The sequence below is a fragment of the Brachionichthys hirsutus genome, chromosome 21, assembly GCF_040956055.1.
Source record: "Brachionichthys hirsutus isolate HB-005 chromosome 21, CSIRO-AGI_Bhir_v1, whole genome shotgun sequence".
NCBI lineage: Eukaryota > Metazoa > Chordata > Actinopteri > Lophiiformes > Brachionichthyidae > Brachionichthys > Brachionichthys hirsutus.
This window is the reverse complement of record NC_090917.1, coordinates 7,118,141-7,258,201: the sequence shown is the minus strand read 5'-3', so window position 1 is coordinate 7,258,201 and position 140,061 is coordinate 7,118,141. Positions and strand designations below refer to the sequence as shown.

The following is a 140,061-nucleotide window of genomic DNA, read 5'->3' as shown; positions in this document are numbered from 1 at the left end:
CATGTTGAGCAATATTAGACTTAAGGCTTTGCTATTATAAATATCCAGATATATACAATTGTATATAGCTAGCACTTGTACCCAAGTACCCGATCATATCCAGATTTTGCAAGATAGTACATATCGGACCCCTTCATGACTTTGATTTTTGGTGATTGAATTGAATGCATACATGATATTAATTCATTCATTTTCACGGGAGATGCTAGAGCCTATCCCTGCTTGCTATGGGCAGAGGCAGGGCACACCCCGAACCGGTCACGCACACCCATACACTACTGACAATCTGGGGCGGCCAATTCACCTAAATCGCATGTTTTTGGAGGTGAGAGGAAAACTCACACTGACACGCTGAGAAGATACGAACGCCGCAAAGATAGGATTCTTGCTGTGAGGCGACAGCGCTAACAACTCCGCCACGGTGCCGTTACATACAATATGTTTTTTTAAAGCCTCTATTATAAGCAAGAGGGCAAATCCAGATCCAGATCCAGACGGGCATCCGGATCGCTCTTAAAATTTTATGGGATCTAAGTCAGACCCATCTTCAGATTTTTTTCATCAAGATCCTTCCAGCAGTTCTTCCGTAATCCTGCTAACAGACAGACAGACAGACACTGTCAAAAACATAATTTTCTGAATTAACTTAGCTATAATGCACAATAGGCCGAAACACAAGTGTACCCCCACTTTTTTTGGAAAAATCGAGAAAATATACAGAATCCGGACCTGATCCGAATGAAATTGGGTGGTAAGAAAGAGAACCCCATCCTACATGACTTTGTGACATTCCATAAACATCGGTCAATAATCAGAGATATTGAGGAACACATTTTGAAGCTCCATTTCAAAGTTAAGGAACATTCCAACGTGATCTCTTCGGGATCATCTGTTCCTGGTAGCATTCTCAACAGTTCTTGAAAATGTCATCAAGATTCATCTGTAACCTTTTGCGTTATGTTTCCAACAGTCAGACAAACAAACAAACAGATAAAAACAAAAACATAACTTTATTGGTAGAGGTAATAAATATATCAATATTTTGCTTATCTATGACATAAACATTTATTATTACTAGTAATAATTAGCTTGTTGCTAGGGTTACGGTTAGCCGGTTCCCGAGCTGACCAATGGGTCAGATCTGAAGATGACATATCCCCAGATGACCCTCACAAATAATTACACAACAAAATCCTTATACGACATGTCCTCTAATGGAACAAACACATTGATGGTGGTGGTCTTCATTGCTGCATCCTGCATGGATGATGAGAGATGATGAAACCTCCCTTTTTCCTTTGGAGGTTTTAAGCCCTAACCACAAGCCAGTGAGTTTGGGGACATTGGCCGTACTAGGAATTCCTCTTTCATTCATGTGTTCACATGTACAGACATGGTTTCATAAAACGTCTTTTATGGGGACTCTCCTATGGAGTCAATCAGTGCCGAAAGGCAGGGACACAATCGGCTGGCAGGAAACCACAAATAATGCAGACATGAAGGAGGGAAACAAACATTGCACTGAAAAACGCTGTTGTCTTATTACTCCAAAAAAATATGTAGTTAAAACCTTTTAAATTCTAATACCATGAGTTTTAATGCGTGTGATGACCCATGTTGCAACTGCACTGATATTAAATGCAAACGTTTCTATTTTCATACCAGGAACTGCAGAAGTCACTAAGAATCCCTTAAACAGACATGCAAAGTGGGATACAATATAAACTGAGTATTAACTGACTGCTGCTGTAAAGTGAAACCAGCTTCCATCAAATATTGTGTAATGAATTTGAGTCCATTCCACAATTTAATATCGGATTTTGGTCTGTAGCCATTCCTAAGGGGAAAAAAGCCCCTCTGCCTTCAAGTGCTGGGAAAATGGTGTAAAATGGTTTTCTGCAGAGAAAACAGATTCCTGATGTGGTTCAAGATGCTGATGTGAGTTGTGAGAGGGAAGAAAACAGTAAAGACGAAGGCTGTAAAGTCAAAAAACACTGTGCTGAAAGCTCCTAAAACGCATCAAAGAGGGACGAGGACTCTTTGTGGATGGGTCACTCGTCTCTGAATGACAAAATGAACATTAAGACTTATCGCAAACAATTCATAACGTTTCTAAACTTTTCCACATTTATTAATTGTTTTGTTTTAAAAGAGGATTACATATATATATATATGACCCCGGCGACGCATTCGGGGTGTACCCTGCCTCTCGCTCATAGCAAGCTGGATTAGGCTCCACAACTCCCGTGACCCGCAACACAGAACAGTAGAAGATGAATGAATGAATGTAAAAATCAATGTATCGGAACAAATTTTAGATCCAGTATGTTTGGAATTAATGGGCTTATATGGTAAATTATAGTGAAATACTTATCTAAGTACATACTTAACATATTTTTTGAAATAAAACCTATGAATGTCAGTAAAAATTTTTGACCATGTACAATTCAGTTTGTCTTTATACATCATGTCTACAAATTAAGCCGCACATCACATAACTATTTAAATACACTTTGAACCATAAGGTCGGACATGCTTCCATTTTGATCTACTTTGAGCGTCTACTTTTAACTGTACAGGTTTGACAAACAGCATGTGTGTGTTAACGGGAAATGGGAAGCGCTTGAACTCCCTCCGGCAAAATATTGCTTTCCTTTAAATGATGACGAAATGCACAGCAGATGGCAGCAACGCATTTGGTTTTCCTCTGTGCTGCGTCACTTGGCAGAAGAAGCTACCTGCGGCGCATCAAAACGCAACAGGCTTTGTTATATACAACATTTATACACGCAGCTATTGAAACGATATGACCTCTCATGCGTGAATAACATTTCTTGCAAACACATGGGACGTGTCCAATAACAACATGAGCGACACTCGGTGACACGGCAAATAATTCAGTTTGCATTAGGAGCTATAGTATTTGACATGCCGATGGCTTATGAATTTGCTGGGATGTAAATCCAGCTCATGATTCCTTTTAGAACTTCCTGAGTCTTTGAGTCAATGTGCAGTTTGACCGAAAACTCAGCTGAATCCTACAGTTAGGGACAAACGCTGAGCGTCAGACACTGTTGAAGCCCAGATATTTAGACCAGGCTGCGACCAGGGGAAGCCCAATATTCTCTAATTCACTTTTTAAAAGTGAAAAAATCCTTTAAAGGTGCTATTGAAGTATCAATAGGAGCCACCCAGAGGTTGTGTATTTAGCTACAATGCCATTAGTCCTTTATATTAGGGCCATCACACACACACACTTGTTTTAAGTACACTTCTCTCCTACTGTTGGAAGAAAAATAGTGGTAGTTACATAAGCAGAAAACGCTGAGGCGATGTCCTTTCATGACAGATTGGTCCTGTGTCCAGAAGACAGTTCTCAGTTAAGACTCAAGGACCAAAGCCCAAACGTCCCGTCCTCTGTGATGTTGAACTATCTTTTTTAATATGTGCTCCGACCCTATCGACAGGCACAGGTATACACAGACATGCCGGGGTAAACTTTGAGCACAATGTTCCTGTCTGGATCGAGAAAAAGGACGCTGAGAGGACTCATCTGGTCTGGAACGCAGCACGGTTCGGGGATGCTGGGGACAATTCCAACGGCTTTGACGATGCTCTGGATGGTGGCATGATTGGAAGAACGCACCACCTGAGGAAATGAGCAGTTGGATGGTATTAAAATGTGTTTTTATACCTGTAAAAATACAAGCCTCGTCTCACTCTGAGCGTGTGACACAAGACGCTGGACGCTTGAGTTCAAATTTCTTGTGAAAGAAAACATGTGTGACTGATCTTTTCTGAACTTTAACCCTCTAGTTTTTTGCATCTATCCCAGTTGTGATTTTCATTTTAAACACATGTTAGAATGGTTTTGTTGCGGTGAGGCTTCGGGTGCTGAAGGGTATTGTCTGGATGAGATGCAGAAGGGCGTGACAAAGCGTCACCATGTGACCCCCATCCTAACGGATCCCTGCACAGAATCACGTTTACACATCTACAAACCAAACTCAGTGCTGCATCTGTATGTGATGAACTCCTCTGATGTCTGACATAAACGTTGCTCTGACTTACTTTAGGGATGGGGAACCCACAGGTCCCAGCGCAGTAGTAGGCATCAAACGACTTCGGCGCCAAAACCCACTCGCTCCAGCCAATGTCAGCAAAGTCCACTTTGAGGTAGCGCCTGTAGCAAACTCTGGGCTCGCTCCACTGTCTTCTCCGGGCCTTTTTCATTGTCCGCTCATCAAAGGTCAGAACCTGGGGCCTATTCATGGCCCCATTACTGCCCTGCTTCCTTCCTTTCAATGCTGCTTTGCTTTTTGCTGGGAAATAGGTATTCTGCCACAGCTCGTGATTCTTCAAGGTATTGTAATGGACGTCTGGAAAGTCGTTTGTCTGGATCTGGTGGTGAAGCTCCCTACGGGTCCTGGAGGAGGATGCATCCTCTCCAACAGGGAAGGAGCCGTAACGCTGGAGGGACAACGCCACGCTATTCGGCTCATCTATAGCTCGGTCCTCAGCGTATACCAAGATATACGGCATGTTGGCTGGAGAGAGTCGCTCTTGGCCGTCAGGAATCCTCTGCTGCACCTGAGCGTTCCCAGAACCCACTTTGAACTCCACCATGACCACATGTGTCTTGGCATCCCTGGCATTTTTCATCACCATCGTTGCATCCTTAGTTTGCCAAGAGCCTTTCTTGAAAGGAGTCAGAGTTATGTTTCCCAGTGATGTTGTAAAATCTGAGTTTGGGGATGATCCATGGAAAAGAAGCTGCGGGGAAGCGTGATGGTAACGCTGAAGGCCCATTTGTGAGTGGCGAGGCCCTCGGAAACGCCACGAACGCTGGTGGTGATGGGGGCGCTTGTAGAGGAAATGAAAAGAAGCGAAGAGAATGAGCTCTGAGTCCTGGATGGAAGACAGGTTGAACTGGAAGACATCTTTGCCATGCATGACTCCTAGGGAAGGGAAGAGAAATAGAATTAATCGATTGAAAGAAACAAGTTCTTTGAGAAAAAAGACAAATGAGAGGATCATCCTTGTTTTGATCCAGGATTTTCCTCATTTATCTCTTGGTTTAAAAAAAAAAAGGCTCCATAATCTGCCTTGAAAAGTTCTCTTCTTTCTCTTCAGCCATCTCATTCGGCACAGTTTGACTAACAGGATGTTGTTTTCAATGCATCTGACTGACAATAGCAGAAGGATGGAAAATATTAAGCTTAATTGTCAGCCTCATACATGACCAAAAACCACCATACCATTTAAGTCCAACGTTCTCTCCCACACTGCTACTACAGCATGAAAGGCTAACACTTGGTCGGTTTGTTGTTGCCATATGGAAATGCTTACAGGAGAAAGAGCTCCTCTGAGGCTCCTTTCTGTGCAGCGGCGTCTGAGTGTGATAATAGGCCCTTGTCTAACGCCTAGACTGGAGCAGCTACTGGGTAACCTGCAGCGCTGGAGAGTTTAAGTCCACCGCTCACTAAATCACGACACAGACGGAGCATGAAGGGGAAGATGTTTAGCCCAAAGGGGCACGTCAGCTGCTTTATGAATGATTAAACAGAATCAAGATCAAATAGGTTTTCCATTGTTTCAAGTTTAATATTGTGCCTGTAAAATGTTGGTCTGTAAATAAAACTCAACAATATTTAAATCATTGAAACAAATACAAATGATGTTTAAAATGATTTTATAAATTAAGAATATACTAATATGCTGATCAATTCCTATTCATTTAATTAAAAAAGCCTCCTAACAAAACATAAATCAACCTATAATAATAATAATAATAATAATACTAATAATAATAATCTCATTTAGAGGATTTAAAAATAATGTTCAGTTAGTATTTTCAAGCATCACCGAGTGGATCTCTCTCCCCAGCGGTTCGTGGGGTTAATAAAACCCACGCGGTCACTCACGCGGGGCTGCTTTGAAGCTTCTCACGGTGTTTCCGTCCCCGTGGCTCCGCGGCACCTTACTGTACCTCTCGTACACTTTGAACATGTTGATGGAGACCATGTCGCGGTCTGCGCTCTCATGCGTAAAAATGCGCTCCTCCACAGTCGGTCGGAAATCAGCACTTTGACGCACCGCTTCAGCGAGACCCTCGAGTTTACCCCAGCTGGAACCCAGAATCAGGAATAATTGTAGAGTGTGGAAAAGCCAACTTGCCATGGCTGACATTAATGGATGTAATTCTAGTAAAAATAATAATAATACAAAATAAAATAAAAAGTTGAAATCTTAAAATTAATAAAAGGCGCGCCTCCTTCGTGTTTCTCGCGAGTTAATTCCAACCTTGACCTCCGGACACTTTTCAGGTCTCCACGTTTCGTGGTCTACAATTGTTTCTACAATGGGAAGAGATCGAGAAAGGCGCACGCAAGAAGCTCTGATGCTGGATGAAAGGCGGTGACGCGCCGGAGCGCGCAGCCAACGAGAGGCGTCCAGCCTCTTCGGGAGTTTTGATGAGCGCTGAAGTCAAGAAGAGAATGCGTTCCCCACGAGAATAGATCAGACCTGTTTATTCGACCATTATTCCACTTTATCAGTGAGACCTTTCAAGTCAGGTTCAAAGACCAGAGATGAGTTTGCGACTTTAGAAACATCCGCTTCTCTTTATAACAGTGGTTAATGTGTTTCACGCCTAAAACAGAGATGGTCTATTTCCACATTCGTGCATTCACAGCCCAATATAAGAAGTGATGAGCTGTAGAATGGCATGCACTAAAGTCTTAAAAGTCTTTAAAATTTGCACCCCTGCAATGAGAGAGCAAGAAAACATGTTTCCACTGGGAATGATCAAAACTCTCTTATCACTCATTATCATGAGTTGGTTTTTTTTAATTGCTTGTAATTGTTATACAAAATAATGTTGTTCTCGCGAGTTTTCCTTTAATGGTTTATGGTTTTCTTTCTATTTGGTTTCAAAATAAATGAATGTGGAATTACGGACGATTAGAAGTCTGGGCTTCCCTGCTTAGGCTGCTGCCCCCGCGACCCGGCCCCGGATAAGCGGAAGAAGATGGATGGATGGATAGAATGAAAAGACTGAAACTTTTTTAAAGGCTCGCCAAACCATTAAAAATATATTATTGATTTTACACCATTCCTAAAAGAAGAGAAATGGATGTTTACCCATAGGAAACTTGTGGTATGTAATAATGACTCTTTTCTCTCCGAAGCAGTTTCATTTCTAACCAGGCCCTTCATGGGATCATTCTGAAAGCGGCTTGATGTGGTTTTTAAACCACAAATCTCTTAAGAAAGAATTCTGGGAAGATTTTTGGAGGCACAACAACCCTGACTTTGTTATTGATGGTCACCATCAACCCAGTAGCAACAATTACATTTTTAACCGTGGCTGCAATATTTTCCTAAATATTCCCTGTTTGCTTGTTTGGACTGATTACCGGAATTTTCTGAACTCTGCTTTTGAATTAAACACCGATTTGGATTCTTCTCTCCTGTTGTGCTTTTGGGGTTCCTTTCTGATGACTTAGCTTTTGAACTCAGGTATAGATAAGAAGCAGAGTCTTGTCAGAAAAAAGCAGTGGGGACCAAGTGCACCCTTGTGTCCAGTCTTTATGCTAGGAGGCCCATTTCCTGGCTACATATCTAGGATTTAGACATGAATCTTCTTCTGCCTTAACATTTTGAAATGCAATATGACAAACATTTATACTTCAGCCGAGCTAGGAGACATGCTGGAGATGAGGTGCATGGTGTGTTTGAGTGTGTGTTGCAGAGACGGTGGTTCACGTGAGAGTGGACGTGTGCACGTACGGAAGTGTCATCCTGCTCGTTTGCAGGCTCCACTTTTCCATATTGCTATAGCTCTGTGCGTTGTCTTTGTAATAAATGCACCAAAACGCACATCTGGATTTCAGCATCTAACCACAGCCACTTTGCTTGTCACGAAGTACGAGCCATATAGGACCCAGCCTTTTGAAGATGTTTTCTTTCACCACACAAATGAGCTAGAAATGTTGACCGACGTGAAAGGCGCCATTTATTCTAGGGATTAGTGAAGCTGCCGTGATTGAGAACCAGTATTATTGTACAGTAACAGCAGCTCCAGAGTAAGAGGCTAGCCAGAAATCATGTCCTTTAATACACATTGAATCTCATTTAACATTTTCATCCTGTATGGCATCATGGGTGAGCCAACTCTCCTCCAGCTCCTCCTCCTTCGCAGGATAAAATGGGAAGTGTAGCCCCCCAAAATATGCTCTCATTCACAGAGTATTTGCCTGGGGTGCTCATCAGGACAGGGAGGAGGACAGACAAGCTCACCATATTTCTTTTGGCCCAAAACGCCATACTTCATCCTCCCACTTTTCCTCCTCCTCTTCCTCGCTGACTTTTTTTTCATACTGCTGGCTGGAGCTGAATGACCATTCATGCTCGCTGCCTTTGGATATGGATGTTTGTGTGTGTGAGTGTGTGTGTGAGTGTGTGTGTGAGTGAGTCTGGGGGGGCATGACATCCTTTTATCGGATGTCTGCCAGGCCATTCACGCACACAGACGCTCAGCATGCCAGAATCCAGTCTGGACCTCCCTAACTGAGAGTCCCAGCGATGCCACTTCAGCACAGTCAACCCAAGAGTGACCGGTCCATACACACACACACACACACACACACACACACACACACACACCCACACACACACACACACATGCATCGTTCTCTTGAGGAAATATCCGGTCATCTCATGAATTTGTGCTACATCCAGAGTTCAACCGCATTCATTGATGTGGAACCCTGACAGCTGTCAGAGAATCATCAGTGTTGTGTCTGTGACATGGAGGTCATACGTGTGTCTGGTCCAGAACGTGAGCTGCTCGAGAAAATGAACTCTCATTTTACGGTTTTTACTATTTGACAGGTTCTGTTATCACATCTAGATACATTCAGATTGACTATGAGGTGTACAAGTAAATATTTTAGTACAAATATTAAGAACGAGAAAAGCACTCTGGGGGCACAGACCTCCGCCGAGCAGCTTGTTCCCCTCCCAATTGGATTTACACCGTCCACATGGTGATCTGGACCATCATCGAAAGGTTCTAAATTGTTCTTGGTATCTTTACACACCAATCTTGGAAAACTAAAAGTGAATTGATGACCTAGTGGCGCACACAGGTCAGGGTAAGCTACCAGGGTAGACCGGTAGATCAGTTTCTACACCAGTGATTGGTTTTTGAAGTATAATACGTCCCATTGAAAACAGCATCAAGGGCGCACACAAGTTCAGTCAGATAATGCCTCCTACAGAACCTATGGAGGGGTCATCGAAAGCCCTTCCGGGTTCTCTCGGGTGTGTGTTGCTTCATTCTCCAACCCCCCTGCTGTCGGTGCCCCTCAGTCGATATCAGCTTGACCCAGAGCCCACGAGGCTGCCCCAGCCAAATGTGGACGGACTCATTTATCATCCTGCTGCAGACAGTCGGTCTGATGACTGAGGTAATGAGGCGCTATTGTCTGTGGAAAGGCCTCTCTCCTATAAGATCCAACTGGCATGCACAGAATCCAAAACCACAACAACCTCAACAAACCTCACACGGCACCATCCCCATGTAGCCCCATGTAGACAAGGCCAGCAATCAGCTTGATGGATTTCATCCCTGACATGGTTTTTCTCCAGTGGCCCAATTAGGAAAGTACTTTCAGGGGTTGTTTTCTCTTCCTTCACGAAAGCGAAGTTCTCAGTGTGTCTTCCCGTCTTTGTTCTTGGACGATGTGCTGTATTGTTGGGTAAAAGATGGATTGGCCTTATGTAGAAGGAAATTAGCTTTATTATGTTTGGGAATAAAGAGTCGGGGAAATCATTTTGCATCCAAGGAAACTCAGAATCCAAAGACAGACGAGTGCAAAAAGGCTTATAGCACTTTTAAGTGAAGGAAATGATGTACGATCATCAGTTTTGATCATCAAGCCCAATATTTCCACTGAAGCGTCTGGGGGGGGCTCACTTAGCCTTGCCTTGCACAAATTCTAAGTAAGCATAACTGTGAGCCTTTATAGCTGGGGTCCAGACATTACAAGCTGCCTCTGGACTAAATGTCAGTCTGTGACTGTGTGACGGATACGTCTGAACGTCTCCCATGAGGAGACCTTTCATTGGTAAATGGGGATCACTCTCCTCCCGTGTTTTTAAGGCTGCAATGTTCCTCTAAATGAGTTGTTTTGGCAATTCCTCCTCACGTGTGAGAACAATCATCCGCAACGTGTTTGTCAGTTATTTGAAAAATTGACAATAATCTCCGATCGCAGCTATTACCCCCACCTCAGGCTTCTGGACAGCTGTGCTGTAAAAGCTACAGTCATGATTGCAGATCGTTCTCTGCCAGTAGGAATGGTTCGAGGCACCAGACGCTCCAGTCAACGCTGCGCTCCAGAAACAAACCTGCGCTCAGACTTGGCCTCACCCTGTTCACCCTCACCCTCCAGACTGAGCTGGTCTTTTGTTAGAATGGCAGAACAGGCAAGGCTAAAGCTGTTGCTCAGAAGTGAAGCGCGTGATCTTCAGTCTTAGACGCCAGATTTTACTTACAGTTTTTACAGTGTTGATAAACAGAATTTCCCTGGAACATGAGCTAATGAAGGATTATTTCATTGCTTTGATTAAAGGGGACATTACCAAACCTTCATAAACATTCACCCTTTTTTTAAAAAATATATTCTCTTCTTTGTGTTTGTGTTTCTGACTAAAAGCCTTCATTAGATTAAAAAAAATGTCACTCACCTTTTTTTAATGAACTTGATTCAGTTAATGTTTTTTTGTGTGAAAGCAACAACAACAACAAAAAGTCGGACACTAGAAATAAGTAATGCACAACATTTTGAAAGTAACTCACAGGAGAAAGTGCAGTAGAGGTAGTAGCTGAAGAATGCTAAACCTCTTAACAGACTCATGGGTTTTACTACTATGAATTATCCCTTGGCGAATCACAAATCATTTGACTTGGTGATTAATTGAAGCCCATTGGTTTGGTTTTTACAGCTGATTATATAGAGATAAAACTACTTTGCCTTCTTGGTTATTGGACCGCAGCAATACAGTCTGTACTACAGTTCAGTTTGGCTCTGTATTATTAAAGTTCCTTTTCTTCACAGGAAGGCCCCCCTGTTGTTTATGCTTGCGATGAGCTGAGGAAGGGATCGGCTATAAAGAGCTGCACTCTGTCCTCGCGGTTATACATCACTGCACGGGCTACGCTGCAGACAGGGCCATTTTCCCATCATCCCTCAGTCAGTTAGGCTGTTACTCTGCACATTAATGGAGCAAATGGACTGACGACTGGCACCAAGCACTCTCCATGCTTCTCTCTCCCCCTTAATTTATCGCTCCATCTTTGTATATGTTCACCCTTTTGCCAGTCTCCTTATTTGTCTCTCTCTTCACTTTCCTCTCACAGGTTTTCTATCCATCTTGCTTCTGCTGTCTTTTAATCATTTGTCCCTCCAGTGGTGGGATTTAGCCTCAGGTTGATTTTCTTACATTGTGATGCTTTGCGTGTCCTTAGCCTCCGTCACTCATGCACAAATTGGACACTGCAGGTTTATCAGTTCAAAGGAGCCTGTCTGTCAGACAAGTTGTCATCCTAATGATGACAAATTGGTGGCCTCTCTTCTCATCTCCCAATTAAGTCCAGGCATTGCCTTCATGAACACACGGTTCCTGTAAATGGAGGCCAATGTCTCTCAGGTACTCTCAGGCCGAGTACACACGTAGCCATGTTTTTTTTTAAACCGAATTTCTCTCCCCCTCCGCTTCGAAAACAAATTGCATCCACAAGACCTCGTTTTAAAAATGAAACTCTAGTTCCCCAAATCCTACCCAATCAGAATGCTCCGCAAAACATGAAACATGGCGCCAGGCTCGTTCGTGTGAACCGACAAGGAGGCAGAATTCCTCCTAAACGTAGTTTTGTAATATAAAGTCAACAAGTAAGGAATAAGTGATCAGCTTTGAAGGCATCCGTGCTGCTTCTGAATGAAAACGCAGGTCGCACACATAGGATCTCACAGCAGTTTTCGTCGTGGCAGTGACGTTTCTAAACTTAAAACTCAGTTTACAGGCATCCAGACGCGTAAATGGACTTTTCAAAAACCTCAGTTTTTAGTGACAGAAATATGCAGTTTCGTGTGGACGACAGGCCAAACCGTAGAAAGATGGCTTCGTTTGTGGAGCTACCCGGCGGCGTGTGGACTTGGCCTCAGTCTCTCTGCCCCGTTACACACTCTCTCACGCTCATGCATTCAGAGGAGTCTTTATCCCAGCATGGTCCAGATTGTTGCAAATCTTTTTTTTCCACCCACTGAACCTTTCTCCTGACAGGAGTCTGACATATTTGATCATATTGAACACAATTGCTGAGCTGGCGTGAGAGATCCATCCTCCCATCTCATGCAGCACAGACCGAGTGTGACGGCGCCTTCACCTGTTTCTGATCTCGTCTCGGCTGCTAGAACTGACGCCTCTCCAATGGGCCTGTTTCCAAGGAGACAAGCATCGTATAGCCCAGCACTGTGAGTCCTGTAACAACATTGTCTTTATCATCGGCAACCAATGGAATTTTCTCATTTTCTCAAGTAGAGCAAAAATGTCGGAATGCCTTTTCCTCCCTTTGAATGTAGAGCGGAACTTATGTTGGTCCTCAATTTTCTTTTTCTTTGACCACTTCACTCAAACAAGCTGTGTTTGGTTTACAATATCACACTGAGTTCTCTGTTTTTATTTCAGATTCAGAACATATTAAAAGCCCTCTGGGGTCTGAGGGCATTCGGCTGCTCATATTCTCCCTGAGCATTTTACATCAGCTTTTGCAGATGCCAAAGTTCTGTGTCATAATATTCAGAGTAAAGAAGTCATTTTGGCTCAAAATTGGAAGCAGCATTCTGATTTTTCAAATCTCTTTTAAATGCATACCTTTAGATAGCTGTTAAATATAATGAATTGAATGTTATGTAAATACAAGTAAAATAGATATTAAACATTAATATTAGCTCAAGTGTTTTAGATTACTCCATTGTCTTGTTCTAATGAAGTTCTTGCTGAAAGATAAATATCTCAGTCATTCTCATTCTCCTCCAAATTTAATTCTAATTTGCTTTGATTACATTTTTGACACAAATGTGGGATACTATTTTCAAATCAGAAAATGTGTCAACGTAAGAACTATTTTATCCTTGTAAGGGAAACTTTTCTTGCAAGGATGAATATTTTCCCAACAGGAAGTGATGGAGTACTCTACTGCATTTCCAATATTCACAAAAATTGACCTGAAAATAAATTCAGGATACATGGTACCAAAGTTCAATCAGATAATAGCTTACATCCTGTGTTCATTTCCATTTGTAACCAATCACAAGAGAAGAGGAGGAAAAAAAGTGTAGAAAAAAATCAGTTGCTTCAAATGTTCATGAAATGAGCTTATCTTTTCTACACAAATAAAACCCTGCAAATATGAACAAAATAACTGGACTCATTTTCTGTTCTTCACCACAAGCTTCCTCCAAGGAGGGTTCCGCCAAGTCCCAAATTATCATTGATTTCGAAACAACAGAAGCCTTTTGTCTCCGAGGGCTCCACTTTCGTTCTTTTTCGCTCTCGAACATTGAGCTGCTTTGGCTCCACGTCTTGTTATTTTTCCACACATAAAACTTTCACGATGAAATAAAGCAGAGGGTACGTGGCACGGGGATGAGGCTGCTCGCTAGACGGCTTTGGCTGCTATCGCTTATGATGATGATGAGGATGATGAGCTGGCCGTTTCTCTTATCGATTGCTCACATTGTCTGCGTCTCACGCTCTGTTTTTCTTTTCATCTCTTAAAGTTTGCCTCTTTTCTTTGTTTTATTAAGAGCTCTTTCCCCCCTCTTTTTCTCCCTTTAACTTTTTTTTTTTTCCCTCGTCTTGTTTGTCCAAATTTGTTTAAACTCAATTATCAAGTGTTTTCATTGGCTCTCAAGCCTAAAAATCAATCTCGCTGACGAATCAGAAATACTCCTGTCATCTGTATCATTCCATTTATCATGTTGCTCCATCGTACACATGCACAGAGGCTCAGGTTTCCTCAGATGTAGAGGTTTGGGATTTGTTTTGGACGTCTGAAGAAGAAGGTCTGGGTCATTTCCACACGGATGTTGGTTTTTGCCGTCAGAGCCTTGCTTTAACATTGATATTTGATGTTCATATTCTGTCATCTGTGATGTTTTTCTAAGCCCCTTCTACCTGTACTCATAAATAAGGATAAGCTGTGGATTTAAGGAAGCAGCGGGAGCAGATACTGGTGGCAGCTTGTGTACCTGACACCACATTTATCTCACATATCTTAAGTTTCATGACTCAGTTTTGAATTTAATGACAAGGGAACTAAAACTATGAATCCCAGGATTCCAAAAATGAACTCCCGGTAAATCCTCTCCGCTCAGACTGACATGAATCTCCCTTACTGCTGCCCTTGCCAGTATATGTAGATAAATTCTTGATTACATGCGTAGAAGAATTTTTTAATCTTACTGAACACCACATAAAAATTAAACATTGCATTTGTTCAGCAGTAAGATGCTCCCTTTGAGTAAAGAACTGACATTGAACTATATTTGAAGTGACACATGAAGCTAAGTTCTTGCACACGTATGAAGTATAGCGTGATGAAATATCCCACTGAGATGTGTCTGGTGTAGAGTAGCACTTTACTTCTAAACGAAAACAGACTGGGAGAAAGCATGAAAGAAAATAAAGTGCGATGAGAGTTTCTCAGTGTTATTTGAAGAAGGAGGAGGCAGAGAGGAAATAGACAAGGAGAGTTCACTTTGATGTGATAAGCCTAGCAGCCAACATTTAACAATCACATCACCCTACATTTGGAGTAGTTGATGTCAAAGGGTCAGGTTATTTTGGGGCCCTAAGCAAAATAAGGATAAGGCACCCTTGCTCAAGGGCACCTCGGCAGTGCCACCAGTCCACACTCCGTATTTTTGTCTGGGCTGGGACTTGAACCGGTATCCCTCTGGTTGAAGTGCAATGGGCAGATTTGTTGTTTTTTTTTGTCTCATTTGATCATGAGTTATGTAGGGGGCGCACAGCGAACAAAAACCAGTCATATTGGCGTGCGCACAAAGGAAAGTTGCATTGGATGACAGTGCAATGCAGTCAGTTGATGCAGCTCTCTTACTTTACGATAAGCTTTTCTTGAATTTTCATTCAAACGTATTTATTGTCTATAATACGTTACAGAATGAGTGGATTGGGTCAGAGTTGTCCAGATTCTGGGTGGAGGTAATAATAACAGCACCAAATGGCTATCCACATCAAAGGAATAGGGCTGCGTTTGAACGTATTGTGCATGTGTGTGGATTGTTAAAGGGGCCCAATAGCAATAGAGTGTAAATGGCGTGTGTGTGTGTGTGTGTGTGCATTGATTTGAAAATATATACATGACAATAAAAGCGTTCTTTCTTTGATTAGCATTTTAGATTTTTCTCCTCTGAGGCCTCCAGCACTTCAGGTGTGTTTGTTCTCTCTTGTTCTTACACATACCAATTAAGGTTAATGTAAAAGACATGACTTAAGCACATGAAAGTCTTGTACCCTGTCAAAATACTTTGGTGGAGATGGTGAAAGCAGGACCTGAAGCAAGCCACAAGATTTCCAGTGATGTGTGGATCAAATTCTCCACTTTATTTTGATGCATCAAGCCAAGATCATGTAATGACTCATTTCCCTTTTGCTGCTTTGGAAATCAGGCCCTTATTCATCTCTTTTTGATAGATGAATGACTAAGTGAGCATTAAGCATTTTGTAGTCTTTGAAAAGTCCTCAATGGCAGTAAATTGCCGACTAGCAAGTAAAGCTGCATCAAGAAATCAGTAGATTGCACTTAATTGAATAAAAATGTGCTATATACATTTCAAGTCAAGAAACTATCAGTTATCCCTTATATAATAGTTTAATAGTCTCACATTAAAGTTTGAGCAATTGATTTATTGCACCTAGGTGGCAGGTTGACGATTGCTTTTGATGCGTTCAGCAGACATGGTGACGCATTTACTTCATCAGGTGCATGTTCAATCTCATTTTAGCTCCATTTGGGTCTCCACCAACTACTGATGGTAATTTTTGGCACTTAAGCTGCTAAATCTTTCACTGCATTCCCTGGCTAATCAAACTTTGACCTTTTTGTTTACGGGACTGTGTAACTTCTTCGTCACAGTGTTGTCCGTGTTCCCAACAAGACGTCATCTCAGGATTTCCTTAAAACCACACGTGCAAACCAACAACACATGTCGTGAAAAACAATGGTCCACTGCGTGATGAACTAGTGTCCTGAGGAAAAGTGAATCCTACAATGTGTGGAATAGATCGAAAAGTAATCCAGGTTCTCACCTATTTCAATGAAACAGATCACCTCCTCAAAGATGGGGCAAAGAGGCCTGTGGCAGACACAGGCACAAAGACAAGCAGCGATGAATTGTAGTGGGGAAAGTCCCTGTCTTACAGATCCATCAAAGGCAAAAACCTGCAAAGCTCTTCAAGACAAATCCTCACAACTCTTGGAGGGATCTCACGTTCCCCCAGTGAGGAGAAAAGGACGAGTGAAAGCAATGGAAAGTCATTTGGACACTTTTTTTAAGATCTCAAGTCATAAAGCCACTGGAAAGCTATCGGATCCACGGCCATTTGGATGCCGTGTCCTGTGAGCGTCAATCAAAAAGCTTGATGCATAGCGTGCATTTGGGATGGTGCTCTAATGCTTCAGTCTCCTATACTAGAATGCCTTTGAGAAAACACTTCCAGAGGCGAGTTACACCCAGTGTTCTATGTGAACTAACACCGCTCAATCCTAGAAGCTTCCAGCTAGTTAAGACCACACCAACCGAGACCAAGACATTATCGAGACTGGAGAATATCGAAACCAAGACAAGACATTCCGCAGTCGAGACTGAGACAAGACCAAGACTTGATATATCAAAGAGAAATCACAACAAAACAGAGAAAAATTAACAGTATCTTTTTTTTCATGAAGTTTGCAACAAAAACAAATTCTGCTATGTTGTTTTTGAACCAATATAATGAAAGAAATCTCAAATCTAAGCAAATTGGTGGTTTAACTTCTTCTACAAATTATGCAATCATACTTATTAAAATGGAATTGTCCTGACAAGCCACCATCAATGTAATTTTAAATCAAAGAAATAGTCAGGAATATCGCTTAAATAAGATAAAGTGACTTTAAAAAATAACCCTTACATTTCTTTTCAGCAAGGTATTTTTAAAGTAATTTTCTTGAACATGAGTCTTTAACTTTGACATTTTGGTGCTTTGCCAGTCAACTTACGTGCACATCCATGAACTTTCATTATTACCTCCACCAAGGACGTAATGTTTTTGCCAACGTTTATCTTTCTGTCTGTTGGATCTTCTTGAAATTTCCTTTAACAATGCAGTAAATGGAGTTTCAAAAAATGTTTGCAGCGTAATGACACTGCACTATGTATTAAATAGATATTTATTGAATTAGTATTTACGGTAAGTATTTTAATATCTATTTAACACTAAGTGTGCTCCATTCCTTGTGAACTGTTAAAGGCCAACATAAATGCCTTCAAGTGCCAGTAAGGACACACGTCTTAAGTTGCCAACTCCTGTTCTGAACTAATAATGATATGAATGTGAATTCAATTGCTAAAGGTATTTTTCCATGGCTAAGGAATCTAAACATATAGATAAAATAAAAGGACTTACTGATGCCTCAGTAGCATCTTTTATCTCTTCCTGCTTCTCTCTCGGGCAACACATCTGTCCCATAAAGCTCCCTATCTCTGTGTGCATCTTTTTCACCCCATCTGTGCATCTGGGGCCTGTTAAGATTTACTTTTGCCAGATGCGCTCCACCTTGTAAACTTCAGCAATTTGTCTCATTGTAGCTCAGCTCATTTAATAGGATCTGCATGGCTGAACTTGAAGTCAACATTTCAAGAAGCTACCCACAAGTATGTGTGGTTAGGTGAATCCGCTGGAGACTTCTACCTACCACAGCCCCTCCACCCATGTCATCATTTTCTGTATGGACTGGAAATATTCCCATCTAGGTTTGTCCAAAATACCTTTTCAAAGTGAGTTTAAGCAATAGAAGTCAGCCAATGTTTTATTTGTCACAGGGCGCAGCAATACATGAAAAAATGTAAAATACATCTTTTGATATTCATGGCATTGAATTAGTTAACAACTAATTATAATTTGTAAGTAATTTGACCCTTGCCCAACCCGCCATGGCACTACGAACTATAACACTGCACAACCTCACTGTAATTCCACAAAGTGTCAGTTTCAGTTTCCTTCACTCATTGTCTCTTGATTTTGTTGTTCATGGACACTGATACAAATAAGAATCATAATCTCTACAAAACAAATTTGTCTCTCTATCACTCGCCTCCTAACTGTCCATGTCTCTATCTCTCCCACTCATTCTCTCTCTGCCTGTCGACCTCTTTCTCTCTTCCTCAACCCATCCGATCCAGACAGATGGCCGCCCACCATGAGCCTCTGGTTCTGTCCAAGGTTTCTGCCTGTTAAATGGAAATTGTCCTTGCCTCCGTCACCAAAGTTCTTGCTCTTGTGGGTCAAGTTGGGTTCTGTCTTTCCCTTCTACACCTGTAAAGTGCCTTGAGATAACTTTCTGTTATGATCTGTCACTATATAAATAAAAATTGAATTGAACTAATGATTTTGTCTAAGCTGTGATTTTAGGAAAATTAATCAGAGACATTTTACAACAGTTTAAACATTTCATGGAATAAATGGTCCATTACTGGCCACGAATTCAGAATTTTAGCAAAGTTAACTTAAAATAACCTCAAATATTTTGGTTGAATTTTGCTGTCCCATTGCATGTGTTAATGCTGAAGCCAATCGTTTGTTACCAGTTTACTGATACATGGTTAACAATTTAACTAAACCTTTATAATACAATGTAAAGTGTCTTTGAGTATCTAGAAAAGCGCTACATAAAATCAATGCATTATTATTATTATTATTATTATTATTATTGCCATAGGCTAATGAATCTGCCTTTTGGGGATCTTTGGACCTTGTAACATTCCTCAATTCTCCAATTCGCCTCTGTAGCTGTTGTCTCTGTCTTTCCTGACTCCTGGGGTTGCCGGCTGGTGCAAAGAGAAGGAGGGTACTGTCATTCTTGTTAGCGTCTGGGCCTTTGAAAGCTGATTATTGCGAGCTGACCGTACCATAAAGCCTCCCTTCATGACCAATCAGCCGGACAAACCACATGTCCGACTATCAATATGATGGCTGTTGCCCCGCAGGCCGAACACAATTTACTGGAATGTGAGTGTTTAATCAAAAGACAAATGACTTATTTTGAGCTGTTTGTTTTTATGGCCCTGTGGGAGAGTGAGTGTGAAGTGGCATGATGTGCCTCTGAATTTCTGCTTGCATAAACATCCATTAATCACATTTTCGCTTGTTTTTGTACATGCAAATCATTTATGTGCATTTACACTGTTGTCTTTGAATGTTAGTGAGCTTATGCAAGAGAGAAAAACGTGTCATAGTATGTAGGGCATGCGAGCATTCTGGGGTGTGCGTAGTTTTTTTTTTTTTTGCTATGCCAAGGGCCCAGTGTGGCCACCCATGATGATTGTGCAACCTCAGAATAACACAGCCCGAACCAACAGCAAGACAAAACACATTTGAAACCCGCTGAGTTCCTCTGCATGGGGCCAATTAATGGTGCGCTTCTGAAAATACAAACAGCGGAAAAGCGTATGCTTCAACACACAGTGGCAACATTGTGTGTGCTTCTCATCTATGCCATGTCACTGCTGTCTCCAGCTCAGAGGAATGCCATTAATATGAGAAGCTATACATAAGGAGCCGTACAATAGATGTTCTCTGTGGGAAAACTAACTCTGATTTGACCCCTGATCTTGAGGTCTGACCTGAATTTATTTTTTTCTTCTTAACATCAAAATTCTACGGGGACAAAAGAAAAATTAATGAAAAGCACTTACTGTAGTGAAAGACAAAACAGATATTATATAAAGTTAGCAATGTGTATGTTTTGGCACAGGTCTTCTTTGCTGTTGGTTGATTTCTCACCATCTGTAGTGAGAAATGTTGTCTTGATTAGCATTAGAATTGCTAGCCACCCTTTCTCACTGGAATTTCATGCATATTGCAAGTTTGTCTCTGTAAATGTCCCGCATTCCACAAGCCAGCACAGACATGGTTGGATTCCACGTAACGTGCAACATGCAGATAAGACTGCAAAATGTGTCTACTGTCGGTGTCAAGTGCACAGCGGTTTGCGAAAAATAATTGCTATGCAGTCAGTCTCATGTCAAAAAACAAATCAACATATATTATTTATCAAATAATATTTATAGATGTTCAGTTGACATCCCTGTGCGAACTTGAGCCTTCGGTTTCCTCCCTCCCACATCCCTGGATGGTTTAGGCGTCCGTAGGGCATGCTACTACTGTTCCTGAATGCAGGCATGTGACGAATGTCTTGAATGGCACAAACAAAGAAATCATGTTTTTGATTTGTGTTGGATCGCATTGAACAAGGGACATCTGTATTTAACATGTGGAAGTAGGGGGGCCATTAATGGCCAGTCAAGTCTTTGCTCAACAAATAATAAATGACGCAGAATTGCACCAGATTCAAATCATACTCAGCCACTTCAATTATAACATGAGAGTACCGGTAGTGCTTTTGGCAGAGAGATTTAAACACTGTATTTTTTTGTTCCAGTGCCTGTAAAATATGTGGGATAATTAAACGTATGACCGTTTTCATGGCAGCTTTCCTTTAAACACATTTAGGGGTCTTAGGTTGGTGGTGCCAGGCTGCCTGGACTGGCTTCTGTCGATATGAAAGGCTTGTTTTATAGTTCCCTGATTATTTTTTTCTTCATACTGTGTTTTTGTTTTTTAACAGACTGATTGCTTTGGTATGAGACAGGCTTTTAGAGAGGAAAAAAAACTTGATTCTGAATTACAGATTTCAGCAACTGTCCCCATAACCAGGAATTTCACCATTAAAATCACAAATCTCACATTGAATACATTCGCAACCCTTAGCGTGGTTAAATATTCTAACAGAGGAGTGGCTATGAATTACATTTGTCTGGGAAACTGATTCAGTGCCTGCATACTGTTCATGAAGTGAATCAATTAAAACTATTTAATAATAATAATAATAAAAATAAGAATCAGATTCAGAACAAGAGGAAACAACGAAAACAAGAAAGTGACAAAAAGACAATGGCATAAGAATTACAACAAAAGTAAAAATCAGAACAATACTAAATAAGATAAGAATTAGATCACAAATCAGAGTATTAAACCTGCTGCACAGCAATGAGTTGGGATCTACCACTTACTGCATAGAGGAAGAAAAAAACACACAATACCATGTTTCAAAACTACATACAGTAATAACTCGACATAAGAGCGTTTGAGATACGTGCCAGCCTGCAAGCATAAATTTGAGACACGCGCACACTTCCAGATGCTGACGCTAGATGGACGAGCGCTCCAAGCACTCTTCACTCATTCAGGGGATTTCGCTGTATTTGTGAATATTCTTTATAATAAGTGATGCATCCAGAGAAAGCGAGTGGTGAGGATGGCAGTGAGAAGAAACGACATAGGATGACGATAGAGATGAAGCACAAAATGATCGATCAACACGACCGTGGTGTCCGTAACTGATGGGACACGCCAGTATCAGCGGAGTACATCGACGACATGTACAATCCTCAAACAGAAAGATGCTATCAAGAGCACAAAACCTTCCAAAGGTGTGACTATTTTGTCTAAGTTTATGTAAGTGTACATGTAAGGTACAATTACGGTACGGTATAAAGTGTCTACGTACCGTCCTCCTCCTCTTCCTCCTCCTCCGTACTACACACCGCTGTTAGCAATTGTCTGTCTCGAAGGTAAAACGTATAATAAAAACATTTTCAGTAATTTTTGATGGGAAAAATGTATTTGACATACAGTCGATTTGAGTTACGAGTTCGGTCCAGGAACGAATTATACTCGTATATATCAAGGTATTAATGTGTTTGAATAAAAACCTAAGAAAATGTATTTTATAATGATAACAATTAGTATAAATGTGTTTATAGGTTTTAATCAGTCGATAAGTTAGGAAATGGTCTTTTTCTTTTCCCATCAGACCTAGTGAGCTCAGAGTGTGTAATATATATATAACGTTGTGACTCTGCATGTTTTTGTGTTCTTCTGTGATCACTCAAGGTCGAGCTTGTTCTGAGCCATAAAAAGCAGGAATAAGAAACCACGGTAGTTCAGTCATATACTGTAAACAATGCTGACCTTAACTATTGAGAGGAACACATGCCCTATTTCTTATTACTATACTCACATATACTGTATAGTACTGCAACATTAACATTATATTCTACTATTATTCCTGTATTTTTCTGAATTGATGGTTGTATTTTTGTGTCTTTCTGAATATATCTTTTGGCAAAGAGTCTTGTCAATAATATGCCGAAAGGATGATAATCAATCCCAGAATCCTTCAGATGCTTTAGCTTCCTATCTTTAGTGCTGTAAGGTGTTATTCTGCTTCCTGCCAACCACTTGATACCCACAGGAAAAATATGCTAACTAGGAAATGAGCCCTAAGAATGTTGAACTTTGATTCTGTAAATGTTATCAAGATGAATATTGCTTTGGATGCTCCGGAGAGGAAATGACTCAAGTGAGAATTTGCTGTGATGACTCGACAAGAGCAGTCACCGGCGAGAGGCGTCAAATCAAATTTCATATTTGATGTCGATAAACCAATTTGCTCATATTTTCTAAGGTTTTGTCCTCATTTGTTTTTTTAAATCCTACTTTTTGTTTACAGTATTTTCTTTCTAGAGCAGAAATACAATCAGAGGTCTGTAAAGTTTTGATTCCAAAAAGCAAAAGAGCAAAAATCTACAGCTTTCCCACAAAAAGAGAATGCAACTTAGAAAAGCAGACTTTTCAGTAAATGGGCTGTATCACTCCCTGACACTGATACTTCTTCAGCAATGTAAAATAAATGACCCTGGTAATGTCTATTCAACATTTCTTTTGCTCTCCCATTAGTGCAAGCCAGGAAAACCGCATGCATGCTCTAGTCTATATGATCGAAACCGTATCTAAAGACAATACAGGCCAGGCTTATAAGTGGAGCGTGGATGAGACCGCATTCAAAAGGTATCTCTTTCTCTGGGAGAGAAACGCTGCTGGCAGACTTGTTCTGAGTGAACTGGTGTCTTTTTAGGTTCGACAGGAATAGGATAGCTGATTATTGAAATTATGGCGATACAATAAGTCAGGAAGCATGCAGACACAGTCTGTGGTGAGAAAATAAGAGCTATTTTCTTGCAGTGAAACGCTACCTTACTCCACAACTGGCTCAGCTGTGTATCTCGGGTGCATTTGTCGTTGGCAGGGAAAAGACACAAATGTACATAAGAAGCTGGAGGTTCTTCAAACGCCATCAAAAATGAGGATGGAATCTTAGCTAGCAAGAGAACTAGTGGTATTATTATTACAGTGAGGTAATGGCAGCTGGAACGCACACTAATCCACAATGCACCTGTCCATGCAGATGTGGAGTCACACTCTCCTCCTGCACCTCTGAACATGTCTGCACACACAAACGTAGAATCAGACACACACACATAGAGGCTATAAAGGAAAAAGCAAACTTTTGTTACTGATGCTCAATTTCAAATGTCATCTGGAGACCAGACAAGCGTGCTCGCAGCCACATGCTTGCAGGCCTTTGTGTGCACAACTGGAAGTGCACTGCGGCTCCTAAAACAAAAGACACGGTCAGAGTGAGAAACTCTGAGTTCCTCTCAACACTCTTTCAGTACTTTGACGCTATTGCTGTTGACTTTGGTTGAGTTTATATTCTGGCATTGATGGGAGGAACAAACAATCGGAGGGGTTGAGCCAAGCCTCAGTGGATGGAGCTTCAGCCTGGTTTCCAGTTGGCCTTACCGGTGTGCTACATTTTGCAGCAACTGCAGGTGGTGTGATGTTTGACAGTTGTTTAAATGATTCTTAATTTAATTTCAGGGTGAAATAGCAAGGACAAAAAAACAGTTGATGAGACACCATCGGGCCTATAACCTGAGTGTAAGTTGAATAGCATGTATGCATTGTGACAATGAAGTGCTCTGGTGTCCTTGTGATTTGTCATTCCATGGTAGATATGACTAATCGCAGCAACGAGTCAATGAGTTTGCAACCTGTCAGAGCAGGAGCTATTTACCTGACAAATGTTCATGTAACTCTCTAATCTGAAACGGTATCTTTGGAGGAAGCTGCACCCATCATATATTGATTGAAGAGAATGCACTTATGCCCATGTCCTAATAATACCTTATTTAAATAGAAATTTCAATAATGTATCATGGATCTGTGTAGAAATGGATTCCGGACAGTGTTAGGGTCTCTTATTGTTTCTAGTCAGCCAATCAATATAAAGTTTTCAGCTCTGGATCAGTATATGTGCACGCTATTACAGCAGTGGCCGTAGGTCTAATAATAGCAGCATAATGCATGGAACCTGTATATAGTATTTATATTTACTATAGTCGCTCTTAACACACAAATTGTGTGTCTTCGGGGTGGTTCTCACCCTTTGGGGCAGAATCACTGATCCTTCGACTGAATTGTCGGAGACGCAGGCTGTAATTTTGACAGCAGTTGAAGCTCTGCACCGCCATCTACTGGCTGTGCACACAGTGTGAAAAGACTTTCCCTCAAGATCTTGCCAGCACAGCCAATACAATCAACAAATAGTGAGAACTGGGGAAGTAAAGGAGCAGATTATAGGACATTCAAATGTTTACAAGGTAGAGATTAACTATGGCGGTGTCTTGGGTTCAGAGAAACATTTGATTGACTGAAATGCCATATCATAATCTCACCAGAAACACGCAAATATTCTGTACATTCATTCCCCTATACTACAAGGTGAATTATAAACCTCGGGGAAGTGGTTACGCTAAATTGTCCTTAGTTGTGTGCGTAAATGATTGTTTGTCTATGTGTGGCCCTCAAGATATTACTGAGATAAATGAGACTTTTATGAGACGTGATGGACAGATACGGAATTGAGATTTATGGCTCTGAAGCTACTTGCTCATCCAAAGGGATACATTAAAAAAGGGATGGGAGGGAGCGATAGGAGGAGAAAGGGCAGCAGGCGAAGGAGTGGAGGAGGAGAGATGATGCTTCCAAATATCTTCCTAATAGCTCAGACCAGAGACCATAAGCACCTTTAATTTGCCCTTCAAAACTTCACACTGGTATAAATACTCTAAATGTTTTTTTGGAACGCATCCAACATATTACGTTTCAAAAGTCTGAAATTATTGGACCCCGGCTCTATTACATATCCCTCTACACATGATGAGGAGGATTTTAAAGGAAGTAATGTTTTTTTTACAGTTTAATGCAAACATATGTCTCGAGCTGAGCTGCTCTGCAGACCTGGCCAGACGTCAATTGTGAACAGTTAATGGCTGAAACATAAGAATTACAGATTGTAGGCTAAACGTTACCCCCTGAATGTCAGCTGAGACAAAAGAGAGAAAAAGAGCACTTGCCACAAGGAAACGTTCTTTTCTTTGCGTGGTTACTTTGGTTGGTTGAGAGGGTGAAAGGTTATGGTTAATTTATACAATACAAGGTCAGCATGTGCTGGCTGCATTTTAGCCTTCTTCACAGGGTAAAAGCATTTTCTTTGGACATGAGTTAAAATGAATAAAAGTACAGAGTAAGAATGAGAAATTAGTCTTTGTGAGTTAAAAAGGTATTTCTGTGGAAAAGTCAAGTGCTAAACTACATATTGGAATACGTGGCGAAGAGAAAAGAAGTCAAATGTTTTTATTTACAATGTGTTCTCTAACATAGACATGAAATGCAGCTTACGTGTGACTGATCAGACTTTCTGGAGTCCATAGGGGCAGACCACCAGGCCCGGGTCAAGGTTTCATGTCAGCAACATCCAGCTGCAATGCCTGAATGGGTTTTTAAGACTGACCTTCAGGTTTTAATGTAATTCAACAGAACTTTTTTGAGGTCTTGGGCTAGAGATTCGACACAGCACAGAGTTAACATACAGCATTGTTGTGATACATATTGTATTGTTTCAACAGGTTTTGTTGCCCCAGATGTCCCAGACCCACCCCAGTCTTCATTATTAGGGTTTCAGGTTTATTTTATCATAACATGGAATAGCTTACTTGCGTGTCCTAATGACATCATTTGACATAAAACTGCATCAGACTCCTGATTATCCTCATTATAAATTGGAATCCCTCTGCACTCTAAGATTTGTGCAGCATTTCATATGCTTGGAGTCATTGAAACATTTATCGGATGTCTACATACATACAAAATTAAAATCCACTTTCATTCAGTTCTCTGCAAATGATCTTATTGAGTAAATAATGTGAACCAGAAAGTGACTGAAATGAGTGTTTACAAGACTTTTTTTGCAATCCTCTCTTCTGCTTGCCATCTATGACCAGGAAAGAAAGAAAAGGGGGTACAATTAAATGGCGCCAGAACTGTCAATTGTTGTAAGAGTATAATTAAGGATAGAAATAAGAGAAGAAAGCCTCAATCTCATGATGTGGTCGTTGTTTTATTGGAGGTCCTTCTATCTTGGTTTAGACTGGAAGCTATTTCCTATCTTGAAAGCATTGTTTATCTTTGAATGCCACCCACTGACAAGAGTTCTGCCTGAAGCAGCCGTGGCGAAGAGAACGTTTTCTTAAAGTCAAACCTCAGGTAGAACGTGCTAACGAGACCACGGGGAGTGGTCTGGGGGTGGGAGGCAGAACAATGTAGGGCAGAACAGAAAGCATATAGGGCTTGTCAAACATGTCTAGGGCTGATGTGGTTTTGCTTCATTTCACAAAGGCTGATGTCAACCGCTGCGAGATCGAAACGCAGTCTGTTAATCATAGAGAGGAAGCTAGCAGGGTGCAGAGGGAGAGAGAGAGAGAGAGAGAGAGACTATTCTGGATGGTCCAGATTCTCATTGCCGGTGGGTGGGCTCTATATCCTCACGTCCATGTGGGACTTTTACATAGACTCTAACTACTCCTGCACTATAAAATCCACCATTTACAAAGGACTATTGGCTCATTGCATTGCACTAAACCATATTTTCTCCATCCATCTCATCTGAATGCAGACCTGTGTGTTTACTTCCTACAAATCACAGAAGGATCTACATTGGAAGCTTATTCTCCCACAAAATATGTGTTGTTGGCCTAGAAGATAACAATGGCTTTCTAGTGAAGGTAGAACGTTACAAACCCATTCCAATGGCGTTTGTGTAAAATCTACAGTCACAGCAGAATCAATCATGCTTTATGACAGCAGGTAACAAATGTGAAAATAAGTTTATCTTTAGATGGATTCAGTTTACATGACTGTAACTATTTATTACAGTGGTGGTTTCCTTTTTTGAGTCTAGTATATTTAAATATTGGAAAATTAGTTAATATGTCTCACAATACTGTTCCTTCTGCTTCTGGACTTATCATCACTGTTAAGGGATTCAGGGAAATTAAAGTCCCATCAGTCCTCAATCAGTTACAAGTACCATTGCTCCTTTGAGACTTGAGGAAGAATTCCTGGCCTTGAACTACAGAGAACATCGGGGTCCTGTCCCGAACTATCCTACAGACTGAACCTCTTTCCTTTCATCTGTTTGATCTTTTGCACAGATGGTCCTCTTCAGGAAAAGGTGTTGAGTGAGAACTGGAAAACCAGGTATCAAAGACACTGGAGAATACTGACCGTTCATGCCGTACAAAAAAAAAAGCTGCAAGGAAGTAAAATGGTGGTTTTATTTTTGAGAACTGAACATGCATAATTCACATGCTTTGAAGTTTACAAAATTCAAGGAGAGGCAAAATCTTTATCTCAACTAAATGTGACTAAACAATAAGATGCAATTGTTGTTGTTTTTTTTTAAGTGAATGCATTTATAATGGTTGGCTACAACATTTGACATGTGATAATTAATTCTGTAAAATCTTTGACTTCAACTCTTCAGGGAGACTTTATGATCGAAGTGGATCTGTCAGTCAAAACTTCCCTTTAACAGGCAGAAACCTTCTCCTCTGTTAGAACATGGCTGTGTAGAATAGAGAGAGAGAGAGACAGGTAGGAGGAGAGTCAAAAACAAGATGGATAGGGAAGTGATAAGAGAGACAAAGCAGGAGCAGACAAAAACAAAATGTATAAAACTATAAATGCTAATTCTAGCAATAAACAGCACACATGAATTGCTGTTGGTGACTCTTTGACCTTGGATCCAAACCAAAGGGCACACCGTGACACCACACTAGAGAATGTCTCTAAATCATGATGTCTTCTCAGGACAGCCATACATCTGGATGTGTTTACTCTGGTTGACATAATGAAGCATTGCATTTTCTATCTGCCCAGATGAATCACTCGTCTAGGAAAGGAATGGCTTCAATCCAAAGTAAAATTACAAATCAGTCATTTGCATATACCAAGTGATGTGGTGAGGAGTCATGTTTCTTTGCATTCTAATGACAATCAGCAATTCTTTTTTGATCTCTAGAAAGCTCACATCTGGACTGCATGCCCTGCAGTGTGTTGAATGAACTAAGCACAAACACGCTGCAGTAACGGAGTACTCTTTATCAAATACAGACAATGCACTTTTTAATACAATTCTGAGGCTGCGCTTTGTGATACCCATTGTTAATATCTGCTATCTTAGACATTGATTACGTACATTTTTGCCCTTAACCAAATTTGCAATTAGCAGTACTTAAAAAGCATTTTTCAACTGGCTCAGGCAACCATGAATTTCTTTCCCCACTTTAGACTCCATGTTCACACACCAACACGTGTGCATACTCAAACATAAATCATATATATGTTTAATTTAAGAAGAGATTAGGGAGATTTCTTTACAGGAAATGAAGTCACCATCTTTTTCAGGTTCTTGTCCTGGTGCCCCTGATACACTTGCGTGTGTGTGTGTGTGTGTGTTTATGTGTTGATGGATAGATGGATAATGCTTTCCCTGAAGCCACTCCCATGTTCATTATGTAGTAAAATAAAAAATATTTTCAGGTGAGGTAATTATTATCATTTTACATAAGCTTTGCACAATTCCAATTAACATTTGAGTGTGAAATATTTTTTTCCAATTTCACGCTCGAATCAAATGTCAGACAGTAAATATTAAAGAGTCGTATATTGGGAGTGACTTCAGAAGCAATAACCTCATCACCACATCACCTCCTCACTCTTAATGGCTTAAACATTAGCGAGCTATTTAGCGTCGGGTATTTCTAATGGTAAGAAAAGCGCGCTGCTCAGAATGGCAAAAGTACAAGGCTTATTATAGTCACCTTTCCAAGGATTGGTGGATCCTGTGGATATGTCTTAAAGGTCTCCTTGTTGGAACTCATTTATTTCCAGGGAGGTCATAAATCTCATCTAATGAAGCAATCTGGAAACGTAGTTGGGTTGTGATCTGCGTGGGTCATTTTGGACAAAAATCCCATTCCTTTTGTCAACGTGAATAAATCTTTCACGATCCTTTCCACCTCATGGACTGTGACGGCCGCAGCCGTGGCTTCAGCTCGGGGGCTCCACGGTCCTCCCTAAATGTTGTTTTGCTTTCTTAAAGCGGTGGAGATGTATGACGAGGATTTCCGTTGTAAGAGCGGCTGAATTTCTTCCTCGTGTGAAACTTCCCCCCAGGACAACCTCCCACACTGAACAATGTTGACACGTGATGAACGAGCTGTATAACTCTCCTATTTCCCTTTATCCGCTTACTTTCACAAAAACCATACGTGTGTGCGACTGCGCACACACCAACATATCCCTCACTCCATTCCTCCATTCAATGTATGACACTTTTATTCTCTTCTGACTTCTCCCTTTTCACTGGCAGCCCATCAAATGGCTTTTCAATCTTCTCTGCCTTCTCCATTCCAAATGTGGAATAATTTGGCTGACTGCTCCCAAAAAAATGGCAGTTATCATTGTTTTCATTTTAAAATATCAACCATATTGGTCAGGATATAATTATAATTAGGATATCTTTTCCCCCTCCCCAGTAATAACTCACATTTGAGGATTTCCCCCCTCTCCTTTTTCCGAGCACGGTGTCACTGTTTGCTTGGATTAAGTGATGGATTTGAGGCACGTCACAAAAACAGCATCGGTTACCTTTAATCGTGGCTGTCCACTTTGCACTTTAGCACAATCTATTTAATTGGAGAAATTACTGAGTGAGAGGTGACATCAAAGAGAGAGGACGCATGCAACGACCCGGCATCCATTGCTGCCTTTGGATGGGATTGTGCATCACGGCTGCCGAAGTGGAAAATGTGAATCATCCACGATGGATCGTAATGCAGAGCGAGGTCTCTGAGGCTTGCCAGGCTGTGCCATTTGTCTGGGTGGGTGTGAAGTTGGGGGGGGGGGTCATGGAGCAGGGATTTATCCATCTATCCAGGTGTTGGTATAAGCCACAGTATGAATGGATGGTTCCAGGAGCCAGATTCTCCTTTTTACATCACGGTATCAATTCGCGTTCTCGGCAAATAGTGTCTGTAGCTAAACTGCTGAGGAAATACAAACGTGTTCTTAAGCTGCGTTTAACCTCACAATAAAGTGTGACTTTAGCAGAAGCAGAGCCAGAATCAGACTGAAACTGCCGCTATGTGTTTTTAAAAGGCCATGGACGCTGCATTTATTCATTACAAAGCAACATTTTGGATTAATGCAGTAAATGAAGCTTAGTGGTTGGATCACTGGTATATTTGAAGGCTAATGAATGAACTCTGGTGCAACAAATGCTGCATAAATATTAATGATGTCATGGTGTCTGGACCCAAAAAGTAATCTACGGTAACTGTTTTAATGAAATTCATGGAAAGTCAAAGAAATAGTCCCAAGAATAGCGATAAATAAATGTTTTAGAAACAGCAACCATGCTTAAGTTCTTCACCTCCCTAATTTAAAGTCATGCTTTTCGTAGTTTCACGCGACACTTGGCTTCGCTGACGTTGACTCAGTGCACGCTGATTTATCGATGATGAAGCGCCAGAGAACAAGTCCATCCGAATACACCATTAACACTCAGTGAAGTGTTCCCTGGTTGGTACAGCCACAGACACTGATTTGCATTTATCAAACTTGATGTTGCAATCCTTGAATTAAAAATGTTAAATTACACGAATCTAATTCTTAGTCTTTTACACTGATGCTGTAAAATACTGCTCACATGATCATGGGATTGTGCAGCTCCTGCAACTTCTGCAAACCTTACAGTCTCTTCCCCTCGGCGTTGAAAACAGTTCGAGAGCAACAGAGAGTGTCAGCGGAGCAGACTGGCGGAAAAGTCTATCTCCACCTCATCTTTCATCCATCACTCATCACCCTGCGCAGTGACCTAAGTGTAGCCTGCACAGGTCAAGACCACACTGTCCACCCTTGATGCTCTGTTCATGAATAAACAGAGGCCAGTGTATGGGTGTGCAAAAAAAAAGCACACGTAAGCGCTCATACAGACTCGTGCCGACTCCACTGGCATAATTAGAAACATTTGGGATCATTTGCAAAGGGAACATATGCACTGATGGGATCCAGATGCACCAAAAATACAGGAACCCTTATTTACGAGGGCCATTACTGGCTCCTCACCCGGGGAGGCGTGCGTGTGTGTGTGTGTGTGCGTGTGTGTGTGTGTTACCTGGTTTGTCCAGATATTAAATGAGTGTTTGGGGATGGATCATCCATTTTCAGGTCGGACTAAGTTTAATGGATATTGTTTTTGTGAGAAAAGGAGGGCTTAGATTCAATTGACGTCTGAACACATAATGGGAGGACTAAAAAGCAGAAGCCAAAGCACACAGGAGTTGTGATGATAGTTACATTTCCTTAAAATGATACGGGGATAGTATTTTATTTTGCGTTGCATTTTGAAGATAGGATAAATTCTGTGGCGCTTTTCTCACTTTTTACAGTAGTCTTCTTCTTCTGGGGGCACAATGTCTCTAAATTCGCTACAGGAAGAGAAAAGAATCACGCAATTACCGTTCTTTCAATGGAATTCAATGAAACATTAAATGACAAATGAGTTGGCAGCTCTCTGCCGCCACCTTGTGTATGAGTGATGAAAAGAAGTTGCTCTCCCCCCCTCAAGAAATCGTTAGTAAAAACAGTTTGAAATAGAAGTTCCTTGAAAAGTGACATAGTTATAAGAATAAAAGTGTCCAATTTAAACACCATCTATCTTAAACTGCTTAAGAAAAACTGTACACTAATGTAATCTAAAACAAGCAACAGAACGCAGAGTATATCCACACTATGCTTTGCGTCACATGTAATGTAGAATTTTCTGTATTTAAAATGTCTACATATATCTGAGACCAAATCCTATAAATCTTGACAAAAATAAATCCTCTTCTCAGGCTTGACTTTCTGCTAGTTGTTCAACAACCTGTTTGCTATTCCAGTTCTTCCTGTGGCAGGATAGGTGTGTCTTTCCAAAGTGTGACCGTAGCAGTCACAGCATACCACGACCTTTTCACTGGATTGTTTTTGACGCAGCGTTGGTGCTGGTGCAGTGCTAAGGAGCTAGTTTGTGTTGTGGGACTTTTATACTGAATAATCTGAGCAGAACTGTTCTTGTCAAAACAAGTCTGCATGGGCATGTTGGCACAGCAGCAGGAAGAAGGACCCACATCCAGGTGAGTTGCATCAGGCTTCGATAGACTGATTCCAGGGGGAGGATTGTGACTGCAGACTCTGCTAATGGAGCCGTAGAAACATTATGCAAATGCTGCAGACCTAAATAGACTTATCTCCTTTCATATTTTTATGCTGTGTGACTGACGACGGAGCCTTTCCTTAATCCAAACTGCTTTCAGCATATTCAAGACCTTTTTCTCTCCCTCAGGTTTTAATCCTGATCACATATTCTGGATATTCTTGATAACTTGAGACGAGTTGAAGCGCTGACTCGAGACTAATGGAGTGTCAGTGTGAGAAGAGCAACTCTGAGGATGCTGCTACAGGTGAGATGGACGTTTCAAAACTCACTAAACATGTAATTTAATGTGTGCAGGTGTAAATGAAGCGTTTACATTAGCAGGCGCCCTCCATCAGTCCATAGCCGCTCACACACAGCCATGTATTGGGTGACTTTTACAATGCATGTCACATTTGCTTGAAAGGTCATCCACGTGATAAATTGTGTTCAACATTTCAGCGCTGACGTCTTGCTGTCCCTCCCATCTCTGTCTTAGGCTTGTGGCTGAGCAGCAACAGTTTCCAGATGGGAGCTTTTACTGTGGCGGGGTATCTTCTGTACAGGTTCTCACAAAGTCAGTCACTCACTGGCACACATGTTCATTTGATAAACTACAAAGACCCCTGACATGCTGTAAAAGGTCTATTGTGTTAACTGACCTGAAGGCATGCGGGGATTGGTCATCTGAAACACCTAAAGCATCATTGAATTAATCAGAAATGCCATTAATGAGAATAACATGACTAACATTACTCATTGGGCAAATGATTCCTTTAAAACAGTCACGTTGGCCTACAAAAAGACCGTAACCAAAATTAATACGACCCCGCGGAGTCTGTCTTTGTGGTCTGGACCAGAAATTATGACACATACTTAAGAGTCACGTGACAATGAATGTTATGTGTGTATTTAATCACTGGGATGCACGCAGATTTTATTCCTTGTTTGTGATTGGCTCTATTGTTTTTGAGACCAGCATAATTAGATCTATTTAGCAAATTCTGCATTCTGTGTATTATTTCAAAAGGAAATTTAAAACATGTTATGGCAGTTGCATCACAGCACGTATCGTACTTGCATCAAATCCTGCATGTTGCACGTTCTTCCAGTGGCGGGCGGTCAGGTTTCTGTACGTCTGGTCTCATTTTTCTGCAGCACTCCCAGCTCTGATCCGATGGCCAATTCGTCTGTTCTGTTCTCTAACTGGTGAGTTCTGTTTGCCTCAGAAGTCACAGCTCAGTTTCTGCACCCCCACACACACACACACAAAAAAAGCAACAACAACAACTGACTGACACATGAAATGCTGATTACATTCTGATATAACTTTCAAGGTTGTACATGAGTTTACACATCACCAGTTATTATATTATCACAACCAGAACTTTAACGATATTAATGTATTTATTTCTGCTTCAGGTCTGTCGACTCTTTGGAGCTGGGTATCGCGTTTAGTTGGAACAGTTCGTGGTAAGAAATATAAATCGGCTTAATATTACACAACGTTGTCACCTTTAAATTAAGACATGTTCACGTTCTACTTGCATCTTGTGCCTCAGTCATTCAGACCCTGTATAAATGGATGTGCAGCTTTTGGCGGTTTATCTTAGGTGAGTGTTCCTGGTGTGGTCGCTGTTTACTTCAGGTCTGGGAGCAGTTTTCATTTTGAGTGGATAAATTGAAGCAGTTAAAGGAACTGACAGAAAGTTAGCAGACATATGACAGCTATTTATTTCAAGTAAACCTGAACCATTCTTCTGAAGCATAATGACAGTCTGACTCACAATCTACTCCTCCAACAGGAATTTCCTGCAAGTTCAAGTGGCTGGCTGTTGTGAGCAGAGCAGTCACAGGTCAGTTAGCGCAATCTGTCCTTTCGGCATTTCTTGGGAGGGGCGGTTCTGTCGTTTCTGGTTTACTTTGTTTTGATACAATAAGAGAACACTAGAAAAGCACTCAGATAGCGCAGACCTCCCCCCAAGCAGCTCATTCCCCTCATAATTAGATTCACACCGTCCACATGGCGATCTGGATCAGCACCAAAAGGTTATAAATTGTTCTTGGTATCTTTACCAACCCCTTCCTTGACGGAAGTAATAACAGGAAATCCTCTTGAGTTCTCCACAGTTGAATTATAGCTGAGATACACAACGTCTCTGCAATGCTTTTTTTATATATTCATTTTCTTTTAAATGGTCACATCTGCAGGATCCTGCGAAGATGGAGCACCGGCGTTAGAGACGGAACCGCCCAGCAGCGTTCCTAACAAGCCAGGCCTAAGACTGATCATCCTGGGTCCTGCAGGAGAAGAACGGTCCGCCCTATCCGAGCTTCTTTTGGGGAAAAGTGAGACAAGGTCACCGATGTATCCACTGATGGAGAGCAGGAGGAGGAGGACAGTAATCGACAGTAGGGAGGTTACAGTTATCCACACCCCAGATGTTTTGGGGCCATCATTAGGGGATAGAAAGAGAGCCATGGAAGCTCTGAGGAGCCTTCAGCTTGCCAGTCCGGGACCACATGCCTTCTTGCTAGTTATCCGAGCTCCAAGCGACAACATGAGAATTGAGGACGCTGCTCAAGCAATCCAAGCCACCCTTGAACTGTACGGTGATGCTGCAACAGAGCACGTCATTCCAGTGCTCATTCACACCGGCCGCCTGGCTCGAAAGCACGCCAACGATCCGCCGCTGGATGTGGATGCAGAGGGTCTAAAGATGATGCTGTTTCCATGCCAACAGAAGCCAGAGCTGGTGGACGGCCGGCCAAATGGCTCACCGGAGGCACAGAGCGTGACGCGCAGAAAGGTGATGGGCTGCGTGATGGAGATGAAGACACTGCGGGGGCATTTCATCCACGAGCTCCAGAGGAGGGAGGACTGCATCAGGGAGGAGCTACTGGCTGACATGGCCTCTCGACTGGCCAGGAAACTGGAGCAGACGTAAATTAGAGATGGAGAAGGGCAGCTTGTGTTGCTGCTCTGAAATCATGAGGTGTCGGGATTCACTCAAGTGTTGAGTGCCAGAAATAATCTTTGCCTGATTTATTTTTGTCCCTCTTTTGGTTTACCACTGTCCTGTTGAAAAATGCCACAGGTACTTTTGGTGAGATCATGCGCACAGTTTTCTTATTTTGGTGCATTATAATTCCAGATATTCCAGCAGCAGGGCTGTGGGTTGTTTTTTGTTTTGTTTTTTTACACTGATCCCATGGTCCCATGCTTATTCCTATTTTAATCATTTATGAGAGACAGTATATCAAATTTAAAGATGATAAAAATACATAAACCGAAGTCATGCTGGGACTACAGTTGAACCGCGCTTGCTTTCTCCAGAAGCCTCTGAAATAACAAGAGATCATTGATGAACAAGCTCAGAAAGCACAAGCAGTGATTCTTTGTTGCTGCGAGCACAAAGAATCGTCTTAAAGTCCAACCCCAATCATTTTAACATTTTACATTGTCGCTTTCAACTTGTACTGGTGGTGAAAACATTTTTGATGAACGGAGGGGAAATACTGGAATTTTTTTTTTTTGATCAGTTTAACTCAACACTTCAAACAAAAGCTTGATCTTCCTCTTCAACACTCATACACCATTTCTAGCATTCCTAATTATTGCTGCGTGTGCAAACATGTATTTAATGGTATACATAGTCCACAGAAAAAAAGGGGTTAACTTTTAAATGTATTTTTGTAAAATGTTTTTGTACTTGGACACTCATTTGATAAAAAGAAATGGCCTCCAATTAAACAGCCAGACTGGGGAGGGCCCTAAAACCTCCAGTAGCCCGTTTGTTTTCATAAAGTTAAAGTTTTAAAATGAATAAATGAACATTTAAAGTTATCCCAGTTTATATATCAACACTTATTAAATCACAATGTGTAGATGCTGAGCCTGTGCTTTGAATCATTAATCAGAGAGCCTAGAGGTGTCTGAGAGGGAAGCCTGGGCGTCCCTGCTCAGACTGTGGCCTCTGTGAACCGGCCCGGGTAGAGGAATGGATGGATGGATGGATGGATGGATGGATGGATGGGTGGATGGATGTTGTCGTGCTTTAATACTTGCACACAGCTGATGGATGAGTGTATTTTCCAATAAGACAACTAAGGCAGGGATAATGCTGCTTGCAACTGTACAATCCTGATTCGGGGGGGGGGGGGGTTGAGGCTGCGCAGTCTCCGGGGAGCGACTGATCCTGACGCAGGCGGAGAGAGACAGCAACATGGAACCAAGCAGACGCTACTGCGCATGTCCGCCTGAGCGCGGAGGGAGGGAGAGAGGAGAGAGAGAGAGAGAGAGAGAGAGAGAGAGAGACAGGAACATGGAACCAAACAGACGCTACTGCGCATGTCCGCCTGAGCGCGGAGGGAGGGAGAGAGGAGAGAGAGAGAGAGAGAGAGAGAGAGACAGGAACATGGAACCAAACAGACGCTACTGCGCATGTCCGCCTGAGCGCGGAGGGAGGGAGGGAGAGAGAGAGAGAGAGACCATAGACAGAGAGAAAGAGAGAGAGAGAGAGCTGTTCCAGGGAAAAGCTGGCAAAGACGAAGAATTGAAGAATTTTAGGGACACAGGAGGGACCAGGTTCGGGTTCGGGTTCGGGTCCGTCTATCTGGGACAGGGAGCGGCCCGGTAAGCGATAATGAAGTTATTGGAGGTGAAGGAGTAGCGCTGTGGTCGTTCGTGTGAGACACGGGAGTCGCATTTCACGCATTAATAGACGCCGCTCCGCTGCTATTATGGGCTGTTGCTGCTGCAGGAGGTTCCTTGTGTTGCTCGAGGCTCCTTTAACGTGCTCGAGGCTCCTGCTTCGCTAGCTCCGTTCAGCTTCCTCTAGCCTAGCCATGTTTACCTTCTCGAGGAGGTCGTAGCAGCTCGTAATAGCATCTCGGCTAGCATCCTGCTGCGCGGCTTCCGGCGGAAGGAAGGAACTTTTAAAGCGGTATCCATGTTGGGGGTTTGGGGGTTTGTCTTTCGGGTGTTTCTTGCAGCATCTGACCCCCCCCCCCCCCCCTGCTGCGTGTGTTTCAGTGGACGCTGGGCTTCATGGTCAGAAGCCCGGCGATGGAGAGAAGCGCAAAGCCGTAGGCTGAGAGACTGGATGGAAAGAGCTGCCACCGGCGATGGAGGACGTGGGAGCGCACGGGTTCACTGCCCCGATCCGGTGTTAAAGGAGAGATCTTCCTTTTGGCCTCCGTTCCCCTCCTGAGCTCCGAGCCCCTTTCCACTGCTGGCCTTTCATCACATCCTCTGCAGCGAGCAGGTGTTGCCCTCATTTACCCCCCCCCCCCATTCCCTTTCAGCCCCTCTCTTCCGAGCGGCCTCCGGGGTTGCTATGGGAATGGCCGTCACGATGCTGATGTAGCGTTCCGAAGGGCCGTAGTTGTGGAGCCGGAGGACGCGGCGGCGGCGGCGGCGGCGTTGGAGAACGTCCAGGCATGGGAAGCGCTCCTCATCCGGCCGGTGAATGGAAGGCGAAGGGGCGGGGCAGTCTGCAGGAGTTGGGCTGCATGCGCTGGAAGGTCAGCAAGCAGAAAGAAGGGGGGGCGGAGGAGAGGAGGTCCCGGGATCTCACGGACGCTCGGCGGCAACGGCAGGATCTCTCGTCCTCTTCCTCCTCCCTCACCTCCCCGCTGCCCCGGCGGCCGTCTCTGACACCGGCCGCCATCTATCACGAGAAGCAGCGGCGGGAGCTGTGCGCCCTCCACGCGCTCAATAACGTCTTCCAGGACGGGACGGCGTTCAGCAAGGACGCGCTGCAGGACATCTACCAGAGGTAGGGGGCGGCGGTGCGGTATTATTGAGGCGGGAGAGTCGCGAGGGACGCCGTTCATGTCTCTCGTCGACTCGTTTGAAGGCTTTCTCCCGGCACTCTGGTGACGCCTCACAAGAAGAGCATGCTGGGAAACGGGAACTACGACGTCAACGTCATCATGGCTGCGCTGCAGACGCGAGGGTTCGAGGCGGTTTGGTGGGATAAAAGAAGGTACGTCACGGCATGAAATATTGGCGAGGCCCCTTTCGGCTGCATAAGTAACTCGCACAGCACGATACAAAATAGCGTTTTGCCTTTAGCGACACCGACGGTTCCTCTTTTTGGTGAACATTCGTGTCGTTTAGCCCAATTCTCTGCAGGACAGATCGCTGCAGCCGCATCTAGACGTTTGGAAACGACTGAAGCTTTCAGACAACAGTCTAAATATAAAAGTGGCTCTGCAAATAAACCGTCGTAAAGTGTATTTGCTATACTTACCTGTGTTTGGAATTAAACTATAATGGTGGGATAAAATGAAGGCAACTAATCATCGGTTAAATATTTGTATGACACGGCAAGAAAACAAACAAACAATCGGATATGGTTGAGGGCGCCGTAGGAGCCTCCGCTACCATCCCAGAATGCAAACATCACGCAGGCGGTGTAGAGAGCACCTCCCTTACCCAATCGGCAGAACCTTGAATGCGTCAAGCAAGTCAGCGAGACGGGTTTTATCAGCAGTCCTGTTTCCCTCAACAACAAACTCACTCGACTGTTGACAACAACATCCCGGCCTTTATCGGTAAAACGCTTTCGTTATCACAGAAGCCGTATCTCGGATTCTTTGTCTTCAACCAGAACAGGAACAAAACAACATGGCTGCTCGCCGGTTATTGGTGCGTTCGACTGCCAATGAGAAGCTCCAACGACCAAGATCAAGAGTTTGTCTCCGTTACTGCGTTTGTTAAAGTGAACATGATTTTTTGATTCTGTAATATAATGTACATTGTAGAACTACTACATTTGTGTACGTGGATCCTTACCCTTAATGCCGGTCCCCAAGGTAAACTTATCTTCATAGCATAAGGAGTTGAAATGACGGCAGTAGTGTGTGTGTGTGTGTGTGTGTTTAATCTAAAACATGCAGTGCAGCAAACTAACATTAGGTTTATGCCATTTGCATATAATGTAAAGAATTACAAAGACGTTTGTATGATCAATTAGTCGCACTGCCTAACTTATACTCACTACGACTGTATCGATGGGTCTGAACTGCCGTCTCCTTCCACCAGGGACGTTGGCAGTATTGCGCTGTCCAACGTGACCGGCTTCATCCTGAACGTCCCGTCCAACCTGAGCTGGGGGCCTCTGCGGCTGCCGCTCAAACGCCAGCACTGGATCGGCGTCAGAGAGGTGGGAGGGTCCTATTACAACCTGGACTCCAAACTGCGCAGTCCTCAACTCATCGGCAGCCAGGAAGAGCTCAGGTTAGTGTGTGTTCACGCGCACGTGTGTGTTCTTTGTGTCACGGGTAGGATCAGAAGTGTTTTTACGGTTACAGATATTATGTATGTTCCTATTGCAAGTAGGACCAGAAATACTCTCTAATACTGTATATATATATACAGCCAGGCCTCCATGGTAGTACTAATTTACAATGGATATTCTTTTTATATCATGCTTAGAGAAGTTATGGAACTCCAGCATGGATATCGGAGGGATAGCCTTTATCGATAAACTCCTACTGATTCTCCGGCTTCCTCCCGCTGCAATCGTCTCATCTTCAGCTGTTTTATAAATTGTAAATAGATTTATTAAGTATTTAATATTGTTGTGTGTACATTTATGTCATATTGTGTTGTTTTGTGTGTGTGTACTTCCAACGTAGTTCTTTAAACACACTGGCAGCTCATTTCCATCCATTGGTGTGTGGTTTCATCTGTTTATTAGCTGAGACTAGTCTAGAGATCCATCGGTCCTCGCTTTCTGCAACAGCTAACAAAAACGAGTGTCATGAAATGGTGAAATGAATAATGTTTGTTTCTACAATTGTCTGTCGTGTGTTTTTAATGTGTTTTTAATGAGTTTTTAATGAGTTTCTGCAGCTGTTTCACAGTAAAAGCCTTGAATTTGTTCGCAGCTGGAAGGTGGCGTGAAACGATTGCAGGAAGTGTTGAGCTTGCTGTGAGCTAATGTAGCTCAGATAACACAGATTATTATGCTTTTGCGTCTTTGTTCAGCGTGTCGTCGCAGCAACTGGCTAACCGACTGTGACATTTCCACATTCTAACTATTGTTTGCATTATCAGAACACTAACTGTAAAACTGTGGCCTTTGACTGTCTGCTTTGTCTGTTTTCAACACACATTGGCATAAAAGAGTTACTCATCCTTCCTTTAGTCATCGTAACCATGGCTCCCCTCTTCTCGCCTCCCCGAACCTCCTTCCAGGAAGTTTCTCCGCCAGCAGCTGCGAGGGAAGAACTGTGAGCTGCTACTGGTCGTCTCGGAGGAGGTGGAGGTGCACCAGACATGGCGGTCTGATGGCTAAGGGCTTGACTAGCCGCTTACGGCCCAAGAACGGAGCGAACGGGAGAGATAGTGGAGGTTTGCACAGCCAATCACAGGGAGGCACAATCGCTGATGTAATGTTTTCCTCTTTTGGGGGTTTTTGTTTACACAGCCTTTGCTGGACTTGCTTCTAATTCAATTCAACGTAATGAAGGAGGCAGAACCTTAACAGGGAGACTCGGAATCACAGTCCTTATATATAGAATGTGTTTTTTTAATGCCAGTTTTTGATTATTTTCTATTTACTGCTTATTATCAAAGTCATGGGAGTTAATGAATGAGACATTCTGCGTTTATCTGCCCGTCTCCTTCAGAGAACCTTCCTGGTTCTCTCAGTTGTGTTCTTTTTGTGTTTCTGACATTTCATGTAGCGAATCTCGTCTCGTTATACTCCGTCCTTCACTTTCGCCAAGGTGTGACCCTCCTCGTCTCAGTGTGAATCCGTCTCACTCCTCCTCCCCCCCCCGTCAATTTTCATGTTTCACGTTGCCAAATTTTCAACATTTTGACACTATAGAGACGCAACAAAGCAATGCAACACCAGGCCAAGCACTCCCACGAGTGGATGTTTGCCTCAGTTTCCTATTCAGGAAGAGGTAACGGTATCATTCATGATACTAATGAAATCCTAACAGTTATAATCTTGCAGCAGAATTATACTCCGTTTTGACCCAATATTGATATTTCACTCTGTTGAATCTAAATTATTGTCCTCAACAGCAGATTGAAACTCACCAGCAACAACAGACAACTGAACAGAGTTTTCCATTTTAAGTCAGACCAAAAACGAATCATTTAAATATGGAAATATGGTGTCTTGGCAATCTTTCCAGTGACTTGACATTTTAAATGACCGAATGAGTAATCGGTAATTAAATTAGCAGAAAGTTTCAGCCCTACAACATTCTGAGTAAACTCGATCTGCTGTTGCTGCTCTTTCTTTTTGGCCCTCTGTAGCACAAGAGCTCGGCTGATGAAGAGCACCCACCCCCTCCTCCTCCTCTTCTTCTTCTTCTCAAACATTTCTTGTTGAACCTGCCAAACTCCGCTCAGAGGGAACTTCACAGATTGTCCCGCCGGGTTTCTAATGGGCAAGGTTTCTGTCTGAGATAGGGTTTGGGCTTTCGTGTCTCTCTTGCCTGCGAATAATGTAGAAAAAAAAATCTGTTGTGTAAAGTAAAAGCTGAAGGGAGGGCAGGTGTCTGTGTGTTGCGTGTCGTTATTGTGAAATGGGCCTTATGAGAGTTTGTAGCTTTCAGATCAGCTGAAGACGAGCTGTTATTACTATAAATGTATTGTCTGTTAATGACAATATTGGCCTTAACTTGTTTACAAAAGACGCTTGTTGCTCTGAAAGCGTCCGAGGGGGCTGTGCAGCTTGATGCCATAGCACCAATTCTTCACTAGTAGAGAGGAGAAACAGCTAAAGCTCATTCGTTAAGGTGATTTCAAATACGATGCTTTTACTTTTGCAGCCAAGGGCTTTATATTATTCATAGGCTTTTTGAAATCGTATGATTTTCCAGTGGTGCATGTCTTATTTTCGAATGAAACTCTTGGATTTCAGCCCAGCCTGTCGACCTTTAAGCACCAGAGCTTGTCGTTAATCTGCTGATCTTTGGACACACCATGAATAGTCTCTCTCAGTTACATGCAACATCTGTTGTTTTGCTATGACAATCTTTCAGTCTTGAATACTGATTGTCACTGTATTTTGTATTGTTTTTTTGCATACAAATAAAATACTTATAATGGCACTTTATGTATAAGATGCTGCGTAAGTGTTTTAATTGGCTCACCATTTGCTCTGAAAGGTTCATTGTTGATGAAACATCTCGCCTCTTTTGGTCAGTAGAAGAAACCTCTTAGATTATTCTGGATGTTCAGAGATTCAGTGATTCAGGTGATCAGATTTAGTATGTAATAGGAACCAAGTTAGACCAAGACCCATCTTTACTTCTATCAAGATCAACCCAGTATTTTTCCATAATCTTGCTAACAAAACAAACCATCAAAAATAACCTCCACGACGGAGGTAATTATGATCGTTAGCACTTTTTGGATTCCTGGAGTAGATTTAAGGATCCATTAATTTGTTGTTGGACTTTATTATGGGTTTTTCTCTCCACAGTACATAGAAATAAAACACCACTGAACCAGCTCAGTAGTGCTATACAAGTTCACTCCAACAGAGGGCGCTGCTTAAAGTTACAGTAGTGGGATTGTTCTTAACTGTGAGTGAGCCGGAGGGGAGAGTGTGAAAAGGGGAGTAACTTCAAGCCATTTTGTAAACCACATCTCTGGAGGTTTATCATACATCTGTACCTTAGAGTTTAAGGTAGAGTCTAAGGGGTCCAGGTCCAGATGGTACCTAAATTACATCTGATTGACTCCTTGATGAATGGTTGCCGCTGAAACACGTATAGACACATTGCATTTCAATGTCTAAAATGACCGTGCCATGACAGTAAAGGCCTTAAAGTTTGCTTGTAGTTTCCCTACGATTTCCATGTCTCCAAACAGCACTTCCAACAAACTCATTCTGGGTCTTTTCTGCATTTCTTAATGTCCTTTACTAACCTTCTATTATTGGAAATGGCATCTTTTTTTTTACATGCTTCCAATATACGTATACATGTATGAGCAATCCCCCAGGTGGACCTGTGATTCCAGGTAAAGACAGCCTGACAGAACCAGTGTCTGCCAGAACTATGACATTATGCCCATTCCTACTTTCACTTCCTGCTTATATTCCTGTATATCATCAGCCAACTAAACTACAAAGGCATGGGGACTTTCCTTGCAGCAATAGATGTTGTGCATGAGCACTGAGTATAAGCAGGGTCTTTGCAGCAATAACCATTTAACATTTTCAAGAAATTTTAAAAAGACCAGAAAAATCCTCATGCTGGTCGACACCTGGGCCAAAGGAGAAGAGGACTTTGTATTCAATCTTAAGGACATTATCCGGGGGGGCTGAGGTTGTCCATCCAGCAACAGGTGCTGATCTGCAGGACAGCAATACTCAGGTAAAATCAGATTATTTTACATACATTAAGTCAAAATATGTTTTACTGTTAGTATTTTACATCGTACGTTTTTACAGCAGCAGATGAAAAGAGTCTGAAAAGCAGTGGATGAAGGATGGATGGTGCGAGAACTGATGGAGCACGCGGGGGTGGGGGGGGGGAGGCGCGCTCCGGCAGACGATCGTGCGGCGCGCGCAGCAGATGTGTCGCAGATTTTTTAAAGTCAGTGGACGCTCGGGAATATCAACCACAGGGAGGTGGCTTTGGCTTAAAAGGAAAGGCGGCTGAGCCGGAGACTGGTGTTATAAGCAGCTTATACTGGTGTTATAAGCAGCTTAGTTTGTAGGGCAGAAAGACGCTACTTTGACGGCTCCACGCCAACGGACGGGCGCAGAGATGGAGCTGTCAGCAATCGGAGAGCAAGTATTTGCTGTGGAGGCAATCCTGAAGAAAAGAGTTCGAAAGGTGAGCGTGATGCCAAAATGTTCTCCGGCTGTTCCGCCGCGGGGCTTCAGCGGGAGACGGGTCTCTGGAAAAGCTCGAGAGACTAAATGGACCGAATGAAAGGGGCTAATTTGGTGATCGAATTGCGGGCTGCGTAGAGAGGGGGGGGGGGGGGGGGGGCATGGAGCGTTACAGCTCAGCACGTTAGATGCTCGGCTCGGCTCCGCAGGCGGGAGGAGAAGGAGGATGTTATCTAACGAACCCTTCATCCTGGCTCTGAACGCTCACTAGGTGGAAGTTAATGATAGTTATTGATAGGAAAGGTGCGCAGCTAGTAATGACGTCATAAATCATAGTCCGCCCCCCCAAAATAAATGGGGGGGGGGGACTCTCAGGATCAGCACTGGACAGCTCCATAGGTAGTTGGCAATATATGGAGCTGTCCAGTGCTGATCCTGAAAGTGACGTCTTTTCCGCGGCATTGACTCAGGGAATGTTCTTTATCTTGCCCACTTCGGTTGTTTTTTTGGTTTGTGCATGTCCATGACAAGACAAGGTGGTGGCTTTTTGGTTTTGCTTTGAATTTGTATTGATTATCTTTGTTCCTGCATGATAGTGCATTTGAATGGAACTTTTCCACATTATTAGATGTGTTAATTTATTTCCATCACAAACTTTGGTTCATACTTATGATTTTTCTCATTTACAGTATGGCTTTATCTCTAACAATTTTTAAGTTACAACCTTTTCAAAAAGTGATATCAAAACTGAATATTTTATTGTAATTACTGTGGCGGCTAAAGAGTTAAATAAAAAAATAAATAGTTATTTAACAGCATGTTAAGGAGTAGTTACATTTATTTTACATTAAATCACATTGCATTGAATTACATTTTCTACTGTGTTACGGTTTACATTTGGCCTTTGGAGGGCAAACAATGCTAATGTGGCCCTTGGAGAAAATTAGTTTCACCCCTGCTGTATAAAGTAAACATCTGAATGTTGGATGTTACAGGACTGACATCCAGCAGCATCCAACATCCAACTACTATTATGAGTTATTTAAATCTTTCTCATTTTATTTTATTTTATTAACAAAATGCTCATTTTGACTGAAATTGCTGTAAAATGTAGATAATCATGCTTCCAGTTTGATCCAGAGAGGATTTTAGTAACATTAATTATTATATGGGAAACAACATATTGTACATTTTAGGTTGTCTGTTAATTAACACTGTGTGATGTCATGGCAACATACCTCTACGCACAAATATATATATATAAAAAGATCTGTATCTGCATCAGGATGTGAGTGATAGGCGTAGATAGACAATAATTCATCGCATCACACACTGTTCTGCTTTTATTTATGTCTCCACAGGGAAATGTGGAATATCTGTTGAAGTGGAAAGGATGGCCTCCAAAGTAAGTCCGTAATCTGAGTCAGGAGGAAGGCTGGATTATACACGTGAACGTGCATTGTCCCCACATTGTAAGCATGCACAGAAGCCGCGCAACAACCAGTTCATTTAAGATCATCAACAAAGACAGCAGCAAACAGCCAATGACTAGTGTCAAAAGTTCTGGAGAAGTCTGGACATTGTTTTTCCATAACTTAATCATTTTTCATATTGAACCCTAATGATTAAAAAAATGTGTAAAGGCATTTTATCTTTCACATGTCATGATTAAAAAAGAAACTGGACAGGCAAAATAATCTGCATTAAGGATTAGCCCATCAGCTAATAATGAAATTCTAGCCTATAATTTAAGATAATAACATAAAGCCAAATTGCTTTCAGTGGCTTAATAAAGGCAGCATCTGCACTCTCTAATACTTTAAACTGGTTTGTAAAAAGAAGACAAATATATCGGTAACTATCTTATTATCAGAAACTAGAAAAGCAAATCACAGAGCACGGACCTCTGCCGAGCAGCTCATTGGATTTACACCGTCCACATGGTGATCAGGATGATCATCGAAAGGTTCTAAATTGTTCTTGGTATCTTTATACACCAACCACGAAAAGTAAAAGTGAATCGGAGTTGATGTATATATTTTAATTTTTTACTGATTCTTGAATCCGTAAACGGAGTTTTAATGTTAAAATTTAATATTTCTTACTGAATCCATTCTGGATCCGATCCGCATTAAATTTCATTTCATTTTCTAACCGCTTATTCCGCTATCGGGTCGCGGGCCAAACTGGAGCCAATCCCAGCAGTCAATGGGCGAGAGGCAGGGGACACCCTGGACAAGCCGCCAGTTCATCGCAGGGCAACACAGAGACAGACAACCAGCCACACTCACACTTACGGGCAATTTAGTGTCACCAATCAGCCTAGGCTGCATGTCTTTGGTGGTGGGAGGAAGCCGGAGAACCCGGAGAGAACCCACGCAGACACTGGTAGAACATGCAAACTCCTCACAGAATGGCCACAAGCCAGAGACGAACCTGCAACCATCTCGCTGTGAGGCAACAGTGCTTACCACTGCGCCACCGAGCCGCCCCCGCATTAAATTCAGTGGTAAAATAGAGGCCCCCCACCCTACATGTCTGTGTCAAATTCCATAAACATCGGTCAATAATCAACTCAGAAACACATTTTGAAGCTCCGTTGACTGCAATGTTAACGGAAATTTCAAAGTGATCCAGAATCCAGCATCTCTTCTGGATCATCACCAAAATGTAATCATCTGTTCCTGCAAAAATTTCCAACACATCCTAAAAATGCCATCAAGATGCGTCCAGAACTCTTTGAGTTATCTTGCTAACAGACTGAAAGACAAACAGGCAAACCGACGCCGGCGGCGGCGATAAGAGCCAGGGATTTATTAGTGTTGTCTGAAATACCAAAACTAGAGATCATCGTTTTCTGTCAACGTTCTTTACCTGAATTCAGTGTTGTTGTTTTTCTTCACGTCTTGCAGGTACTGTTCTTGGGAGCCTGAGGAACACATTCTGGACCGGCGCCTAGTACAAGCCTATGAAGAGAAGTAAGACTCCACATGTACACATTTGTTGGTAAAAACTCACTTTCTTAATGCAGCGAAGGCCAGAGGGCTTTTGCTCAGAGCAGGAAAGAGGAGAAGAGGCGTGATTTCTGCTCACTTTATGAGTCACAAAGACGGCATGTCTCGACGGGACAAGGTCAACGAGTCCTCTCGAGTTGGCGTCAGCATGTCACCAGGGTTCTTGGACTATAACTAGATTTATGCTGCAACCGAGATCATGTAGACATTTATAATGATGTTGCAAATATAAAGTACAGTAGCTAAAATGCATCCAAACAGGACTGAGATGTTCAGTGTGTCCACATGCAGAGGACATATTGCTGTTAATATCGATTGAACTATGTCGCTCACTTTTTAGAGAGCAGAGAGACGGTCACAAACGAAAAGGATCAAAATCCAAAAGACTCCTCCAGGTAACGTTTTATAAAATAAGTTGGAATGAGCTCAAATATTTGGACTTCATGGACGTTTGAATGTTGACGTGTTCTTGATCTCGTTCATCAGGATGCCATCTACACTATGGATCTCCGCAGTGCCCATAAGATCCCAGAGGAGCCTCCACCTCGCCTTCGTCTCTCCCTGACTCGCTCTCTGGTCTCTGAGGATGTCGTCCAGCCATTCGGTGTCTGCAGACGGAACCCGCGTCCGGAAGACGCCCATCGAGGAGACCAGCCCAGGAGGCCACGGTGCCAGCGCCGTGGCTCAAACCGTCCGAGTCCGTCACAGGAAGACTGGGAAAGGTGTGGAGCGGAGGAAGAGGAGGAAGAGGAGGAGGATCTGGGGGACATTGTAGATTACAAAGAGCACGGAGAGGGTGGTGAGGAAGAGGAGGAGTTGGGAACGGGACTCGCTCAGCAACAGGACACATGCGCTACTAAATGCAATGCAAATCTTCTCCCTTCACTCACCCCGTGTCACTCAGGACAGGAGATGACGGAGAATTGGAGCTCCACCATCGGACCAAAGGGGGTCATCCAATCAGAGGAGCCCGACAGCGACGTCTGGAGGCCTGCCATCAGTCCTGGGGAGGTGACGGTGACAGACGTCTCCCTCCACGCCCTCTCTGTGACTTTTCGAGAATCCAGGGTGGCTAATGGCTTCTTCAGAAACTGGGGCCTGGAATTGTGAAATGTGATGAAGTGTGGTGAGGAAAAGGGGGAGGGGATTAGAGACACTGGCTCCGTGGCGACGTACAGATAGTGTTGGTGTTTTGTCTCACCAGTGACTTCCAGCTTGGGCAGTGGGACGTTTACAGAGTAACTAGATCGAAGTCAAACACTAATTTAGGCTGAGATGTTCCTTTTGGATATGGATGAAGGTCAGGATTACACTATTAGCTGCTTCTAAAATAGAATCATGGGGGGGGCGGGGGGGTTCTTGTCATGGCAGGGGATCATAATGAGGTCAGCTCTAGTTAGTCTTCCGGTTTGACTTCAATGTGCGTGTCTTAGCTTTTCCACATTGAAGGTATCCTTTGGATTCTTGTAAATAAACAAACAATAAATAATTGCACACTTTAATGAACGCTCATTCTTGCACAACCTTCACACACACTGAACACACAGACTTACTTCTGGGAGGTGATTTGATCCGCCTGCATGTCTTTTCCCTCCGGTACGAACGCACACGGTCTCGTTTCAATCACAGCATTGTGCCCAATTTAGAGAACTAGATTCAACACAACAGAATGCTTTATGAAATTTACTCCACATCATACGTGCTTGTGTGTCCACGAGAAACCTGTTTGTGTTCTAGAATGCGGTTTCATTGAGGGTTTTCATGAAGACCTGCCGTGTGGACGTTAAAGCATCATCGTGTAACTTGAGCTCTACATCATTTAGTCGTTCTCTAAATGATTTTCAAGGATTAAAGTGACAAAGAAATCAAAGTTGTCCTACAGAACATTTCCCTTTTTAAATGAGACACACAAATAGCATTTGTAATCTACAACGTGCTACCTGCAATAATGTGACGTTTCATATTGGTAGATCTGAGTCATCTGATCAACATGCATCTTTTTACCTTTCTGTGAGACGTTTGCATGTTCTCCCCACACCTGCACGCGTTCTCTCCCTGTTCTAACCACAACTGGTGATGATTACGAGAACACAGTACACCTCATGCATCTGCTTTATGGTATAAACACGCCAGCATCACTTATTTACACTATAAACGCCCAACTTTGAAGCTAGTATAGTTTCCCTGCTGGTTCCAGCTCACAGGAGCTCATGCATCAAATCTGTGGATTCTCCCACAGTGGAGTCCCGTCGGTCATTTATGCTGCTCTGAGGACGTGTCTTTATATTCAGACGCATTCTCTGTTACTCTCCCTGCTTGTTTACTGTGTTTGATTTCACCATTAAGACTTGAATGTGGGTGGACATCAAGGTGGGGGGTTAGACAAATATACATTTACCTGATTGTGTATTTATGCTTTAATGATACCTGTGTATTTACAATGCAGAAGACTGAACAGTAAAACCACTGAGTTGATGCCAAATTTAAAGATGTTTTTGCGACTGATCATTCAAAATGGTTTTTAACCCGAGTCTACAAATGCAAGTGACATTTAATTTAACAATGCTCACTATTTTAAATTGTTTAATAGTCATTTATTTACCTGCAGAATATATCTTACATTGTAGGAAAAAAGGAATCAGTTGAGTATTTTTCCAATGGTACAAACATACTTTATTGTACAATTAATTTATTGGCAAAAAAAAACAAAAAAAAAACAATCAGACCACCAAAATAACTTAAAAAAGAAACTAATGAAAATGGAGCAGTTATTTTTGCTTTCTCAGCAAGCACCAAAATTCTTAAAAAAGAGGAAAGAAAAAAAGTGGTCAAAGATGCCATTTGAATACTAAAGATTTTTTTAAATAGTCTTATTTCCAGTCTCTCTGAAAGGTAAAGAAATAATTAAAACAAAACTTTGTTCAGTTGCCATCGGTTTGTACAGTGATTCAGTATGTTTACAATTATATTCATGTACATGAGACATTTCATAGAAAGGGTGGTAGGATATACTCCACGGCGTCCCCGGGGCAAACGGAATTACTGTCTGCAGTGTCTTTTTGCGTCACCATAACATCTTCAATACAAAACAACTTTTAAATCTAATAATTCCTGTAGCTTCAAGTTTTATTTCCAAAAAATAAAATTAAATAATATATCTATATATAAAAAAGACAGTTTTTCCTTGTTTTCCTTATAAAATAAGTCTCAAGATATATTGCCACCTGGTTCTGGTGATCCCCCCCCCCCATTAGCACGCCCAACCTTTTGAGAAAAATAGTGAGCATGTGACTGTTGTCTTCCATCCTCGCCATAAAAAGCTAAGTGACCTAATTTAAACGCCTTCCCATCACACCTCTCGTCAACCCGTGCGACGCCCCCACTTTGTGCAGGTTTCGGTTTTGAGATTGTTCCGGTGTGTCACATCGTGCAACCCCCCCCCCCCCCCCCATAACTTTGTCAAAAAATATCACAGAAAAAGGCGCATTGGTGCTTGTGACCCACGACACCCCATACTGTACCTTTTAGAAAAAATCTCAATACTGTACAGTAGCTCAGGAGTACTTCTGTGTTTTAACAGATACAGCAAATATCCAATCAAACGAGGGAAACAAGCAGCTCTTTGCTGATAACGTTTTAAAGTATGTACAACTTTTTTACAACTTTCACTTTCATTACAAAAACAGTATCAAGTCCATCACTTCTTACTTTGTACAGTGAATTAAACGGTGAAAGAGGGTCAGGAGGAGCAGGGGGGGGGGGCTGTTCATCCAGGCAGAATGAGCCAAACGACACGCTGGTAAAATATGTACACGGACTTTTACATCAGCCGGACTGAACCGGAGGCCCAGCGGACCTCTGACATGCACGTCAACAGTTCATCCCCAATGCAAGGAAGGGAGGCGTGTACATTCATAGGAGGACTAAAGATCGAGGGGGGGGGGGGGGGCTGACGGGCGCACAGCTTTGTTCTGCCCATCTGGAAATGGCTTCGGTGTCACCCCCCCCTCCCCAAAACACTATCAAGGGTTAAATTCAACTAAGAACCGCTGTCAAAAATAAACAGTAGAAACCTGGTTAGATCGAACTGCGTCTAACCCCCCCCCCCCCCCCCCCCCAAATAAAACAAGTTCTGTTGTTGCTGCTATAAAATGTACATTGCTGTGAAATCCGTCCAGAAGAAAACTTCTGTCACAGAGGATATGTTGATGTTCATTTTACGGTCCACTGAGGGGAGGGGGGGGGGTTATACATTTTGACGTAAAATGTTTTTTCTGCAAAATAGATACAATTATGACTGGATATTTCAGTAGGAAATAAAACAATATAAAGGGAACACAGTTACGTGTCAACTCACTTTCATTTTTAAACCACATTTAAAAATATTCATAAAAAGGCAAAACTCTCAGTCCCCAAAAATATCGTCGTAGAAGACTAAGGAAGAAATATCTTCAACTTGAAAACACTGCCCCCCCCCCACCATTTGTACACAATTGTCAAAAAATGAGACATATTTTCTGAACAATTTCTTTTCTTACAGCAATAACTTACCATTGTTTTTAATTTATTCATTCATTGATTTAGATTTAGTCTTTCATCTCCCATAGGAAGCTTCAGTTCTTATTTATACAGCACAAAAATATTTAAATAAAAAATAAAAACTTCTAAAAACCCCAACGCTGTAGTCCCGCCCCTTTCTTTCTATGGCAGTTTGTGATTTGGTGCAGTTCATCAGAGTCAAGGCTACATAAGGTCTAAGCTGTTGTGGTTCATATTTGTTCCCAGCTCCTGGTTGTTGCTGCTGCTGCTGTTATTCCCACCCAACATGTCCGACTGCCCCCCCTGCCCCCCCTGCCCGCCGTGCATTCCCGCCATCCCACTCAGCTGGGACATGATGGAGTTCTGGTCCGAGCTGAACTGACCCGGGTCTCCAGAACTCCCCGGCTGCTGCTGAGCTAACACTGGTTGCTGGGGTTGTTGTGGGGGCTGGGGGGGCGGCGCCATACTGGGGTGATGCTGATTTAGATGGGCTGGGTGGGGCGGGGCGGCTTGGGTCTGTGGGGAGATGCGATGCGGCGAGGGTTGCGTCTGAGTGGGCTGCATGCGCGGGGATGGGCTCGAGCGGGGGGGCTGTGACTGCGGCCTTGGGGGGGGCTGAGGCGACCGGACCTGACTGCTGAGGGACCCCGCTGGACCCAGCCCTCCTTGTCCTTGGAGATGGGGGGACTGAGACATTTGCTGTTGGGGGCTTAGGGGACTGCTGTGCTGGGCTGGAGAGCCCCCACCAAGGTGCTGCTGCTGCTGCTGCTGCAGGAGCCTCTGGTGGATATTCTGGTGAAGCATGCCCTGGGAAGTCTGTGGCAGTGGGGGCCCGCCGCCCCCTCCCCCAGGTGCAGGGCCCCCGTCTGGCCCCTGACTTCCTCCCGCTGCGTTCTGCTGTTGCTGCATCTGATGCTGGAGCCTTTGCTGGAGCGCGGCAGCAACCTGAGACATGGAATTGGGGTAGCCTTGCTGTCCGGATCCACCCTGTGACCCTCCTTGCTGCTGCTGGGGCCCCCCCACAGCTCCACCCTGAGGTTGAGGTTGAGAGGAGGGGGGCATCCCCGGTTGTCCCTGGCCAGGCTGCATGAAGCCTGGCTGGCCTTGCTGCTGCTGGAACTGCCCGTGGTTTCCAAGCTGCTGCTGCTGCTGCTGCTGCTGCTGCAGATGCCTTCTCATCAGCAGTTCTCTGAACTGGGGGGTCATGTTGGTCATGCTGGCTTGCTGGCCTGCTTGCATCGCCCCCTGCTGCTGCTGCAGTGCAGCCATTTGCTGTTGCTGCAGATTAGCAGGCAGCATCGGGCGCTGCTGCTGCTGCTGCTGGAGCTGCTGGAGCTGCTGCAGCTGGGCCATGGTGGGGGCGCTACCTGCACCGCCCCCCCCCTGAGCCAGGCTCATCCCCGGCTGGTTAGCGTTAACCTGCTGTTGTCCATCCATGTTAGCGAGCTGGTTACCCCCAGGCCCTCCGACGGCAGGCAGCACTCCAGTAGGCCCTTGAAACCGTGCGCCTCCGGGGCCCCCTTGTGGTGGGCCCCCTCCCCCGGGCCCCCCCTGAACACCTTGATACCGAGCTGCCCTCTGTCTAATGAAAGCAGCCATCAGGGTCGGGTTGGACCGGAGGATGTTGAGGACTTGCTGCTGCTGATGGGGAGAGGTCGGGGAGCGCAGCGTTCTCAGGAGATCCTGGAGTGCCGCCTGGGGCAGGTTTCCTGATGCAACTGCCCCGGCCATTGAAGGGGGTATCCCCGTCGCCCCCCCGGACGCGCTCATTACCATCAGTCCACGGCTTCCCGGTTGCGGTTGCTGCTGATTCATCGGCTGTTGCTGAGCAACCGCCGGCTGCTGCTGCGGCGCCATGTGAGCCATCATAGCTTGTCTTTGTTGAGGGCTCATGACTGGCCCCCCAGCGCCCCACTGCTGGTTTGCCGACTGAAGTTGCCCCCCCCCACCCCCTTGCTGGAGCTGCTGCTGAACTTGAGGCGGTAACTGCGACTGAGGACCGTCTTGCTGCATCCCTGCAAGCATTCCTTGCTGCTGCGGGTCGAGCATAGTCCTACCCACAACTCCCTGAGCCTGCGGGGACATGCCCTGGGCCCCAATGTGGGTCATGCCCATTTGGACCTGGGCGTTCTGATGGTGAGGGTGCGGGGGTATCATGCCCCCCTGGCCCAATCCGCGTATCTGAACTTGGGCCTGAGCCATTTGTCTCTGCGTTTCTGCGAGCCGCTGGATCTTTAGCGCCGTCTCGACCGCAGCCAGAGGCGGCCCTTGCTGCTGGCTTTGAGCGGACATCGGCCCCTGGCCGGGTTGCTGCTGCTGCTGGGGGGGGGTGGCCGGACCCAATCCAGGTTTCCCGAGAGAGCCGTGAAGAGGAGAGGCGCCGGGCGGTCTGGGGTTGTAGGGGGGCAGGCCGCCAGCGTGCTGCTGCTGAAGCTGCGGCGCCATCTGCTGCTGAGGAGAATTCATGACGCCCCCTCCACCGCCCGCTTGCTGAAACTGATGGAGATGTGCGTTGAGGTGCTGAGGGAGCATGGAGCCGCCTTGCTGCTGTTGTACCGGCGTTCCCATTCCTCCTACCCCACCCATCCCGACTCCCTGCTGCTGAGCGAGTCCAGGCATGTTCCCCTGGGCGGGTGCCTGTGGCGTGGGAGGCTGTGCACCCACCGGCGTAGGCGTTTCAGGACCGGGGGCACCTGGGGAGGGGAGACCACTGCCCCCAGGGGTCCCTCCGGGGGTGGCCTGGCCCACTCGCTGCATGCTGGCCATCCTCCTCCGCAGCATCTGGGCCTGCTGCAGCCGGTGCTGCAGCTGCTGATGGCGAAGCTTGTGCTTGATATTCAGACAGAACGGGACGGGGCATTTCTTCTCCTGACAGTGCTTAGCGTGGTAGCAGCACAACGCGATGAGCTGTTTGCAAATCGGGCAGCCCCCGTTCGTTTTCCTCTTGCAGCTCTTGGTGTGCTGGACGACGCGCTTCATCTTCTGGCAGGACGGCAGAGAGCAGTTTGCATTTCGACACTGGCAGGCGTGGACGAGGGACTGGATGCAGCGCTGAATGCTGAGGCGGCGAGAGTCGCCCGGGCTCTGCGTGGTCGCAGCGGCCTGGTTGCTGCTCTCGTCATCCAAGCCAAGCCCCAGCTTCTCCATCTTGTGCTCGTGGCGCTTAATGTTGTAGCATGTGATGCAGAGGTCGTAGTCCTGAGGGATAAACGGGATGAAAGCGATCAGAAGCAGCTTTTAAAAGTGACCTTTTTCAGTTTGACCATCGTCTCACGACACGCCGGGCCGGTAAAAACAACCTTTCTCCAACTCACCTCGCAGACAGTGCAGTGGAAGCGAGTCTCCACGTGGTGCTTGCACTCATTGCACGTGTAAACAAAGCGGTCCTGGCTTTGGTTGTGCAACTCCACCAGCATGCACATGGAGCTCCACTTGGACCTCCTCAGCGAGCTGAATTCCAAGTGTTTGTCCCGGGCCAGTGTCAGGAAAGCGTCGCGGCCATCCATGAGGTCACACGCCATCAGGGGATCGGGGTCTACGATAGCGGGCAAGGCGTTTGCCATGGGGCCTGCAATGAGCCGGATCACAAAGAACACCTGGGGCAGGTGAGAGAGGAGGAAACGGATGAAACGTGCTGAAGTCACTCGGGAAGATGCTTAGGAGTGATCAAATGCAGCTCATCTGGAAACATATCAACAAGGCAGAATTTGGTTTTCCCCTTACCTCTTTGTGTTTTTCCATTGTGGCGTAGAGTTTCTGTGAAAGGTCATTGGACACATTAGGCATGCCCGGCTTCTTCTTATTGGCTCGGCTCAGGCTGCTTTTGTTCTTACTCGTCTTCTTGTTGTTCTTCTTCTTGGCGTTTTTGCTGTCACCTTTTGTGTCCTTCAAAACAAAGACGATGGGGGTCAGTCATCATTTGACTGAGACGCTTCTGTACGATGCAAATTTGATTTTCCACCACTGGCCAAGGAGCAAAACAAAGACAGACTTTCTCGGAGACATTTAGACAGATCATAGCGTGCTTACATCGATGCTCTCATTGGAGGTGCTGTTTTCCTCCCTTTTCCTCTCCTCCTCCTCCTGCTCGAGCTCTTTGATGCTTTCCTCCAGCACATTGGGCCAGAAGTCACCCTCAAAATAAGGCAACTCTTTGGCACTGGTCAAACGATCCTCTGTTGCCTGCTTGAAGATATCCTTTTGGAGTCAAATCAAAGTAAAGTGAATATGTTGCATGTCCAGCGCCCACATCAGTCTTTACTTCCAGCGATGCCATTACATAAGTACTGATGTAAGTATCTTGATGGTTGTGCTATTAACACACACAAAAATGTTTAGACATGAAATAATTGGATTACGGTAGCTACCTTATAGTCGTGCACTATTCGCTCCGCTACGGCTTTATCTAACATCTTCTTGTACCACTCCTGGAGGCGTTTGGGCTTTGGAATCTTCTGATCTGCAGGGTGACAGTGGAAGATGTAGTCATCGCCTTCACTGGGTGGGCAGGCCCAGATGTGGCCGGTCGTGTAGCTGCAGAAGACACAGCAGACAGTACAACATAAGAACAAATCATCTACAGAATACCAAAAGAGATTTGATGCGACAAATCGGGATTAAAAGACAGTAAAGGGGGCGCCATGACAAAATGTTTCCTTGGGCAGCAACACGTACCCCAACCTCTTGACATACTCCAAGTAGCCGATGAGGACCTCGTGGTAGACTGCTGTCCTTAGACAGCGAGGCCTGAAGAAATGGACACTGTCCAGGTAGGAGATATACACTCGTCTGTGTGGGTAAAACAACAATATCACAAAAGTACTTTGGTATAATATTGTTCCTGACCGGGCGATGTCCTCACCTCTGGTTGGGCTGAGGGCAGTCGGATCCGTACTCTTGAACATGCATACCGAAAAAGCAAACTTCTGCACCATCAATGTCCTCAAAAGCAAAAAGGGCTTTTGTCCTGTAAGGGAAAGACTCGGACATCTCTCCGCTGTCCACAAATCTGTAGGGAAAAAAGACATGAGACTAAAACCGACTACATAATAATGAAACCTAAAAGATGCCCAACATTAATCAAATATTGGTTAATTGTGATGACATTTTCAGATAGATTAAAAAAAAAACTGTTTAAAATGTAACCGCGTTCTACCTTGATTTCAATCATGTCAAATCGAGAACACACATGTTCTATTTATTGCTGGGCTCATGTTTACAAATAAATTCATGCAAGTCAGACACCTCGACTGGGACGAGAAGACAAAGATTTGTTCATGATCAAGTGAGACGGTCTGTCTTGTTCTTATACCTGGACTTCATGCCTGGTTTGACCTCCACCACTTTGTCAGAGACGTGAACGATGCGAATGGTGACTTCCCCGGATTCTGGGTGGCTCTGACGCTTCAGAAAGTCATTCACTCTGGTCTCCAGGTAATAGCCCAGCTTCGTCTGCGGTAGCCCTGTGTGGTGAGAGCCAGACGACATGTTAACATTTCAGTTAATTTAAGGGAGGAAAATAAATTCAAATATGTATGGTGTATTTGTGACACAGACGGATAAAGTAATTAAGAGAGCAGAGAAAAACTAGAATTGTTTATAATTTCCGAGTTAAACAGTGATGCATCTGAAACTACCGTTTCAGATCAGACTCTTGATTCGGTATATAGCAGGGTTGCCCAACAAGTCGATCGCAAAGGTAGGATGGGTAGATCGGATGGCATTAAAAAAAGTAGACGTCAGCCTCTCATCCGTCCTCCCTACGGAGTTGGAGGCGGACTGTTATTATCACCATGTCATTTTCAAAATGCATTTGCCTAATCTGCCAGTCTGCCATCGATACTCCAAACAAGGGAAATGTGGACCCCAATGCACAGAGTTGCACTGTGCATTGTGGGTTCATGCAGTTATGCAAGTTACACGAACATACAGTATATTGTACATAAAGAATTCTTAATATATTAATGAATAAATATGTTTTGTAATTAAACAGTAGGGAGATCATTTTGACTCGGTCATTTACCAAGTAGCTCGCATGCTGGAAATGTGTGTGCACCCCTGGTATACAGTCTCATGCAGAAAGGTCCAATTAGGGCTAAATGAATATTTAGTACTCTACTTTCCTGTATGAAAGAAGTATATTACAGAACATACAATGGGAACAAAACACAAGAATCTTTGCCACTTACTTTTAGCAGAGTACTTGTTCTCTTTCCTTGCCTTATTTGCCTTCTTTAAGCAGGCGTCACAGATAAAACTGAAAAAGAGTGTAATGTTTATTTAGAATTGTTTATCAAGTGAATGTTGAAAACAACTCGAAACAGGAGCCGCTGCTCACCCTGATGGCCAGATTGTGCCGTTGTGCAAGACGCAAATCTGATGCATCCGGCGCCCACAGTCCATGCATTCAACAAGCCTGGGCAGGACAGAGGAAGAAAAAAAAAATTAGTTCCACAAACAAACATTATGAGATTTGATATTTAGTGAGTAACTTACAGTTCAGGGTCCAGTGTGTCATTCTTCTTCTTCTCAAACTGATCCTTGTTAATTGATCTGAGATTAATATAGAAAATAAAAAGGGCGGAATAACAAAGAAATTGGAAAAATAAATACATCAATAAAACATGTAATCGTGTTTTAATAGTATTAAAGCTAAATTACGTCAATTAAGTAGATAGGAAACGTATATCTGATATTAACAGTACTACGTAGTAGTTAATTTAAGAAAATGAATATCAGGGTAATTCATTTTCAAGTACACGCCATATTTCTCTTAGATGAAATCATCTTATTAAATGATGTCATGCTCACGTCTGGGGTTGTGTGGGGTCATCTCCCAGGGAAACCGTCTCCCCCTGGATCTCGTTGAAACACTTCTCGCAGAAGTGGTACCTGTCAGCGACAAGTGCACATTTCGATGAACGACACCGTCCCCCCACAGCACAGCCAATCACAGACAGCGCACGGGAGGGTGGTCACCAATTGGTACAGGACATGGGCAATGTAGTGGAGCAAGAGAGAGGTAGGAGGCAGCGCAACGGCCAGTCATGATTCGAGTGGGTGAGAGGATGGGTTTAGAGGTGCATGGTTAAAATGCCAAGTGAAGGTATTAGAAAGAGGAGCCATGAAGCGTGTCTAAATGTTTAGAACAAAAGAATGAGGTAGAATCCAGAGTTGACTTTAACGGGCCACCTTTATCTATACTTTTCCATTAGTAATCTTCTGACCCGACCATCCGTCTCATCTTTGCGTCACAATTTATGAGATAAACATGTCCCTTCCTCCTACCTGTTCTGGTAGCTGAAGTAAGCAGCATCACGGGGAATAGTGCACAGCTGCTTTCCATAGCAGCACAGTGTCTGAGGAGAAAACTCCAGCTGATGGACGGAAACAAAACAGAACATACAGTCAACTGATCATCAGCAATGAAACCTTTGAGATACGTGCTGCAGCTAATCAGGGGTTAACAGACAAGACCAGACCTGAAACTACTACTACTGTACTTTCATCTTGTCCCGTGAGGGGCCACCACAGCAAACCAACGTTCTCCACTTCACCCTGCCCCTTGCATCGTCCCCCTCGACGCCAGTCACTCTCATGTCCTCCCTCCCTACGTCCATGTATCTTCACCTGCCTCAACATCCTTCTCCTGTCCTCTGGACATGTCCAAACCATCGAAGTCTGGCCTTCATTATGTTTTTGTCTACTCCTGTTCTCTGTGTCTCTCTATCACGCTCCTCCTACATGTCCTTGTCTCCTTGTCTCCATGTCTCCCACTCCTTGTCTCCGTCTGTCGACCTCTTTCTCTCGTTCACAACCCAACCGGTCGAGACAGCCGGCCGCCCACTATGAGTCTTAGATTCTGTTAAAGTGCTTGCTCTTGTGGGTCAAGTTGGGTTCTGTCTTTCCCTGCTACTCATGTCAAGTGCCTTGAGATAACTTTCTGTTATGATCTGCCGCTACAGAAATAAAAATGTATTGAATCGAAAACCTCATTAACACCATCTAACATTTCTCCTTTCCCGTGGGAATAATTATTTCAAACCTCCTTCGCCGACCTTTATAATAACTTGTCAAAATGAATTTCCAGTCCAGCTCATTTACTTATTAAAGTAACACCATCTCACCTTCCTCCCACAACAGTAGCCAAGGCTCTGCATGACGGGATCAATCTCCTGTTCAAAAACCTCAGCCAGCTTGGAGCAGAACTTGTAGACTCTGGATGTCTTGCGGTTGTAGAGCCAGGCATTGTTGAACATCAGCCAGATGTCATCCACATACTGCCAGGGATCCTGGTACTGACCTATAACCAAAACACAAAGCACAGGATGATACAAGAACCTTCTAAACGTAACAGAAATACCTCTACTACTACTGTACTTTCGTCTTGTCCCGTGTCTCTCTGCATTTACCCGGGCTTGAGACCGGCACAAGGGAGAAACTGGCAATGCTACGTTAGCTCCTGCTCATTGGAGGATATAATGTAAGGTAAGAATTGAAGCCAATTGAAAATGTCACCAACAATTTTTTTTTATTTAAATAGCCACTTTTTAACTTTAATTTCAACAAATCCATCTACAGTTTGATCCTTCGAATAAATAGGTTTATAGTGGTAAATAAAATCTCCAGCTGTGTGATCAACAGTTGACGCATCATGTACAAACCTGTGTCCAACTTTCGCTTAATAGTGGAAAGGTCCATCGGGTTCTTCACAATCTCAAAGTAGTCCTGCAAGTGGACAATGAGCATACATTAACATTGATCCATGTAAATAGACCACAAATAGACAGTCAAGAGACGTTCTGAAAACTTGAGGGAACTACACAAAAGACTTATGATGGTATGTTCTTCAGCAGTTTCAATGACAAGATAAATACAATTAGAGCTATGGCGGACACCGACAGTTTTCAACAAGGCACACACACATCCCAGCATGAGCAGGGATACATACAGGTATGCACAGCTGCTGCGGGTCTACAGGCATCCGAAAAGGGAGAGACTCTGGATCTTGTCTGTAGAGAGATTCAAGTGTCGGCATCAGGGCCTGACGAAGCTCCTCCGGCTTGAAGACTGAGAATAAATAAAGAGGAATGAGGAAAATGGAAGGAAATAATCGAGAAAATCTTGCTTCACTTCCTCCTTTGGATCTCATAGAAAACATTTATTGAAAAATTCCTTACGCTTCTTTTTCACTGGGGTCTGCGGTGTAATCTCAGAAGCCTCCTCTTCCTCTTTCACCTCCTTCTTTACTTCTGGCTTAATGTCTTCCGTCTTCAGGACAGCAGTCTGCGCTGTTGATGAGGTATCCATGTGAAGCCCCTTACCTCCTTCACCAGAGCAGTCCTCCTTTTTCACCTCTGATTTCACAGGTTTTTCCTCCATTTGGAGGTGGCTGAGCTTCCCTCCTTTGGAGCAGCTGCCCGGGTCACTCTCCTCCTCTTCATCCTGCTGCTTTATCTCCATCTTAAGTTCGTGGTTGGTAGCAGAAGTGTTCGACTGTGGCTGCTGGGAGGAAGCATCCAAGCTGCTGACAGAGGCTGGAGTCAGGGCCTGACTGTCCGCTGGAAACGAACCCTTTTGCGACAGCTAGCGGGGCGACACAGAAACAGATTCGGGTAACTGGAATTAGTGAATGAATGAAATAAATAGAATATGGTGACGTGGTTAACATGTCAAAGTGTGTATAAAGTTAAATCCTGCTGACCGGAGTGCGTGGCAGCTGAATATTGTGTGCCGTTGAACTGGAGGTCAGTCCAGGGTGAGATGGCGTCGTCGATCCAGCCGGGCCCATGTGTTGGTGTTGAAGGGACTTGTTGGAGCTGGGGCCCTGGACTAGCTGGGGGGCTGAAGGCGGAGCCAGCTGAGGTGGGTTCGGGGTGTTGGGCTGTGGGGTCTGCGACCCAGGCATTCTGGGGGGTGTTTGGTGAGGAGTAGGAGACCGGCTGTGAACAGGAGAAGGCGAGCTGCCGCGCATTGCCGTTAAATGCGAGATGGAGTTGGGTTGCTGATTTGTGATCGATTGAGTCATTGAGGATGCCGGTGCCCCCACGGCAGAGTTGGGGCCTCCGCCACCCACATTCTGAGGACCCATGGGCCCCACAGCAGAGATGCTACCGGGTCCAGCGGATGAACCTCCCTGTGCTAGAGGACTAGCAACTGGAAGAGAGGGAGGTGTGCCCATCTGCATCTTAGGGTAGAAGAGGATGAGGATGAAGAGCGTTGTGACACGAGGGTGATCAGCACTAAAGGTATACTTCTACAAGAATATTGAACATGTATCATCAACACTGCCAAAATTGCCAATTCATAATTTGCAGATACTTTTATGTGCAACACTTTTATAGTAGTTGTTTAAAATAAAAAATAAAAAATAAGGTCCCTACTTATTTAAATGAGTGGATATCACTGCCTCATTGGCACCTGCACTTTCAAACATCGACAATTTATTTTCCAAACACTGGTTATAAAAGGCTAATCAAGAATGCCATTGGCGAGCACGAAAACGGCCTTATTGCCAGCTTACCTGTGCCATGCCTGCCTTTGCGCCGGGCTGGACCATCCCAGGCTGAGCTGATCCAACTCCTGGGCCAGAAAACTGTCCCTGGGCCAGATACTGTGTCTGAAACTGATTGATAGTGGGCTGCCCCATCCTGGATCCAACCATTCCCATCTAGAGATATACACACACATTTGAATTCTATTTCATTTCCCAATAAGTCTTTAAGTGTATAAAAAGACTCATTACGATTCTTAATTGTGTTTATAGGCATTCTAAAAAACTAAACTTTTTAATACACGGTAGAGCTGTCCGGATAACCGAAAAACCAACCCGGTCCCGGATGTCCTAAAAAACCGAGTCACGACCGAGCATGTAAACAAATAACCGTACTTTCGGTTTCCGTTGTCAACAATAACACGGCCATGAGAATAGGGAGGGGTAGAATAGGGAGTTCCTTAATTTTGCGGGATCGGCCGATTACTACATATGAAACCGATCTTATCTACCTCCGCAAAGCGCTAAATTCAGCCACTGCCCCCTTCTGCTCTGCCATGAGATCACCGACAGGCCCGCCTACTTGCCAGAGCCTTTCTCTCCGCCCCCCCGCTGCATTGAAAGCGAGCGCCTGTTTAGCTTGGCTCGACATGGAGTCGATGAGAAAAGACGTCGCCCGTCTGGTGAGTAAGCAGAAACGCTTTTGTTCATCAAAAAAAAAAAAAAAAAAAAAAAACACCTGCCACTGATGTACCAGCGACTCCAATAAGTGTGAGAACAATGACCTGTGCCATGGTAATTCTTGCTACCCGTGGACTTGTGAAAATGTTACACCTGCTGCACTATTTTCTGTAGAATATCTTTGAGTATTTTTTCTTTCTGCACTACAAGAAAAAAAACCTAAAACTCAGGACCCCTTATTGGTGGTTTAGGTTGTTTTGTATCGGACAAAATCAGAATCGGCAGGTCAGGCTTTCTAAAGATCGGCCATCGGCCAGAAAATTGCAATCGGTGCCCCCCTAGATAAGAACTCTAAGCAAAGTAGCCCGGCGTGGCAAGCAATCTAACAGGGTTCAGACTAGATTAGAATCATTACAGATCGATATTATGTTTCAGATATTTTTTGTTTCTGCCAAACTAAGGCTAAATCACTTTTGTTCATTACATTTTTTGTTAAATATATTCTGTTGTTTGTTATGTAACAATTTGTTGTTACACGTTCGTGAGTCATTTACAAATGTATTATTCAATAAAACCGAAACCGAGGCTCAACTCTTTAAGAATTAACCAAACTGAAACCAAAACCGAGGGCCGATTCCCACGACCGGACGGCTCTAACGCACCGAGTTCGGTACGGCACTCACCTGGTTGCCAGGAGCTCCCACAGCAAGAGGCGGAGTGGACCTCTGGCCCACAGACTGCATCCCCATTTGATTGAACTGATTCATACCTGACAAAACAGAGACTTTTATTACAAAAGATGCAATTTGTATTATCCAAATCACACATTATACATCTTGTTGAACAGAACTATTCTTAAATAAGGTCCGCTCACATGCAGCAGTGAGGATGTATTGATTTAAGCAGTAGGGTAAAACATGCTAGTCCCCATTGTTGAGTGACATTTGGACTGACTTGTGGTCCTTCTACGACACAATTCCTTAGAAATATTCATTGTGGTTCCTTCTGATTATTTACCTGGGCCTTGCATCCTGTTGATCATTTGATTTGGTCCAGTTGGTCGCACCATTGATGGTTCAGGGAGGGGTCCATCTGTGAAAACACACGAGAGAATCAAGCACTGTCGGTGTGCAGGAGAGAGGATCCGAGGACGTGCTGGATGCTTTGTGCATACTCTTAGGAACCTTCAGTGATGTTTGGGCTTATGTGGCTGCAGATACAACGATGACATGCAGTTCGTACCTCGTAAAAACCTCTCCTTCTCCTCTAACTCACATCCTACTGTGGAGCGTACCCACTAACAACATTCAACAAGACACCCTCACTCTCCAGCTTCAAACTCATCAGTCTATCCAACACTCGATTCTCCTCTAGAACACTCTGCACCAACTCTTCCTTCAAGATAACCCCTCCTCCATCCCTCTTTCCATCCCTCTTTATAAAACAACTTGAATCCTGCTCCTAAGCTTCCAGCCTTGCGTCCTTACTTGGTCTCCTGGACACACAACAACACATCAACCTTTCTCCTCATCATCATGTCCACCAGCTCTCTAGCTTTTCCCATCATTGTCCCAACATCCAAAGTCCCTACTCTCAGTCCTAAACTCTTCCACTCCTTCTCTCGTTGCTGATGCACCAGTCTTCCTCCTCTTCCTCGTCGTCGTCTCGGTCTTTGACCCACGGTAATCCAATTTCCAGCAGCGTTCTTAACCCGGGCCTCGGCCGATCCGGTATGACTTTATTTACGCTGATTTGCATTTTAGATTTAGGAACAGGAACCTGAAAATGGTTCGAAGTGATAGCTATAGAATTTTTGTTAACTTATTAAGCTTTTCTTTGTACTGTAGCTATGCATTGTTCCAAACAGACTGGAAACATGCAGCAGATGAAAGAAAGCACATTAAAACCAAGATACTTAAATTATTTATGGGCCTCCCAAGTTTGTCTCTCATTTATTCCTTAATTTAAATATAAATATGTGGGTGACGGATCCAATATGACCCTAAAAGGTATTGCATTAAATTAAATTGTCATTCACATGAACGACAGCAGCACAGAGGAAGATAAGTTCAAGCGAGCCGAGATTTGCTGCATGTCCACTCACTTGGAGGCAGTCCAGCGGGGGGCTGAACAATGCCTGCAGGACCGAGGCCCAAGCCCTGTTTCTGGAGTCGGGTTCTCCTCTTCTCCTCCAGCTCCTTCTGGATCTTATAGATCTTCTCTGCTAACAGGTGATAGTACTCAGCCTACAGAAAAAGAAGGGAGAATGTTCATTACTGAAATTAAAGTTAACTTTTTAGAACTGAAGAAAAGAAGATGTGCAACAGGGCAAGAGAAATGGAGTAACATTTAAGTAATTTATCAATCAATTTCACAGTAACAAAAAGACACGCAGACTTCCCAATGGCTCCTCCACATCCTCAGAGGAAAGCAGTAAGCTAAAGGAGACTTACTCTCGTGTTGGCTGACTCGTACATGTCTCCTTCAACTTTTCTGGCATAGGCTACAAGGTTTTCCATTCGACGGTCTTTGAGGGCCGCAGGATCTGGAGTTGGAAAAATGGCTTGAACACTGTAGTGAAAGAACAAAGGAAGATTGTTTTTTTTAAGGTAGATAAAAAGATATTAAGTATCTGTTAACTCCTGTACTTTTGAGATGTGGCATCTTTAAAGCAATCATAGTCGCCTTGAGAGCGTTTCTGATCAACTTCCTGTGTTGTAGCGCAATCAACTCTGTCTCTGCACATTCTCAATCACCCATAGTTGAAACCTGTGTTGAATAAAGTCAACTGGACTTTTAGGTAAAGCGTGAGCATCAAAGAGATAAAATGAAAAGCAAAATGTTGTCAAGCTTTTTCTTGTGTTCCCAGTTAACTTTAGTCCTCAGAGCTTTAAAGTCTGTATGGCCATAACCATCTACTACTGGACCTTCGGCTTGTCCCGTGAGGGGTCGCCACAGCAGATCAATGTTCTCCACTCCACCCCGTCTTTTGCATCGTCCGACTGCCACATTGTGATTATATTACAGGTAGTGAACTAATACGGCTAAATAAAGTATGCCAATAACAGCACATGCATGCGGTGTAAACGAAGAGTGAAAAGTGATTCTTTAATACTTACAGTTTGTGTACCAAGTGGTTTCGTAGGTCCTGCGTGATGTCCTCATGCCAGTTTTTCCTCATACCCGTCGTTGAGGGAGGGCCTGCTGTGGGCATGGCACCAACTCCACTGGAATCATTCATCAGGCTGGAACAGATACGGCTTAAATGTAACAATGATAATCTTCTCGTTCATTCACTGAAAGACTATAGCCGAGACGGGCACTTCAATCAAAGCATGGTACCGTGATTGTGCTCCTTACCCTTGGCTGTTCACATTGAGATGCATCATGGTATCCTGCAGCAGGTTGGCCTGTTGGCTCTGAGTGGGAGCTCCCACACCTCCATTGACTCCCATAGGATTTGCACCTACAAAAGGAAAAGGCAGAACACTTTAAGTTTGCATTCCATCCAACTAAGAACGCAATAAAACACCTCTTGCTCTCGGACGAATCAATGCATCAGAAGCAAAGAAAATCTACAGGGTTCCTTTATTAAAACATGTCAAAACCTACTTTGGCTTGAATTCAATCTGGGAATTTTTAAAAAAAGTTGAAGCTTCTAAAGCATAATATTTCACTTACAAGAAAAACACCTGTGTGAAGCAAGTGAGCAAGCAACCAATCTCACCCATTGGGTTCAAAGGTCTCACACCAGTCTGTCCTTGAAGGCCTTGGTTTGACATATTAGGCTGGGCAGTCTGAGGCTGGATCTGGTTGCCCTGGTAGGTGAGGCCGAGGGCTGCGTAGGCTCTTTCTATTGAGCTGGGGTCAATTTGGTTGGGTTGGTTGAGGTTGGGAGCGCATGGTTGGCCACCAGGTACTGCCCCAAGAGTGCTGCCCAGACCTACAGTGGCTGCAAGTAGAGCTGTGACGAAACAAGGACAGAGAAGATTAAAAATACATACGAGTATGTAATTCACTGATTTCCACTTTGCAAACTCAGAAAAAACAAGTAAAATCCACGGCGATGTATTAACACGGCATGATCAACTGATGTTTAAACATGAACGAATAAGAGAAGTGCTCTTTGGTCAGATACAGACACTCACACTGCGGGTTCCTCTTGTCCCCAGCATTCTTCAAAGGCAGGCAGACAGGACAGTCGTGTCTCGTGCAGTTCTTCCAATGGGAGATGATCTGCCTCGATGATGCACAGTGAGCAACTGAAGACGAAAAGGGGCACAAAAACAGGATGATTTGGGCACCACAGATGTATGTAAAGGAGTGGAAGAAGAAGAACAAAGCAAAGAGGGACAAAGAAAAAAGTTTAAATGCCTACCTCTATCCTAAAATATCAGCTAAATCAACACGACAAACAAATAAGCTAAACTAATACTGACATTATTCTATCACACAAAAAACAATTCATTATAGCAATACTATTTTCGTATAGCTAATCGGTCTTTGCAAAATGATTACTTAAAAAAAGACACAATAATTGATATCACTGATTCTAGTTAAAGCTCTCAAACACATGACTGTCCAGAGGGGACTGGGGCGTCACTGACGAGTTCCTTCTACTCACCCTGGCAGGACTTGCCAGCCTGGCAGTGAGTCATGTGGTTGAGGACGTTCTTCATCGTCCGGCAGTGAGGCAGGTTGCACTGCCGGACTTCTCCGTTGGCCTGCTCCCGCCGCTGGCACTTGTGTGCATGAAGCAGGAGGACCAGTTGCTGTTGGATGAGCTTACGCTTCTCCGGGTCGGCTGTGGGTGGCGCTCCAGCTGCAGCAGTTGCCGCAGAAACCTGGGTACCAGGACTACCCATCCCGGGGCCTCCTCCAACAGGTGCACCGGAGGGACCACCCACACCTGTTTGCAACTGCTGGGAGGCCTTGTAAGGGGGGGGGGGGGGGGGGGGGGAGAAGAAATTATGTTGATGAGAGACAATCATAGTAAATAAATGTAGAATATGGAAACCAGGGTAAAAGGTAACACGGAGTAGGGGCAGGATGAAAGGCAGAAGATAAAACAAGATGAAGGAGGTGTTTAACCTGAGACGAGAGGCTAGCAGGGTAAGTTAGAAGAAACAGAATACAGACCACGAAAGTAGCGGCGTGGTGGGAAGAGAGGCAAGCTGTGTGAGATGAGGGAATCGCTTTAAATCGATACGTAACGTTTCCATCTTAATGTAATCGTTCCCTACCATGGTGGCCATTCCTTGCATGGGCTGAGCTTTCTTGTCCACATTGAACTGGGACAGACTGTTGGCCATGGGACCTTTGTTTTGGAGCTGAGGGCCCAGCCCTGAACCTCCCAAACCTTGATTTCCTTGTCCTGCATATGGACCTACGAAAGCTCCCCCTGGGCCCCCCATCATGCCCATCTAAGAGAAAAAAAAAAAAAGATACATTTTGACCAGTTATGGTTTGACAGTTTAAAACAATTTCATTATATCTCCAAGATCTTTATAAAACTGTGAACAAACAGGGCCTTCTTTTAAATGAATGGTCTATTTGAGCAACCTAAGAAACGCATGCCAGAGGGCATTTATAGAGGATATAACCGAGAATACTTCAAGGAAGCTTTCCCCATCAAATGCTGATTGTTACCTCCGCCGAGGCGGGGGCCATGTGATCTCGCCGTTTGTTTGTCTGTCCTTCAGGAAAAGGACGGGAATGTTACCAGGAAGTGATTGCTTGACGTTAATTCAGCACTTTCTTTTGTGATGACGAACAATGTTAGTTTTGATGTGTTTACTTGGAGCACTGTGATGGATGCGTCCGTATTATTTTATAATTATCTGAAGCAGAGGAAAAGCAACAAGTTCAGTGTTCATAACCTGTATTGCTCAGAAAATTGTTCTTACTGTTTTTTGATGCGTTAACTTACAGCACTTTATATAATTATTTGGAGATTGACAACCAAACACAACAATATTCCCCCTGGTGGTCAAAACTAAATGTTGCAGGCAGGGCTTAGGACCAGTCGCAAATCTAGCAGAATGTAAATGGCTGCATCTGTTCAAATCTGTTAAAAACAATAAATGAATTATAAAGCTACTTTTTTAATATTTTGATCTGCCACAATAATGCAATGGATTTAAATGAAAATACCTCAAGTTAACATCTTTTCTCAGCAATTTTTCAGTGAGATTAAAAAAGAAATTATATTAATTTCAGATCAGAATTAATGAATTGCTTGACGACAATAATAAACATTTATCCAGCATTATCACCTCTCGTGTTATTGTCACTCCTGTGGGGCTGGCAATTACACAGACAAGAGTAACTGCCGTGTATTGTTCACGGATGTACATGCATGCACATTCACTGACCCACAGCGCAACTTTCTGAGTAGAGAATGAATGCGCTAAATGTAATTTGTGAATTGGTGTTACACATAAACACATGGTCTTAACCTACAATTAATCGGTAATTACATACCTGCACTCAACTCAACTACAGTAATCCCTGTGTCTATGAAAAGGTGAAGCTTTAGAGTAGGAGTACCGCTACGGTTTTGTTTTGTGTCATTAACTGGAAGATAGTTTGAGGTCCACAAAGAACAGCCTTGAATGAACCCTTGACTTGAAACATTCAACTCGTATTTACAATCTTGATCCATGTAGCTTAAACCCTACCAATATGAAACGGACGACATGTCTGTAAATGAACGTTCTTACCTTGCTCATCGCCCCAGGTTGCTGGCCTCTCATTGCAGCCTGGCCCCCAGCTCCCTGCTGCTGTAAGGTCTCAGTCAACAGGCCGCTGTTCCCACTCATCCCTTGATTTCCGAATCCTATCCTGGGGGAGCCATTCATGATTTGGCTCCCGATCATGCCCGACTGCTGCTGTCCATTACTGCCTTTCTGCTGCGTTCCCATCATGGCCCTGTTCATGCCACCCATCATTCCAGCTGCAGCGTTCTGTTGTTGCTGCATAATGTTGGCCTGTTGCTGAGGAGAGAGATGCTGCTGGGGCCCCTGGCTCATCATCTGTGGGGGCCCCTGGCCAGGAGATGCCTTCATGTTTGCCAAGTGTTGCCCTATGACGTTTGGACCTCCAGGGCTGCTTATGGATCCTTGATGACCTTGTTGAGCCGACGTGGGCGCACCTGATCGTAAAAGCTCAGACAGCTGTTTATGTTTGGCAGCCGCATCCTGGCCTGCGCCTACACCTCCAGGACCAAGCCCCAGACCCATTCCTCCTGCCCCTCCACCAGGACCCAGCCCTGCAGGTCCCGTCCCTAGCGTGGTGTGCAGTTGGCTGATGTCCCCACCATTTATCATTCCTGGTTCATTAGAGCTGATGAGCTCGTCTGGGAGATCATGCTCCAGGTCAAACAGCGAGCTGAAATCTAAAATGGAAAAGAAATACGATGTTTAGGAGGGGGAACAACAAAGTAAGCGAAAAGCAGAAGGGAAAGTGGCCGCAGCTCTGTGAAGCCGGTATAATTAATTCATTTATTTTTTAAACATGACTGAATAAAAATACACTTTTGTGTTTGACATTAAAACATTTGAATACGCTTTTATGTTATGACACCCTCCCATATGAGAAAGCAACATTTCATCAAACATAACACGACCAACCACTTACTCCAGACGTGATCCAAAGGAGTGTGTGTGGGTACTCAAAAAATAGTATATGGAAAACACAGTACACCCGCCAACAGGAACTGCCCTCAGAGAATCGATGAATCCCAGTAAAGTGGCTCAACGTGTTGAAAAGCAGGTTTACATAAATGAGGTGTCGGTTTTATCAAACCAACAGTAAAATGAATTCAAGTCACCAGAGACAGTCTAGTCTAAATCCAAGTAGCTTAGACATACATTTTCTAAAAAGCACAGAATCAAGTTGTTTTTATTAATTAACATTTATCACAAAAGAGTTTAAATATCTTGTTATGACCCAGCAGAAAACCACCGTTTTAAGAGTCTGTTTCACAGAACTAAAGCACAAATACGTCAGATTTCTGGTTGAGCATCACTTTCAAGTCAAGTCACCCCATGATGTGTTCTTAGTCGGCGATATTATGGCTGTGCTTTACAATTTATTCACAGTCAATCCTCTAAAAACACATATCAGTATTAACAATACATGCACAACATTAGCATGTCACAATCCTGGACAATACATTTGAGTGCAGTTCAATGGCACCCCTTATATTACAACCCATCCATAACATAGATGCATATTAAGGAGACGCATGCATCATCTGAACAGTTTTTTCCCTAGTAATGGACGCTGAGAGTCACAGAGCTAACTGTGATTAGCATGTAAAATGCTCAGGATAATGATCAAGCACTAAAATCCTGAAAAGTGTGTTACGCTTGGAGCGGTATCTGCACACTAGCTTGACTCGGTGGTTAATATCACAGTGGTGGGAATGGCGTTGTCCATGCTGCGGTTCTTTGCGCAGGCCACTGCTGTCACAGGCCATTCACAAAATACACACCAACAAAGGCAAAATACATCTTAACAATCAGTCGGAGCGGTGGGCCTAAATTTAGCTCTTCCACCAGGCTATCCCCAGCATCACGGGCAGCCTCTGGTTTCACAAACGCCGCCAACGCTAACGTTAGCTTGGGTTTGCTGGGAAAGGGTCCGAGCTATGATGGGGCAACACAACAGATTGTTTCAGACATCACAAACCTGAAGACACAAATTACACACTATGGGTTTTGTGTGTTTGATTGTCAATTTGGAATGGATGTAACGCACACGAAAAAAAACTTTATCGTAACTTGCTTTGGTGCTCAGTCCGTCTATAGTTGCCACCAGACACGGGACCGTCACTTGAGGACCAGCGTTCACTTTAGCTTAGTGTTAGCCGAGCGGCTAACAGGCCACCTCCGGTTAAATGGCTGTTAGCATGCGAGCTAGCAGGGGAGCTCCTATGCGCGTCCGACACACACTCGCTACTAGCAGGCTAACATTAGCGAGCTACGACAAAAACAGAGCCAGAATCAAACAAATTATTTCCCCTTCAAGTAAATACAAGCTGCCGAGAAATTAAAAACTCAAACGAACGACGTCGTCACAAATGCTATGATAAAACAACACTTACCATTTCCATCGCTGGCGGAGGCGGAAAGTGCCGGAGAGGAGAGTTTAGGCCTCTTGGCTGAAGGCGGGCCAGAGTCCAGAACGTTCTCGGCCATATTTTTTCGAAATAAAAATATATAAAGTATCCACAATTGCAGACGTTTTCACGCCTTTAGAAACTCATTCCTATTCGTTTCCAAAATTGCGACTTTTCCCCCTCCTTACGGGGTACTAAGAGGGGGAAAGTCCTGTGCGTAAAATACTCCTCTTTCCCTCGGTTCGCCTCTTGATTTCAGCCTCGGCGTATAACAACCCCCCTCCTCCTCCTCCCTCCCTCGTCGAATTTTTTGTTCTTTATAAATTTCTACCAGCGGAGGAGGAGGGGGTCGGTGAAAGTAAGGAGGTAGACGCACACAGCGGCTTCCCTCTGAACTTATACAGCCTCTTCGGATGTAAATAAACGGTCCCTGGGTCTCTCTTCCATGTTCGCATCCGTCATTTCGACCTCCTTTCCAGCGGAGTCTGGATGGAGGTAATGTCGGGCAGAAAAGGCTTGTTTGACTGCGAAGTGATGGTGGTGCTGCCGGTGGCAGTGGGTAAGGACGTGCAGATGCAAATGTAAAAAAATAAATAAAATAAAGCTGACACATGTGCAGCTGCAATAGATGATAAAGCAAGAGAAAATAATGGAGCATGAAATAAATGCAGGTAGCAATCCGGGCTTGCATCTGCTGAGATCTTCCAAATATTAATATTGATTTGTATTGAAAAAAAAGATCTAAACTACAACTGCAAATTTGCAGCCAGGACTCAGGAGCAAATAGCGCATTGTACATTGTACACAAACAATATGTGCACATGTCTCGAAAGATGTCATTGATGCAATCTTCGATAACTGACATGAAAGTAAAGACAGTTATATCATCCGAATTAGATTTGTTTAATTTCTTCTACGCAAGAAAAATGCTCATGAAATTATTTGCAATCTTGTTTTTACATGAATCTTCAACCACATATTACAGAAGAATAGAATTTCCTTTGGTGAAAACTATGCAAAGTCCACATTGCTGAGTCACCTTTAATAATGCAAATATCAGAAAATGATCCTTTTTTTGCACCATGATAGGGATCTGAAATGATTCTCTCATTTGTTCTATGTTATTATCACTTATATAGCCATTAACAGTAAATATGTTGCTTTAGTCTCAGCATATTTGTCTCTCTCTCTCATGGAACAGGTGAATTGATCTTCCTTCTAGATTCTAGAAATATGTTTGAAAATATCCCCCCCAGATTTTAGAACTACTGCAAAAAAAAGGCCAGTTTGAAAACCCAACAAATACAACCCTGGACAAGTTTAGGACTGAGAATAGGGACGGTGTTCAGACGGTGATGGGAAAAGATAGAGAGCTGGTGGACATGATGATGAGGATGATGCTTCCTCTTCTGCGGAGGGGGGTGGGAAACACCCTTGGATGATGAGATGGAGATCGATGGGGATGTTGCTGTTGAGTTCTTGCCTCCCAATGTTGACGCTGCCTGTTTTCAATTCCCTGTCCTGTCCCCGTCCTGGATTTTGCTACGGCTTTCCATCCCTGACTACGAGCTTGTATTCTCCTACCTGGACTCTATCTGCCTCTGCCTGTTCTGTTTACTGACTCCCATGAGTGTGGCAATAAAAGATCATTATAGACCTACCTGTCGGAGAGTACTGCTTTTGAGATTCACTCTTATTACACAAGTCGCAATTGCTTTGGAATAATATACAAGAAGGCCCTTTGGACTGTAAAAGCAGCTCTGCACAGAGGCGGAAATCAACTTTCATTGGACCTGAGTCAATTTGTATGAAGGATTTCTATCCATATTCTGTTCGATCTCAGTGTGGCCTTTTGACGCAATCAACCATCAGATGCTAAATGAAAGATTAGAGAGTCTTGTTCGCACTAAAAGAATGGCATAAGCTGGTTAAAGTTGTTCCCATCAGAGAGAATTCAGTTTTCACATGTCAATGTCTTGTATTTTTCTGTGAATAAATATTCAACAACTGTCTTTGAGGGCTTCATTAAACCAAGAATCTTTGTACAAAGAGAGGAGTGAGCAGATGTAAGCCAACCTAAAGGTAAGTTACAAGTGAGAGCAAGGAACGGGGGGGGGGGGGGGTGTATGGCTAACTTATGCAATGATAATTTCTTGTAACCATTATTAGTTTGTACTTGGCATCAAAAAGGGATTCTAAATCTTGTTTCAGAAACTCTTCATTTTTTGCTGACTGGAAGCTGTCATTTTCAAATATATGACCTTTACAAAGACACATAAAAACATATATTTATTCACTATGTAAGTCTTGTTTTTTAAAGGCTGTGCTTTGAAAATAATTAATGTACCACAAACTTTAACATTAACTTGATAATCCATTCCTGTCATAATTAGTATATAGTATAGGATCCCTTGTAAGACATTTGCTTATATGAAGTGGACAATATTTGGTTTTGATAACCCAAAGCTTTGTTTGACTCGAGATGCTGTCTTGTAAGAAGGAAGTAAAACCTTTATTCAGTGTTCAACAGCCTTGATCTGCTTGCATTGCCATCACTTATTCAGTGCAAATCGCCATTTCTTGTTTCACCTATTGAACGGGGGGTTACACAGAAATGTTATCTATCCACAGCATTGTGAAATTGATTAGTCCACGAAGGGCATCCATATGTATGAACATTAGACCTGAACAACACAGCATCCACTCAGGAGTGCCCCATCCTCCCACGCCTTCCTAGGCTGTTATGATGTGCAGTAAAAGTACAAGCCTCCATTTGTCTGACTCCATCTAGTACTACCTATTTTTGCATTCACACAAAAATAGGTTGCGTCATTCAAGACAACAAATCTCACTTGTAAGTTTATTGTTTCCAACATTTCTAGAACGTGTTTGAATATATTTATTGGCTTTGTGTAAACACTGTCTCTTTAACCAAAATAAAATCAAAATTGTTCTTAGCATCTTTATATTTATGCTCAGAAGAAGCCTCAGTCCTCTTTTCTCTCATAATAATAACAATTCATATATAATATTAAATATGGTGGCGCAGTGGTAAGTGCTGTTTCCTCACAGTAAGGAGGTTGCAGGTTCGAATCCAACTTGTGAGGCCTTTGCATGTTCTCCCCGTGTCTGCGTGGGTTCTCTCCGGGTTCTCCGGCTTCCTCCTACCACCAAAAACATGCAACATAGGTCCAGGTTATTACTGAAAATAGGAATTAATTCTCAATTAACTTACCTGGCTAAATAAAGTTTAAATAATAAGGTGAAGGGTCGTTGTCCCCCCCCCCCCCACCCTCAGGTGAGCTGTTTTGTTGAGATGCACCCAGGTGTGGTGTAGTGTTCTAATGACCTGCAGTTACAGCAAAGTATCACTAGAGGGCGGTTTACTCACACAATTGGATTTACTGTAAAACTCTGATCAGGCTGAATAATTATGATATGAAAAAGAACAACATACATAATTGATGAAAATTTAAGGAAAATTGCATTTGAAAGAGACATTTATATGCAAAAACTGATCATTGTTATACCAAATAACAATTTCAGTATTGTTTATGATATGCTAATTTAAATGAGAAATATCCTGCCCCAATAACGACTGAGACCAGGCGACACAAAAATCAATGATTAAAAAGAGATCTTCATGCATTAAAACAGCGTGAAACCTTTGATTTCACTCATTTTAAAGTAATCAGTTCCATTTATTATTGCATTGCCCTCAAAGTAGACACAAGGCTTTCCTGCTCAATCAGACTTTTTTTCAGGAAATGATATAAACTGCTTAAAGAGATTGAAGCAGTTTATATCACTTCAAGTAAAACTGACCTTGGATCAGCTGCTACATTGAATTTTACAATTATGAAACTATTATTTAAATCGAGGAAACAATTCCAGCTTCTGAGATATGAAGATTTTCAGCTTTTAATTTAAGGATTTACTGCTTTTATTTGGTATAAGGAGTTTTGAGCTATAAGTCAAATAAAACATATGTTGCTTTCTGGAAGGTTGCTATGTGCAATTTCTATTTACTCTCTGATAATACTGCTACTACTACTACTGTACTTTCGTCTTTTCCCGTGATGGGTCACCACAGTAAATGATCCTTCTCCACTTCACCCTGTCCTTTGCATCGTCCTCCTCAACACCGGCCACTCTCATGTCCTCCCTCACTACGTCCATGTATCTTCTCTTAGTTTGACCTCATCAGCTTTTTACATATTTGGAATAACCCCCCCCCCCCCCACAAACACACGCAGTTTGTGACTTTCATTGGGCATGCCATGACACACACAGGGAACCACGCACGCATGCACGCACACACACATATACGCACGCACGCACCTATGTGAACACACACACACACACACACTCAAAATCACCATCTGTTGACATATGCAGCTGTTCAAAAATAGCCCGAGACCAGAAGCTTCTCTGAGTAGCCCACAGATAGAGCAGGCAGGCAGTATAGGGATCCTTTCTGTCCAACTGTCGGTGTCTCCCTTCTGAGCACATGTTGGTCCACAAACGTCCGAAATCACTTCAAGGCCGGTCGACTGGAACGTGTTTTTTTCTCTGTTGTGACTTTTGACAGCTGTACGACGAGGAATTTTGGGTTGAGCAAGTGCAAACAGAAGCGAAAATGGAGACCTTTCCTGACCAATTTATGGAATTCCACCCTGTTCATGGTACCAATATCAGTCTGGACCACTCAAGAACCCAGGCCACCCGGGTGGAGAGCTTTGCAAATGGGGTATGTTTCAGCAAACACCCCCTGAAGCCCGGAGAGATTTTTCTCGTAGAGATAGTGGATAAAGAGCCGGGCTGGTGTGGCCACCTTCGGGTCGGTCTGACTGCTAGGAACCCCAGGGTCTTAGAGGTGGTACCGGAATACTCCATCCCAGACCTGACAGACCTAGGAAACAGCTGGGTATTTGCTATCACCCGTAACCACAACAAGGTAGAGAGTGCTGTGATGGAGGGTCAAGAGGCTGGGGACGGAGGACGAGCTGGAGGCCAGAGACTTGGGCAGGGAGAGGTTGAAGATGAAGACAAAAGAAGCGGTGACAATAGCAATTCAAAGTCTTTCTTCACCGAATCTTACTTACACATTGAGAATGTTCGGATCCCCAAAGACAAGCTGGTTGGTAGAAGCAGGCCTGGACGTTACAGCCACATTTTAGATGACTTGTACAAAACCAACGCCCTGCCTCCAATGGCCAGACGCAGCCGGATAGGAGTTCTGTATGTGGCTAAAGGGGGAGACGTGGCTGATATGCACATTATAATCAATGGTGAGGACATGGGACCGTCAGCAAAAGGGATCCCCGCCAGCCAGCCTCTCTTTGCCGTGGTGGATGTCTTTGCTGCCACTAAGTGTGTTCAAATTGTCCAGGTGGAGTATGGATGTGAGTTCCAAAACAATACTTTAAATCATGAACTAGCGTTAGCATTTATCGTTTTATATAGCAGCTCTTTAGTCAGTGTCTTGTTCAGCAGCCTATATGCTATATTGTGTTTTAGTCTGCTCCTGCTCTCTGTCTCTCTATCACTCTCTCCTCTTCTCTTTGTTTTTGACTCCCCATACCTGTCCTTGTCTCTGTCTCTCCCTCCCTCCTTCTTAACCCAGCCGGTCCAGACAGATGGCTGTGCACTATGAGCCTTAGCTTCTGTCCAAGGTTTCTGCCTGTTAAAGGGAAATTTATCCTTGCCTCCGTCTCCAAAGTGCTTGCTCTTGTGGGTCAAGTTGGGTTCTGTCTTTCCCTGCTACTCCTGTAAAGTGCCTTGAGATAACATTCTGTTATGATCTGGTGCTATAGAAATAAAATGTAATTTAATTTAATTAACTATGACATTATAAGCTTCGGAGTAGGCACCGACGAAGAAGAGGGGGGAAACAGGTGCATCAGCAGCGAGAGAAGAGGAAGTGGAAGAGTTTAGGACTTAGAGTGTGGACTTGATGATGATGAGGAGAAAGGTTGATGTGTTGTAAGGAAGCAAGGCTGGAAGCTTAGGAGCAGGATTCAAGTTGTTTTATAAAGAGGGATGGAAAGAGGGATGGAGGAGGGGTTATCTTGAAGGAAGAGTTGGTGCAGAGTGTTCTAGAGGTGAATCGAGTGTCGGATAGACTGATGAGTTTGAAGCTGGAGAGTGAGGGTGTCATGTTGAATGTTGTTAGTGGGTACGCTCCACAGGTAGGATGTGAGTTAGAGGAGTTCTGGAGTGACTTGGATGAAGTGGTTCAGAGCGTCTCGAGCAGTGAGAGAGTCGTGATTGGAGCAGTGATGGGCAAGTTTGGTATTCAGGACAGGAACCTAGAAGGACAGATGGTGGTGGACATGAGAGTGGTTCGTGTTGGGGAGGACGACGCAAAGGACAGTATGAAGTGGAGAAGGTTGATTTGCTGTTGTGATACTTCACGGGACAAGACGAAAGTACAGTAGTATTAGTTGCATTTTCTCGTTGCTCTGCATTTGTAAGCAATAGTTTTGTGTTTGTTGTTTCTTTGTAGTAGTTTTGAGTTCTTTTGTGCCCATTTTGAGTCACTTTGCGGCTACGTTTTGCCTCTGTGGTTTGTGGGTGCTTTCTTTTCTTTTCTTTTTTCTTTTTTTGAGTTTTTAGAATTAATCTCTTTGCTAATTTGATTGATATAATCAGATTTAATAAACTTATCTTTTCATAATTTTGAAACTTCTACATCATAAATTTGCCCCTTTTTGATGTAGATGTAGCAAACATGCAAACGTGTCATATTTGTCAAAAGGTTCAATAAAGACTTTATTTTTTTTTCCCTGGCAATTTTGCTTATGGCCCAGGCTTTACAGGGTTAAAAAATATAAACTGGTTCTATATTATTTTATATTATGGCCCTGGAACCCATATTCCCTCTAAAATGCGCGCGTGCGCAATTAGGCACAGCTGATACGGTCTTCGCGCATCCCAAATCTACGTTGCACGCAACAGGTATTTTAGCGAACACAGCAGTGTGGCCTTTGCTCATTAATTTTATATGTTTTATTTGTTGATTTTATCTCTTGTAATAAAATGTATAATGATGTTGCTCAAAGTTGTCCAATGGTCTGCTCAGGGAATTTGTGTGTTTGCTCAGACACATGAAAAATTAGAGGGAACAATGCATGGAACTGTTTTAATGACTATTTGTTATATCTTATTAACAATTTCTGAAGACAACATATTTTTTTGTGTTCTCCTCTGTTTTTTAGTCTCGTCTTTGCGGACATTGTGCAGGAAGGCCATCCAGAAGCATATTATCCACAGGATGGCCATCGACTGGCTGGAGCTTCCAGAGGCACTAAAGCACTACTGCAAGTATGAGTGAAGGATACAGACTTGGAATGAAAAACCAAAAATACAATTCATAACCTCCCTGTATCTATAAAGGACATTTATTTTCATGTTGGAACTCTGTGTTTCAATAAAGCTCACATGAATATACTCTCAATAAATGCCAGGCACAGAAAAAAACTTGCATTATTTGCCCCAATTGACAAATAAATTATTCAAAAATCAAATTATAAATTCTCTGTGATTCTTTTTCGTCATTACTGAAGCGTATTTTGTGGTCCATTTAAAGCCTCGATTTACATTTTTAGTATTTTGTCAGACACTGCCATCTACCGTCAGTTCTTGTCAGTACATGTGTGCCGCAGAACACTTCGACCTTTCATTGGGAGGATGTTATGGCTGAAGAGACAGATAAGTCCAGATATAAGTTTTGAGAATTGAAACTCTAAATGAAACCCGGTGTTCCATTTGTTCTTTTTAAACATTATTTGAGAGAAAAACAGTGGATGCAAAATACAATTTACGCAAAATAAATAAACCCTTAGAGTACATCACAACAGAGGATTTTTCACATTTATGTTTTTTTAATTCCTTTGGCTCATTAGCAATGTTACCTTTAACACACAAACTCCCTGCGCAGACCCTCGGACAACTTTGAGCAACATCATAATAATACATTTTATTTTAAATGCACTTTACATTAGAAAGCAAAGCTCAAAGTGCACAATAGTATAAAAATAAATAACATAAAAACAGGAGATAAAATCAACAGATAAAACTGATAAAATTAACGAGCAAAGGATGTGTGTGCGCGCGCTGTGGTCATGCGGCAGACCTGGAACTGAGCCACTCTGGAAGCAGACATTGTTGTGTGAATGTGTGTGTTTTTTTTATGTGGTTTGTTGTGTGGTTGTGGTGGTTTAGGAGATCCTGTTTGTTTAGGCTGCCTGTCTCTTTCATTGGGTAAGGCCGGAGCTGCTAGAGGTATAATCCTGTGGTGAGACTGCTTAAGGTTTTCCTATTTTTTTTACGTTTCCTTAAGGCCCCCCGTGGGCCACAGTCTTGCTTTCTGCAGCTACAATTATCAAATAATCAAATTCAAGATTCTAACGAATCCTGGGGAAGTTATAAGCATGAGGCGCTGCTGTTTTCCTATCTCAGGCATCTGCACAACACTATATCTGAGACTGATGCTCATTTCTATGTTTTCCTTTGGCGCTTCAAGAGCATCAGATGGTCTTCCAACGCAGGCCGTCTCTAGATTTACGACCGCATCCAGATTCTGATATATCATTCCCCTCAGTGGAATTTCATAGCAGAGAGAGGATGAAGTGACCAGAATGATTATAGGCCAGTCTTTGTTGCATGAATGACATCACCGCTGCAGATCAGCGAATCATATGTCTTTGGAAATCCTCTGAGCGCAGCACCGTAAATCGCACAGTAGCTGCAGCGTGCCGTCCAAGATTCTTGGCTAAATGTCTGAATTCAGAGGAAAATGGAAAGCCAACAAAGGGATGCAATAACACGCAGGCACGCACGCTCATGCACGCTCATGCACTCACATGCACTTGCATGACCTCAGAGCAGGACGCAGTGGCATGCACTTTATCGGCGCAATTTACAGGGTGGCCTTATTGCCTTGAGTTAGCCCTGTTGGGTAAGTTATCAAAGACTGCTGTGGAGCGCAGCACAGAGCACCTGATAGCCACGCTGCGGTTAAAGGGGATGGCATCACTTCTGCTCTTTTATGACTTGATCGGTTTTGCTTTTCTTTACTGCGTAGATTAATTTAAAGGAATAGTTCATGATGTTCTGAACTAACTTCTGGTTGTGTGAATGGGAAGCTGCAGACTCAAGGTTGATCAGTTCAGATATACTGGAAACCTGTTAGAATATATATATATATATTCTGTCTTAAATCTTTACTTTGAAAGAAAAGTCAATGTATCCATTTAATATTATAGAAATCCATCGGGCTGTGGCTCCGTTGGTAGAGCTGTGAATCATTACACCCCTGTAAATAAGTCTTCCAATGTAGTCTATTAGATTATCCTGATTTAGGAAGGCTGCTGGAGCTCCTTTAGCCAACAAGGACATACCGTGACATTTTATTCGAGACCAGGGCCACTGTTTAACCACAATGACCTGCAGTAAATGTTGAAGCGTGATAAGACAGGACGCCATCAGATTGTGTTTCATGGAAGCGGCTTCGCTCGCCTTTTCTATCTGCCCTTTTTATTGTTGTCACACAATGAGGTTATGACCCTGTGCAAACACGGCGAGCACTTTACACGCTTCCCTCGCTCCTCAATTGAAAACAGTTTTCAAGCCGCGAGCTTGAAGCCACACCCATGCGATAATGCACAGCAACGTGGCACCCTATACTTACCCAGCCCGCCACAGAGCTCTGCCCTGCACTTATGCACTGCTCTGATACTGGCTTTCACACAACGCACGGCATCTCCGTGCACAGCTGCCGGGACTGCAGGACGCTCTGAGCTTCGCAGGAGATGTTTTAAATAAGGAGTCTGCATCGGTTGCTTCCCTCCCGACATTCACAAATTGAGCACTGCAGTGTTTTCCATCCTGAACAAGAGTAACTGTCACTCAAGGAGCTTTCAGTCACTGCAACATTTTTCCTGGCTGTTTTGTTCATAGAGTAAGAGGTGTGTCCAGAGACGTAGGAGGTGAACGCACACGTACACTTGGTGTGCGGCATAGGAAGAGCAAGCAGGCAGGCGTTTAGGTATTCAGTCTATGGTTCGATTAGGGGGCCGGAACAGAGGAAAGGCTCCACGGCGGGGGATATACAGCGGGAAGCTGATTTCAGAACTACTTTGTACACTCTGGAGGTTTTATTAGCTGTGAAAATCCGACACAGCCACAAAGACTAAGGCAGGAAGGATACTAAATAAATAGTACTATCCCACGTATACACTAAAACATGTTAAAAGAAAAGCAAATATATCTGACACGTTACCGGTTCATGAACTAAGCCGAGATGTTGGGAGACTTCCTGGTTCGTTGCAACAGTTTCTCCAGTAGGAGCTGAGACTCTTTCAGCCTCGCCACACTGTTCTCAGGTCAGGTGGTGTGTGGATCGTTTCCTGCGTGATACACGTTTCATTAAAACCCATTACTGTCAGTTTCTGTGTTTCAGCTGTGCGGGGTTGCAACCACGCCCGTTTCAGCCATGGTGGCAGGTTAAAAAAAGGGAAGGAAACAACCAACCCAGCAGCTAAGGAACGACGGCCTAGGGGTCGATCCCGTCTCAAATCGTTTCATTTCAGCCTCACAGAACTGCAGACTCGCATCTTGTAAAGCCATTAAGACTGTGGAGCCGAAAAGAGCTATTTTCATGTGACGTCATCTCTATGGGAAGTTTATGGGGAAAAGAGGAGAACAGTAGGGCAACAAGTCAGAGATGGAACAAAGTGGCACCATGTCTGAGTTTGATATGTAATATGGGTTAGGTCTGGACCACATGGATTTCAGATTGTACAGATCCTAATTATAAGCAGCTGAGAGGAAACAAACTCTCACATCAGAAGGAACTTCTGATTCCAAATTTCTGAAAGCTTGGATGACTAAACTAGAAAATCACTCGGCGAGTACAATCCTCCGCCAAGCAGCTCATTCCCCTTCATAATTGGATTTACACATCCTGGTGATCTGGATTATCACCTAAAGGTGATACGTTTTCAATGTTAAAATCCAATATTTCCAGACCCCTTTATGACTGTGATTTTTGGTGAGTGAATTTAATGCATATTTTACCAGGTATGATTATTTTAAAGCCTCCATTATAAGTAAATGGGAAAATCTGGATATATTTTCTATCCAGACGGGTATCCGGATCGCTCTAAAATGTAATCCGATCTGAGTTAGACCAAGACCCATCTTCAGATTTTTTGTTTTTTATCTGTCCAGCACTTTTTTTGTAATCCTGCTAACAAACAGACAAACGCTCTCAAAAACAAAACCTCCTTGGCGGAGGTTAAATTATTATTAGCTACTGTATCTACAACAGATTAGTATTATACTTTAATTAACTATACGGTACAGTGATGGAAACCTTCCAGCAGAGCAAGAAAGCTTTATCATCAGAACAGCAAAACATATGGAGGGGGGGGGGGGGGGGGGAGTTCTATGTTTTGTGACGAAAGAATCAATAGGAATATAATTGTGGGGGACCATTTGGCGGTTTGCAGCCACTCTTGCTATATGTGGTTCGGAACGTTCAGCGCCGGTGGAAGACATGACGCTCCATTGAGCGTTACTCCAGCCTTGATAATAAAATGGAGCTCGAGGTTTCTCTGTGAGTGTGTGCTCGTGTGAGAGACACATTCCATCCAGGTGAGTTAACGGGCTCCTCAGTGGCTTGTCAATGCATTCTCAGGGCCAGATTAGGACAATGCTTTGTATTCCGCTGTGGGACATTGACTCAGGAAAAGCTGAGATGCCTCCTGGAGCAGCAAGGGTTGGGTTTGGTGAAAAACACAAAGACAGACTTTTAAAAGATACACAAAAGATACGCATTGAAAGACTAGCATGATTTTATTGAATTTCTGAACCTCTGGGGGGAAATCTCTTCGACTCCAACAGCTGTTAAGAAGTTCATTTTAAGTGACTAACTAAAATGTAGGGACTGATGGACTCAGTTACAACCTGATCGTCTCATACAGTCCTTAGTTGTGTCTTTCCGGCAGCCACTGCGGGACTTTGAACAGAATTACAGAGAGCTGGCCGGTGTTTTGCTCCGCACAGCTGTCTGCCTTCCCACAGACCTTGCAGGTGGGTCAGAATACAACACGGTGGGTATCGGTCACAGACACAGGGGGCTGTGTCCCCCTTGCTAACCCATACTCTAAACTGTTATTCAGGATAATGCAGTTGTAGTGCATGTAGTCCTTTTGTCTGCAGCAACGATATGTGTGAATAACAAAGACAATATATGGGTCTTAATTTAATACATAAGTAATATTATTTTTCATGGATTAACAAATGACTGTAAATAGAAATTTTTTTGAATAAAACTATTCTTTGTCGGCTTTCAGTTTCCCCTTGCATTCCACAGAAATGATTCCAAGGCAGAATAAAATCATCGTACCGACAGACAAACACAAGCCGCTGACACTAACACATGCCAAAATGGTCTTTACGGTCACTAATCCTTTGACCTGTTCCTTTAAATAAAGAGATGGTCGCTACGGCACACGTTAAACACAACAAGGCTGCAGGATTAATGAGTTTGACTACAGAGTGGCACGTCTCCCATTGTTTTTCAGCATCACCGGGGATCAATGAGGAGGAGCGCTCAGGGAGTGCAGACGAGTAAATGACGCCTTCTCTGTGCAGAGACTCGAGGAAATTGACATACTGCCAGGTTGGAAGACGCTCGAGTCGATATAATGTCATCGCCTTCCGATTTATCATTCATATGGATGTGCTGCCATGTGTCACCACATGTGGGATGAAGGTGTCAATAAGGTGTGATTTATAATGCAACAAACATATTGTCAAAATCTATTTGGGGGTTAAATGGGTCTGTTTCAAAGATGTCTGACACTGAAAGCTCACGCTGGGTTTGTCTTCACCAACACTTCGTTGTAGCTGAAGTATTCTGTCATAATGTGGTTGAAATAAATAGCAGCAAAGATATAAATGTTAAGTCTATATTAGTCAACCATATTATGGTTTACCTCTGCAGTCTGCTAACTGCTAACATTTCCTTTCGCGGCTTCGTTTTAAATTTTGCCCCGGTGTTTTCAGAATCCCTGCTTTATTTTGAACTTTCCCGTATTTACAGATTTCCCCGTACGAATTTCCACAGCACGCCGTACTGCTCAAAAAGCAGTAATTTCCCATACAAAAATACGGGAAAACCGTATTACCGGTAGTTGAAATGTATGTATTATATATTTTCGGAAAGCTCTCGACGAGGGCTACGCACCTGTGAGGTACAGGCAACCTCCAAGACGGTTGGGAATAGGCGTTGACACGGCTACCATATATTTTTGGACGTGTCTCGACGAGGGTTACGCATGGCGGAGGTTGAACGGTGGTGGTTAATGACAATTGCAAAAACAATAGGCCCTTACGACCAGTTAGGCGCTCCAGCCCAATAAAAAAGCTAAAAGATCTGAACAGCAAAGCAGCATTAAAGTTCTGCAAGACTCGGAGTTCAGGTGTGAAGCTCCACATAATGCCAGAGGCTCCAGCATGTCAACCGTTAATTCACTCTTTGTGCATGTTGAATATCAATGATTGAATGCTTTGGAAAATAAAAATGAATGAAGGGAAGAGGCCAGATAAGGATCAGCGATCAAGGCAAAGTAACAGAAATACGATCTGCATGCATCTATTTAACATTTACCTGAGCTGCAAAAAGAAAGTGGGCGCTATCAGCTGTGAGTGGTTTCAGTTACTGCGTGTTTACCACACACACACACACACACACACACATACACACCCACACACCCACACCTACACGCACACACACAGGGAGAAATGAAACCCATCCAAGGTAATGAAATTAATCATCTCCAGCAGCTCTCAGAATAATGTTGGCGAATTACTTTCAGTTTTTATCCTGGCGTCTCACGGGCCGCGGACGCAAGGGGCGTGCGTGCGTGTGACGCTCAGGGCGTGGATTTGGCAGCAACAGTCCAGGGGGGGTGTCCACTCCAGAGTTTCCTGCAGAGCCGCTGCCATGGTTTCCACGGGAGCGCACCGGGGGTCCGCACCGCAGCCGAGGCTCGCCGTGACCCGCCCGGACGCAGCTCGAGTGATTCAGTCATCCACGTCTCTGATGCTGACGATGTGAGACGAAGCGCGCTAAAACAAGCAGGAGAACGCGTGGAGCGTCTTTACGCGCGCAGGACAAGTTTGACGCCACTTGCTGCTGTGGCACGAGCGCGGAGGGTTTTTTTTTTTTTATTCATTTATTTTTTTTACGCGTTCCGCTCGAGTAACCTTCGCGACCCACGAGTATGACGCTCTGTGATATGGATTGTTTCCTGTGTTGTGTCCCGAAGCTCAGGAGCGCGCCTCATGGGATGTAGTAAATGGAGAGCTGCGTTCAACTTCGGACACCTGAAGGTGCAGTCCAAGCTGTCGGTCTTCTTTACCATGATCGTTCTCTTCCTCTACCTTTTTTACTGCCTCAGCGGATACTGCGAATCCTCACCCAGACCCGTGTATGACGGACACGACGCGTCCCCCCAGCAGCGCGTCCCGTATGACGCGTCTCAGGTGCCGTCTGTGCGCGAACAGCCACCGGACTCACCGGACGGCGACGCGCTTTGTCACGATATCTCTATAGCCGATAATTTCGGGAGCAAGAAGTTTCCTCAGGCCATCATCATCGGGGTGAAGAAGGGTGGCACTCGGGCGCTGCTGGAGTTCCTGCGCGTCCACCCGGACGTGAGAGCCGTCGGGTCCGAGCCGCACTTCTTTGACCGTTTCTACGATAAAGGACTGGAATGGTACAGGTGAGCAGCCCTAAAAGCAAAGATCAATGAAATCACCATTTCACTACTTCACCCCCCCCAAACAGGAAAATGACCAGGAAAGGTTATTCACTTTAGAGCCGGGGAGAAGTTATTTTCTTCTTGCCACAAGAAAATCTAAGTAAGTATAAAACAAAGTTAACGATACAGGCTGTTCCTTCCCCTCCCAGAGGCCCAAATGTCTGGTAGATTCATTAATAACAGATAGATAGATAGACAGATAGACAGATAGATAGATAGATCGATAGATATATGTTTTTCTTGATCTTAAAGAGGGTAAAGATGGAATATTTTACATATATTTATAGTTTTTAAACTATTTTAGTGCCACATATACATCGAGAATCTTCTTCATTTTCTTCTTCTTCATTTTCTGTCTCGTTAAACAGAACATGTTCTGTAATCAATGCACCTTTTGTAGCTCACTTAATAAAGTAATGGAACGTTATGGACTGAGCAGGATGCAACAAAAACAGAGCTTGCTCAAATGAGTTCTCCACATTGCCCCGTGCTGCTGTGATTAATATCTTGCTGATACATTAATGTCTCTCAGCACCAATAAGGAGCTCTGCGGACATCCTTAAAAGATGGCAGCGTGTTCAGCCCGCTGACAATAACTTGCTCTTTATTGCGCTGACATGCTGCTTCCCCGTGCGCCCAGTGTTGATCCCCTGAGAGCCGTATTACCAGCTCGATCTCAGAGGGGGAATGGGTTATAATCGAGGAGAGTTTGGGTCACAAACAGCCTCCATTTGAATCTTTCCAAATAAAACCCTGGCAAATGAAACATTTTCTGGATTATAAGAGTCAATAATCACAGATGTAAACTAAAAATGTAAATGTAAAAGTGGAAAGTAAAATGGGTGAAATGTTTTTAAGTTGCTGTAAGTAGCATAAAGATTTGAGTAAATGGGCAGTAAGGGAGGGGCGGATTAAGAACTTTATAAAGTGACACATCTCAGGAGTGAATGACAGATTAATTAAGATGAAAGGAGAGAGGAGAATGGAGGTGTGGAAGAAAAATTGCGAAGTGGGAGAAGAAGACGGAGAGATCCAGAGAGCGATCAATGTATTTGAGCAATGATCTGAGCACTGGGAGGCTGAGGGGGAATGGCGCTGAGCGACATTACAGATCAAACCGTCTGTGTGTCTGTGTGCAGAGGCGTTTGCTTTTTATTGCTTTGCAGCTTTCAGGAAGAGACAGAAGGTTTTTCTGCTACACCCAGTGCATGGGATGATGATGACGTTATCAGTGACGGCAACGGCAGCACGTTGAACAAATGTTTAAATTAAAAGCCGAACCCCTTGAAATAGAGAGACCAGTTTTCATAGAATGCAAAGTTGGACTAAAACAAACTGCAAGTTGTGCTAATTTACATAATTAATGGTAGAGTAGAGGGCTGAACCCACATCCTGGCTTTGTACCATCATTTCTAATTATTTCCAATCAGTCCAGATTTCACCCAAAATACGATGTAAATATGCAGAAAAGGTTTAGATAGTTTAGATGTGTTTCCATCATGCTCTGGGGCTGCAGCAGAATGCCGTGAGGGTTACCGGCGAGGCCAGCCCTTCTCCTGCTGCTCGTTGTCGTCGATGGACTCTCCTTTCCTCGCTCTTCTTTAATGCAGACATGACATATTCACCGGGTGGTTTTCTCTCTCTCTCTTCCTCTTCTTTTCTCTTTTGAAGCCATAATGAAACAAGTGTGTGTGTGTGTGTGTCCCCCCCCCCCCCCCCCCCACCCCACCCCGTCCCAATCCACTGACAGCTCCTGTCAACGCTTTGTGAATTGGACTGGTGTAATGACGGGTCAGGCATCAACGTGGACAGCTCGGGGACGTGTAGAGTGGCTGAGAGGGATTAGGCCTTCAGTCACGATTAAACAAGGCCTTATGAAGCATGCGTCAACACCCCCCCCCCCCCCCCCCTCACCTGGCGAGCCCTTCACCGTTTCTACTGCATCGTCATCCGTCTACAACAGGGGACTCCTGGTGTGTAGGGGCCACTGGCTAACAGACTAACACAGAGGGGTACCTACATGTTTCCCCGACAATGCCTGGACAGCTCAACCTCACAAAACGTGCCACCCCCCCCCCACAAAAGAAAAGTGTTTTTTATTCTTCTGCTTGACATTTGCTGGAAGTAGAGCGATGTGGCCCCCAGTGTGTTTTATATGGCGTGAGCGCAGAAAAAAAATAGCCTGTAAAATGCTGCGTTCCTCGTCAGCAGCCAGACAACTCCTGGCATTTGCTTCTGTGTTCTCAGAAGCAGCACGCAGACCAAGTAGTTGATGTTCCAAACGGCTATTGATGCCTCTCCATGGAGGACTCTTCATTGGCGTTTCAGCAAGGAAAAAAAATTAAAAACAGAATTTGTGGTTGAATGAGAATCTTTTATGGAGACAGTAAAACATCAAAAGGTACAAAAGTCTGATCTGAGCTGTAAGAGACCACGTTTTTCTCTTTTTCATTAGAGTATCATATTAAAATAAGAAAAAAACTGCTTTGAAATTATTCATATTGATGACTTTACAATAGAGACAAAATGATGGAAGAATTAAAATACAAATGTTACCTCTCCTAGGTTGTTGGTTTCTTTTTGACAGCTAACTCTGGTTTCCTTTAACCGTAACATGACCACTCCTTAACCTAACGTGGTTATTACTGATTATTACCATAATGAAAAGGCTGCTATAACCTGAGCCCAGAAGTAATTTTAACCCAAAAAATTATTACACAAACGTCCTGCGACTCGGCACGTCGAGAATGATGCTTCGATAACCGATGGCGGGGAAAAGGTGGGTCAAAAACCTGAAGCAAATAAGTTGTGTATATTAAGGAAATACATCAGGTAGGAATTAAAGGAAACATGACAGATGATAAATCAGCAGCCAGAGATGACATGAAGAGGGAAAGAAATAGTAAGGAAGAGGAAAAAGGGGTAAATTGGACTCATGTAGAAAACAAAGATGGCTTTTTTTTTTTTTTACTTCTGCGTAGAAGGTTATGTTTTCGCCTGCGTTGGTCTGTCTGTCTGTCTGTTAGCACGATAACTCATAACTTTCTGAACGGATCATGATGTAATATTCAGGGAATGTTGGGATTGTGTGTGTGTGTGTGTGTGTGTGTGGTTTTCTAGTTTTTAAAATGTGTCTGGACTGAAACGCTGAACTAGAAAAGACTCAGAGCACATACCTCTGCCAAGCAGCTCATTCTCCTCCTAATTGGATTTACACCGTCCACATGGTGATCTGGATCATTTCCAAAAGGTTCTAAATTGTTCTTGGAATCTTTATCCACCAACCATGAAAAGTAAAAGTGAGTCGGAGTCGATGTGTAACTGATGTTTGAATCCGTGAATAGAGTTTTCAATGTTAAAATGTTTCCAGAACTCATTCTGGATCAGATCCAGAAGACATTTTAAATGATAGTGCATATCGGACCCCTTTATGACTGTGAATTTTGGTGAGTAAATTGAATGTATATTTTACAAGAAAAAAAAAGCCTCCATTATAAGCAAATGGGAAAATACTGCCATTGCCATTCCACATTTGTTGTCTTGCAACACAAGACAAAAAAGATTTATTGAGCAATAGATTATCAACATATCTCCACATTGACTTGATCATATCGCTTATCAAGAACATTCATTCATTCACCTTCTTGGCCTCTTTGTCCGTTACCGGGTCACGGGCCATGCTGGAGCCTATCCCAGCAGTCAACGGGCGAGAGGCGAGGTACACCCCGGACAAGCCGCCATCATCGCAGGGCCACACAAAGACAGACAACAATTCAAACACACAATTTACTGTAACCAACTCACCTAAGCTGCATGTTTTTGGTGGGAGGAACCCGGAGAACCCGGAGAGAACCCAATTATACAATAATTATTCCATTCTTCCAGCTATACAATATAAAGAATTCATTGTAGTTTGGTGCCCCGTGACTCATATTTATATTTGATTCTGAGCGCTTGTATGTTCGCCGAACAACAACACTTCCTCTCCCCCTTTCAAAGCGCCGTCTGTGCCTCTGGGTTCAGAGAGAGACTTGGCCTCCATCTCCAACTGGTAACCAAGGAAAATACATGGACATCCTTAAAGGAAGCGTTTGGCAAATTGTTTTGGGAAAAAAAATGCTTCTGTGTGGGAAGCCTTGGCTTTGTCATCCACTGGAAATGATCCTGTGGTTTGGAGGTGGAGAACGAGGGCTCGGACAGCCGTGCTCGACCAGCGGCTGAGTGTGAGCTCAGATTCATTCACAATTTGCTTTCTCGCCAGCTTTTCTTGACACTATGAAAATCCAGCATGTATAAATATAATTTCCATATATTGATCATCTGGAATAGGCTCTTCCTATTGATCGATCTCTTTCTCTCTCTCCTTTTATCTCATTATAGCATCAGAAATACTTTGCTGTTGAATATTTAATCTTGTTGACTCGTGACATTTATTCTCCTCAGTCTGAGTGATGCAGACTTATTGGTTTGTTCAGGTCAGTCAAAACGTGTAATAAAAGCCACCGGACAGTCCCTGCTGCTGTTAGAGTTGAGCCACTGTTCCCCTCTAACGCCAAATCCTTTTCCTTATCGACTTGCTTCTTGTCACTTAGCCAGCTGAATGTGGTGCCCAAACAGGAATGCCTTCTTCCAATCACAAGAGATTCTCCAGTAAAATTCCTCCCTGCTCACATTCTCGGAGACTGACAAGATGGTTCTGGGGGGGGGGGGGGGGGGAATAATAATTTGGAAAAGTATAAATGTAGAGCTCTTGCTGGGAGAAAGAAGGCTTTGTGCAGAGGACAGGGTTCAATGCTTTGTGAGTGTTTGAAGCTGCATCAGGGCGGGAAGGAAAAATGAGTGGCATCTCTGACCATGAGCATCGCTGTCCGGCTTGCTGTCAACATGGATAAGCATCGCGCGGCATGCTATTTACATGCAAAGGGGTTTATGTTTGAATTAACACAAGATGAAAATTCAGCAGGATCATTCTAAGGATTTAATTAAATCGGACTCGGTAAAGAGGTGCAGGTGGGCATGGATTTTAAGGTGTTATCCAACTCAGCCATCAATATTTCAACAGCTTTTCATTGGCTGATCTGCCGTTTATATGCAAGAAGAATTTTGCATTCTTGCCAGAAATGCACTAAATTAATTTAAATATTTATGACGCAAATAAAACTGGATTCATCTTATTAACTAATCAATGGAATCAAACTAATAATTATAATAATGTGTTGGTTTTATATCGTGCTTTTCAAGGCACCAAAGATGCTTTACATTATTCATTCACTCCATACTTGATGGTGGTGAAGCTACTGTTCTAGCCACGGCTGCCTCGGGGTAGATACAGCTGCCCCGGGGCAGACTGACAGGAGCGAGGCTGCCAGCTTGCACCATCGGCCCTCCTGACCACCACCAACATTCACTCGCTCATTACATTTAGACATGCGGGTGAAGTGTCTTGCCCAAGGACACAACAACATGTGCCGGAGGCGGGAATCGAACCGCCAACCTCTCGATCATAGGACGACCCGCTCAACCACCTGCGTTATTATTTTTAGATGTACGAAGTCTTAATGCTGTTTGGATGTAAGACTGAACAGACACTCAAATCCCAGTTAACCATCACTGGTCTGTCTGGAGAGGCAGGTGATCATTGACGTGTGTGTGTGTGTGTGTGTGTGTGCGTGCATGCGTGTGGCAGTGGACCTCTCACTGGTGTCTACATCTGTTTACTGGCTGAGTGGGTCGGTGGATCGGCTGTGGACGTCATGACAACCTGCAGTCACTCTGAGCATCCCACAGACAGAAACGCCTTGTCTGCTATAAAAGCTCCTGGAAAAGTCCCGTTGGTTTGTTTCAACCGGATAATTGTCAGTGATGTCTGCGCCGGTTTGAGGAGGAAATGAGATTAATTATGTCTGAAACTCTGGCAGCAGCAGATTGACCCAAATGTAAAGCTGGAGGGAATCTTGAAACCGATGCCAGCCCAGAATCGTTTGTCAAAAGTCTACTGGGTTGTCCAAATTGCAAAACGAGATAAGGCCAGCCGAGCCTAATGGATTCGTCTAATAGCAGACCACTGAATGGACGACTTGAGAAACAAGTCTTCCTATTGGCTGGGACCCAGGGGGGGGGGGGGGGGGAGGGGGGGGGCTCCATCCAGATTGAGTCAATTACAGGTTTTCCAAAGTGTGTGTGTGAGAAAGAGAGAGATTGTTGCTGGTGCAGACTCAGAGAGGAGGTGTCTGTCTGTCTGTCTGTCTGTCTGTCTAATCATATTAACGTCTGTCTCCTGGAATGGACATGCGCGTATATAATAAAGCCTTTCACAATTACATAGAATAGAATAGAACTGTATTAACTTTAGACTTTTGTTTCTGTTTTATGATTTAGATGTCTTGTTGGCATAAAAAGATATATTTACAAATATATACTATATAATGAGACATCTTTCATTTACATTTGTAGACCCTAAACACAATTAACTGACTACCTATCACACAGCATTGTGTTAAAAAGGGACCACAAAGCAATGTTTCAGTGTTTCATGTGATATGTTTGATAAATTGATTTGTTCTATCTTGAGAAAGAAAAATTTTTTTGGGGGGGGAGGGAATCCACTGTATCTGATCTATCTGTGGACTCCTCCCATCCATCCATTGAAGGAGGGCAGGGATGGGTCCCCATGGCCCCTAGCAGTTCTTGGAAAAAGCCACACAAGTTGGGCAGGAACACAGAATAAGATTTTCCCATTTGATAAGTCGGGTAGGGTGGAAGCACACACACATTTGCTGCCACTCCACAGACAGACACATCCATTATACTGAGACACATTCTTCACAAATCACCCGCTGCAACTCAGCTCATTACAGGTTCTCACGTTATCAGAGATCAAATCCCTACTTCCTGCTATTTTCAGCATTTTCTCGTTTCTTCCTGTGGAAACGTTTGTTTCTACGTACATGTTATCACCACTTTATACAGCTTACAATATTCGATGACTTTTTTTCTGCAATTAAAGTCATTATATAATTTCCGTACTAATTAAAAAAAAAAGAGGGGGGGGGGGGGGGGGTACAGGAAGTGGCTCTGTTTCAAGGACGGACATTCTGCTTAATGGAAAACCAGTAGTTAGGTTAACACATTTTATGTTGCTTTTTGCTAAACACTGATACAAATCACTCAACAGAGATGCAGCACACACACACCTACACACACACGCACGCACACACACACACGCACACACTCACACTCACACTCTTTATATTCAGCTAACACATTATTGTGCTGCAAGAGTTTTGCATTTTGGACAGAATTCAAAGAGTTGCTCATTTGAAATGCACTGTGCAAGTTGTGCCTTGACTGATATTCAAACAAGCAATCACCAAAAAATAGGCGTCGATCTTCCTCCGTTGGGCTCCAGTAGTTTCTCGGAGGAAACTCTGACTGCCCACTTGTGATTTACTTACTGCTGTCAGGCCCTGTGACGTCCTCATTAAATGTTACGCCTCTAGTTTTCCCCTCAGCTAGACACATTCTTCAGCTCTTTCCTACCGACCTACCCCAGTGATGCAAACCTCTTTGGTAAAAATACTCCTCGCCACCCCTGCGCCTGAGCCAGGCTGTAACCTTCAGAGTGTGTAATGGGCCGCCACACACGCTGAAGTGATGCAGTGATACGCGGTGTCGGAAATATGGCTTTTATTCAGCGAGCTGTTACGTGAGGGACTGATGGATCGTGTTTTGGGCCAATATTCAGCATCTTGAGAAAGTCTCTAAAAGTACTGAACACGCAAACTAAACTAACAATTACAAATTAATTTGGTTATTAAAAGTCCCAGTCCTAACGGAACAGAGAAAGAAATGTTCTACTTTATAGGAAAGTTTCAGTAGTTACACGAAATGAATGAAAAGCAGATGCACACACGTTGCCATTAATCACTTTAGACTTGAAATCTCCTTTTGGCAGCCTGGTAAATATTCAAGAAGGAAGTTTACTCTATTTTTACATAACAATTTGACAAAAAGCTAAATAATGGTCATCCAACTAGGCGCCGATCCAACAAACACAAAGCAGAGTACTACTTTGCCTCCCCTTTTATTGAGTTGCTTACAGGCCCTGCTAACTTCTAATCAGCCCACAGACGCTCCTCAGCCCTGTACTTTCCGTCAGTAATGACAAACCTCTCCTTCTACACAGCAGCCGGTCCAGAGCTCTGAACACACACAGGCGTCATACGTCCCTCTGCAGGATTCAGAGTGCTCAAACATAGTCACAACAGTCTCACTTTAAAGGATGCAGCTGAGGCCAAGCTTAGGCTTTGAAGTGGCGAGGAAAAGGGGAAAATTGGAGAAAAAAATAGAGGTGAGTGAAAGAGAAATTTTGGAATGCCAAAAGGAAAAGGAGAGGGAGATAAAGTATGCAGAAGAAAGGAGCCATCACGTGATGATATGTTGCGTGACACGATGTTCTGTGATCCGGTGGTCGGTGCTGTGAATCGCAACCGTGTGCGGCTGACCGTCAGGGTGGGAAAATCCATTTCCGTGCAATGCAAGCTGGCAGGGCTTAAGAGGGTCTGGGGGTCTGGACCCGGCCCAGCAGAGCCGGTATGGATCACAGCTTTCAGAGCTACGAGTCCCAGGACCATAGGGAAACATCCTAACTCAGAAACACTTCCCTCATCTCCACCACACACACACACACACACACACACACACTGAGGAATTCATTGCTCCCAGATGTAGATCCATTCTGTGGAAGGCATGCTCAGATGGTTAGTGTGTGTGGGTGGGTGTGTGTGAGAGAGAGAAAAGCTGGGATATGCGGTTTCCGGTAAAATTTATATAATATCTATAGTGATATTATATCATGAAAGAATGTATTTTAAGTCGAAGCATGCGATGGTCATTTCCTCATCTCAAACAATTTCTTGAAACAAAATCCAAGAACGGGTAAATCTCAACAAAAATGCCTTAATATATTGTCACGCAGGACTTTTACACAGGCTTTCTTAATAGTAATGCATTGATGAAAGTCTACTAAAGTTGGAAAACTTTCATGGGAAATGTGCATTTCTGAGGAATATTCTTTTTTTTTATGTTTTCAAAATATCACAAGACTCACATTGCTTCAATCTTGACTGATTATGTGGTTATCTTCTGTAGCCTACATTAGGCAGATATGCTCATGCACGTGTCCTCATACTCTAAACAATAGCATATTAGCCTTCAGTCCTGCAGGTCCTAATGAAATCAAGCCCACCCACCCACACAACAACAAAACGTGTGTCTGGACACATTTCCATGCTTTCAGAACTGCCTGCATTCCTGCACCAGATGCTAAAGCTAAATGTGTAATAAACAGGTTGCTCGCTTTAGCCGAACTCTCTTTGGAAGCCACACAGAAGCCGGTGACGTAACGCCCAGCTACTGGAATCAGATAAAAAGAACAAGCACTGTTTTTATCTGCAGCAGGTTAAAGCAGGCTGGAGGCTTCTGGATGGTGACTCCAGGGTAATGGCTGGACTTTGTTCCCTCTGAGTTTTGCCGATTTGCCCTTTCTCCTCTTTGTCTGTGAATTTATTCTTGCAGATTTGGGTAGCGCTGTTCCCTCACAGCAAGGAGGCCACTGATTCAAATCCATCTTGGGGCCTTCCAGTGAGGAGTTTTTATGTTCTCCCCGTGTGAATGAGTAAATGTCTTATATTATTGCTTTCATTTCTGTAACGCGAACTGAGATTTGATTCTCCTCGCGAACCTCAAGGAGTTCATTTTTAAATATACATATATATATATATATATATATATATATATATATATATATATATATATATATATATATGGGATATTTTTTCACAATGGAGAAGGAGAACAGCCCATTCATCCAAATACGAAGCTGTGCCTCAGATACGATGACCACCAAAAGCATTAACCAGGATTTAATGCAAACACACGGCCACCATAAGATATCATGCAGCAACCTGATTGTGACAGGATACGGTTGAACTTTAGCCCGTTTCTTTACCACCACAATATTTAATAAATGAAAGGATAAATGGAGTGTGTTAGTTTTGTTTCAGTAATCATCATCAGTAATGATAACAGTCTACTAAGTTAATTCATGAGCTGTGGGAAGGCCGCAATGCTGCTGAAACAAAATCCACCGGGATAAAAAAAAATGGGTGGTCAGACAATCAAATATGTGTAACTCGGGCCAACGGTGTAACGCCATTATCTCAACCACTTTATTCACTAGTACATGTTGTTGTTTTTCATTTGTGTGATTGGCTGACCAAGAGATTTGTTCTAAAGCGCTCGGAATGTCTGACAGCTTTAGTATTAGCAAGAGAGCTTTTACATTGAACACCTTTTTAGTAACGTTACAGTAGACATAGCACTGCTCTGAACATTAAAATTAATGATGGATAAATTCCATTTTTGCACCTTAATTTGTAAGGTGCATGGGATTAGTGTGCACGTTGGGCACACTGTCACTCTGTCTTTGCGTGCCGGGACTGAAAAGGGCCATTAAGTTAGGGAGGGTAGCTGTTTTTATTACTTATTCTATAAACCCTAAAAATAAGATCTAGTGTTTGGCAGAAACATTTTGTGGTTTCATTTTTTTGTTTCAACGTCTGGCTAACTACAAAAGGATTTGGAGTCTAAAAAACATCACTGTGTTAGATTTTAGTTATTGTAGATGTTAAGTTATTTATAGTGTTTGTAATCCTCACCACTGCTTTGTGAGTAATAAGTTCATACATGCACAGAAAAATATGAACATATTGTAAAGTGAACTCAGTTCAACAAACTCAGCTTTCAGTAAAGCACATACCCAACACTCGCTTGTAATTCAATCAAACCCTGATCACAAAAATGGATGCAGCTTTTTTTTCGGTTGCACTTCAAACTTAAGTAGTTTCCTCTTTAGCGCGTCCCCCCCCCATCCCACCCGGCTTCTTAATAATCCATCAAGTGGTTTGTGCATAATTGACAGAAAATATGAAAGAGCTCTCTTGCAAAATTCAGAAAGCTGAAAAAATGAAAAAGTATTTTCCAGGTTTATTTTAAAATTCCATTGGTTCTGCCCCATCATGCCCAACTCTCCCACCAAGAATTGTGAAAATCTTTACTGTATACTTTTGAGAACTCCTGCAAACAAACACAGATAAAAGCTGGTTTAAAAAAGACAAGCTTTTTGGCGAAGAAAAAAATGTTGACGCATTAGATTCTAAACCTCCGGTAAGACGGCAGCAATGTGCCTCTTATTCCTGTCCTCTGGGACAGCAGCAGAGGTACAGGCTGTTGAGGAGGCACAGAATGAGAGGAAATCATTTTCCTGACGTAGCTGGAGTGGCTTTCCAACAGTAGCTGCTTCTCGATTCCGTCCCAGTCTGTGCTGACATGGTCGCTCCATCAATCCCAGCAGCCAATGTCATGTTTATCCCTCTCTAATCGCAGATTCACTTCCTTAATTACAAATCCAAATCAAAAAGGCTTCAAGGCAAGCATGGAATCAACAACGGAATCTCGAGACTTATAAGAGAATAAAGGAAGTTATTGTTTCTCCTTTACATGTAGGACTATTTGTTTTTTGTGATGCAGAACACGCAGTCGATCCTTCATGCGACGCTTGGAGCAGTTTCATCGATAATCTCTCCGTCTCTCTCTCTCCTCTCAGGAATCTGATGCCCCGTACCCTGGAGGGGCAGATCACCATGGAAAAGACCCCCAGTTATTTCATCACCAAAGAAGCTCCTCGCCGTGTCTTCTCCATGAGCCGCCACGCCAAGCTTATCGTGGTGGTGCGTGACCCTGTGACCCGGGCTGTTTCTGACTATACTCAGACGCTGTCCAAATCCCCCGGGCTCCCATCGTTTCAGAACCTGGCGTTTCGAAATTCCACCGCGGGCCTCATCGACACGTCTTGGAGCGCCGTTCGCATCGGCATCTACGCCAAACACCTGGAGAACTGGCTGCGCTACTTCCCACTTTCACGCCTCCTCTTTGTCAGTGGCGAGCGCCTGGTGACGGACCCGGCGGGTGAAATGGGCAGGGTCCAGGACTTCCTGGGACTAAAACGCGTGGTCACAGACAAGCACTTTTACTTCAACCAGACCAAAGGCTTCCCCTGCCTAAAGAAACCCGAGGGAAGCAGCAGGCCACGCTGCCTGGGGAAGTCAAAGGGCAGGCCCCATCCCCAAATCCCCTTTGAGGTGCTGCTCAGGCTCAGAGACTTCTACAGACCCTTCAATCTCAAGTTTTACCAAATGACGGGTCAAGACTTTGGCTGGGACTCAACAGCTACCCCCCAAAGTTCTTAAAAACGGTCCGTTGTCCAGCCAATCACCAAGACCATGGGAGGGATGCGTTGAATTTATTTAATTATTCTACAGTTCTAACTGTGGATGATATGCATTTTTCCTTCTTCTCCACTGCTAAAGGAACTGGCCATGAAGACTCCTGCCTTCCTTCAGATTTACAGCAGCCATAAAACGTTTACGAGCGCCTCAAGTCCCCCCTCACCTCTTTCCAAAGGAATGATGAACTAATCTTTGGAGAACCACTAGTTGTGACTGATGCTGCTGCAGCGTGATGAGAGCGAGTCACACTGAAGCATACGCTTATTGAATATTGTAACCTCCAGCACTAGAAGAATGTTAAACTCTCCCTGTTGTCTAAGACACTTAAAAACACAATGACTCACTTGAAAATAGCCGCAGACGCCAAAGCGAAAAACAAAAGGCAGCTCTATAGCAATCCTTCCCAGCACAGCTACGATAAACCAGATGATGCATTGGAGTCTTGAGACACAAGAGTTCTGTGTTTTATTTTATTACAAAAATACTAAATTAATGACAGGCAGCAAATGCAATTGCACAATCAATATAAAACTGTGCTCCTGAAATTTGAATGAATCTTTATTTCACCTTGTTATATTGAGCTGACACATTATCGCTGTCTACACAATTTGAAATTCGTCTTCTTCAGTTCTCTCTATACAGGCTTGGTTTCTTTACTGTGTTCTTTTTTATAAAAAGATGTAGCATGGTTTCCCAAAGTACTGATACAAAAAAGGTACCAAACACATGTAACGCATTCTATTTACTGTACATGTGCTATGATTTAATCTGCCAATACAATTCTCTCACAAAATAATATTCTTTACAGAGATTGCTTACATTCTGCATTCAAAATGCCTAACTTATAAGAAGACACAATATTGTTGAGAATTTTTCGATGAAACTTTTGTATTTCAAACTCTGACTAAATCTTTTATTCCATAACGTGCTTGGGCTCATTTTTGAGGTGAACTCTTCTTTGTCTTTATTCCAAACAAACCAAAATTGCTGCTGGCATGAATATAAGATACATCTGTTTGGCAGATGATTCCCCCCCCCCCCCCCCCCTTTTTTTCTTAAAAACAACCCACCAGACATAACATGATTGCAGAACAAAACACAATAAATCAGTGCAATGTGATTTTAAGATGACATGTTACACAGGTGTCCGCTTATTTAGCATGAAAATTCTGTGAATTGTTCGTCTTCGACTAGAAGCTAGAAAACTTTAAAATGGCCTCAATTTATTTGTCATTTATTTGTAACAAATTCAAGTTTGTGGCTACAGCTAGAACATGTTAAACTATTTAATCCCATATTATCCTCTTTTTCCACGAGTTAACGCAGGATCCCTAACACTTATATGAAATATCTGTGGCAGTCTTTGGTCAAAATAACAAACAGATGCTGCAGGACAGCGTCCTTCTTTCCTGTCTCAAAAAGCTCTCTCAGAAAAGCCTCTGAAAACGAAATCGAAACTAAGTTCATTACGTGCATGTGCACGCATATCTTTTGCACAGTTTCGTACTGTGTCGTCACAGTAAGTTAGATTTCTTCCAGAAGCGTTTCTGTACTTGATTATAGAACTACACAAACTACGAAGGATTGACTGGATGGTTTATTTAACTGTTTTTGGGTTCATAATGACCCAAACCCACCAAATTAGTGTCGAAACATGGGAAAAGTGAGTTTTTCATAATATGTCCCCTTTAAGAAAAGTTACCATATGTCCTATTTGAAAAAATTGTCTTACATTATGAGGAATAAAGTCAATATTGAACCTGCTAGCAGTCCCTAAGCCCCTGTTCCTGGTAACATTTCCAACATTTCCTGAAAATTTCATCACGATCCATCTGTAACTTTTTGAGTTACCTTGCTAATAGACAAACAGACAGACATTTAAATGCCGGCAAAAACATAAGCTCCTTGGCGGAGGCGCGGGGGGGTGATGAGTGGGTTCGGGGACATAGGGGGGGGCTGTGTGGCGGTAGCAATCACTGAACTTAACAGGGTAGTGGCTTTTCTCATGTGCAAGCAATCAATTTCCTGGTTTGATTGGAAACCTTTTGGGGATGGCAATCTTTGACCTCTGAGCTCCCCCTTGACCTGTGAGCCTTGTTGCCATAAACCACCACGTAGGTTAATGGTGTCGCCCAGTAGGAGCTATTAGTGTGGATGCACGCTCTCACACACATGCACGGGCCGACACACAAATAAATACACACAGGCCTCCAACTCCCCCTATACATTAATATTGCATTCTCGGCCTCTGGTGCCTCCTCTAAAGAGAGACAGTCCAGATCAATAGCTGTCCATTTAGTTTATTGGCAGTCGGGATGTGTGCTTGTATTTACCATATCCCAGCATCACTTTGATTTACCTCAGGGCTCGAGAACAGGTCGCTATTATACATTTGTAAAATATTATTTAATACCTGATATATCTTCTACGTGTGAAGAAATGAAGCAGGTCCTAAACAAATATAAACAAAGGTGCACACATGGACGCTGCAGCAAGCGATGATGTCAATCTGTCCCAGGCTGAGCAGCCATTATGGTAGTTTCTGCACAATCCAGCCAGCTGGTTGTTATTGATCTATTATTACAGATTTTTTTTTGCCCTTTTCCTTGTGAAGAAATAGTGATATCTAAGCTGGATACCAAACTGGACCAAGATGTGGAGACGGAGCACTCAGTGAGTGCAGACCGCCGCCAAGCAGCTCATTCGGCATGTAATAGGATTTAGACCGTCCACATGGTGATCTGGATCATCGTCAAATCGTTAGAAATTGTTCTTGGTATCTTTACACACCAACCATCAAAAGTAAAAGTGAATCAGAGTTGATTTTTAACAGATTTTTAAATCGACAAATGGGTTTTGCAATGTTGAAATGAAATACTTTTTCCTGTTTCCATTCTGGATCGAATCCAGATGGAATTCAGTGGGGAGTTAGAGACCCCCACCTTACTTGACTGTGTCAAATTCAATAAACATCAGTCAATAATCAACCGAGATACGGAGGGCCAAACTTTGAAGCTCCATTGACTTCAATGTTACAGAAAATTTCAAAGTGATCCAGAATCCAGGATCTCTCGTGGATCATTACCAAAATGTACTCAACTGTTCATGGTTAAAAATACCCACAATTTCCTGAACATTTCATCAAGATCTGTCCATAACTTTTTGAGTTATCAGACAAACATAACCTCCTCGGCGGAGGTAATAACTTAAACATCAAACAAGAACAGAACAACAATAAGTACTCTGCCTAATAATTAATAAATGAAAACGGACAAAGGGACAGGCTGGAGTCCCGAAAGAAAAAGGAAAACACAAAATCAGAGCCTAACAAAAGGACTTACCGTAATATCAAAAGGTTACTAGACGCCAGCTGGAGCCAAAAAAGAACACACAGAAAAACACAGCTTGAGGTAATCATTCAAAAGTTACACACAATACTTGCTAACGAGCCAACTGGCAAATAACACACAGAGACTGGGACCACACGGAGAGAACGGCAGGACTAGCAGACCTGGGAATGCCTGGCAGAGACTGAACAGGAAAGCAGCAACGATGCGAGGTGGTGGATGATGAGCTCAGATGAGCTTCAGGTGTGTCTCGAAAGTGAGATCTGCCAGTTCGCTCGCAGCTGCGTCTGCAAGAATAATCAGAACTCAGCGAGGAGCAAGCGGAGGACGGCGTCCATCGGTCAGCACAGAACCATGGCAGGTGGAAGTGTGCAGGATGGGTGGGATGTGGGGTTGCTAGGTTTTTGTTCATTTAACAATGGTGATCCTGAGTGTGATGTTCATTTTCCACTCTGCATACTCTCCAGTTATTGAATATCGTCAAGTGAGGAGTGTGCATAGAAAACCGCCCGACTGTGTTGAGCTTCCAGCTGGAGTATCCGTTACGTCTCTCTTTACACTAATGAGCTCTGAAACTTGGGGTAGCAGCAAATCGCTCATTCATGAGTTGACTGAAGTTATTCAGGCATGAAGGCATTGATATGCAAGAAAGATGGTTCTGCTGCAGGTCTGCAGAAAAGGCCTTTATCCAAAAGCCCTGCCTCCATTCTTGATGTATTTCTGTCTCGCCTACATAAAGACTCTCGCTGGTTCATGTGAGCGTCTGGCTTCAGTAAAGATGCATAGAATCCAAACACATGGATCGGAACAAAACCCATATCACAGGATGATCAATGGAGGTGACTTGTGACCCTCTCTTAGCAATGAACAGAACTACACTTGTCAGTTATTATTATTTTTTTATTATTATTATTTTTTTATTGTGGAATCGGCTCCCTGATTGGTTCGTGAGACAGACACCATTTCTATGTTCAAGAGTAGACTGAAGACTTTCCTTTTCAACAAAGCTTATAGTTAATCAATACAATAATCAATATGCTGTCATAGGCCAGCACTGGTGGCTTAACATCATGACACACTGAGCTCCTCCCTCTCTATCTGATTATTCATGTTATAAATATATGTCAGTAATCTCTCTCTCTCTCCCCCGTAGTCTTGTGATCTCTCTCCCTCTGTTTGTCCCTCTTTCTGTCTCTGTCTGCAGGTCCTTCTGTCCGTGGTGCTGCAGAACCTGGACCTGTGGCCCTCAACTATCAGCAGCATCAGCATTGATAGTTTTATACAGCAGCTCTTTAATCAGTGGTTTGTTTTTGTCTGCTCATGTTCTCTGTCTCTCTATCACCCTCTCTCGCTTGCTCTTGTGGGTCAAGTTGGGTTATTTCCCTTCTACACCTCTAAAGTGCCTTGATAAATCCTAACTTTCTGTTATGATCTGTCGCAATAGAAATCAAATTTAATTTAATTGAAATATCTCCTCTCACAAGCGCTCTGCTTCACAGCTTGCTCTTCTGTGTGGAGGTCAGGATCAGCCCTCTGGCCTGACCAAAGGTCAGAGTTCAAAGTACATTCCACCATCAGGGTCTCTTATATGGACATTTGAGACTTGCTCTCAGAGAGTTATTCCCAGATTGACGAGGGGAACTGTTGCTGTCCCTGTAATGGACCCATTCTCAATGAATGATACGTCCAAACCGGTCATTAGTGAGCATATTAATCAGGGCGATCCCCTTTCATGTGAAATTATGAATTATAAGACTGGTTAGATTGCGTGTGAGTACACAGTCTGCAACGTGAACATGAAATGACATGAATCTGAAAGGTGGGTGGATTGATTAGTGCAACATAACCCAGAAAGAAGCTCCAGGTTCATGAAGCAACTGGTTATCAGAGAGATTACTTTGTGGGTGGGGCGTGTCCTGGTGATCATTTGTTAGAGTAATTTGTTGCCCATTGTGCTCCAAGTGGAAGTGTGAGAAAGAGATCAGTCAATGGATCAGCCATACTGACACCTGAATGGCAGCTCTCTCAGCTCAAAGAGCCACCACACTCTTTATGACATTTGTTTTCTATAAAATGTCTCGTGCTACGTTTTAACCATTCAGTATTGATAATATTTTTTTTGTTTACAGACAAGAAGGGAAGTTTTCTTGATAAATGTTAAAGACTGGACGAAGGCTGACAGTTCTGCTCACCATGATTTTAGATCACGGTGAGCAGGGCCTCTGGACTCACGAGGCAGTATCAAAACATTAAATAGATTACATTAATAGATTAAATAGCACACGCACACAGTTAAATGTTATTCAAAGCCCACGAACAAGGACTTGTTAGCTTGACAGGAACCTGGACTATCCACCAAACTATCCGACCTTCTGTTGTCTGTTTATCATAATTGTGTGACTGCATGCCAGATCATGCAGCCTCTGATTGGTCTTATATGAGACCAGCTTTGCTTTGACAAGCAAGCTTCAAATGAGAAGAAAACACTTGGTTTTGGCTGCGAGACCTGCATTCCTCCAGTGAAGTGGGGAGGATGTGCACCAAAGTTTCCTCTCTAATTAGCAAGTCAAGGGTGGAACAAAGGCACAGATCACATTACATTAATTGCAAATCACTGGGAATGAATTCAAGTTCCTGTGTTACATACGAGAATATTGCTGTTTTCCATTTGAGCAGCTTCCTGATGACAGTTTGTTTAATGAATGGACCCACTCATTGATTTCACCATATGTTCCCAGGAGCCGCTTCAATGAGGTTTTGCACTGTTTTACATCCAAGATGTTTAGTGGTTCCGTCATTTAAAGTTTAAAAGATTACAGGAGACGTAAAAAGTGGAGAAACGGCCCAATGATGGTGGGCCGTTTCTCCAGTAAAGAGGTTGTCTTTACTTGGAAAAAAGATGACTTGTCTTAACGCCTAATTAGACAATGCCTTACAGCGGGTCACTGTGGAAAATCTTTTACCCTCTGGAAATGGCAAACTTACTGGATCTATAAGTATGGTTATCAGTTAAATTCTAGCATGACTGTGTAATAAAAGCACATCTTTCAATCTGCATGACTTTCTTTGCATAATCATGTTAATATATTATATATTAAAAAATATTCTCATTAATAGTCATTTAAACAAAGTCAGATTCAAGCCCAGCAGACAAAAAGGTGTTCTTAATATGTATTCCTAACATTCATTAAAATAAAATGCCCTCGGATGTTCCAGCAGAAGATATATTCTATCTCTCTGTTTACAGGGAGGATGATTAAAAAAATTAAATAGTGAAAAACGAAAAACAAAATCCTAATTTACTTATCACTTATTTATTATGCGTTCACGTCATTATAAGATTGAGCCAGAATTAATGGTGCACACATTCACATGAAACATATCACAGGCAGATGTGATTTTATGTGTTAGCCAGTAGCAAGCACACACGTTTCCTGCTTCTGCTTCCCTTCCTTCTCCCCTTCCCTTTGCTTTTCCCTCTGCAACAAAAGGTAAATTAGATGCCGCTCTACTTAACAGATGTCTGGGGAGTCGGGTCTCCTCTTTTTCACTGGGGTCTCTCTCTGGAGGCTCTCGTGGGTCAGATGGCGTTTCCTCTCACTCACTGAGAGTCTTCAGGGACCTGATCATCTTTCAGGAGGAGGATGCAGAGAGGAAAGTAAAAACTCTGCCCTTTAGAAGAAAAAAAAAAATCATCTGGTCACGCTGTTCATCTTGCTGCTGCTTCTGTTGTTGTTGAGGTATTCTCAGCTACAGTCACAGTTTTTAGTTAACTGGTCTGTGATGTATAACTTCCTTCATGCTATGAGGCAGTGTGTGTTATATTAAGTTGATTATGCTTTTTCAAGAAATATCTAATTCTGACCTATTAGATATTTTAGCATATTTCCTTAACATATTAAGGGAATACGTTAGAGAATATCAAACAAATCTAAAACTTAAAATACATTTTTATTGTTGTTTTTTTAGAATAGATTCAAACATATTTAGTTTTGTTTGAATCTTTTAATTATTTACAAATACTTTAAATATTTTTCATTGTTACATGTCTAATGCTGTATTCAACCTGCTTGAAACAGCACAGATTTTTATTGACATATTTCTTTTTACAATTTTAAATATTTGAATAATCTATTTATTCTTTGGCTATTTTTTATATTTCCTACTATTTGACAAAGTTAGTCTATAACAGGCAATGTGAAAGTACATTAAAAATCATCAGACAAGTCAAATAAAACTGAATATGTTTGTAAATTCTTTAGTTAAATTGATAAATTATAGTGTAAATACAAACATAAGAAAAGTATGGGATGACTAAGGTTGTCTTCATGGCTAAAGAATCACAATGGCCCTTGCAAACCTCTCTAATATGGGATATGGATGCTTATAGATGAGGAAATACTTCAAATAATAGTAATAGTAAAAAAATGCATTTCTCAAGATCAACATTGATAAAAGCAACTGGAATAATGTGAGAACACAATTAAACAAAATGTTAAATTAGATTTAATTGGTTTTGATTTGTTTTTTCTTATATCTCATGAAATGAAAACATGTCAAACAATAGGTGGCTTTAAACAAATCCTTAAGAATAACATCATTAAAATATATGGAATGGTTTAAGAGGTATATTGCAAAATATCCTTGACTGTGGAAACAAAATATCATAATGTGAAAGCCTTAACTTTGTTGTTCTTGTATTTATGTTGTTTTCTTTGTACTGTATTTAAAATGTTGCACAAATGGTTATAGGACTAGATAAGTTTTTTACTTCATCCTATGCCCTTTTAAAATTCAAAGCTTGATTTGTATCAAATGTTTGTATTTTCTGTCTTCTTTATTGTTTGTTTTCTTTTGAGTTCAAATAAATAAATGTTTTCCATTTGCATAAAAAATATCACCCATGTTTATTGTGTGATTACCCAGGCCTACTGGGGATGGTGTCCTCTTCCTGTGTGCTGCTTGCAGCCAGGCTACACGTAATTCCCCCTTTGGAGCCAGCAATGGGAATATTATAGCACCTCATACCTCAGGGGCCTGACAGGGGACCAGATCGTCTCCCTGAGTCTCATTATTTAATATCAGGACGCTTTACTCAGAAGCTGCAAGGAGGTCAGAGATTTATGGCTAGAGTTCAATAAGAAGCTTGTCACACCACACACACAAGAAAAAACAGAAATCGGCATGCACCAACACACCAACTGCACAGACGGGTAAAATGTGATTACTGAGAAGACCGGGAATGAGAGGGAGGAAAAAAAGATGAGATGAGGGCGATTAGGCAAGGATGAAGAAAGAGGGAATGAGTCCATGGACGAGAGAAATGAGACCACAGGTCTGAAAAAAATAAAAAATTGTTGGCCACACATTTTCCATCTTTTTCTTTCCCACCAAGAAGAAAGCATGAAGAAAATGACCAACTAAACGATATACAGACTCAGTTATCATTTACAATTTAAATCATCAACAATCTCTGTATGATATCAAGGTTCTTGACAATGTATGTAATCATATTTGATCTTCATCTCCTCCAAGATATTAAGTTGTTTTCCAGCTTTAATGGTCATTTGCTGTAGGTATTTATTTTTATTTTTTTAATGTCTGCCACAGACAAATACTCAGACATTACAAAGAGGAAAAATTGCATTAAGAGGAAAACATGTGCTTTAAACTATCATTTTCTCCAGTGATTTCATTGGCCTCATGGTCAACCCACATAGGTAAATAAAACAACAACAACTTTACTTAAGACTGCACAATGCAAGTACAAAAAGATCAGGAGTCAGAAAACGTAAAAACTCACTTAAACTACAAAAACTAAAGTTGGGACTGGCTGAGGTCCCAGAAAACAAAAACAACAAAATAATACAGCCACGTGAAATACTAAATACTAACAGCGGGCAGGCTGTGGGAAAAACAGCTAAACAACAAAACACTGTGCAAACAACAATATAATATTAATCTTCCTGCTGGAGATACAAACACGAGCGAGGCAACGCCTGTAATCACACATCATCCGGCGCCGGAGCATCAGCCGGGCAGGTTTTAAATAACAAACAATTCTGAGTGGAAATTAATGGCAGGTGTGTCTCCAGGTGTTCAGCTGATTCTCCCGTGGCCACGCCCACACTGCAAAACAAGGAACAACAGGGCCAGAGAAGCAAATCACATGGGAGACCATGACAATCAGGCCAATATAGGATCTTTTAGTATGAATCTGATTTTGGCAAATAGTTCCTTTCTAATATAAAATCAGTTCTGAGTTAGTTTTTGTGGTATGACTTCTGGAGAAGGTCATGAAGTTACAAAGGACATTTATTAGTCTAATGTCAAGTTCAGGGATTATTCCACACCAAAGTTACTCCATCCCCACTTTTAAATATCAGATGTGTATTTTAGTATTTAATTTGGGCATTGTAATCACAAGTGTGTAATTTATCATTGTATACTATACCTAACAGCAAGAATATTAGGATAACGACATTGCTCACACACACACCCTTATGTTGAGACGATTCGGCTGGTGGCCTGCATGTCCCTTGGCCAACCCGAACCCTTCAGTCGATAAAAAGGTGAAAACATACTTTATACTGTATGAACAATGGGGAGTCTGAACATAGAGGAGAGCCCAGAATATGAATCCACCATTCCATATATGGTCTTTTCAAACAATGCAAAAAGGCATGGGACACAATTCCAAACTTGTTGCTTAAACACCTGTAGTCCACTAATCAGTGGGTTGTGTCACCATGACGATAATTTACTTACTACAGGATGTGCACACTGTAAAGCTCACTGTTGATTGAGCTGTAATGTGATGCAGAGTGAACAATGTTCTGAATAGTGAGTGAGCAAAGAGGTCATCTGAGACATAGCTTTGATTTTGATCTTATTTTATTTTTTATCTGGCTGTGTCCAACTCGAAACATAAAAAGAAATTGCCAATAAGTGATGGCACCTTCAATATGAAACCCTTGCTTTCAGAATCAGCCTTTAGAGATCTATACCAATCAAAACCTAATCCATACACCCAATGCAGGCTACCATAAAATACCCCATAAGGCTGTACACTATCCATCTGGACCAAAGACACATCACACCCCCAGAGATCAATGATTGGGAGCCTGGCTAAAACATAATCCACCCCCCCTTGTCCAATCCTGTCTCTGTCCATGGTCAGTAAACAGCTGATTCTAACTCACAGGTAATAGAGCACATCATAACCAGCACATGAACAGCCGGTACAGGCATGATCAATAAGTAGCTATAGGAACAGGTAATATGATATTGATGGACCAACAATTACGATGATGCTGAGCAGACGTATGTCATTTTGTTTGCGTGCGCATGTGTGCATACTTTGCGTCTCTCCTTCCACCCATGCAAGCATTCGTGTCAGGCTCAATATATCTCTTGAAAACGTAAATGTATATTTGGCCAACTTAAGATGTCATTGGATGACGCCAGTCTTCAGGCTTCAGAATGCCAGGGCCGATCAGTCTGTCTGATACGCTGGAGTAGTCTGAACGCTTAATGGAAATCAAATTACGCAGCAAATATGCTGTTGGTGCTCATTGATGAACGAGTTCACCATTTAAATATATATCAGTCAAAAACAGTCTGGAGAATTTCCCTGATGATCATTTCAAGCTGAATGGCTGCAGCTTTCAAGTCATTGATGTGAAATACCAACTTATATGACAACAAAAATTATGATGTAAACAGAGACCAGCAGCATTTACATTAGCAAAAACTTCTGGCAGGACCAAGTAGGAAATAAATCCTTTTTGATAAGCTGAGTTGGTGACGTCATCCAAATATAACATTATAGGCTCAGCTTGCCAGCTACTTATTTTAAAGCACACGTTATCTAGAAAGTCTCTTGAGATGGGTCTACAGAGTAGTTCTGATCAGAAAGGTTGCATAGCGCACAATGATCTGTCAAAAGAAAGCTCGATATTCAGACAGCAAATAATACAATAATATCGTTTGTCATTCCTAAGAATCAACAGATGTGTCCACAAGACAGTGACTGATGAATTAGAATCCCCACTGAAAACAGTCGGTAAATTAACCGGCTGCTTCGTTTAGTTTGAGATGGATCATTTGTGTTTCAACCAGCCAACCAAGAACTGAAGATCTTGAAGACTTGAAGGCAACCTCGACATTCAACCTTGAAACCACACAACATTCACCCCCAATTGCACTTATCATGCCTCATTTTCAATGGAAACTATTTTCTGCATGATAAACAGCCCTGACCGCTCTCTGTAAAAAAAACTTGCAACAGGCATGAAATCTACGTTCACGTACTGCATAGCATATTACTCAACCGTAACTGTAAGTCACATGCATAGCAGAAAACACACACACACGTACACATGCATTCAAAGAGCTGATGATGGATCCAAGGAGAGGTGAGACGGCTGCAGGCCCTCCAGGGGGCCGAGCTGCAACAAGGAGGCCACCCAGTCGCAGCGTGCTCCCGCAGTGACTGCGTTAGGAGCTACACCACATCCTGCTTGGCTTCAGGTAAAGTTGCACCATCAATAGCAACGAGGAAGACTTCATCGCTGCTTATCACAGAGAAATCAAAGTCGATTGCTCGTAATTATTCAAAATAACTGGGTGAATAGTGCACGAAAGTACGATTTATGACATATCAGATATTAGCAAACAGGCTGTGAATTCATTATGGTTCAATCACCGAACCAAAAGTACGTTTCCCTTGATTTATGTGGTGATGTTCACCGCGCTATCGTGATTAATGGAGCCGTAAACTGTAGTCAGAAAAACCTAATGAAATTACAATTTGAAATGTGTTTTCATTTGAATGGCAAGGCACTGGAGCAAATAACAAATTGATTCCTCTCTTTAATCCATCTTGTTTTACATGAAAACATTATTCAGCCCATTAAGCCACTGACGGAAAGTTACACAGCGCAATGTCTGATGAAGTCTTATCCCACGATACTGACTCTTTGTTCTTCTGTAAAGAAATGCCTTTACATTGCCATTTTTTTATTTTTTTTTTACTATTTTATACAGTTTTATAAGTGATTATAAACAAACTGATTATAGACTCACATCAGTAGACCTATTACTCCCTGAAAATCAGCATTTGTCGGTGGGAAAAGACTTCGGAAGACAAACCCAAGAGAAACAAGGCTGTGTAAAGATGAATAAAGTTCAGTCATGCCTATAAAACAGCATTGGCAAACAGTATTTTCACGTAAAGCTTTGTGTTATCAAAACAAACCAGGAAACTGTCATCTTAGCAAAGATGCCTGACAACAGATCGTATCTTCTGAATGATGGCAAAGATGGGTTGTCAAGGCCCATATCAAGGTTTGTGGTGCAGGGATTCTTTTCACAGTGCAGTCTTTTAAAGATTGTCTCACATAGTGAACACAACACATACGTTTATGTGTGCACGTGTAAAGTGCATGTACATGCAATTGACGGATTCCTGTCAGCAGGGCAATCAGTGATAGCTGCAGCATTGTTCTGTCTCATTTTGGTCAGCTGTATAGATACTACTGAATTACTGAATGTGTAAAATGTAATAGAATATTAGATAAAACATGAGAAGTTTTGGTAATTGGAGGATATTGTTATATATTACGGCATTAATTGGTTGAGATGAGTGAGTGAGTTTTAGTTTCTGTCTGCAGGACGTAGGTAAATGTTTAAGGACACCAGCCGTCCTTAAACATTTATTGACAGTGATAGACATAATGTATGTTTATTTTTGTTGAGGTTACTTCTGTATATATATATATATATATATATATAAACTCATCACATAAATTCATCTATCTGTATGTGACAAAAGTCAACATGCTGACATTCTCACTTCGATCCTCTTTACTTCCTAGCATTACTCTAATGCTCTTATTTCTGACAGCACTCGAACGCATCATCAGACTCGTCGCGTGCCAAATGTTTTGCCGCTAAGGAAGTGCTCAAACTGGACAGAAATCAAATCCAGGTGAAGTTTATGCTTAATAACGACGGTAAAACGCGATTATAACCGGTATACGTAACTCAATATAGCATAACGGAAGATAGCATAATTTAATTCAACACTGGACATACATTTGATAAGGTGTTATTGATAATTGTGTCGTTTATTTAATAATGTTTAAATCAAGCAAGCAGTTAGCATTAGTCTTATTTCACTGCTAGCTAGTTTGCTAATTAAACAATTTATTGTGACATGAATGAGACGCGGCATTACATTTGATCCAGTAGAATTAAAGTGGAACTGTTTACTCTCCTCAATTGACAGGGTCTCTGCATGCAATAAAAACGTGGACAGGGCTCGGCTAACTAAAGAATAAATAAAATGGCTGCTCTTATGTACATTGCCATATCTGAGCTTCATCCCAACTTCTCCCATCCGGTGAGTCCAGATTGCTTTTAACCAATTAAATCAATATAAAATTATACATTATAATTTGAGTTTGTGTTTGTTTGTTTGTTCTTTAACAGCAGCTCTCTTATCAAACAAGTAACAATAGTCAAAGATAAATTTCTAAGATTGTATGTGGATGTTCTTTTTCTTTTTTTCCAGAAGGTGGCAGGCGTCGTCATTGGGAAAAGTGATGTTAAAAGCTTTCCTGACAGGAAAAGTCAGTACCTCAGTCTCTTGTGCACTAGCGCCCTCTACTGGACAGGAGTTGCTTGAATTTCACCTCACTCAGCATCTCTTTTTTTTCCCTTTCTCGGTGAAATGCAGAGCCCTAACCTCACCAAACTCTCATTTCAGATTTTGGTGTGGACAGATTCACTTTTGGCTTCACCATTAAGGACTCGCCTGACTTCTTCATCAATGTGACCGCCTGGGGGAACGACGGCTACATCAACGGGCTCTCCAACCTGTTCAGCATCGGAGAATGCGGTGAGGAAGACGCTATCGACATTTTCGCAAGCCTTAAAGATCCCAGCTACTTTGTGGCTTTAGAAACATTTTAATTAATCTTGTGACTTTCGCATTGTAGAATGAAAAGCAATCTAAAAGTAATTGTGACAAGATCTTGTTGCAGTAACACGAGACGACACCTGCGATACATCCTTAGCTACACAAACACATCTATTTATAGTCTAGCTCAGGGGTCGGCAAACTTTTTGACTCGCGGGCCGCAATGGTTTCTAAAATTTTTGGGAACTAATATAAATGAAAAAGTCATGACATGAAAGGATTTGGCCTTTTACAGGTAACATTACAGGGAAAACGGAACTTTGTTGTGTGTTTGTAGTGTAAAAAGTGTCAAACATATAATGACAATAAAAAGGTAATCTTAAAAAAGTCAAATAAAGTTAATTATAATAACATTTTATGATATAATTTGGACAAGTTCGGCGGGCCGGATTAAAAAGCCCAAGGGGCCGCATATGGCCCCCGGGCCGTAGTTTGCCATGCCTGGTCTAGCTGATAAAAAAAAAAGCTCAAACATTTAACAATTTTCTCTTTTGTACAAATAATTGTGAAAGATAATGTTAATAATCTTAAATCTTAATGTCTGTGCATTTATTGGTTTTCTTTTTCCAGTCATCATTGACAATCCTTTAGTTTCCACCAAAGATCCAGAGAAAGGGGATAAATTCTGCCCCACCACGCCCAGGTACTTTAAACAGAGTGAAATGCTTTTAACCCCCTCATGAATATGCTACACATCTCGCCGGTTCCTTGTCTCAGCCTCTACAGGCTGATGGTGACAGAGACTCACTCCCAAGTGTCCCTGTGTGCCGACATGGACGCCATCGACCGGCTGCAGCCACTGAGCCACCTGCCTGTGAAAGACTCCAGAGACTTCTATTCTCTGGGAGACATCGTGGCCAACGGAAGGACGCTGGATGCCACTTTGATCAACATACTGGCCGCAGTGAAGTCGGTACGGCGTCCAAACGTCCAAATGCATCAAGTGGAAATATTCGTGTCGCAACCCGGACATGCACATATTTAATGTACAAGTATTTATGATTCATTTATCAAAGTGTTTTTATTTTAAGGGTGTCAGCTTTCAGTTACTCTTTGTTCGCGGTACGTCTCCATTCACAGGATCATCTTGAGTTGAATGTGCCAGATTGAGGTTTCCATGGAGCCAGAGGTCGTAGAGGTCGTTGAATGGATCGGAGTTCCAACTGGTCATGAAATGTTTAGGCTCTTATTGGTTTAGGTGTTTTCAAGCAAGGAATGTGAGGAAGTAAAAAAAAAAAGATCTCAAAGGAAATCCAAAATGCCGCTTCCAAATGTTTCACACACTGATTGCATTAGATTGTGGTTCCTTGGCTGTGTCTTTCACCGCAGAAATGGTTTCTAAATGTTCCTGAGATTGAAGACTGTCTGTTGTGAAAGCCAGTCGTGGAATCTCAGGGAAGCAGGAGTTGGAATGCTGCAAATATTTATTGAGTGAAAGTGAGTTTGACAGTGAAGTTTATCAGAATGTTCTGACTTAATAAGTGGCCTAATAGATCTCAGAGTTTACTCTTTGTGCTTGTATGGAATATACTGGCTTATAATAAAGACGTGAGTCAGAGCTCGGTGTCACCACACGTCTTATAGGAAGGGAAGATGACTCTGTTTACGTTTCGCAGATCGGAGAGCCGAGGTTCTTCACCACTTCAGACAATCGCAAAGGGCAGAGGCTGGAACTGAATCTCTTTGACGACTCGGTTTCTTCCTTTCCTCTCGTCTGGTGCGTCACGCTCATTTCTTCATTTGGAAAATGAGAAGGTTTAGTACTGCATGTCATTGGCCCCTTGGATCACCCCCGTGTATCTTCTGTGACCCGAGGCTTTTAGTTTAAATGACCCCGCATGCCTGTCCCATGTAACTCCCTGACCGCTGTTTCAGTCACAGCTGGGACAGAGAAGCGATTCAGCTCGTCCAGACTCTGGTCCCGAAGGAGACGGGTAGGTCAGCGGCCAGAAAGCTCCTCTTTATCCCATTAGCACGCTGTGTGGATGCTCATATCTGAAGCATAACTGTGTGTTTGTAAATAACTTGCTGTTGTTTTAACCTTTATTCTTTCAAGTGCTCTTCATAGCAGACGCGAAGGTTAGCTTCGACAGCTTTCGCAACTCCATGACAGCAACCGTCAATTCGAAAACCGTCATCACTGTCAACCCTGGTAAGATATCACAGACAGGAAGTAGCTAAATGTCACTCGATGCAGAAACCAGCCCTGGTTTACAGTGTACAGTCAGTATTTGCTGTTTGCTGCTGTCCTTGTCCTTTGTTTGCTTCAGACACCAGAGAGGCTAGCCTGCTGTACAGCTATGCTGTGGAAATATCCAAGTCTGGGGCTCTGGATCAAGATGAGAACCCAGAAGATGTGACCGGTAGGCTCCAGAGAAGACTTAACTTCACTTCACAGCGGGACTTTCACGCTGAATCTGCGGCGCTCCGTTTGCGTCTCCAGTGGATTCCATCACTGACGTGTTCACCGTGAGCCAGCTGAAGCAGAAGGCCCGTGAGAATCCTCAGGCTTTCTTTGGTATCTCATACAGCTTCATCTCCAAGCTGGACATCGACTCTTCTGTCTCAAGAGTCATCAGGACTCGGTGGTGAGTTCGCTCCGACGCGCAGAGCGGCTGCGTACGTTCTTTTAGTTTCAGAGACACCGTGCTGATCCGCTCTCTGGTCTCAGCGCCGCGTGTAAGTTTCAGGTGACCGAGGACGGACAGAGCTGCTCTAACTCGCTCTGTCCGGCGAGGCATCGGGCCTTTTCGGTCACCACGGGCTTCGACCTGCTGGTGGACGTCACTGACCACAGCGGCACCCTGCAGGCCTGCAGCCTCCGCAGCCCAGTGGCAGAGAAGATGCTTGGCGTTACGGTCGGTAGCACTGAAAGAACGATCGTTGACATTCATCATAAAATAATCATCATAATATTTCTATTCCATGTGGCAGATGGAGGAGTTCGCCCGTCTGACCGACGACCAGCGAACTGCACTGAAGTGGAAATGTCTTCTGGAGAGATTCAAAGTCTGCGTGAAGGTGCAGCAGCGCTCAGCTCGAGAGCGTTTGTGTTTCCCACCGGAGCAAACTCTTTCTTATATAATTCTTGTAAAATGTCACAGATAGTCCCCTCCACCAAACGGAAGGCTGGGATGAAGGGGGAGGTCCTAGCCTGCTCATTGGCTGAGCCAGGAGAGGTGAAAGCGCACATGATTGGCCTGCTGTCATCACAGCACGCTGCCTGAGCAGGACAGCGCATGCTGCTGCTGTTCTCACTGACATGTTACCGTTAGCAACAGCCTGATGAGCCTCGTGTTTTGTGAAGAGAATAGATTTCCTGTTATTTATGTATTTATTCAATTTCATTCAGACAGTTGGATAAACTGACTTCTTATCTGATAAATAAATTATTTTAAAATTGTATGTTGTCAATCGTATTATTATTCAACCTTCATCTTTCCTTGAAAGAATATTTAATGAGCAAACACATTTTAAAATAGCGTCCTCAGATTTAAGACTATAAAGCACTCGGAGAGCGCTAACCTCCGCCGAGCAGCTCGTTCACCTCGGAAAAGTGAATCAGAGTTTATCTGTATTTTTAACTGGTTTTTGAATCCATAAATGGCTTTTTTTAATGTTAACATTAACCTCATTCTGGATTAGATCCAAAAATACATTTTGCATGATAGTTCATTATTTTTATGATTTTTAGTGAGTGAATTGAATGCATAGTTTACAATATATGGTTTTTTAAGGCCTTCATTAGAAGTAAAAGGTAAAACAAAGAAAAGATGATAACCAGACGGTTATCCGAGAGCCATCAGCGCTCTGAACAACAACCAACATGTGCACTAAACAATATAACTACTCTCCATGTGCAATTTGTAATGTGAAGGAAAACTGTGTTACAAATTAAGTGGAATACCGCGCCTCCCCGACCTCATGTCCAATAACTAATGTGTGCTACTACTAAATGCAAAGTACTGGACAATCTATCTGCATGCACTGTTTATCACTTTCATTTACTACTATCTGTATTTTATATTGTACCTAAACACCAAAGGAGCAGCACTCACAATCTCGTTGCATATCCACTATACAATGACAATAAAGGATTTCTATTTCTATTCTATCCAGATCACTCTAAAACATTTATGTGATCTAAATTAGACCAAGACGCATTTCAGATTTGTTTTCATCAAGATCCATCAAGCATTTTCCTCTTTGGTGGATCAACAAATCCGTTGACTCAGCTATCAGAAGATGCTTGTTAGAAATCTCCATCTCCAATATTAATATTAACACAGTAGGCTGAAAACAAGTGGAGAAAAATCTGGATAATATCCAGATCCAATCCGGATAAAAGGATAAAATAGTTGATAGTCCTTTAAAAATGATCAGAATTATAGCTGAAACAATTCTCTGCACGCTGTAGTCTACTTTTCTTGTCAAGACAAACTCCGTCCAGTAGGAGGCGGTAAAGCTGCTGATTAAACGCAAAGCGGAACGTCGAATCCTCGTCGTCTGTTTCCAGGGGACACATTGGCGTGATGGACTGATTTGTTTTCAACAATAACAACCAAAGGTAAAAGTATCCTGGCAGATTTCTACTCTATTTATCGACGTTATTATAAATAATACGATAAATGTAACTGTCATTGTTGACTGAATGCGTCATTTTAAGGTTTTATTGCTGAACCTAGCCTGCTGCTAATGACTAAGCTCTTATTTCTGCACCTAAATGCGCTACGCTCCTATTAAAGGAGCAGCCCGTAAACTCCTGTGTTCCTCAGCAGTACCGTCCATGCCTCTGCCCGAGCAGTGACGGCCCGCAGGCGAGCATGAACGTGAACCCGGGCACGGTGGGCAGCGACCCGGTCATCCTGGCTACGGCTGGGTACGACCACACTGTCCGCTTCTGGCAGGCCCACAGCGGGATCTGCACCAGGACCGTCCAGCACCAGGACTCCGTATCTTTACTCTGTCTAACGGACGAAATGCATGCATGATGTAGGAATAACCTGAACGCCAACGATCTGCTTCTTAACAACGACCTCTAGCAGGTGAATTCTCTCGAGATCACGCCCGACAGGAGTATGATCGCAGCTGCAGGTTTGTTCAGAATCTTTTTTTTCCCTAAATTTCATTTCCTGATTCCTTGTGATCGTGTCGTGTTTCAGGCACGGCTTTGATTCCACAGTAATCCATTGTTTTAGGTTATCAGCACATCCGCATGTATGACCTGAACTCCAACAACCCTAACCCGGTGATCAACTACGATGGCGTCAGCAAGAATATCACGTCTGTGGGCTTTCATGAAGATGGACGCTGGATGTACACAGGAGGAGAAGACTGCATGGCCCGCATCTGGGACCTGAGGTAGAACAGAGGAGAACACATTTTGGTCTTTGATTTACAAAGCCTGACTTTTGAGATCTAATGCTGACCCAGGTCGAGAAATCTCCAGTGCCAGAGGATTTTCCAGGTCAATGCTCCAATCAACTGCGTTTGCCTGCATCCCAACCAGGTGAGACAGAGCATGTGCTCTTTTTGTTAATACCTGATAACTTGCAACGTATTTGTGTTGAGGCATTTAGACGACTTGCATGTCGCATTCTGTGTTTTTTCAGGCGGAGCTGATTGTTGGAGACCAGAGTGGAGTGATTCATGTCTGGGATCTGAAAACGGACCACAATGAACAGCTTATCCCCGAACCCGAGGTCTCAGTCAACTCGGTTCACATCGACCCAGATGCTAGTTACATGGCAGCAGTCAACAGCTTGGTCGGTCCCCAAAAACAGCCCCCCCCTTGTGCTCTTTACCTCTGCATGAACCTACATTGAATGATCGATTTGATTTGCCCTCCTTTATCAGGGAAACTGTTACGTGTGGAACGTTGCTGGAGGCATGGGAGACGAAGTGACTCAGCTCATTCCTAAAACCAAGATCCCTGCACACAAACGCTACTCCCTCCGCTGCAGGTTCAGCCCTGATTCCACGTGAGTGACGTCCTCTTTTCGTGCGCGGAAAATAGTTAAAACTATTGTGTTGCTGAGGATTTAGAGCTCTTTCTGTCTGTGATCATCTCCAGTCTGTTGGCAACCTGCTCAGCTGACCAGACCTGTAAGATCTGGAGGACTTCCAACTTCTCTTTGATGACGGAGCTGAGTATCAAGAGCAACAATCCCGGAGAGACGTCTAGAGGCTGGATGTGGGACTGCGCTTTCTCTGGAGACTCCCAGTATATTGTCACTGGTCAGTACAGGAGCGCAGTATATTGTGTATCAAGTACTTTCACATTTAGACACAGTGATCCTCCTCACTTGTTTGGGTTTTTGAGAACAATTCTTTAGTATTAAATTATAAATGATGTGTTATTTAAAAAGATCAATGTCAAATGAGCAGATTTGAAATAGCTGCAAGCGCCAAGACAGCAAATATTCAGAGATCACTGTGTAAAACAGACGTTTAACATTTCAGTGATGCAAAATGGAGGTTAACTTCTGTTTGTTGCCTTTTAAAGATGACATTCAGTGGCTTTTCAGGGAGAAACAGATTAACTGTCGATGTCTTCCGTGTAAATCGCTTGTCCTGACACTCGTCTGAATCCAACAGCCTCTTCAGACAACCTGGCTCGTCTGTGGTGCGTGCAGACTGGAGAGATCAAGAGGGAATACAGCGGCCACCAGAAGGCGGTGGTGTCTTTGGCTTTCAATGACAGCGTGCTGGGCTGAGGACGAGCACAGCAAAAGTTCTGATGGACGGGTCCGAAAGCAGTGGACTGTGGGGTTCCGGACGCAATGTTGAGATGGAAGTTTGGATATTACCTTGAATATTTGATTTGTGTTCTCCTTTTCCTGGTTTGGCTAAATATTTCAGCGTCAGAGCAAAGCCAGAATTCACAAAGTAAAAAAAAAAATCCACCCTGAATGAGCAGCACACTATTTGGACCAAATTGAGGTGTGCAGGAAAAAATCTGCAATTTGCTCTGATCAAAATATGGTATTCATCATTACGTTTTAAACTTCTTTGCTCTGTGGGCAACTACAGATCATTTATGTTGAAACATATTTAAGGAATCCAAAGGACATTATATTAACAAGGAACATACATTGTCTTGTGTGATCCTCTTCATTCACTTGAGGTTTTTTCTCTACATCACATGCAATTTATGGAGAAAGATTTCCCTACGGGGACCAATAAAAATCTACAAGTGCAAAGTGATTTTCTTTCATTAAGGTGCTGTTCACAAACGGGCCTTCCAGCCTTTCAACTTTCTCCTTTATTCTGAAACGATGTTCAAATAATGCGCAAATCTTTTATTAGACAAATCAAAGCACAGCGGCTACATGGAAGGACACTGCAGCAGCGGCTTATAGGAAATGCAGTTGGAGCCGCGTACAAGAAAAGGATCTTTCTTCTATAGTCTCAGAATTAGAGGGAGGGAAGAGAGAGATAATGGAACGTTGGTCATAAACATGATAACTTGTCTTCATCTCCGCTCCCTCTTAGTCGCCTGGAAATGAACTGGCAGGGTTTTGCGGCATTGCTGGTTTTGGGGGCGGTATGGCACAAAGGGAACAGTCAAAACGGGTTTTTTTGTTGTTGTTGTTGTTGGAGTGCAGCCTAACAGACGATTGCTTCCCTCATCTCTTGCTGGGAGAAGAGGACGAGAATACAGTCACTCTGGTAGGTAGTAGAAACACACAGACACGCAGACGTTGCTGGGAAAGCAGATGTCGATGCAGAAGTAGACCAGCCTCTGTTTCCCCGGGCCTGATGACAGCAGAGATTTCAGTGACACGGCAAGAAGACATGACAAACTCCCAGTGGAGACGACGCAGCGTAGGATGGATAACGCGCCGCCTCCTTGGGTTCAGAAGAGTAGCCCCGAATCCTACTCACATTTCACAGTGTATGATTAGAGGAATGCTAATGTCCTCCATTGGCAGTATTTCCTCACATTACAGTCTGAAAGCAGCCTAATTACGGAATGATATTAAAGTACTCCTGTTGAGCAGGTGCAACAACTGTCCTTTTTGTTATTTTAAGGTCACCAATTGATCTGAGGTTGCAAGTGCGACTCTTAGTTTGCTGAGCTGACTAAACGTAAACACTTTTAGAGTGTCTGTGGATGACGGTGAGTTGAAGATCTTCTGGTTTGTGACACGAGGTTATTGGCATACAATGAACCTAACATGCAGCAGGTGCAATAGTCTTCACTGTTACTGGGTTACTTTTTTAAATTATGATTTATTGGTCAATTATTTAACCATTTATGATAATCTATCAATTAACTGTCATTCCTTCAGGCAAAACTGACAAATGTTGCCTGATTCTCAAATATAGACTTAAGGCTTGACATCCTTGGCCTGCGGAAAGTGCATTTGTTAGGGACTATTTTTAGTGGCGAATTGATATACCGTACATAGGTTCTCTATTCTCTTGCCTTTACAGGGTAGCATCAGGACCTGTAAATTGGGATTGGTGAAGAAGCACATCATCCAACGACGCCTTTTAAAACAGCTTTTATACGATAGAACGCTATGAAACAGACATCGATACCAGGGACGGTGATAATCATTTGATATTCATCATCCCAATATGTGTAAAAGTTTTCTTTTACATGTCATTTGAGGCTTATGTCTGAGAAGTCAGGTTTTTCTTACCCTCAGACCTCCTCGTCCAGTGGACAGATTTGTCCCGACACAGAGCCTGGACAGGCGTGGACAAATCCACCTGAGTGGCCGCCAGCACCCCCAGAAACTCTGTCAGCCTCTGGGTCTCGTTCCCAGACAGGTGGACGTGACTCCGCTGAGGACGGTGGGACAACACAAGAGTTTTGTCCTCTGTGCTTATCAATGGAGACTCCAAAAAGCTGCAGCGTCATTTCATACGTGCGAGAGATCGTGTTCAGCTCAAGATTGTCAAAGTAAGACAAAGACTGAAACCCCAAAGCTGGGATTGGCCTGATGTTTTCACTGATGAGGGCAGAAAAGCTGCGCGTAATTGCACCTTTTACACTTCTGATAGGAAACCATTTAAAGTGCTGCGATGGTCGAGCGGCTCGCAGAACAATCGGTCCTCCAACCAAGAGGACCGTTGCAATGCAGGAGAGAAGGACAGACCACAGCTACTCCCCATCCGGACGGGCCTGCCCCTCTTATCAACAGTAGAGGTGAAAGAGATATGTGACACTGCAAGACGAGGAGAAAGACGCTCTGAGACTTGGCTCGTGAGCCGTGGAAATGGGTTATTGTGCAGACCGAGAAAGAAAGAAAAAGATAAGGTAGAGAAACGGGGGGCCATCTTAGTGAACCTGCAGGAACAGCTCTGGTTCCTATCCGAAGCGCAGCCGGGGCCTTTCACCTGCTCATGTTGTCAAATCACTATTAGTAATCCAGGGGTTTGCCGAAAAGCAGACCTCCACAGGTCCTCTGTCGCTCACCGGAGCACCGGACCGCATTTTAATTCATCACAGGAGTCTTAAAAGCTAAAGAGCTTTCACACAAACTAACCATTGTGCCCTCTCTCTAATACGGGCTCTCTGTCTCCTGTAAGAAGATCCTGGGCAACACCGGGGGGGGGGGGGATCAGATAGGTGGAGGAATTCATTCAGCCATGAAGAGGGGGGACGGGGGGACGACGACGACGACTAGACCTGCCTTCCAGGCTCTGTGTACTTCACCCTTTATTTTCAAGGAGCAGCAAACAAGTCATCCAAAACCTACAAAATCCGGCGTGCCCCGGCTGAGCGGCGCTTCAGGAGGAAAGCCTGAAGGGCAGCCCCGACTTGCTTTTACCATCATTTGCCCTTCTGCACGTCGAGCTTTTGCGGTCTCACCCATCGCACATGCATTGAGGCAGACCCTTTCGTATGACACGTTTGCTTTGGTACCTGCTGCTCGTGGAGGAGAGCGTGAACATTGTCGTAGTCGGACCGGCCCATCGGTCTCAGGAAGCAGCTGTCCTGCTCCACGGGTTTGTAACATATCAATTCCTGCAACGCAACAGCACACGATCACATATGCAAACTGAAATGAACCCGATGCTCTGTTTTAGTCCAACACAGGACGTGTCTCGGATCGCTACCCGCCTAGACGCACATGTTTGATGTCAAAGAGAACAGTGGACGTCTTATTCTCTGGGGAGATCAGCGAAAAGGTCACCAGGTCATTCTGCCGGTCCACAACAACCGACTGGTTGATCAGAAGTCCGTCCAGGTCCGGAGCTGTGATTCGGACAATCTGTGAGGACTGTCAAAAGGCAGGTTAGTCACAGCGAGGTAAGAGATACCTGCTGCCGGCAGCCATCAGTACCTGAGACGGAGGCTTCAGGGGCCCCAGGGGCCCCAGGTGCCCCGTCAAGGCAAGAGCCACGATGACCAGGAGCAGAGAGGTTGGTAGGCTCACCCACAACGCCTTGTGTGGGAAGCGGAACTGGGAGGAGGCATCGGAGCCCCCCTGCAGAGATGATTCCACACACAAGAACCGGCGACACAAATTTAAAAGGTACCTCATGTCTCATTATGGGCTGCAAATCAAAGCACATGGTGCTAGCCGAGATTTAAACTTAAAGCATCTAGACGTTGCATCAGGTCACGCTGCTCTCACTACGGTGGTTGGATTCATTTTGGACTAGATCATCTTCTCACCGAACACTGGGCCTCCTCCACACGGCCGGCTGAACGTTTCCAACACCTCAACATCCTGCGTCCCTTAGCGGCTCCTCACGCGGTCGGCTCCCTCCTCGCTGCGGTCATGACCGGTGCTGACTGAGGCTCGGTGCACCTCGTCAGCTGGTCTTTGTCCCGACAGACCTCCTCCTCCTTCCTCCTCCTCCTCCTTTTCCCTTCCAAATAGTTACCCAAACCACAAAACATTCTCCATCTCGCAAAAGTCAGTTTTCGACTCTGGCATTCCCTCTTTTTTTTTTTTAGGTCTTTCTCATCTGATATGTCTCTCTAACATTTTTCCGTCTTTCCAATGTGCCTGTTCTGTCACTCAAACACTTAAATGAGGGGAATTGGCCACCCCCCCCCCCCCTCCCCCTAACCGGACAATGGACAAAGGGTTAGGGTTCGGCCAGCGCGGCTTGGAAGGCGTCTTTCATCGGGCGAGAGGTGATACCCAGCGGTGGCTGTCGCTGCATCCAGGCGGCGACAGCCCAAGGTGACCTTAAGCACAAGACAAAGAGGGAATTCCACCGCGTTCACGTCGAACTTAAAGCCACGGAGAACAGACGGATTCGGTGAAGATAGCTTGTTTAATTACGGAGTCAATAGACGAGTCACAATATACAGACGTAACAGGAAGCTCGGACTGCCTTTGAAACGCAAGTCGGCTTCCACAGATTGCATAATAAACTAGGATATCGTATCATTGCACCATCCCAAGGGAGCGCATCACTTCTGATGAGGCGTCAATATTTAAAACAGAGCCGTGAACCCGGACACAGTTTACGTGCACAGTTTACGTGCACACTCCCCTCATTGATCTTAAAGTTGCGTCACAGACAGGCTGATAAAAGTAGTCACCTTGCTAGAAAAATAAGCACACATCTATCCCTTTAGACTTCTTACGAACTGAATTAAAATGAAACGCCAAAAATAAATGCTTTTAATTAATAATAAAACAGCAGCGTCGCGTCAAATCAGCAGGAGGTTCGTCGATAATCTGTTTTCGTCTGTCACGCGTGTGCCGGTTGCTCGGCGGTGACTTTCTGAGAGGATTCGAATCATGTCAAGTGAAAACTACTCCCTTTCAGAAGTCGCTGAAGGCTGACATGAGACCGGCAGGCTCGACGGCGGTTTCATCGCTGCAGGGCCGGAAGGAGCTCCGCAACGCTCTCCACGTAATAATCGGGCACCATTCCCCGCCTCTCCTCACAGCCGCTGCTCAGGTGGGCCTCGGCGTCCGCCACAGTGTCGACTCCCGTGAGGGCGAAGAGGGTCTTCAGGCCGCAGGTGGAGCCCATCATGATGTCCGTCGCGAGGCAGTCGCCCACGATCAGGCAGCTGGTCGGGTCCACGCCGAACTTGGAGGCGATACAGTCGAACATGAAGCGGCTGGGCTTGCCCACGGTCTGGGCCTGGCGCTGGGCCGCCGTCTCCACGACGTTCAGCAGGCAGCCTGTACCTGGGAAGAGACGAATCACAGACGTTAAATGTGGAGTTCCACAGGGTTCGGTGCTTGGACCTATTTTAATTCACGCTGTACATGCTTCCCTTAGGTAACGCTGCTAGGAAACCTAGCCGTGCAAAATGCTGGCCTGCTCCTGGTTCCAGCAGACTGGGGGGGGGGGGGGGGCGGAGCTTACAGTTATCAAGCTCCTTTAAGGTGGAATCGGCTCCCTGATTGGTTCGTGAGACAGACACCATCTCTTCAAGACCAAAGGCTTTCCTTTTTAACAAAGCTTATACTTAATCAATACAATAATCAATACTGGTGGCTTAACCTCCTATGACACACTGAGCTCCTCCCTCTCTGATTATTCATGATATAAATATCTGTCAGTAATCTCTCTCTCTCTCTCTCTTCCCCGTAGTCTTGTGCTCTCTAACCCAAAGTTCTTGCTCTTGCGGGTCGACTTGGGTTCTGTCTCTCCCTGCTGCACCATAATACATTTCTGTTACGATCTGGCGCTGTAGAAATAAAATAAAATTGAAATCAAAAAGGTCGATCGCTGCATCTCCAGCTCTAAACGTATAATCTAAATTCCCACAGACTGAGAAAACACGAATAATGCCTTTCAGCGGATGTCGGAGCAGAGGAGTGTGTAAATGTAAGCAGCACACGGAACTACATCGTGTACTCATTAGGACAAATACTTTGAGAAAGAAATGTACATTTATCTGGTGCTTGAAGTATCAATCGGTCTAAACGGGTTTAATAAAGCATCTTTATCAATCATAAGCATGAACTGATTCATCTTTAGTTTATGGGATGGTTTCCGTGCCAGTGTAATATTACTGATACTCCAGTGTGTCGAGCCTCCACCGAGTATTTGCTGCAGCGTTTTACCCCCCCCCCCCCCCCCCCCCCGGATCGCCCCTACCTGGCACCGCCTTGCCCCCCTCCAGGGGCAGCCTGACGTCCCTGTTCGTCCCCACAAACAGACAGTCCCGCCGGGTCAGGTACTGGAAGGCTCTGTTCAGCTTCATGTAGCTGAAATGCTCGTCGAAGCCGACCACCACCGCCCTCACGTCGGGGTCCAGCGGCACGTTGGCCCAGTCGCCGTGCTTCCCGGTGACGTGGTCGGGCCCCACGCCGGTCTGCTGGATCCCCACCTCCTCGAACTCCTCCTTCATCGCGTCGCTCCCCAGGAGGTAGACCTTGCCCTCCAGCTTGCAGACCGTCTTCAGGTACGCGGCGCAGCAGTACGCGGTCCCGAACACGTCCTCGGTCTCCGCCTTGAACCCCAGCGCGGACAGTTTGTTGGCGTTCATCCTCCGCGTCTTGCTGCTGTTGTTCGTGATGAAAAACACTTTCTTCCCGTTTTCCTTCAGCAGGTTCACGACCTGCGCGGCGCCGGGGACGGCCTGGTCCCCGCGCCAGAGGACCCCGTCACAGTCGAACAGGAGGCTCTCCACGGAGTCCAGCAGCTGCCTCACCAAGGTTCCGGACAGCCGAGTGCATTTTGACCCAGACATGGCGGAAGAGTCACACTTTTTCGCGTGTTATTATTGAATAACGAACACCCTTCAGGCAACGCGTTGTTCGTTCTACTGCGCAAGCGCGTTAATAAACGCTGTCAAGTCCGGCAAAACTTAAAACGGCACCGACTCACCGAGACAGACACCGTGGAAGTGACATTCCCCGGCGAAACACGGAACCTTCCGTTACGTAAATTCCGAGGCTACTTCCGCATAAAAAGTCCCACGCGCGCGTCATCCGGCCCAACTTCCTGTCACCAACTGAGTCAAGTCAGTCGTTCTAAATTACCAGCGCGCCATCTAGCGGACGGCGGAGGTCACGGCACTTCTAAATAGCTTTTTGTATTCTTTACATATAAATGAATGCTTTTTGTATTTTCTCCTATAATGCCATTCAGCGCATGTTTTAATTTGATATGCATTTAAATGAACATTAGTGTAGTGCTCCCATTGCTGGTTTTATTGAGCTCAATACAGAACTAACTTTAGAAAGCATTAAATTACATTATATCTTTAGCCCTCTATGTACCCTCAAAATATGCCCATACCTGAATAAAAAATGTAGAAAGCCGAGACTGGATACTACGACTGCATATTTATAAAATTCATAAAGTAAATAATGGTGCACATACTGTGTTTTCTCCACACGTGCTTTGGTTGGTGAGCAAAGCATAAAAAGGGATTAGATAAGGTACCTCAACTTTTCATGGACAGAGAACTATCCAATAAGGATGACCTTTTTCTTTGTTGACAATGAAATCTTGTTGGAGACAACAAGGAAGTCTGTGATACCGAATAAACGTTGTTTCTCCAGTCAGCAGTAGTTCTCGGGGGAAGTAGAGGCGTGGGTTGTGCAATAAACGCAACACAGAAAGGTAGTGTGTGTTTTTTTCAATTGTCCTTTTTCTGAACGGGTCGAAGAGGAAAGAAAACCTCCCCCAGGTTTCGGAGTATCCCTCTGCTGTAGTAGTATCTCCCAGACTGGTCTGGCGCCGGGTAACAGAGATGGTCTGCCGCTGCAGTTGGATGGCAGTGCTGACAGGTGTAACCCCGGCTTTTGTACCACTCGTTAGCAGTCTGGTTGACGAGAGCCAGGTAGGAATGGAACAGAGCATAGCCCACCAGCAGAAGGAAGACAAAGAGCAAGAAGCCCAGCATGAAGACGATTCGGGGGAAAGTCAGGAACAGATGCTGGAGGGAAAAAGAAAATACTCAACATGAGACAGTTCAACGTAAGACTGACAGTCGCCTGTGCTGAGCCTCACCTGCACGACAAACACAGGCCCTGCTGGTTGCTGCTGTCCGGACTCGTCAATATAGCTGGCCATCAAAAGCCCCGACTTCAGTACGGCGTGAAGCAGCATGTCTGCCGTCAGCAGGGCGACGTCCCCCGCCATGGCACACACGGTGTAGAGGTAAAGCAGGAAGTAGCGCGTGTTCCTAGCGCCGACGCAGTTGTTCACCCACACACAGTGGTGGTCAAAGCGTTGGACGCACCTGTTGCAGAGTCCTGAAATGCAAGCGCCGTACAAAGCAGGAATACAGAGACACAATACTTATTTACCTGTTGTACTAGCTGGTCTGTCCCTATAAGGCGTTGTAAACTATAGACAAGTACTCACTGCAGTGTTTAGACCGAGCCGGTTTCACAAGCCGGCACGTTGGACAGGAGAGTCCGGGATGAAACAGCCTCCTGTCGTACGGATAGATGAGAGCCTGGCCAGCAGCTTTCTTCCTGGTGACGGTGCCTGGATGAAAGGGGAGAGAAAACTGTCAAACGTAACACACACTCTGTGCTGCAGACCACAATATGATAAAGACAGGTCTAAATATATTTACTGTGTCCACAAATAAGGGCATTGTTTTTTTCACTTCAGTCTTGAAAAACACTGCAACTGAAAATACACGTTTGATTCGGATGAACTGAAAAACAATAAATATTTCTACAATCCGCTTTGGATTTATGCTTAATTCAATGCGTTAAATTTAATACAAGCAAACCATTCTGTAAAGGCCTTGTCCAGGGACATCTCAAAAATGAGATCCCTCCTCGTGGTTCTGGACAACTGTCATGTCAGCAGTCTTCATCATGATTGCAGTAGTGTGTACCAAAACTGAGAGATTAATGGTATTTATACTGCACAAAGGGTGGCACAGTGGGTAGCGGTGATGCCTCACAGGGTTTGATTCCGCCTGGGGCTGTTCTGTGCAGAGTTTGTGTGTACTTCCTGCGTACGCGTGGCTTCTGTCCAGGTTCTCCCAACTTCCTCCACCATCGAAAATACATCATTTAGGTGAAACGGTGCCGATAAAACATTCTTTAAGTGCGAGCGTGCATGGCTGCCTGTCATTCGTGTGGCCCTGCGATGAGCTGGCGTCTTATCCGGGGTGCACCCTGACTGAATGTGACCCTTACCCGGATCGCTGCTGATACAGAGGTAGAACAGGAAGGTCTTGATGGCCAGCAGGACGTAAGGCACAGACAGACTGGTCAGGCTGGTGTCCATCTCCCTGCAGAAGCCAAACACCTCATAGGTGAACTCTGCATATACGGCAACCTCCAGCAGGACATGCAGATAGACGAACAGGTTGTTCCTGCAATCACAAGCAAACGACAAGGCCTGAGGGGAAATCCTCAAAACGAAAGGTCAGAATTGATTAGAGATTCCTATGGAACATTTAAAATCCGAACCTTTGATGAAACAACGTGTGCAGGGTCCACTGTGATGCCTTCTGGAGCCATTTTGGGGTAAACGGTGCGACTACCTGTAAACATTTGAGGTCGGTATGCTTTTAGTTTTCTCCCAATGTTCAGAGAATGTCTACTTTTGAGCTTTCCTTCCTACCTTTGCTGCAGCATCGAGGAGAACAGCGGCGGGAGTCTGCTGCCGACCTGAGTATTTGCAGACTAGGACTATACATGCGAGCACCACCGCGACGTAGACCGCGAACAGAGCGAGGAAATCCATGTTCCACCTGCAGCTTCAGGCACGAAACATCGACAGGTGCTCATGAAACGACCCAACAACCGTCTGCAGACTCAGATAGAATGCACGCATCTGAGAATATCATCCTTCTTCGGTTTCGTTTGGGGCGATCTTCAGAAGTCAAGTTTAAGTCACGTTAGCATGCTAAAGAACAATAACAATCGTTAGCAAAATGGCTTCGCTATTCCTGCTTTACTTGCTGAAGCTATTCACGCCCTCACCTCCTCGTTGACGTCACACAGAGCTACCTCAGTGTTTTATATCTGAAATCTACATCGTTGCTTTGGGCTCCTGCTCCTACATCAGTCTGTGCGGACAGTGCTACTTCCTTAGCATGGATGTCGCTACTCCAAACTGACAGCTGATTGGCTGTGCTAATGGTTGACGCTGCCCTCTGCAGGACAATGAGATGAATTGATCTTTCAATCAATCACGTCAAGTTTGTCCAAATATTGATAGTATAAATATAATATTAACAAAAGCATGACTTAAATATCCCCGTATCCCCTTTGTTGTGTTTCTAGTACACACAATGAACAATGTGACTGTATTTTTCCACAAATTCTTATCTTTAACAATTAGTTTTTTCTGCATTAACCCGGTTTATTACATGCAAAAGCCACTTTATTTCCCTTTTTTGTGTTAATGTATCAATAACTAACCTGCACTTGCTTTGCATAGGTTGCTGCCACCCAGTGTTCCCATCATAGGACACCTGTTGGGTCTGGTTGCCGACTTGGCAAAACACTCAAATTACAGCTCACAGTGTCGTAGAGGACATTATTCAGGAGCTCTGCACACACATCCATGGATGTTGTCTAAAGAGGTATGGTGCGTCTGGCGGTGCTTGGTGTGTTTATATGTGGATTATTATAGAATGTGTTTCCAAATGTGTCGTCCAAGTGCACGCAATGCATTTAGGCAGCTCTAGCCTGAAATATATAAATGTTGTCCCAGAGTTATAACGTTTCATTAAGGGACTGAAAGGATAATTAGGTTAGAGTCTTTTGCCTGTATATTGGCAGTTTTATGTCCATCACCATGTCATTACAGAGTAACTGACTCATCTGTAGTGTAAGAGGAGAGTTTAATTGAAGTGGGCGCTACCTGTTCAACGATACAGCTGTTATCTGTGTTTAATTATTCAGTTGATACCAGATTACTGACAATATATTCTGTGCTTTGCCACTCATGACAGTTTATATTGAAATAAACTATAGGCTCACTCAGTACTTTTATCTTCAGCTGTAACAAGCTAATTGCTTACTGACTGCCCTGCCAACAATCCTACTTTTTAAATGAACAACATAATAGTAAAATCTGTATTGGGATAATATGGGACATTTTGGCCATTGCCATGATATTGGTGGTAATGTCATTTTCATAACATTAGTAATTGTTTTTGTGTTGTTGCATTCAATTAACATGTGTAATTCCGGCCATTGCCACGGCAACACGTTTAATATAACATGGTTACGATTGAGTTTTTCGACCGGCATGCGTGTCAGAATGTATGCGGCGAATTTGGAACGTTTCCATGGTAACATGTCATTTCCGTAGCATGGGAGAATTTCTTGTAATCTTGCTTGGCGGCATGAAGGTTGTGAAAGCAGGAAAAATACGTAAATTAGCCGCGTCATTGCATAAGCTGCAAGGTTCAAAGGGTGGGAAAAAGTATCGGCTTATAGACCGGCAATTACGGTATATTTAAGGTGCTATGGCGTAAGCATGGAAACGGCCGTGCCAAGTTCTGAAGATGCAACTATGGCACAGTTGTTAGCAAGTATCCGACGCTCCATCCTCCTTGATATACACAGCTCCTATTTTTAGACCGAGAGCTCCTATTTGATCATATTCTGATGTTTTCAGGATCCATGGATGAAGACAGAATAACGAACCATAGGCTAATTAAAAAAAAGTCACATTTGACATACATGCCTAATTGATTTGCCTCATCCAATCAACAGTTTTGGTACTTGTGTCAGATTAGCGTAAACACGTCGCTGCAAATGGCACATTGTTGGTAGGTTTTAATGTGAGAAACTGCCATCATATATTCTTTTTTTCACATTTCTTTTCTTTTCTTTTCTCTTCTCTATACCTTGTCTGCATTTGTGCTCAACAGTGACAACGTACACGTGCAATTTTATTCTCATAGTGATTGTGACCATCACCTGCCCTCTTGGCAGACTAGCCTATTCCTATTTTATTGGTTTTATTACCTGCTTGCCGCCGTAGAGGGCTGTGCACACCGTAGTGAACATACAACATGGACAAACAAAAAGTGACAAATACACAGTGTTCTGAAAATAAAGTGCAATGGATTTATTTGTGCTCCTTGATTCTACCCCTTTCATCCAACCATAACCAAGAGTTGTCCCAATACACCAGGTTCTCATCAGTCTCGAGAGCAGGTGTCACCAACACGGTGCCTGCGGGCACCAGATTGCCCCCAAGGACCACATGAGTCCACCAGCAGGCCTGTTCTAAAAATAGCACAACTCATAGTGAGCTGCGTCTAAAATTTAATTTAATTCTGTTGCTATTCTTTTTTAATCACACTTGTATTTATATAGATTTAAAAAAGACAATATCTTAAAAATATATTAATTATACATGAAGTTTAGATAAGTTTAGGTTAACTCTAAGGTTAACACGCACAATACTGACCACAATGTGGAGAGACACTTCACTGCGTGTCACAGAAGCTACCATGCTAAGTATCCACCTGGAAGCGCACTACAGGCAGAAAAAGCCCGTGAGCTAAAGGCAGCATTGGGTAAGCAATAGTCTTTTTTCACGAGGCCGGCCAAAAACTTACAAAAAGCAACCGAAGCCTCGTTTAGAGCTACACATTTTCTGATCAAGAAGAAGAAGGCATTTTCAGATGGAGAAGTCATCAAAGAATCAATGTTAATAATGGCTAACACTGTACTGAAAGACAAAAAAATGGAACCAATCTCATCTCCACTCTCTCCAACATCCAACTGGGGGGGGGGGGGGGGGGGGGGATCTACGATGGCTACACGAGTGTCAGCTATGTCTGGTAACTTGGTCCGATCAGTTGGACCGGGATCTGGCAAAGTGCAGGTGGTTTAGCATCCAGTGCGACGAGTCCGTGGGCAGCAGCAGTACAGCGCAGCCGTTGGTTTCTATCTGGATGGTGTTTGAATAGTTCACCCACAAGAGAAGAACTCCAGACACTACTGCCCTGAAAGACAAACTACAAGAGGAATTGACATTTATAACACGGTGAAGGAGTTTTTTGTGCAGAAAAAGGTACCATTGGAAAAGCTGGTAGCAATGACTACAGACGGGGCTCCTGCTATGATCGGCTGACATACAGGTTTCATCGCTTATCAACAAAGATTATTAATGCTTTTGATACTAAAACCAAGCATCAGAATTATTTTAGTATGTGAAATGAAAATTAGGTAATTCTGGTACAAACTGGTATCCTATCAAGACACATTAAAGCACATTGAAGGTCACACATCAAAGGCACATATTTGCCTTTGATGTGACTTCAAAGATTACTTATAAAAGGAACTAAAGTTTGATTTAGAAGCAAGGATGTCTCGAACCACAACCAGAAAAATAACGACCAAGAACGTACTTAACTACAAGCTCATGCAGGAGCATCTGAGGGGCAAGCTGCCAGGCAGCTCGGTCCAGGTGTCCGAAGTAACGCAAGCAGGAAAAGTCAACATAGAAATCGAGGCGGAGATGCTGGCAACTCTTCTTCAAAATGTCGTACTCCAGAAAGGTGCCACCTCCTGGCACCAGGAGAAGGAGAAGATGGAAAAAGAGATATGTGATCTGAAAGCCTGTGTGGCTCAGATCAAACAAGAGAAGACAGAGGAGGTGGAAAATCTGACAATTGCTCTGAAAAAGGTTGAGTCGATATTCTATTCCAGCTGCTCGGATTGGAAGGAGGCCCGACTCTCTCTATTGGAGGAAAATGAGCAGCTGAGGCAGACACTGCAGATGAAGGAGCACGAGTGGAACAACAACCAGCACCAGTGGAGGGAGGAAAAATATTTTCTCAACCAGGAGATAACTGATTTACAGACCAGAATAGATCAGGTTATTATTCATCCTTCTATTGTGAAGGACAAGGAGAAGAAAAACCAAAAGCTTCTACTGAAGCAGTTGAAGAAGTCCCTGAAAACGAAAGAGCAGCTGTGGAGCAAGGAAAAATCCTCTCTCACCCAGGAGATGACGAAGCTGAAGACCACTCATCTCCAGAAGGAGAGGGTATGGAAAGACAAAGAGGATGAATTGAGGTCCCAGCTGGAGGAGCTTGATGCCCACATGCAGAAGGAGAATAAAACCCAACTGTCTCTAATAAAGGACATAAAGCGGTTGAAGCAGTCCCTGGAAATGTTGAGGGAGGAAAAATCCTCTCTCAGCCTTGAGATGACTAAGCTGAAGACCACCCTGCTCCAGAAGGAGCAGGTGTGGGAGGACAAAGAGGATGTATTGAGGTCCCAGCTGGAAGACCTCAACCAGGTGTGGGATGACGAAGAGAAGGCCTTTAAGTTCCAGCTGGAGGACCGTGATGCCCACATAGAATACCTTGCTGCTGGTGGTAAAATCAACCAAAAGCTTTTTAGGGAGGAAAAATCTTCTCACAAGCAGATGATTACTGAGCTGAAGACCACCCTGTTCCAGAAGGAGCAGGAGTGGAAGGACAAAGAGGAGGAATTGAGGTACCAACTAGAGGACCATTATGCCGGTACACAAGCTTCATGGAAGAATAAGAAGTGGTTCAAAAAAGCTGTTCAGCGAGTCAGATCTGTGTTCAGGAACCGTCAGACCTAGATGGGGTTTGTGTTGGTCCGGTCCCCCCAACGAATACAGTTTAATCCTCCTCATCACTTTTAAAGCGCTCCATAATCTGGCCCCCTCATACCTCACAGATCTGCTCCATCATCACCACCCCAGGATTGGGGTTGCTTCTTTTGGCAGACAACGCTTCATCAGGCCGTGCCCTCCAGCTCTCACTGGATCCGTTCGCAGCCGCATGTGAAGAGGCCGGGATGAGAATCAGCACCTCTAAATCCGAGGCCATGGTTCTCAGCCGGAAAAGGATGGGGGGGGGAGCACCCTCCGGGTCGGGGAGGAGATCCTGCCCCAAGTGGAGGAGTTCAAGTACCTCGGGATCTTGTTCACGTGTGAGGGAAGGATGGAGCGGGAGATCGACAGACGGATCGGTGCAGCGTCTGCAGTGATGCGGACTCTGCACAGATCCGTCATGGTGAAGAGAGAGCTGAGCCGAAAGGCGAAGCTCTCGATTTACCGGTCGATCTTTGTTCTCCTACCCTCACCTATGGTCACGAGCTTTGTGTAGTGACCGAAAGAACGAGATTGCGGGTACAAGCGGCTGAAATGAGCTTCCTCCGTAGGGTGGCTGGGCTCTCCCTTAGAGATAGGGTGAGAAGCTCAGTCATCCGGCCGCTGCTCCTCCGCGCTGAGAGGAGCCAGATGAGGTGGCTCGGGCATCTATTCAGGATACCTCCTGAACTCCTTTCTGGTGAGGGTGTTCAGGGCACGTCCCACCGGTAGGAGACCACGGGGAAGACCCAGGACACGCTGGAGAGACTATGTCTCTCGGCTGGCCTGGGAACGGCTCGGGATCCCCCCGGAAGAGCTAGAGGAAGTGGGAAGTCTGGGCTTCCCTGCTTAGGCTGCTGCCCCCGCGACCCGGCCCCGGATAAGCGGTTGAAAATTTTAAACCGTTTTTCTGGAAACTCAAAGCGACTTTGAGTTTCCAGAAAAGCACTATATAAATAAAATATATTATTATATGGCATGCCGTTCAGGAACTTATTATATATATATATCAAAAGTGCTGGAATATATGGACCGAACTATGAAAAGTCTGAGAATATGGACCGAACTCTGGAATATATATATGAAAAGTCTGAGAATATGGACCGAAGTCTGAGAATATGGACCGAGGTCTGAGAATATGGACCGAAGTCTGAGAATATGGACCGAAGTCTGAGAATATGGACCGAAGTCTGGAATATATATATGAAAAGTCTGAGAATATGGACCGAACTCTGGAATATATATTTTGATATATATATATTCGGATATTTTCATATATATATTCAGACATTTTCATATATATATTCAGACATTTTCATATAAATATTCAGACTTTTTCATATATATATTCAGACTTTTTCATATATATATTCAGACATTTTCATATATATATTCAGACTTTTTTCGGTGCACGGGAATATATATTTGAAAGCCGCGGTGTAGTGGTTAGGGCTCCGCACTCACACCCCTGTTGCGCCTGTTCGGTTCCCGGTCGCGGAGCCAGATCGGTCTTGTGTCATAAATGGAGTCAGCTCGAAATCTAGTGCCGGCAATCCTCAGTGAGGAGATAATGAACGCCCTGAAACAAATCCGCAGGTTTTTTTTTGAAACGCTCCTCTTAGACAGGATGTTTGACTGTATTTGTAATGTAATGCATGCTGTGGGTGTCCGTCTGACGCGCGACAAGTAACGTGATGGCTGGCGTGCCGACAGCTGATCGTCACGCCCCCTCGCTGGCCAAACTGTTCTGGCTTCATACGGCACTTGACAGGTCGCGTGACGGGGTCGAAGCTGCCTGCCCCGGAACATGCATAGCGCCGTATAAAGCCAGAACGGCGCTCTGCCCCGGAACATGCATAGCACCGTATAAAGCCAGAACGGCGCTCTGGCTTTATACGGCGCTATGCATGTTCCGGGGCAGGCAGCTTCGACCCCGTCACGCGACCTGTCAAGTGCCGTATGAAGCCAGAACAGTTTGGCCAGCGAGGGGGCGTGACGATCAGCTGTCGGCACGCCAGCCATCACGTTACTTGTCGCGCGTCAGACGGACACCCACAGCATGCATTACACTACAAATACAGTCAAACATCCTGTCTAAGAGGAGCGTTTCAAAAAAAAAACCTGCGGATTTGTTTCAGGGCGTTCATTATCTCCTCACTGAGGATTGCCGGCACTAGATTTCGAGCTGACTCCATTTATGACACAAGATCGATCTGGCTCCGCGACCGGGAACCGAACAGGCGCAACAGGGGTGTGAGTGCGGAGCCCTAACCACTACACCGCGGCTTTCAAATATATATTCCCGTGCACCGAAAAAAGTCTGAATATATATATGAAAATGTCTGAATATATATATGAAAAAGTCTGAATATATATATGAAAATGTCTGAATATATATATGAAAAAGTCTGAATATATATATGAAAAAGTCTGAATATTTATATGAAAATGTCTGAATATATATATGAAAATGTCTGAATATATATATGAAAATATCCGAATATATATATATCAAAATATATATTCCAGAGTTCGGTCCATATTCTCAGACTTTTCATATATATATTCCAGACTTCGGTCCATATTCTCAGACTTCGGTCCATATTCTCAGACTTCGGTCCATATTCTCAGACTTCGGTCCATATTCTCAGACTTCGGTCCATATTCTCAGACTTCGGTCCATATTCTCAGACTTTTCATATATATATTCCAGAGTTCGGTCCATATTCTCAGACTTTTCATAGTTCGGTCCATATATTCCAGCACTTTTGATATATATATATAATAAGTTCCTGAACGGCATGCCATATTATTACTATTATTAGATCTAGAGTCTAGAGCAGTGTTTCCCAACCAGTGTGCTGGTGGAAAATTATCTAATATCACCTAATTACCATTGTCGGGTGTCTGTGCTGTAATAAAGTGTGACAAATAAAAATAAACGCATTTCTTAAAAAACAGAAAACAAATATTTCACAAAAAACAGTTCTTCATGCTTTGGCTTTTGCCTACCATACACTTTGTGAGTGCTTCGGTTCCCCTTTAAGGAGGGTCATCCTCAGTGGCAGTTTGGGATCACAGCAAGACGAGCAAGTGACAGTGATGGAGACGTTTTTGAGAAGAGAAAATGCAAATGCCGAACAGGACCCTGGACAAAATTCAGACCCAGATGAAGGCCCGAGTATGAGTGGTTGACAAAAGAAAAAAGAAAAGTTGGTGAGCTCGAGGCAATACAGCGAAAGCTATCTTTCATTTGGATTTACTTTAGCCTAGATAGGCGCTCGGGCCTAATTAAAGAATAAAGAATAAAGAATTTTGGCAAAAACAATATCATTTTTTTTTCTGAGTACGCGATTACTACACAAAATACATTTTTGGAATGGTCTCGACGAGGGCTACGTGTTTGTGTGTGTGTGCTGTTGAGAGTTGGTGTGTGTGGGCATGAGTTTGTGGGTCCGTCGTCAACAGCATTGCGAAGTTGGGCGTTCAGCATTGCGAGGGTGCGCTCGTCAACTTTGTCGTCTTCTGCGTTGCAAAAGCAATAGCCCCTTACGCCTAGGATAGGCGCTCGGGCCTAATAAGTGTAGCTAAGGGCTCTTCCAATAAAATGAAACATCATAACCTCTTTTAGATTTTTTTTCAGGTATAATTTACTCTTATTGTAATTTTGTGGTACAGCGTTGTTGCCTCAGCAAGAAGCTCACAGGTTCGAATCTGACTTGCGGCCTTTCTGTGAAGGTGCTTGCATGTTCTCTCCATCTCTGCGTGGGTTCTCTCCGGGTTCTTCAAGATTCTTCAATGGATGTGTTGCTTTGCTGTTTCATCTGGTGCCAATGATAATCTGGTTCATTAAACTATGAGTGCGGCTCAAAATGGTAAAATTGTAAACCAAAATAATGAGTTAATGATAATAATGATAATAATGAATCACTGTTATTATTAAAAAAAAATACTGATTAAAAAACAGAATCAAGGATATTTTGACATGTTGCATCACAACAACGCCAAAACAAAGCGTCTTTTTTTAATATATATATCAGTCCTTTGCTAAAACACCTTCTTTCAGCCAAGAGTGTAAACGTTTTTTTAACCACAAAGAGATTGCAAATGTTTTCTTTCCAGCTTTGACCTAAACTCAGGCTCCGTCGTCCCACTGCAGGGTTTTCTCACACTGATTTTTGCCCTGTGTTGTGAGACACAGATTCCCACTAGTCAGGACATTGTCACCAGAAGGGCCATATGTTTCTTCAGCATCAATAAATAGGGGTGGAGCAGAAGATTTAGCTCGTAATCCTACTTATCCAGCAGGCTTATGTCTTAAATGGCCTCTGTTCCTCCTCAATGGACTGACTGGACTCACACACAGTGACACGAAGACGCTCCACTTCGTCCTCATCGGGCTTCCATGCACCGACGCAGAGAGATTCTGGGCCAGCAGCGGCCCCTCAGAGAGTCACCTAGCCCAGAGAGGAGGAAGCGGAAAAGGATTGGTGTATTTATAGAAAAATGAGGC

The 140,061-nt window shown here is 43.6% G+C and overlaps 12 protein-coding genes across 12 annotated transcripts; 7 read left to right on the top strand and 5 right to left on the bottom strand.

Moving 5' to 3' along the window:
- Positions 1–3,457: 3,457 nt before the first annotated feature.
- Positions 3,458–6,180, bottom strand: LOC137910187 (growth/differentiation factor 10-like). The gene is made up of 3 exons (XM_068754620.1): positions 5,925–6,180; positions 4,072–4,958; positions 3,458–3,649 (listed from the first exon to the last, which is right to left on the bottom strand). Exons 1-3 carry the CDS (start codon positions 6,178–6,180, stop codon positions 3,458–3,460), a joined length of 1,335 nt encoding a protein of 444 aa, XP_068610721.1.
- Positions 6,181–33,124: 26,944 nt separating this feature from the next.
- Positions 33,125–35,850, top strand: LOC137910456 (GTPase IMAP family member 4-like). Its single transcript, XM_068754892.1, has 7 exons — positions 33,125–33,170; positions 33,402–33,479; positions 34,061–34,111; positions 34,325–34,375; positions 34,465–34,515; positions 34,708–34,758; positions 35,114–35,850. Exons 1-7 carry the CDS (start codon positions 33,125–33,127, stop codon positions 35,848–35,850), a joined length of 1,065 nt encoding a protein of 354 aa, XP_068610993.1.
- Positions 35,851–38,344: 2,494 nt separating this feature from the next.
- josd1 (Josephin domain containing 1) lies at positions 38,345–41,400 on the top strand. The gene is made up of 4 exons (XM_068754496.1): positions 38,345–38,682; positions 38,764–38,892; positions 39,954–40,148; positions 41,112–41,400. Exons 1-4 carry the CDS (start codon positions 38,345–38,347, stop codon positions 41,209–41,211), a joined length of 762 nt encoding a protein of 253 aa, XP_068610597.1. The 3' UTR covers positions 41,212–41,400.
- A 3,256-nt stretch (positions 41,401–44,656) lies between these two features.
- On the top strand, positions 44,657–48,894 carry cbx7b (chromobox homolog 7b). The gene is made up of 5 exons (XM_068754745.1): positions 44,657–44,725; positions 46,086–46,129; positions 47,637–47,702; positions 48,079–48,133; positions 48,225–48,894. The coding sequence occupies exons 1-5, from the start codon at positions 44,657–44,659 to the stop codon at positions 48,846–48,848; spliced, it is 858 nt and encodes a 285-aa protein (XP_068610846.1). The 3' UTR covers positions 48,849–48,894.
- Positions 48,895–52,481: 3,587 nt separating this feature from the next.
- Positions 52,482–72,653, bottom strand: ep300a (E1A binding protein p300 a). Its single transcript, XM_068754199.1, has 32 exons — positions 72,560–72,653; positions 70,173–70,846; positions 68,694–68,873; positions 68,075–68,381; positions 67,593–67,712; positions 67,178–67,414; positions 66,811–66,916; positions 66,570–66,695; positions 65,904–66,021; positions 65,555–65,696; positions 64,468–64,542; positions 64,134–64,219; positions 62,800–62,946; positions 61,981–62,463; positions 61,457–61,862; positions 61,228–61,346; positions 60,941–61,004; positions 60,404–60,579; positions 59,565–59,653; positions 59,088–59,168; positions 58,773–58,829; positions 58,615–58,692; positions 58,466–58,533; positions 57,589–57,739; positions 57,139–57,285; positions 56,952–57,065; positions 56,645–56,810; positions 56,307–56,474; positions 56,001–56,162; positions 55,592–55,873; positions 53,760–55,475; positions 52,482–53,723 (listed from the first exon to the last, which is right to left on the bottom strand). The coding sequence occupies exons 1-32, from the start codon at positions 72,651–72,653 to the stop codon at positions 52,482–52,484; spliced, it is 8,181 nt and encodes a 2,726-aa protein (XP_068610300.1).
- A 4,368-nt stretch (positions 72,654–77,021) lies between these two features.
- Positions 77,022–80,103, top strand: neurl2 (neuralized E3 ubiquitin protein ligase 2). The gene is made up of 2 exons (XM_068754577.1): positions 77,022–77,979; positions 79,795–80,103. Exons 1-2 carry the CDS (start codon positions 77,214–77,216, stop codon positions 79,908–79,910), a joined length of 882 nt encoding a protein of 293 aa, XP_068610678.1. The 5' UTR covers positions 77,022–77,213; the 3' UTR covers positions 79,911–80,103.
- Positions 80,104–86,932: 6,829 nt separating this feature from the next.
- On the top strand, positions 86,933–99,719 carry si:dkey-121b10.7 (heparan sulfate glucosamine 3-O-sulfotransferase 6). The gene is made up of 2 exons (XM_068754420.1): positions 86,933–87,372; positions 99,077–99,719. Exons 1-2 carry the CDS (start codon positions 86,933–86,935, stop codon positions 99,717–99,719), a joined length of 1,083 nt encoding a protein of 360 aa, XP_068610521.1.
- A 13,734-nt stretch (positions 99,720–113,453) lies between these two features.
- Positions 113,454–117,436, top strand: meiob (meiosis specific with OB-fold). The gene is made up of 13 exons (XM_068754665.1): positions 113,454–113,510; positions 113,682–113,739; positions 113,877–114,008; positions 114,660–114,732; positions 114,807–115,002; positions 115,706–115,806; positions 115,971–116,023; positions 116,146–116,241; positions 116,360–116,452; positions 116,533–116,677; positions 116,761–116,947; positions 117,024–117,110; positions 117,194–117,436. Exons 1-13 carry the CDS (start codon positions 113,454–113,456, stop codon positions 117,314–117,316), a joined length of 1,401 nt encoding a protein of 466 aa, XP_068610766.1. The 3' UTR covers positions 117,317–117,436.
- A 1,171-nt stretch (positions 117,437–118,607) lies between these two features.
- mlst8 (MTOR associated protein, LST8 homolog (S. cerevisiae)) lies at positions 118,608–121,285 on the top strand. The gene is made up of 9 exons (XM_068754441.1): positions 118,608–118,656; positions 118,868–119,041; positions 119,132–119,183; positions 119,288–119,450; positions 119,523–119,598; positions 119,702–119,854; positions 119,946–120,070; positions 120,163–120,326; positions 120,687–121,285. The coding sequence occupies exons 2-9, from the start codon at positions 118,913–118,915 to the stop codon at positions 120,803–120,805; spliced, it is 981 nt and encodes a 326-aa protein (XP_068610542.1). The 5' UTR covers positions 118,608–118,656; positions 118,868–118,912; the 3' UTR covers positions 120,806–121,285.
- Positions 121,286–121,752: 467 nt separating this feature from the next.
- On the bottom strand, positions 121,753–124,779 carry bricd5 (BRICHOS domain containing 5). The gene is made up of 6 exons (XM_068754768.1): positions 124,726–124,779; positions 124,391–124,534; positions 124,178–124,327; positions 123,970–124,071; positions 122,741–122,885; positions 121,753–121,847 (listed from the first exon to the last, which is right to left on the bottom strand). The coding sequence occupies exons 1-6, from the start codon at positions 124,777–124,779 to the stop codon at positions 121,753–121,755; spliced, it is 690 nt and encodes a 229-aa protein (XP_068610869.1).
- Positions 124,780–125,325: 546 nt separating this feature from the next.
- pgp (phosphoglycolate phosphatase) lies at positions 125,326–127,994 on the bottom strand. The gene is made up of 2 exons (XM_068754369.1): positions 127,128–127,994; positions 125,326–126,208 (listed from the first exon to the last, which is right to left on the bottom strand). Exons 1-2 carry the CDS (start codon positions 127,720–127,722, stop codon positions 125,883–125,885), a joined length of 921 nt encoding a protein of 306 aa, XP_068610470.1. The 5' UTR covers positions 127,723–127,994; the 3' UTR covers positions 125,326–125,882.
- zdhhc4 (zinc finger DHHC-type palmitoyltransferase 4) lies at positions 127,995–131,018 on the bottom strand. Its single transcript, XM_068754368.1, has 7 exons — positions 130,934–131,018; positions 130,572–130,707; positions 130,418–130,491; positions 130,142–130,320; positions 129,348–129,473; positions 128,991–129,235; positions 127,995–128,916 (listed from the first exon to the last, which is right to left on the bottom strand). Exons 2-7 carry the CDS (start codon positions 130,692–130,694, stop codon positions 128,617–128,619), a joined length of 1,047 nt encoding a protein of 348 aa, XP_068610469.1. The 5' UTR covers positions 130,695–130,707; positions 130,934–131,018; the 3' UTR covers positions 127,995–128,616.
- Positions 131,019–140,061: the final 9,043 nt, after the last annotated feature.

Coding starts and splice junctions, on each gene's coding strand:
- neurl2 (XM_068754577.1), top strand. CDS start 77,214: ATGGAGACCTTTCCTGACCAATTTATGGAATTCCACCCTGTTCATGGT. Junction 77,980..79,794: donor TGTCCAGGTGGAGTATGGAT/GTGAGTTCCAAA, acceptor TCTGTTTTTTAG/TCTCGTCTTTGCGGACATTG.
- cbx7b (XM_068754745.1), top strand. CDS start 44,657: ATGGAGCTGTCAGCAATCGGAGAGCAAGTATTTGCTGTGGAGGCAATC. Junction 46,130..47,636: donor TGGAAAGGATGGCCTCCAAA/GTAAGTCCGTAA, acceptor CACGTCTTGCAG/GTACTGTTCTTGGGAGCCTG. Junction 47,703..48,078: donor GTACAAGCCTATGAAGAGAA/GTAAGACTCCAC, acceptor CTCACTTTTTAG/AGAGCAGAGAGACGGTCACA.
- si:dkey-121b10.7 (XM_068754420.1), top strand. CDS start 86,933: ATGGGATGTAGTAAATGGAGAGCTGCGTTCAACTTCGGACACCTGAAG. Junction 87,373..99,076: donor AAAGGACTGGAATGGTACAG/GTGAGCAGCCCT, acceptor CTCTCCTCTCAG/GAATCTGATGCCCCGTACCC.
- bricd5 (XM_068754768.1), bottom strand. CDS start 124,779: ATGTTGAGGTGTTGGAAACGTTCAGCCGGCCGTGTGGAGGAGGCCCAG. Junction 124,535..124,725: donor TGGAGGAGGCCCAGTGTTCG/GTGAGAAGATGA, acceptor TCATCTCTGCAG/GGGGGCTCCGATGCCTCCTC. Junction 121,848..122,740: donor CTGGACGAGGAGGTCTGAGG/GTAAGAAAAACC, acceptor TGCTGTCATCAG/GCCCGGGGAAACAGAGGCTG.
- josd1 (XM_068754496.1), top strand. CDS start 38,345: ATGGGAAGCGCTCCTCATCCGGCCGGTGAATGGAAGGCGAAGGGGCGG. Junction 38,893..39,953: donor GTTTGGTGGGATAAAAGAAG/GTACGTCACGGC, acceptor TCCTTCCACCAG/GGACGTTGGCAGTATTGCGC. Junction 40,149..41,111: donor GGCAGCCAGGAAGAGCTCAG/GTTAGTGTGTGT, acceptor ACCTCCTTCCAG/GAAGTTTCTCCGCCAGCAGC.
- pgp (XM_068754369.1), bottom strand. CDS start 127,722: ATGTCTGGGTCAAAATGCACTCGGCTGTCCGGAACCTTGGTGAGGCAG. Junction 126,209..127,127: donor GGGGGGCAAGGCGGTGCCAG/GTAGGGGCGATC, acceptor GTCTCTTCCCAG/GTACAGGCTGCCTGCTGAAC.
- ep300a (XM_068754199.1), bottom strand. CDS start 72,653: ATGGCCGAGAACGTTCTGGACTCTGGCCCGCCTTCAGCCAAGAGGCCT. Junction 67,415..67,592: donor GAGGAACCCGCAGTGTGAGT/GTCTGTATCTGA, acceptor GTTTCGTCACAG/CTCTACTTGCAGCCACTGTA. Junction 59,654..60,403: donor GCTACTGTTGTGGGAGGAAG/GTGAGATGGTGT, acceptor TCCGTCCATCAG/CTGGAGTTTTCTCCTCAGAC.
- meiob (XM_068754665.1), top strand. CDS start 113,454: ATGGCTGCTCTTATGTACATTGCCATATCTGAGCTTCATCCCAACTTC. Junction 114,733..114,806: donor TTCTGCCCCACCACGCCCAG/GTACTTTAAACA, acceptor TCCTTGTCTCAG/CCTCTACAGGCTGATGGTGA. Junction 117,111..117,193: donor GATTCAAAGTCTGCGTGAAG/GTGCAGCAGCGC, acceptor AAAATGTCACAG/ATAGTCCCCTCCACCAAACG.
- LOC137910456 (XM_068754892.1), top strand. CDS start 33,125: ATGGAGTGTCAGTGTGAGAAGAGCAACTCTGAGGATGCTGCTACAG. Junction 34,516..34,707: donor CTTTTGGCGGTTTATCTTAG/GTGAGTGTTCCT, acceptor CTCCTCCAACAG/GAATTTCCTGCAAGTTCAAG. Junction 34,759..35,113: donor TGTGAGCAGAGCAGTCACAG/GTCAGTTAGCGC, acceptor TCACATCTGCAG/GATCCTGCGAAGATGGAGCA.
- mlst8 (XM_068754441.1), top strand. CDS start 118,913: ATGAACGTGAACCCGGGCACGGTGGGCAGCGACCCGGTCATCCTGGCT. Junction 119,042..119,131: donor CCGTCCAGCACCAGGACTCC/GTATCTTTACTC, acceptor AACGACCTCTAG/CAGGTGAATTCTCTCGAGAT. Junction 120,327..120,686: donor CTCCCAGTATATTGTCACTG/GTCAGTACAGGA, acceptor TGAATCCAACAG/CCTCTTCAGACAACCTGGCT.
- zdhhc4 (XM_068754368.1), bottom strand. CDS start 130,694: ATGGATTTCCTCGCTCTGTTCGCGGTCTACGTCGCGGTGGTGCTCGCA. Junction 130,492..130,571: donor TCCTCGATGCTGCAGCAAAG/GTAGGAAGGAAA, acceptor AAATGTTTACAG/GTAGTCGCACCGTTTACCCC. Junction 128,917..128,990: donor GGCCTGTGTTTGTCGTGCAG/GTGAGGCTCAGC, acceptor TTTTCCCTCCAG/CATCTGTTCCTGACTTTCCC.
- LOC137910187 (XM_068754620.1), bottom strand. CDS start 6,180: ATGGCAAGTTGGCTTTTCCACACTCTACAATTATTCCTGATTCTGGGT. Junction 4,959..5,924: donor AAGCTTCAAAGCAGCCCCGC/GTGAGTGACCGC, acceptor TCCCTTCCCTAG/GAGTCATGCATGGCAAAGAT. Junction 3,650..4,071: donor GTGGGTTCCCCATCCCTAAA/GTAAGTCAGAGC, acceptor TCATTTCCTCAG/GTGGTGCGTTCTTCCAATCA.